At 42.1% G+C, this 142,775-nt stretch overlaps 8 protein-coding genes and 2 long non-coding RNA genes across 14 annotated transcripts in view; 4 read left to right on the top strand and 6 right to left on the bottom strand.

The window, feature by feature from the left end:
- Nucleotides 1–22,540: 22,540 nt before the first annotated feature.
- LOC115113539 (SHC SH2-domain binding protein 1) lies at nt 22,541–45,522 on the bottom strand. Its single transcript, XM_029641313.2, has 13 exons — nt 45,138–45,522; nt 39,264–39,449; nt 38,985–39,100; nt 38,480–38,688; nt 36,870–36,965; nt 35,834–36,064; nt 33,786–33,963; nt 33,244–33,364; nt 25,697–25,828; nt 25,319–25,437; nt 25,091–25,177; nt 24,518–24,665; nt 22,541–23,340 (listed from the first exon to the last, which is right to left on the bottom strand). The coding sequence occupies exons 1-13, from the start codon at nt 45,343–45,345 to the stop codon at nt 22,997–22,999; spliced, it is 2,175 nt and encodes a 724-aa protein (XP_029497173.1). The 5' UTR covers nt 45,346–45,522; the 3' UTR covers nt 22,541–22,996.
- A 3,680-nt stretch (nt 45,523–49,202) lies between these two features.
- Nucleotides 49,203–52,240, bottom strand: LOC115112799 (uncharacterized). The gene is made up of 2 exons (XR_003861024.2): nt 51,798–52,240; nt 49,203–51,562 (listed from the first exon to the last, which is right to left on the bottom strand). It is a non-coding gene; the product is annotated as an uncharacterized LOC115112799 (long non-coding RNA).
- Nucleotides 52,241–56,388: 4,148 nt separating this feature from the next.
- On the top strand, nt 56,389–58,527 carry LOC115113537 (histamine H3 receptor-like). The gene is made up of 3 exons (XM_029641311.2): nt 56,389–56,803; nt 57,014–57,180; nt 57,367–58,527. The coding sequence occupies exons 1-3, from the start codon at nt 56,467–56,469 to the stop codon at nt 58,261–58,263; spliced, it is 1,401 nt and encodes a 466-aa protein (XP_029497171.1). The 5' UTR covers nt 56,389–56,466; the 3' UTR covers nt 58,264–58,527.
- A 473-nt stretch (nt 58,528–59,000) lies between these two features.
- vps35 (VPS35 retromer complex component) lies at nt 59,001–73,048 on the bottom strand. 3 transcript variants are annotated; one of them, XM_029641310.2, is made up of 17 exons: nt 72,940–73,048; nt 71,835–71,918; nt 71,531–71,627; nt 71,258–71,381; nt 70,859–71,041; nt 70,182–70,401; nt 69,517–69,600; nt 67,785–67,894; nt 67,562–67,658; nt 67,127–67,275; nt 66,251–66,458; nt 62,973–63,128; nt 62,741–62,863; nt 61,694–61,873; nt 61,275–61,514; nt 60,691–60,834; nt 59,001–60,130 (listed from the first exon to the last, which is right to left on the bottom strand). In XM_029641310.2, exons 1-17 carry the CDS (start codon nt 72,940–72,942, stop codon nt 59,951–59,953), a joined length of 2,382 nt encoding a protein of 793 aa, XP_029497170.1. In that variant the 5' UTR covers nt 72,943–73,048; the 3' UTR covers nt 59,001–59,950. The 3 variants fall into 3 exon arrangements, with proteins under 3 accessions (XP_029497170.1, XP_029497168.1, XP_029497169.1); XM_029641308.2 differs by having other exon boundaries at nt 71,835–71,933; nt 72,940–73,046; XM_029641309.2 differs by having other exon boundaries at nt 71,835–71,921; nt 72,940–73,046.
- A 455-nt stretch (nt 73,049–73,503) lies between these two features.
- On the top strand, nt 73,504–76,445 carry orc6 (origin recognition complex, subunit 6). The gene is made up of 7 exons (XM_029641312.2): nt 73,504–73,739; nt 73,893–74,019; nt 74,154–74,317; nt 74,491–74,580; nt 74,674–74,783; nt 75,102–75,188; nt 75,339–76,445. The coding sequence occupies exons 1-7, from the start codon at nt 73,675–73,677 to the stop codon at nt 75,464–75,466; spliced, it is 771 nt and encodes a 256-aa protein (XP_029497172.1). The 5' UTR covers nt 73,504–73,674; the 3' UTR covers nt 75,467–76,445.
- Nucleotides 76,446–76,591: 146 nt separating this feature from the next.
- On the bottom strand, nt 76,592–113,080 carry LOC115113535 (myosin light chain kinase 3-like). 2 transcript variants are annotated; one of them, XM_029641306.2, is made up of 13 exons: nt 112,785–113,080; nt 87,978–88,071; nt 85,996–86,281; nt 84,720–85,258; nt 84,432–84,537; nt 83,423–83,516; nt 80,148–80,257; nt 79,792–79,933; nt 79,599–79,669; nt 79,219–79,347; nt 78,200–78,352; nt 77,224–77,359; nt 76,592–77,089 (listed from the first exon to the last, which is right to left on the bottom strand). In XM_029641306.2, exons 1-13 carry the CDS (start codon nt 112,860–112,862, stop codon nt 77,009–77,011), a joined length of 2,019 nt encoding a protein of 672 aa, XP_029497166.1. In that variant the 5' UTR covers nt 112,863–113,080; the 3' UTR covers nt 76,592–77,008. The 2 variants fall into 2 exon arrangements, with proteins under 2 accessions (XP_029497166.1, XP_029497165.1); XM_029641305.2 differs by lacking the exon at nt 112,785–113,080 and adding an exon at nt 97,998–98,784.
- A 4,282-nt stretch (nt 113,081–117,362) lies between these two features.
- LOC115113534 (UPF0547 protein C16orf87 homolog) lies at nt 117,363–123,447 on the bottom strand. 2 transcript variants are annotated; one of them, XR_003861117.2, is made up of 5 exons: nt 123,097–123,447; nt 121,989–122,085; nt 119,099–119,278; nt 118,261–118,634; nt 117,363–117,635 (listed from the first exon to the last, which is right to left on the bottom strand). XR_003861117.2 is itself a non-coding variant. In XM_029641304.2 (4 exons), exons 1-4 carry the CDS (start codon nt 123,235–123,237, stop codon nt 118,516–118,518), a joined length of 537 nt encoding a protein of 178 aa, XP_029497164.1. In that variant the 5' UTR covers nt 123,238–123,447; the 3' UTR covers nt 117,773–118,515. The 2 variants fall into 2 exon arrangements, 1 of the variants encoding a protein (XP_029497164.1); XM_029641304.2 differs by lacking the exon at nt 117,363–117,635 and having other exon boundaries at nt 117,773–118,634.
- A 5,542-nt stretch (nt 123,448–128,989) lies between these two features.
- LOC115113531 (alanine aminotransferase 2-like) lies at nt 128,990–141,250 on the top strand. The gene is made up of 11 exons (XM_029641303.2): nt 128,990–129,578; nt 132,270–132,359; nt 133,461–133,569; nt 133,992–134,125; nt 134,338–134,581; nt 135,805–135,884; nt 136,002–136,138; nt 136,639–136,813; nt 136,921–137,076; nt 137,316–137,428; nt 137,929–141,250. The coding sequence occupies exons 1-11, from the start codon at nt 129,258–129,260 to the stop codon at nt 138,038–138,040; spliced, it is 1,671 nt and encodes a 556-aa protein (XP_029497163.1). The 5' UTR covers nt 128,990–129,257; the 3' UTR covers nt 138,041–141,250.
- On the bottom strand, nt 129,044–130,558 carry LOC135565594 (uncharacterized). Its single transcript, XR_010461723.1, has 2 exons — nt 130,440–130,558; nt 129,044–130,001 (listed from the first exon to the last, which is right to left on the bottom strand). It is a non-coding gene; the product is annotated as an uncharacterized LOC135565594 (long non-coding RNA).
- Nucleotides 141,251–141,845: 595 nt separating the features above from the next.
- Nucleotides 141,846–142,775, top strand: part of cdca9 (cell division cycle associated 9) — a 2,942-nt gene continuing 2,012 nt past the window's right edge. Inside the window, exons 1-5 of the mRNA XM_029641302.1 lie at nt 141,846–142,007; nt 142,087–142,218; nt 142,316–142,356; nt 142,464–142,512; nt 142,586–142,644. Of these exons, the coding sequence (XP_029497162.1) occupies nt 141,899–142,007; nt 142,087–142,218; nt 142,316–142,356; nt 142,464–142,512; nt 142,586–142,644 (390 nt within the window). The 5' untranslated portion in view covers nt 141,846–141,898. The remainder of the gene's footprint in view (nt 142,008–142,086; nt 142,219–142,315; nt 142,357–142,463; nt 142,513–142,585; nt 142,645–142,775) is intronic.

Here is a 142,775-nt window from a genome sequence, read left to right as displayed (position 1 = left end):
CAGGAGTGTAATGCCACTATGACGGAAAGCCATCAGTGTCAGCTCACTGCTTTAAAATGTCCTTCTGTTATGGGTTGTAAAGGTGATACGTTCTTTGGATCTGGGTTGAGTAAGCAGAGAGAAATAGAGACAAATCACAAATAATAATGCTTAATTATGCTCCTTCGTCTCTTCCATCAGCAATCCAGACACACTCAGGCAAATATTGGTGAGGCCAATTCTGTTCCTCAAATTCTGTTTCTCTTTTCTCGTTCAGTGCCACTCAAAAACTCTTACACTCACTTAGGTCCACACCACGGTGATGACACCTGTCTGAAGGAGAGTGAACATGGTGGAGGGGAGATTGCTTAGGATTGTGGGGGATCAGAGCTGGTGATTCTATTCTAGAGATCACTCAAACCCAGTGGTGTAAAGTACTTAAGCACAAATACTTTTTTGGGCTATCTGTACTTCACTATTTATATTTTTGACTACTTTTACTTTTACTTCACAACATTCCTAAAGAAAATGATGTACTTTTTACTCCATACATTTTCCCTGACACCCGAAAGCACTCATTACATGTCGAATGCTTAGCAGGACAGGAAAATGGTCCAATTCATATAATTGTCAAGAGAACACATGGTCATCCCTACTGCCTCTCATCTGGCAGACTCACTAAACAAAAATGCATCGTTTGTAAATCATGTGTTGCAGTGTACCCCTGGCTATCCGTAAATAAAAAAATCAAGAAAATGTATTTACTGTATACTTTTACATTTACTTTTGATACTTAAGTATATTTAGAACCAAATACTTTTAGACTTTTACTCAAGTAGTATTTTACTGGGTGACTTTTACTTTTACTTGAGTACATTTCTATTAATGTATCTATACTTTTACTCAAGTATGACAATTGGGTACTTTTTCCACCACTATTCAAACCAAGGGGGCAAAAAGTAAGGTTTAAGGGCATGACAAAGCCAACACAGCTGCAACACCCAATTCATCACTATTCCACACACCAGAGTCAATTGTTCACCTCGATACAGAGGAGCAGTCACAAATAGAATTTAGCGATGTGGCAACCAGCAATCTTAGCTTTGAATACATTCAGTCGCTACGTCATTTTCATGACCAGAACTTCTCACAATGACCTCTTTGGTTGAGGCACAAAAGCTGACACTTCCATACATACACTTTTTCTCCATCTAAAACAACGTTCCACCAGGGGAGCGGGAAGGCCTTCCTATGACAAAGAGAGAACGGGATAGGTAGACTGTGACGACGAAGTGAAGTGCTGTGATAATAGAACCTTACAGAGGCCAGCCAGGTCAGAGAGGTTGCTGCAGGTTGCTGCCGGCTTTGTGCCCTCTTGTAGGATCTGGTTGTTGTGTCATCGAAAGGAACTCTGGAGAGAAGATTTTCATTCGGTTTTGAAGAGCTTAGTTTGCTCCACTTTAGAGGACCTTTCACCATGTCGCTTAGAACTACTGCGTTCCCTCAGATCGGCAAAAACTGAAAGTGTAAGGGCTACATTGCACGTGTTTAATGCTGTTCCGTCAACAGAGCAGAGTTGTTAGTCATTTGAATTACAGTGTGTAAGCCCTCAGGTACATCATTCCCAGTGTGATAGCAGTGCCAGCGGCGCATTTCTCTATCCACAGACTGCTGTGTTGAAAGAGATGTTTGACTCTTCTCTTTCATCTCCTACTGAATAAAAAAAGAAGAAGAAAGATCCTCGCTGTAACACTTCCAGCTTTCTCCGCCCATCACGGGGGACCATTCATGTGGCAGCCTTATTCATATGTATAATTTTCGGAGATGAAAATGTTATGGCTGGGGAACTTCATCTGTGTGACAACAACTCAAACCAGCTGTTTCTGTGCATCTGGCAGAGCGGAATGGGTCACTGCTGCCCACAGATGGCAGCTTGTTTATGCGTCTTCACGCTCTGGGTCTGCAGATTGTAGTTGGGGTAATTCAGAGTGCACTTTTCTGAGCATTCAGAGTGCTCTGCACTCTGTGCCTCTGAGATATTCTGTAAAAGGTTGTTTAACCAAAGCCTAGAACAGAAGAGCAGCCTCCCCTCTCCCCGCCAGTTTCTGTTCCACAGTGAGGAGGGAACTTCATCAGGGAGTTATTCCCTCTTTATCAGGTTTGTTGCTCAACACTGCAGCAGCAGTAGCCTAACCATCCATCGGTAATTTGCGAGGGGCCGCCTCTTGTGACAAAAGGGACGAGTGCGCTGTAATTGTTATGAATGGGCGGAATCAGAAAAGAAAACAAAGAGCGTTGGGAGAAAACAAACCCAATATGCTACATGACAAGTGGAATTAATCTGACGCTCTAAAAAGCCACTAGCGCCACTGCAACCAGGAGTCACTGAGGATCTGATTGACTGGCTAACTCTCCGTATTGCATATTCATTAGGATAGGACCGAGGGGCCCTGACGGACCCCCGTCAAATGGACAAAGTCTTGTCCAACCCCTCCATTAGGAACGGCATCATATGATTGGAGAAATCTCCACAGGGAACGTGTGTCCTCCACAGCAGAGCTGCAAAGGAGCCATCTTGTGTTGGAGACGGCTGGATGAGCAGGAGAGCACGGAGCCTCTGGTGTCCTGAGCACATTCCCTGAGGAGAATGAGTGGAAGAACAGATGGAGGCGTGTAGAGATGCAATCTTTCACTCCGAGAGTTTAATGGCTGAGAGGAAAGGGATGGGATGGGCCTGGATAGCTACATAACAACTTCTGAACTCCCCTGCCCACGGAAGGAGCTGGACAACCTGGTCCCTGTCTGCATTTTAATGTGAAAATCAGACTGACAATTGGGAGTCAGTCCATGAAAAGCAACACCTGTTCACTTCTGAATTGGATTTTTCATCTTAATGTGGCTTATTTCTTTACTTTTGAACTTTCTAAAAACGGATTTCTAACAACTAGATTGCCCCAATTGAGATGCCTCAAAGTTCACTGAAGAGTTTCTTACGTTATTATTTGCACTTCTCTAACACGTGCCAGAGCATTAATCAGTTAAATCCTTCGATTATAATTTTCTCACACACACACATCATTATATCAGGTTGCTGTGGCAACACTTGGATGAAACAGAATTCACACATTTAGTCTAAGTTAAATAAAAGAAAACAGACTCCCTGAGAACAAATCTTTTTTGGACACAAAAAATAACTATGGCCGAGACAATTAGAGTGGGCTTTTATTTCTAATATTTACTTGGCTGGTAATGATGGACAGACTGATCCATAGGTATGCTCATACAAAGTGACATCAAATGTGAATCTTATATACCGTACATAGTGCTGTGAACTCATACGTCTTAGCTCACCCCCCTGACTATGGATCTTGAATAACTGATATGTCTGAAAATAGGCTTCTGGAGAAATAAGAATTAGAAGCAGAGCAAACCAACAGCCATCCGAGTCTATTCACAGTGCCTATTTTTCTCACTTGTGTCCACAATGCCCCGAATGCATTGTGAATGGCTGGGGTCTTGTTATTTCATTACTTAATAACTGTCCACTGTAAATGGGACATATGGAAGTTTGTTCTGGGGATTCGAAACCCTTAGAATGGTTATATTCTATTGATGTAGGCAGGATGACACATCCACGTCTGATTGCTATGAATAACAAGGATGTTTGGACTATGGAAATAACCTCAGAAGGTATCTAATTTGCCCTCAGTAGCTGTTATAATGAGACCCTTTGATTTAGTATATGACTGATACAGGTCATATGCCTCTTCAATAGGAATATATATGCCGTGTGCCATGGCGTCCATGGTCAACAAACACTGCGGGTGTGTAGAGGAGATCAAATCAAATGTTATTGGTCACATACACATGATTAGCAGATGTTATTGCAAGTGTAGTGAAACGCTTGAGCTTCTAGTTCCGACAGTGCAGTAATATCTAACACGTAATATCTAACAATTCCACAACAACTACCTAATACACACAAATGTAAGTAAAAGAATGGAATAATAATATATACATATAAATATATGGATGAGCAATGACCGAGAGGCAAATACAGTACATACATATGAGATGAGTAATGCAAGATATGTAAACATTATTAAAGTGGAATTATTAAAGTGACTAGTGATCCATTTATTAAAGTGGTCAATGATTTCAAGTCTGTATGGAGGCAGCAGCCTCTCTGTGTTAGTGATGGCTGTTTAACAGTCTGATGGCCTTGTGATAGAAGCTGTTTTTCAGTCTCTCGGTCTCGGCTTTGATGCACCTGTACTGACCTCGCTTTCCGGATGATAGCGGGGTGAACAGGCAGTGGCTCGGGTGGTTGTTGTCCTTGATTATCTTTTTGCCCTTCCTGTGATATCGGCTGTTGTAGGTGTCCTAGAGGGCAAGTAGCTTGCCCCCGGTGATGTGTTGTGCATGCCGAGGAATTTAAAACTTTCCACCTTCTCCACTGCTGTCCTGTCGATGTGGATAGGGGGTTGCTCCCTCTGCTGTTTCCTGAAATCCATCTCCTTTATTTTGTGGACGTTGAGTGAGGGGTTGTTTTTCTGACACCACACTCCAAGTGCCCTCACTTCCTAAGCTGTCTCGTCGTTGTTGGTAATCAAGCCTACTACTGTTGTGTCGTCTGCAAACTTGATGATTGAGTTGGAGGCATGCATGGCCATGCAGTCATGGGTGAACAGGGAGTACAGGAGAGGGCTGAGCACACACCCTTGTGGAGTCCCAGTGTTGAGGATCAGCGAAGTGGAGATGTTGTTTCCTACCTTCACCACCTGGGGGAGGCCCGTCAGGAAGTCCAAGACCCAAATGCACAGGATGGGGTTGAGACCCAAGGCCTCAAGCTTAATGATGATCTTGGAGGGTACTATGGTGTTGAATGCTGAGCTGTAGTCAATGAACAGCATTCTTACATAGGTATTCCTCTTGTCCAGATGGGATAGGGCAGTGTGATGGCGATTGCATAGTCTGTGGACCTATTGGGGCAGTACGCAAATTCAAGTGGGTCTAGGGTGACAGGTAAGGTAGAGGTGATATGATCCTTAAAGCACTTCATGATAACAGAAGTGAGTACTACGGGGCGATAGTCATTTAGTTCAGTTACCTTTGCCTTCTTGGGTACAGGAACAATGGTGGCCATCTTGAATCACGGGGGGACAGCAGACTGGGATAGGGAGAGATTGAATATGTTCAAAAACACACCAGCCAGCTGTTCTGCGCATGCTCTGAGGACGCGGCTAGGGATGCCATCTGGGCCGGTAGCCTTACGAGGGTTAACACGTTTAAATGTCTTACTCAAGTCGTTCATGGAGAAGGAGAGCCCACAGTCCTAGGTAGCGGGCCGCGTTGGTGGTACTGAATTATCCTCAAAGCAGGTAAAGAAGGTTTAGTTTGTCTGGAAGCAAGACGTCGGTGTCCGTAACGTGGCTGGTTTTCTTTTTGTAGCCCATGATTGTCTGTAGACCCTGCCACATACGTCTCGTGTCTGAGCCATTGAATTGCGACTCCACTTTGTCTCTATACTGACATTTCGCTTGTTTGAATGCCTTGCGGAGGGAATAACTACACTGTTTTATTCGGCCAAATTCCCAGTCACCTTTCCATGGTTAAATGCGGTGGTTCGCGCTTTCAGTTTTGCGCGAATGCCACCATATATCCACGTTTTCTGGTTAGGGTATGTTTTGGGTACAACATCTCCTATGCAATTCCTTGTAAACTCACTCACTAAATCAACGTATAAATCGATATTATTCTCTGTGGCTACCTGGAACATGTCCCATTCTACGTGATAAAAACAATCTTGAAGCATGGATTCCGATTGGTCAGACCAGCATTGAATAGTCCTAATCACAGGTACATCCTGTTTGAGTTTCTGCCTATAGAAAGGGAGGAGCAAAATTAAGTCGTGGTCAGATTTGCCGGAAGGAGGGTGGGGGAGGGCCTTGTACGCATTCCAGAAGTTAGAGTATCAATGATCCAGTGTTTTGCCAGCACGAGTGCTAGAATCAATATGCTGATAGAGTTTAGGTAGCCTTGGTCTCAAATGTGCTTTCTTAAAATCCCCAGCTACAATAAATGCAGCCTCAGGATATATGGTTTCCAGTTTGCATAAAGTCCAGTGAAGTTCCTTGAGGGCCATCGTGGTATCGGCTTGAGGGGGATATGCATGGCAGTGACAATAATTGATGAGAATTCTCTTGGGAGATAATACGCTCAGCATTTGATTGTGAGGATTTCTAGATCAGGTGAACAAAAGGACTTCCTGTATGTTGTTACAATTACACCATGAGTCGTTAATCATAAAACATACACCCCTGCCCTTCTTCCCGGAGAGATGGTAGCGGGCGACACACAACGAATCCCGGTGGCTGTACAGACTCCGACAACATATCCCGAGAGAGCCATGTTTCCGTGAAACAGAGTATGTTACAATCCTGATGTCTCTCTGGAAAGCAACTGTGCCCTAATTTTGTCTACCTTGTTACCTAGAGACTGGACATTATCAAGTAATATACTCGGAAGCGGTGGGTGGTGTGCGCGCCTCCGAAGTCTGACCAGAAGGCTGCTCCGTCTTCCTCCTCTGCGGCGACGTTGTTTTGGGTCAGCCTCTGGAATCGGTTCAGATGCCCTGGGTGGTTCGGACAAAGGATCCGCTTCGGGAACGTCGCATTCCTGGTCGTAGTGATGGTAAGTTGACGTCGACCTGATATCCAATAGTTATTTCTGGCTGTATGTAATAACACTTGAGATTTTCTGAGCTAACAATGTAAGAAATAATACATAAAAACTAAATACTGCAAAGTTTCCTAAGGACTAGAAGCGAGGTGGCCCTCTGTTGGCACCACCTTAGTTGACTGCATAATAAAGTGTAAGCTGCATGCCCATGTTCACCTACAGATGTACGATCTTAATTTGGGCCAGATTGCTACAGCAACAACAACAAAAATCCAGCAGCAACATTAAATGTGAATTATTATGTGGATTATAATAAATGGACAATTTTGTAGGGGTTGATACATTTTTCGTAAGGGAAAATCAAGTCTGAAATGTCAAAGTAGAAATTAAGCCTTTTCAAACCTTAAATACACTAAAAGTTTTACATTTCCTGCAATGCAGTACAATTCTCCAGCAACAGGGTGATCAAATTAAGACCCCACTTCTGTAGACCATCGGTAAACAACACACTTTCTTCTCAATCTAGACTTACGGAGTCAATCACCACCTTCCGGAGACACCTGAAACCCCACCTCTTTCAGGAATACCTAGGATAGGATAAAGTAATCCTTCTCACCCCCCCCCCCCTTAAAAGATTTAGATGCACTATTGTAAAGTGGCTGTTCCACTGGATGTCTTAAGGTGAACGCACCAATTTGTAAGTCGCTCTGGATAAGAGCGTCTGCTAAATGACTTAAATGTAAATGTAAATGTACTTAAACACAGCCTGGTGAGTCTTTCTCTCCCCTGTAATTCCCAATTACATCCCAGTGAGTAATGAGTCTTAGCTGATTAAACATCTTTATCCCTCTCACACACTGATTATGTAAGCCAGAGAGCGATATGCAGGGATGAGAAAACAATCACTACTAACATGAACATGCACACACACACGGACATGCACAGACACGCAAACACACACCACACAGATGGGATCGTTCCCACAAGTCTTCCAAGTCTAAACCCTATGCTAGATGAAGGATGGTGTGGGGGGGGGGCTGGCAGTATAGTTTCACAAAGTCCTCAGAGGAGTCGTTCAATGCCGGCGGTATTTCATTAATGAATTAACGACATAGTCCTTTGTAAATTAAATACCGTTTTCAGTGAGATCTAATGACTTTAAACTTTGACAGCAAAAACAATTGCTTAGTTTTATTAAGAATTCCTATTTTTTTGACCTTTTTTCTTATTTTCCTGAGGGCAAATCGTTTGCAATATTGTTTGTTGGCGCCAAGAAAGGCGGCACTGTCAATTTAGATTTGGCTGTGATTAAATAGCCTACCAAGTTAAATTCAATGTGACATTGCCCCTGCTGTTAAGAAGCCTAAGATTATTTTTATTTGATAGAGAGAGGAAGAGAGAGAAGAAGATAATGTTGGAGAGGGAGAAAATTGCCCTCACAAAAATATTCCATAAACCAAGGCTCTTGATCATGAAGTCAGCGCTTTGCCCAATTATTAAAACCTCCCTAATAAAAATGAGTTGTTCATTTGACTGGTGTTACCATCTGTATGGACCAGTTAGGACATCTACTTGTCAACCTTTATAAAATATCCTAACCCCTGCTGTCTTTTTCTTATCCTTACTGTTTTACCCGCTACTGCCTCGTCTTCAATCTCACACAGTATCTTGCGTTCTCTTTTTTTTCTCCTTCCATTCTATCTTTTCTTGGTCTAGTATTCTCAGTTTATCCTTCCCCTCCTCTCCTCACTGTGTTCACCGAGGAGAGTTAGCAGCTCTGTTGGGGTTCTCTAGCTTGCATAGGGGGCCTGATGTTCCACCAGCCCTCTGCTTACACCAGTGGAGGAGATTCACATCAAACAGCAGAAAGGCAGAGCCACAGGCTGTGAGAGGATGGAAGGGGACGTGGAGGAACTGCATGATTCAACCTCCCCTCAACACCGGCACCGGCCTGTTTCCCATCTATCCCACCTCCTCTGCTTTACTACAGCCATATTCAGCAGACACGGATAGAGACGTATTCAAAGGCAACCCTGTTATTATGACATCAAAGGAGACCATTGCCCTTTGAGACATGTTTGTAGATGGAATGGCTAGTACAATTTCCCTATAGCTGTTGATATGGTGATGTTGAGGTTGAGGATGAGGTTGAAACACATGTGTTTGACTTCTTAACACAGAGAGAGGGAGACAAAATACAAAGCCATTGAAATAAATTGGTTGAATATCTTTTTCCTGGAAAGGCTAGATTGTGCAGAAGTCATGATGGGGGCAGTGTTCAGGGGATAGGGTGGTAACCAGCGGCGACAGAGGATCAGACAAAAGTCTGTATCATGGTTGACATGCATGCTTTGAGAGTAATGAATGTAAATGTTCAGAGTCAGACACAGACAAACAGTCACACAGGGAGCCGAATCCTCAATGACCCTTTTAATAAACTCTGCAGGACAAGAGGTACCACGCACGGCTTAACTAGAGGCCAGGAGAGACAGGTGGAATGGTTAAGTAGATGTCAGGCACGGGTCCACCTTGCCTTGTTCAGAAAATAGGGAATAAAGGTGATATATATATATGTGTGTGTGTGTGTGTGTGTGAGTGAGTGAGTGAGTGAGTGAGTGAGTGAGTGAGTGAGTGAGTGAGTGAGTGAGTGAGTGAGTGAGTGAGTGAGTGAGTGAGTGAGTGAGTGAGTGAGTGAGTGAGTGAGTGAGTGAGTGAGTGAGTGAGTGAGTGAGTGAGTGAGTGAGTGAGTGAGTGAGTGAGTGAGTGAGTGAGTGAGTGAGTGAGTGAGTGAGTGCTTGGAGCCCTTAAGATTTCCAGAGCCAGCACTGTTAAACTAGGAACATCAGCAGAAAGAGACGGGGCTTTCACACGATGATGCTTGTGAGGGTTATCCTATTTATTCACTATTTGTTATCCTCATGGTGCTTTCATTTGATACACAACCAATATCACAGACTGCATACGGGAGTTGAATGGCAGGTTTTCTGTGGAGTCTGACGAGACAGTTTCCCAGCTCGTTTTTTTGTATTGAGCCTGCTGTATATAAGTCCCCTCCTGCCGTCCATGGGATGCATAAACCCATCCTCCGTCAACAGCAATGAGACTCCAAGGGGAGGACACACACAGAGTCATTCAAATCCCCTCTGCAAGAAAAAGTCAGCACACTCATGCAAGCCATTAGCAAACAAAAAAAAAACATGCACTATTTGTCAAATGATCCATCTGAAGCCCGTAATTGCCTCGACCGGATTTACATACTGAAGGATAATAAGTACAAAATGGATTCTAATGTGACAATGAGGGACCTGACATGGGGCTGAATAGCGATGAGTATTAGCGTTCTCAGGGAGAGTATTTGCATTCAGCTCAAGGCGTGTTGATACATGTACAGCAATCAGTGCTATGAGGGAGACCAGCGCCCTTTTGTAGAAAAGCTGCCCTCTCGTCCCTATTATGGCAATTATACGGCCAGTTTATTCCTCACTTGTGACAACAATTGGCATTGCTTTTTGGCAGTACTGCTGGGCAGTAGAGTTGAACGGAGAGAGCCATGTCAGCTCAGAAGGTTGTGGTGGTTTTATGACCCTTAAGTAAGAAAGTGGTAGGAGACTTAACCAATACCCACTGTAGGGCTGCCTGACACTTGAGAACAGCAGATTGGCTTGTACTCATCACAGCCTGGGGAGAAAAAGGGAGATATAACAGTAGGAAGAGATTTTCATGCAGAGTAACAATATGTAACACTCAGAGACGGGGAGAAATGCCCTGTTGGAGTGCTATCTACGACCGTGTCTATTTTTTTATGTTGCTTAGAACAAAAAAACGCCCTCTCACTGTCAAATGAGTTTATTTTCAGCAAACTTAACGTGTAAATATTTGTATGAAGATACCAAGATTCAACAACTGAGACAAAAACTGAACAAGTTCCACAGACATGTGACTAACAGAAATGGAATAATGTGTCCCTGAACAAAGGGGGAGCGTCAAAATGAAAAGTAACAGTCAGTATCTGGTGTGGCCACCAGCTGCATTAAGTACTGCAATGCATCTCCTCCTCATGGACTGCAACAGATTTCCCAGTTCTTGCTGTGAGATGTTTCCCCACTCTTCTACCAAGGCACCTGCAAGTTCCCAGACATTTCTGGGGGGAATGGCCCTAGCCCTCACCCTCCGATCCGACAGGTCCCAAGCGTGCTCAATGGGATTGAGATCTGGGCTCTTCGCTGGCCATGGCAGAAAACTGACATTCCTGTCTTGCAGGAAATCACGCACAGAACGAGAAGTATGGCTGGTGGCATTGTCATGCTGGAGGGTCATGTCAGGATGAGCCTATAGGAAGGGTACCACATGCGGGAGGAGGATGTCTTCCCTGTAACGCACAGCGTTGAGATTGCCTGCAATTACAACAAGCTCAGTCCGATGATACTGTGACATATCGCCCCAGACCATGACGGACCCTCCACCCCCAAATCGATCCCGCTCCAGATTACAGGCCTCGGTGTAACGCTCATTCCTTCAACGATAAACGTGAATCCGACCAACACCCCTGGTGAGACAAAACCGTGACTCGTCAGTGAAGAACACTTTTTGCCAGTCCTGTCTGGTCCAGTTACGGTAGGTTTGTGCCCATAGGCGACGTTGTTGCCGGTGATGTCTGGTGAGGACCTGCCTTTACAACAGGCCTACAAGCTCTCAGTCCAGCCTCTCTCAGCCTATTGCAGACAGTCTGAGCACCGATGGAGGGATTGTGCTTTCCTCGTGTAACTCGGGCAGTTGTTGTTGCCATCCTGTACCTGTCCTGCAGGTGTGATGTTCGGATGTACCGGTCCGGTGGTCTTGTTACACGTGGTCTGCCACTGCGAGGATGATCAGCTGTCCGCCCTGTCTCCCTGTAGCGCTGTCATAGGAGTCTCACAGTACGGACATTGCAATGTATTGCCCTGGCCACATCTGCAGTCCTTATCCCTCCTTGCAGCATGCCTTAGGCATGTTCACACAGATGAGCAGGGACCCTGGGCATTTTTGTTTTGGTGTTTTTCAGAGTCAGTAGAAAGGCCTCTTTAGTGTCCTAGGTTTTCATAACTGTGACCTTAATTGCATACTGTCTGTAAGCTGTTAGTGTCTTAACGACCGCTCCACAGGTGCATGTTCATTAATTGTTTATGGTTCATTGAACAAGCATGGGAAATAGTGTTTAAACCCTTTACAGTGAAGATCTGTGAAGTTATTTGGATTTTTATGAATTATCTTTGAAGACAGGGTCCTGAAAAAGGGACATTTCTTTTTTTGCTGAGTTTACATCAGTATCTATACATATCTGGTTCTTTTTTTGTCCTTGTTTTTTTGTGGTATATCTGTGTCTGTTTTCTCTGTCGAAGGAACTTCAACAAACCCATTTCTTTCCTCTACACCGTGGAGCCATGGTGCATCTCTAAGTTGATGTATGAGCCGATTTTCTGCAACATTCCTCTCCTGCGTACAGCGTGAGAAACATGCGGCAGTGCAGGAGCAAGGGAATCATTACTCTTGATATCCACTGATGTGTCTTGACCTGCTTTCGTAAATGGGTAACACACACACCGTCTTTGTGTTCTCTACAAATTTGCTCACGTCTACTCTTTTCGACCAAAAAATAGAAAAGCCTCTGGTGGAAGCTATTGTATCAGTGATTCCATCTGTGTTTGGGTGTTGCGGAGATACCAGGTTTAATTCATTTTTCATACTGTTGCTAGCCATAAAGACTAGTAGCCTATACAGAACTAAGATTTGGATTGGGGATTATAACTTTGTCCACTATTTTACTCAAACAACAAATATAAAAAATTCAAGGTTTATTGTTATTCCATGTAAAATCCTCACAATGAAACTGACAAAGAACCTGAAAGATAAAAGCCCATAGAGACCATCAACATTTTTGGGTAAAAGGGGTAGCTGGGGGGGGGTGTATGATGAAGTTCACTGCTTTCGTGTAGTTGAAGAAAACTTCAACTTCAAAACAGTCTCTTGATATTAGCTTTAAGCCATCGGTGCAAGAAAAGAGATGATGCCTGCCCTATCAGTGGTATCAGAAATAGGTTGGCAAGGGGCACCGTAGCAAGAGCTGACAATTACCCGTCTTTAATCCAGCCCAATTGGCCTGGGCCTGTTGAGGATGACAGATGGTATGAGATATTGCAGTCATTAAAGCAAGCAAACTGTGGCGGATGACCCACCAAGACTCCATCGATCTGCCTCCGCAGCAGGGTCTGGGTTTGACACACTCTGAACACCGATTCTGCCCCCCTGACTCCCAACAAAGTAGATAAGGGGCAACTAAAAGAGATGAAGCAAGTGAACGTATATGGATGAAAGCTTTTGGTGTTAGCAGCAATACTCTGTAGCCTTACAACTGTCTGAGGGGAGGGACATTATGGATCACAATTAACTGCTGCATCTAACCAGCTAAATATCTAACTTAGTTACACCGTCATGGATTTCCGATCTACTTCACGTTTTAAAATAATTCATTAGCTCTCTCCGATCAGAGGTGGTCTATTCTTGAGAGTGATAATAATAGCCTGTTTCCAATAAAGGATTTCAAATAAAGCTTTCTACACAAAACTTTTCAAGGGCTCAATCCATCCATTTTGGCCTACGGATAATTGTCCGCCATCTGTGACAGATCTAACACACTTCTCTCTCCTCAAACGGAGCTGTCTCCAACCACATTGGCTCTCCTTTTTTTACTGATCAGGTAAAGAAAGGCATGTGTGATGGCAAATGAATAAGCTTATATGAATAGCTTATACACATTTTCTTCTCAGTCAAATCTACCTCTCACGCATGTCAAAGCCATTGGCCCCATTTCATGCTAGCTGTTGTGCCATGCCAAATGTGAGGTTTAGCTGAAGCCAATTGCTCCACAGATGGCGGCTGGTAGATCAGTTGAACACAAACTTTATTCGGTAAAACAAAGCTTTTGGTCCTAGTTTGTCCATTGATTGTGTTCTGAGCACATAGTGGTAATTTTATGCCAAGTGCTTGACTGGCAGGGAACGGAAACATATTTTGAGAACTTGCGCTAAACTTTGTCAGTAAGCAAAATGTGAAACATAAGAAACAAAATAGTACTACGGGTATCTGTCTGCATGTTGTAGCTGCCCTGTAGCACAACAACCACATAAGAGCACACCCTCACTCCCAACAGAGCACCTCATGATTATCATTGTCATGCTGTCAGCATACAGTCACAGATGTATCAATTCCCAAAATGTCAATGTTAGTATGTATTGATCGGAACTAGCCTGGTTATAGTCTGCTGACACTGGAGAACTATAGTGGAAATAGACGGAAAAACTGTCCTCCTACACGCCTCCTCAACTCCCTTTTATTTATTTCACAGGGACCTCAGCTAAAACCCCATATATCCATTGTGCTGATGGCCGGCTATTTTAAACGATCTTCACTCATACAGTTGCAATTAGACGCTCCAAAGGATTTAATGTTCGACCCACTAGTTGCCCTAAAGAGGCACATTCCCACATGATCAAACCTATCTGAAACTGCCCTAAAGCTGTTTGGCTCCTTGGCCGAGATGTTTACCAAATGAACATGTGTGTGAATGTAAACAAGCAATCACATATACGCGCGCACACACACACACACACACACACACACACACACGGGGCTTGTTCGACATTGCAGCTGACTTTGCAGGCGACTGCAGACTGACTGATCCAGCAAACCTTGCATCGTAAATAACTACTCATTGTTATTTGTAAATCAGTCAGTCAGCCACAATTTACCCACAATGCATCACAGATTTGAACACGGCTACACACACGCACAAGAGTGCATTCAGACTCACCACATACTTTTTGCCTGCCATCTTCAAGTCATGCAAGGACAAGAGACAAAAAAACAGGACAGCAGACACAAGTATTTGTTGGACAGTATTCTGTTCTATATCATACTTTCCCCACAGAAATATAACCATTTCTATAGTTTTCCCCTTTCTTTTCCCTTTGCTTCATCTGAACAGCCTAGTTGTTTTTTTAAACTGCCTTCCCTCAGATGACTTCCTGTTCCCTTCAATACCCCTGGCCAGCCTCCATCATGTTCAGAACAGATTTAGGTGCAACGGGTTGTGAGCAAAGATTTCAAATCCATTTGAGGTCCCGTTTCCTTCTCTCATGTCGAGCTGCTGTGGTGACCGTATTACCACCACACTGGTGGTCATGGGTTGTGACCGCAGTAAAATTCCACGTGACCGTTGAGTCACAGTCATCTCCTCTTATGCACTCTGGACATGCTTTGGTAGTACCCAACTCGCTAATGGCCTGGAAATTAGGGCTCGACTGTCCCTCTAACCACGCTGACATTGCAAATGCGATCACAAATCACATCAAACACATATCAAAACAGTTTTTAAAGATCACATCAATGTCAGTTATCAATTTCCAGTCACAACTTGCAGACTTGTTTACGTGTTGCTGTGCGTTTTGTTGGCAACCTAAACTTTGCTACCTGACAACTATTCATTTTTTACTTTTTAATTACCATTTATATTATTGTTTTTTTCCTCACTCAACTTTTTTTCATTCAACTTTTTCACTCCGGACGCTTTATCTGGACATGGTTCGTCAGGACCTCCAACAGCCGAAGCTAAGTAGTAACATTAACATCATGATGCCTTCTAATTGCAGTCGCTGTACTCATAATATACAGGAGAACGATCGCCTTACGGCGAGGATAGCTGTGCTGCAAGCCCAGCTTCAGACGCAATCGTTAGGCAAGGGTAATTTCAGTGTAGGAAAGGATGAAACAGCATCTGTGCCACCAGTAAGTACAGATAGTAAAGTTAGTATAAATCCCCTCGCACGGTCCCCACAGCCGGACAACTTTCTCATGGTTTCTGGAGGCAAATGCTGTAGGAATGCTCAATCAGTGTCGCTCATTCAGCCAACAGAAACTTTCAACCAGTTTTCCCCATTAAGCAGCGAGTCGGAGTCTGAGGCCGAGCCTTCTCTTGTCGCTACTCCTCCCGTTACGGGGTCTGAGACGCCGAAGCTTCCCACCATTAGCTCTGACAAATTGAAAACCTTAGTCATTGGCGACTCCATTACCCGCAGCATTAGACTTAAAACGAATCATCCAGCGATCATACACTGTTTACCAGGGGGCAGGGCTACCAACGTTAAGGCTAATCTGAAGATGGTGCTGGCTAAAGCTAAAACTGGCGAGTGTAGAGAGTATAGAGATATTGTTATCGACGTCGGCACCAACGATGTTAGGATGAAACAGTCAGAGGTCACCAAGCGCAACATAGCTTCAGCCTGTAAATCAGCTAGAAAGATGTGTCGGCATCGAGTAATTGTCTCTGGCCCCCTCCCAGTTAGGGGGAGTGATGAGCTCTACAGCAGAGTCTCACAACTCAATCGCTGGTTGAAAACTGTTTTCTGCCCCTCCCAAAAGATAGAATTTGTAGATAATTGGCCCTCTTTCTGGGACTCACCCACAAACAGGACCAAGCCTGACCTGCTGAGGAGTGACGGACTCCATCCTAGCTGGAGGGGTGCTCTCATCTTATCTACCAACATAGACAGGGCTCTAACTCCTCTAGCTCCACAATGAAATAGGGTGCAGGCCAGGCAGCAGGCTGTTAGCCAGCCTACCAGCTTAGTGGAGTCTGCCACTAGCAGTCAGTGTAGTCAGCTCAGCTATCCCCATTGAGACTGTGTCTGTGCCTCGACCTGGGTTGGGCAAAACTAAACATGGCGGTGTTCGCCTTAGCAATCTCACTAGGATAAAGACCTCCTCCATTCCTGTCATTATTGAAAGAGATCGTGATACCTCACATCTCAAAATAGGGCTACTTAATGTTAGATCCCTTACTTCAAAGGCAATTATAGTCAATGAACTAATCACTGATCATAATCTTGATGTGATTGGCCTGACTGAAACATGGCTTAAGCCTGATGAATTGACTGTGTTAAATGAGGCCTCACCTCCTGGTTACACTAGTGACCATATCCCCGTGCATTTATGATATCAAATTTCAATTTACAAAAAAAAAAATGTATTTTTTGTCTTTTGAGCTTCTAGTCATGAAATCTATGCAACCTAATCAATCACTTTTTATAGCTACTGTTTTACAGGCCTCCTGGGCCATATACAGCGTTCCTCATTGAGTTCCCTGAATTCCTATCGGACCTTGTAGTCATAGCAGATAATATTCAAATTTTAATATTCACATGGAAAAGTCCACAGACCCACACCAAAAGGCTTTCGGAGCCATTATCGACTCAGTGGGTTTTGTCCAACATGTCTCTGGACCTACTCACTGTCACAGTCATACTCTGGACCTAGTTTTGTCCCATGGAATACATTTTGTGGATCTTGTTTTTCCTCATAATCCTGGACTATCGGACCACCATTTTATTACGTTTGCAATTGCAACAAATAATCTGCTCAGACCCCAACCAAGGAGCATCAAAAGTTGTGCAAATATTCACAGACAACACAAAGATTCCTTGATGCCCTTCCAAACTCCCTCTGTCTACCCAAGGACGTCAGAGGACAAAAATCAGTTAATCACCTAACTGAGGAACTCAATTTAACCTTGCGCAATACCCTAGATGCAGTTGCACCCCTAAAAACTAAAAACATTTCTCATAAGAAACTATCTCACTGGTATACAGAAAATACCCGAACTCTGAAGCAAGCTTCCAGAAAATTGGAACGGAAATGGCGCCACACCAAACTGGAAGTCTTCAGACTAGTTTGGAAAGACAGTACCGTGCAGTATCGAAGAGCCCTTACTGCTGCTGGATCATCCTATTTTTCCAACTTAATTGAGGAAAATAAGAACAATCCGAAATTTCTTTTTGATACTGTCTCAAAGCTAACTAAAAAGCAGCATTCCCCAAGTGAGGATGGCTTTCACTTCAGCAGTTATAAATTCATGAATTTCTTTGAGGAAAAGATCATGATTATTAGAAAGCAAATTACGGACTCCTCTTTAAATCTGCGTATTCCTTCAAAGCTCAGTTGTCCTGAGTTTGCACAGCTCTGCCGGGACCTAGGATCAAGAGAGACACTCAAGTGTTTTTAGTACTATATCTCTTGACACAATAATGAAAATAATCATGGCCTCTAAACCTTCTAGCTGCATACTGGACCCTATTCCAACTAAACTACTGAAATAGCTGCTTCCTGTGCTTGGCCCTCCTATGTTGAACATAATAAATGGCTCTCTATCCACCGGATGTGTACCAAACTCACTAAAAGTGGCAGCAATAAAGCCTCTCTTGAAAAAGCCAAACCTTGACCCAGAAAATATAAAAAACTATCGGCCAAAATCGAATCTTCCATTCCTCTCAACATTTTTAGAAAAGGCTGTTGCGCAGCAACTCACTGCCTTCCTGAAGACAAACAATGTATATGAAATGCTTCAGTCGGGTTTTAGATCCCATCATAGCACTGAGACTGCACTTGTGAAGGTGGTAAATTACCTTTTAATGGCGTCAGACCGAGGCTTTGCATCTGTCCTCGTGCTCCTAGACCTTAGTGCTGATTTTGATACCATCCATCACCACATTCTTTTGGAGAGATTGGAAACTCAAATTGGTCTACATGGACAAGTTCTGGCCTGGTTTAGATCTTATCTGTCGGAAAGATATCAGTTTGTCTCTGTGAATGGTTTGTCCTCTGACAAATCAACTGTAAGTTCCTCAAGGTTCCGTTTTAGGACCACTATTGTTTTCACTATATATTTTACCTCTTGGGGATGTCATTCGAAAACGTAATGTTAACTTTCACTGCTATGCGGATGACACACAGCTGTACATTTCAATGAAACATGGTGAAACCCCAAAATTGCCCTCGCTAGAAGCCTGTGTTTCAGACATAAGGAAGTGGATGGCTGCAAACCTTCTACTTTTAAACTCGGACAAAACAGAGATGCTTGTTCTAGGTCCTGAGAAACAAAAATATCTTCTGTTGAATCTGACAAATAATCTTAATGGTTGTACAGTCGTCTCAAATAAAACTGTGAAGGACCTCGGCTTACTCTGGACCCTGATCTCTCTTTTGACGAACATATCAAGACTGTTTCCAAAAACAGCTTTTTTCCATCTACGTAACATTGCAAAAATCAGAAACGTTCTGTCCAAAAATTATGCAGAAAAATTAATCCATGCTTTTGTTACTTACTACTTTCCGGCTACCCGGATAAAGCACTAAATAAACTTCAGTTAGTGCTAAATACGGCTGCTAGAATCCTGACTAGAACCAAAAAACTGGATTCCTGTCAAGGCAAGGGCTGATTTCAAGGTTTTACTGCTAACCTACAAAGCATTACATGGGCTTGCTCCTACCTATCTCTCTGATTTGGTCCTGCCAGACATACCTACACGTACGCTACGGTCACAAGACGCAGGCCTCCTAATTGTCCCTAGAATTTCTAAGCAAACAGCTGGAGGCAGGGCTTTCTCCTATAGAGCTCCATTTTATGGAATGGTCTGCCTACCCATGTGAGAGACGCAAACTCGGTCTCAACCTTTAGGTCTTTACTGAAGACTCATCTCTTCAGTGGGTCATATGATTGAGTGTAGTCTGGCCCAGGAGTGTGAAGGTGAACGGAAAGGCTCTAGAGCAACGAACCGCTCTTGCTGTCTCTGCCTGACTGGTTCCACTCTTTCCACTGGGATTCTCTGCCTCTAACCCTATTACAGGGGCTGAGTCACTGGCTTACTGGTGCTCTTTCATGTCATCCCTAGGAGGGGTGCGTCACTTGAGTGGGTTGAGTCACTGATGTGATCTTCCTGTCTGGGTTGGCGCCCGCCCTTGGGTTGTGCCGTGGCGGAGATCTTTGTGGGCTCGGCCTTGTCTCAGGATGGTAAGTTGGTGGTTGAAGATATCCCTCTAGTGGTGTGGGGGCTGTGCTTTGGCAAAGTGGGTGGGGTTATATCCTTCTTGTTTGGCCCTGTCCGGGGGTGTCATCGGATGGGACCAGTGTCTCCTGACCCCTCCTGTCTCAGCCTCCAGTATTTATGCTGCAGTAGTTTATGTGTCGAGGGGCTAGGGTCAGTTTGTTATATCTGGAGTACTTCTCCAGTCTTACCCGGTGTCCTGTGTGAATTTAAGTATGCTCTCTCTAATTCTCTTTCTTTCTCTCTCTCGGAGGACCTGAGCCATAGGACCATGCCTCAGGACTACCTGGCATGATGACTCCTTGCTGTCCCCAGTCCACCTGGCCGTGCTGCTGCTCCAGTTTCAACTGTTCTGCCTGTGATTATTATGATTTGACCATGCTGGTCATTTATGAAAATGTGAACATCTTGGCCATGTTCTGTTATAATCTCCACCCGGTACAGCCAGAAGAGGACTGCCCACCCCACATAGCCTGGTTCCTCTCTAGGTTTCTTCCTAGGTTTTGGCCTTTCTAGGGAGTTTTTCCTAGCCACCGTGCTTCTACACCTGCATTGCTGTTTGGGGTTTTCAGGCTGGGTTTCTGTATAGCACTTTGAGATATCAGCTGATGTACAAGGGCTATATAAATCAATTTGATTTGATTTCAACAACAGTATGACACTGAGTGGAAAGCATGGTAGTTGTGGATGTTGTTTCAAAGTCTAACAACGAAATGGACGGCGCTTTTTAAGGTGACGATTCATTCAAAACACCCATAAGCATATTAAAGCTTATTGCATTCACATAGGCATATATATGAGCCCAAGCACGAAAAAAAACCTGCATTAAAATGTCGTTATAATACATAGCCTACCGCATATTAAGCATTGGCAGAAATATATATTTTTAAATTATTTAAGTTGTCTTTGGACATAATTGGTCTGGTTTATACTCCAAAATGCAACCAATTCTAGTAATTGGCTTTGAACGTGGACTGTATTTTTATGCATACTGAATGGACTGTTACATTATGCTATGCTCCAAACTTTCTTTGCATGAGTCCGAGGGGGAACGTAAAAGGCTATACTGTTGGTTCATTGATTGTGCAGGGGCGGCTTATAGAGTTAGACTACAATTATATTGAATTTGTTTTGATTTTAAACAGCCTGGTAATAGGGCTTTAAAAAATATTTTCATAAGTAATAGGCTGACATTACCTTTAGCTAGCTACAGAATATATCTCACACACAGTGTATGATACACGTTTCCCTTCCTTACAATATATTCAGTGGAAATGGCAAATGTGAGGGACACCAGGAGAATTGCAGGCATGACAAAGTCATGGGGAGAGGTGGAACTACCCTGACACAGCTAACTAACAGCCAACTGGAAGTCATTCTTAATTCAAATAATATGAATTCTCATAGCAAATTGAAAACATTTATCATAAGGTAAAGAAGTCTCAAACTTCTCATTTAAAGACTGGAAGAGTATTCATTAACAAACTGCTATTGTCACAAATTGTTTTTTTGATCAATAAGATCAGCTATTTTGCCATTCATTGGGCAAAAGTTCAGAATAGAGCTGCCTGTGTGAATGCAGCCATTTAGGCCTTTCAAACAATTTATAATACACTGTCAGAAAATGTTTTTTTAACATAGACGCTAAGAGGGAGTGGAGCTACTGACAGTGATTGTGTATTTGGACAAAAGTTTGAGATAAATAAAGTGAGGCTGAAAAGGCAGCCAAACGGCTATCTGCCCCTCATATGACAAAGCACTGGTCCCACAGTAGTTTGGGGACAAGACAGACCCTTCCCTCTCTCCCAGAATGGTCACTGCTCGTTCCTGTAGCCACTCACTATTTATAAAGGACACCACTTCAAACAGCACTTTCCACTGTCCTCCATCGCCCAGAGCTCTAGTTTTGGTCCTCCTTGAATTCTACTCTTTTGAAGATAAAACATTTGTCACAAAAGCCCTGCAATTTCTTTCTCCACCCATTCTGTTTTGACATCTCTAGCATGTCACTGAAACGTTGGGTAAAATCTATAATAATCCCCTGTATAGTTCTCAATACAAAACCACACGTTCCCTGGGCAGTGAGCAGTCCTACTAATAATTGGTTCCTAAAATTGACAGAATGAAAACCCACCTGGACCTTGTTCATTTCCAATATCCAGTGTACAGATCTATTCTTGACAGTTATTTTTGGCATTAATATCACTTTAAAAAAAGTTTGATTGTCACATACACTGGAGCAAATGAAGGTTAAGTGCCTTGAAGGGCACAGACAGATGGTTCCCCTTGTCGGCTCGGGTATTCGAACCAAGGAACTTTTGCCTAATGCAGAAATTACAGATAGGCTCAAGTCATTCACTAGCAACAAGTCCTGCCGGGAATAAACAGAGGGGGGGAAGTAACTAACGCCTTGACACAACACCCCCCCCGCACACACACACACACAAAACACTGAAATACAAGAAACGATCGATCCCTAGGTTGTTTCTGGGTAAAATGTTTGTAAAAATATTAAATTCAACAAAAACCATTTCACATACAATTAGTCCCTTCTCCCAGTCAAATGCTGACCTAAATATGGACTTTTGTCAGACTGTACTCAGACTTTTTTTTAAAAATTTTAAATCCATCATTGGATGCAGTCACTGGAATAATGATTACCGGCAGCATTTAATTCAGTTTTGGATTTGTGGAATAAAATTGGTCTATTGAGGTCTGCCTGGGACACCTCATAAGAAGCAGTACAACATGTATTTCACAGGGGCATGCTGGATTAGGCAATTCATCAAACTGCCTGTGGTGTAATGAGGTTTAACCAGCCCTTTAATCCCAAGGAAATTAATCAACTGGAATTAAACTATTGTGAGCATCTTATAAAAGGTGAAGCCTTAAGCTTCTTAATAAGCAGATTTCCCCCTCTCTCATCTGACCTGTCCAGTTGTAAAAAAAAAAACTAAAAGATCAAAACGTATTATAAACTCATTTTATTGACTCATGATTTAGATTGTTTAGAGTGCCTTCAGCAACATTTGACAAAGGAATGACCAGAACTACAGGTGAGGGTGAGATACTAACTCAAAGGCAACACGATTTCCCCCAACACAAAACAATTTCAAGCAGTGTCATCTTAATAATATCCATAAATATAAATTATACAATATCCACACAAAAAAAAAAAAACATTTGCGAAGGACATTTGAGGCGCAGTGTCATCGTGAAAACAATTCAGTTTATTAGACTCGGGCATCCACAATATCAGTATACTAAAATGAGAATTGTGTTAAAAAGCCATGTTTTAAAAAAGCATTTAAAAATACACATACCCACTCACTAGTCAACCAAATTTAACAAAGAGGTTGGAAGAAATGAAGTAAAAGTGTGTTTGCATGTATGGAATACAGAACAGGAGGACGGGTCAGTTAGTCTCAGTATAAGAAGGTGCCGAAGCTGCCCATACCGTTCCTCCTGAACTGGTTGTCCTGTATGGAGACAAACATCTCCTGGGAGAGCAAGTTGTCATCTGCCTTGGTCACCCCCAGCTCCTTCAGCCTGCTCTTCTGGAGTCGCTGCTTCTTGGCTGACGTGGCCACCAGCTCCCTCTTGATGGCATCGTTGCCCTCAGTGAACTCCGGAGGAACGACGTAACAAGACGAATAGGAGACTGGTTCCTTCACGGAGCAGTCGTCCACCACGATGACGGGCACATCCACCTGCAGCTTCCCCTCGTCCTTCATCTCGTCTTTCCCCTCTTCTTTATCCAGTTGCTCATCTGGAAAATAACATGAATCAGTTCATGACAGGCTTGTCAACACCTCACTGTGACATTGACCTAATACCACCACTTCCTTCTCCATCATGACATTCTGATGTGTCATGTTTATGAAAACACTACGTCTTCCTGTGAAATATTACTACATTCTGTTCAAAATCACACTGACAGTGTATTTTAACTGAGTGCCCTTAGGGATCAATCGCTGATAATTGCCATGCTCTTACCTTTTCAAATCAAAATGCGAGCAGCCTCATCGACATTTAAAGTGGGGAATGTTTAATCAACAGCATTTTTTGCTAATTTCCAGAAGATAAACAAAGCACCATAATGGACATATTTTTAATAACAACGAAATGACAATTATTACCCAGTTGTTGGCTTTGTAGTGTGTCTGAAAAACTGATGAATGCTGTATTTCACATTTTTAAAAAGGTCATCTGAAAAGAGATGGCTTTGTTCATTTTTTATTAATTTACACTCATTCCCCTGTCTGGGGTAGAGGTATTTATTCCTGCGTACTGGGGGTGGGGGGGTCAAATAATAAGGGACATTCCATTAGAGGACGCTGGAGAGGGCGAGAGATGGAGAGCTCTCCAGATGTATTTTAAGCCATGCCACCTTCAGCTGCATCTTTTATTCTGCAGCTGCCCTGGACTGAAGGTCAAGCTCATTTAAACTTCCCAGTGAAACTAACTCTGCCTTCCAGAAATAGTAAGCCGATTTATGTGGGAAACACTGCGTAAGACTTGGTTAGTACCTAGTCTCACGTGGCAATCCCTCCAAATCCTGTCTTGCTGATTCTAAAATTGGAAGTCTGGAGAACTTCAGTATTGGATTATGTGCTTGAATGGGAGCGCTGGCATTCAACTCTCAAATTACATTTGCTCGAAGTAGAAATGACATTTCCCCTCAGATGAATTTCCCAATTTTTTTCCCTTGTTTCGTACATTCTCTTCCTACCGTGTCAGACAGTTTCAGTAGCATATGCGGTGTTCGTTTTGTATCTAAAGCTTGTTGCAAATCAGAATAATTTTCAGTAAGGCAAAACTCAATTTGGAACGCCACTGATGCAAAAATGTCAATGCATCACGAGTTTCCATCTAGACTCTGCTGTACGCCACCCCTTACCATGTTCCTGAGGAAAACTTCCCAATGATTTGGAACTAGTTAGTACCTGAAGGGGTGTCTTCCTGTGCAGCCTCGCCCTGTGCAGCTGCAGCGTCACTAGGTTTGACCAGGATCACTCCGTATCCCTCGTTGTTGTGGATCACGTTGTTCACCATGGTGATCTTGGGCATGGTGTCCAGCTCATCAGCAAAGTCCTGTTGGAAGACGGGACGGAGGAGGTTGACAAATTGAGCAACAGAGTGGGAGGGAAAGACGGGCATAAACAGAGTCATCACGTCCGTCTTCCTGCTTAAGTTGTCCTGGCCAAGTTCAACACATCGGCAGAGACAACAGGAAGGAAAGCTCAGAGAGATAAAAACACTACCGTTCTAGCCTCAGGGAATGAGATAAGACCCCAGAAGTCATCTGGAGGTAATGAGGGAAATAAGTCCATATTTGTTTTTCGCTGTGTGTGCGCGCATTTTAACATTTTCTGCACTAAACTCAATTTCGGTTGAGGGAAGATAATGCCACAGGCTTAGAATTTAACAACCTAGAAAGAGATGAAGGTTAGATGTGTTAGTGCTGGGAACAGTGATACACAGATTGGTAATTTACCAGTAGAACTTCAGTCTCTTACCTTGATCAGGATCCCTTCTTTGCAGTGATGTATGCCATTTCCCACCATACTGCAGACACTGCCAGGGTAGATCTCCACACCAGCTCCCTACAGCACAACAGTTATCAGCATGTAGAGACACAGCTAGGCTACTGCACGGCCTCAGACACACACAATGATTAACATAACAGCTAGATCTGTAGCCATCAAAAAAGAAAGCCACCATGAGAAGTGTCAATGACCTCTTACCTTAGAGCCGTAGAGGTCACACATGTTCATGGTCAGGTGGCCTGACGTCCGCACAATGACACCGGTCGTCTCGCACTGAAGGACACAGTTCTCCATCTCCAGCTTACCCTGACGTACGCCTGAGGGAAATAAGACGAAAATCGACACTAGGTGGAAAATGAAGATGCCAGCTAGATCCTAGTATTCCGAATGGTTACACACACAACCCATTCTACTCCTAGCAAGTCATTGATATATGGCTGTTGCCGGATGTTAAGCAGCGCCAGCAGCTTAGGCAGAATTATTAATGCAGGCCAGTAGGTGGACTGATAGTAGAGTTGGGGGGGGGCAGGATAGATGTAGAGGCAGAATCACATTGGGAGGACGAAGACAACTCACAGAGGATGCCTTCGATAGCGTCGTGCTGGATGAACTTGACGTTGGAGATCTTCACGTCGGCTCCTGTTGACTCCACAAACGAGTCCCCTTTGTTCTTCTTCTCAATCACCACCTCATCAGGTAGACCAAACCCTGAAAATAAAGATTTAGCCTAAATCAGGGCCTAAAATGTACTTTCTGGTCCACCATAGCAGGTAGATCTAAAATTCTACCAGCCACTCAGGGACAAAATACAGATTAGCATGCTTTGTAATGTTTCTAAAACAAATGCATTACTAGTAAGAAGTAATATGGTATATTGTTGAATTTTTTGTGACCTATTTTAACCAAAATATCAGAGACAAAAATATTCACCTGCCTCTTCAAGGGCAGGGGGTTACCGTGGTAACGTGACTCCAGTCACGTGTGACTGAGTGACTAGTAGCTGCGTTGTCTTCTCTTCCCTAATAGTTGAAACTCAAACATTGAAAAACCTTGCGTGTGAACAAAACAGTGCACTGTAAATAGCAAAGAAACAGGGAACAAGTCTCACTTCAGTAGACTTGTCTCAAATAAATTAGACCAACTTGCGCACAGCCCCCAAGCCAGGCAGTGATGCAGAGCAAGGTGAGATAGGCTATAGGGATAGTTGTTTTTACTTTGTTTTTACTTTGTGCAATGACATTTACCAGCTATGAAACAAAAAGTCTAAAATACTACAGAATCTCTAACTACATATCAAACGTTACAATTTTTATTCACAAATGCAAATGAAATGCTCGCACTGTGGAGCCCTGACCAATCCACCAACGTGGCTGGTGAAATAGACATCTGACCAACATTTGGCAGGTGTTCATTTTAGGCTCTGGTCTACATACATCTCTGCATGTGTGAGGTCAACACACTAGCCATGTGCCTAACAAGACAGCTGATGACCAAAGAACTACATGAATTGTACATAGGACTGGAAATCGCCTAGTGCGAATATTGAGATTCTATACAGTACCAGTAAAAAGTTGGGACACACCTACTCATTCAAGGGTTTTTCTTTATTTTTACTATTATCTTCATTGCAGAATAGTGAAGACATCAAAACTACGAAATAACATATGGAATCTTGTAACCAAAAAAAGTGTTTAACAAATCAAAATATATTTTATATCCTTCAAAGTAGACACAATTGCATTTACAGTTTTACACACTCTTGGCATTCTCTCAACCAGCTTCCAGAGGTAGTCACTTGGAAAGCATTTCAATTAACAGGTATGCATTGTTAAAAGTTAATTAATGGAATTTCTTTACACCTTAATGCATTTGAGCCAATCAGTTGTGTTGTGACAAGGAAGGGGTGGTATACAGAAGATTAGCCTATTTTTGGTAAAAGATTCAAAGTCTATATTATGGCAAGAACAGCTCAAATAAGCAAAGCGAAACGACAGTCCATCATTGACTGACCTTCATGTCTTAAAGTAATCTGGAAAATGAACAGCTTTTAAAAAGTTTCTTCAAGTTCAGTCGCAAAAACCAAGCGCGGATGAAGAAATTGGCTCATGAGGACCGCCACAGGAAAGGAAGAGTTATCCTCCACTGCGGAGGATAAGTTCATTAGAGTTACCAGTCTCAGAATTCAGCAATTTACTGCACATCAGAGTTTAAGTAACAGACAACATCAACTATTCAGAGGAGAACGCGTGAATCAGCCCTTCATGGTCAAATTGCTGCAAAGAAACCACTACTAAAAGGACACCAATAAGAAGAGACTTGCTTGGGCCAAGAATCCCGAGCAATGGACATTAGACCGGAAGAAATCTGTCCTTTGGTCTGATGAGTCCAAATGTGAGATTTTTGGTTCCAACCACTGTGTCTTTGTGAAGCTGTCATCAAGGTAAAGGGTGGCTACTTTGAAGAATCTAAAATATAAATGATGAAAAAAAGAAATATCCCTTTTTCAGGACCCTGTCCTTCAATGATAACTCATAAAAATTCAAATAACTTCACAGATCTTCATTGTAAAGGGTTTAAACACTTTCTCATGTTTGTTCAATGAACCATAAACAATTCATGAACATGCAGCTGTGGAATGGTCGTTAAGACACTAACAGCTTACAGACGGTAGGCAATTAAGGTCACAGTAATGAAAACTTAGGACACTAAAGAGGCCTTTCTACTGACTCTGAAAAACACCAAAACAAAAATGCCCAGGGTCCCTGCTCATCTGCGTGAACGTGCCTTAGGGATGCTTCAAGGAGGCATGAGGACTGCAGATGTGGCCAGGGCGATACATTGCAATGTCCGTACTGTGAGACGCCTAAGACAGAGCTACAGGGAGACAGGACGGACAGCTGATCGTCCTCTCAGTGGCAGACCATGTGTAACAAGACCACCACAGGATCGGTACATCCGAACATCACACCTGCGGGACAGGTACAGGATGGCAACAACTGCCCGAGTTATACCAGAAATGCACAATCCCTCCATCAGTGCTCAGACTGTCCATAATAGGCTGAGAGAGGCTGGACTGAGGGCTTGTAGGCCTGTTGTAAGGCAAGTCCTAACCAGATATCACCGGCAACTACGTCGCCTATGGGCACAAACCCACCATCACTGGACCAGACAGGACTGGCAAAAAGTGCTCTTCACTGAGGAGTCACGGTTTTGTCTCAGGAATGAACGTTACACCGAGGCCTGTACTCTGGAGTGGGATTGATTTGGAGATGGATGCTCCGTCATTGTCTGGGACGGTGTGTCACAGCATCATCGGACTGAGCGTGTTGTCATTGCAGGCAATCTCAACGCTGTGCGTTACAGGGAAGACATCCTCCTCCCGCATGTGGTACCCTTCCTGACATGACCCTCCAACATGACAATGCCACCAGTCACACCGCTCATTATGTGCATGATTTCCTGCAAGACAGGAATGTCAGTGTCCTGCCATGGCCAGCGAAGAGCCCAGATCTCAATCCCATTGAGCACGTCTGGGACCTGTTGGATCGGAGGGTGAGGGCTAGGGCCATTCCCCCCCCAGAAATGTCCAGGAACTTGCAGGTGCCTTGGTGGAAGAGTGGGGTAACATCTCACAGCTAGAACTGGAAAACCTGGTGCAGTCCATGTGGAGGAAATGCACTGCAGCATTTAATGCAGCTGGTGGCCACACCAGATACTGACTTACTTTTGATTTTGACCTCCATTTGTTCAAGGACACATTATTCCATTTCTGTTAGTTACATGTCTGTGGAACTTGTTCAGTTTATGTCTCAGTTGTTGAATCTTATGTTCATACAAATATTTACACATGTTAAGTTTGCTGAAAATTAACAGTTGACAGTGAGATCACGTTTATTTTTTTGCTGAGTTTAGGTGCCAGGCGCACCGGTTTGTGTCAAGAACTGCAACGTAGCTTGGTTTTTCACACTCAACAGTTTCCCATCTGTACCAACAGTGGTCCACCACCCAAAAGACATCCAGCCAACTTGACAAATGTGGGAAGCATTGGAGTCAACATGGGCCAGCATTCCTGTGTAACGCTTGACACGTAGAGTTCATGCCCTGACGAATTGAGGCTGTTCCTAATGTTTGGTATACTCAGTGTAAACAGCATGTATTGCAATTCGATACTGTGATTTTACTGCGATGATGTTCTAAACATATTGCTCACTATTTGTCTGCGGCAGAGGGACAAGAGAGTTATGAAAAGAGGCATTTTGGTCAGTCATGGAGAATAGTGCTGAAAACATGTTGGCTCAACATTTTTTTTTTTTTTTTTTTTTTTTTTTAAATGGTGAACAAGCTATAGAATGATGAGCTATAGGTTTTTGCGCATGTACAGCAGACTAGCGCTAGCTAATGTTAACTACCTAGCAACAATCTAAAACGTGGAGTCAAAGTATTTCGATAGGAAATCGGCAAAAATAATATTGCAATACTCTACTTAACGTACTGATTTTTTTACCCCCTCACCAACTGTACGTAGATGACTTATCATATGGAATAAATTGAATTTGCTCTTTGCATACTGACAGCTGGGACAACTAGCGCAGGGCTCAATGGCCAGTGTTGTGTCTGAACACTCCTTCCAACCTTGCAGTGGTTTACATGACAAGTAGCGATTCAGCACAATCCCAAGCAAGCAGCACTGTACAACAGTGCAGAATGTGATGGACCGTGTTCTGATGGCTAGGGTTCATTATTCTCTGTTCCTTGACAGATGGCCTGGAGACACATGTTCCACAATGTGGCCAACAATTCTACAGCACTGGCTGGGTTCCACACGTTGCCATTGGAAAGGCCAAAGGCTGAATATCGATTGGTAAAGTCATAGGCCCATGGACACTTCCAGGAGAGGAAAATCATATTCCCAGCGGGCTTCAAGACTGGCAAAAATGTGCTGCTGCTTAGAGAATTAATTTGAATTTAAAAATGCTAAAACAGGTGCACTGATTGCAGATCACAAATGCATTCTGTTCTTAACAAGTGCTGACCAACAACCTCCTCACTATTGAATTCTAATGTCTCTTCAGGAACACAGACCGTTTGGAAATTCTCACAATACTTATGAAGATGGATCATATGCATTTTCCCCCCCTCTGTCTTTGATACAGCAATATCCCAAAAGCAATAAGCGCCTGTGTGCCTGGCTCCTCTAAATATCAAAGGCTCTTTGGTGGGAGGGAGAATTCTATTATGGTAATCCGGCGGTGGTCTAATTGAGTTGCTCATCTCCTGTCGTGGTACAGTGCCAGGCAGTGCTGCATCTTATTTCCCCACCCTCTTTATCTCAGCTTTCAGGGGGTTCCTAGCACCACAGGAGGGCAAGCACATACAAACAGCCCCATGTAAAAAAAAACACTCCAATCTCCCCTCCCCCATTTGCATAAAGAGACACTGCGCCTCTGCTCTGACCTCTCCTCACCCGCGCTAGCCTTCTCTATTAATTAATATCACCCCCCATTCAAACGCTTACCGCGCCATCAAGCTCCATTCGCTTTACCAGGACTCCAACTGTACATCTCGCATCCGCTCTGCGATACGTTTATTTCAATCCATCTACTGTACATTGAGGGGTGGTTTAACCTTCAAGAAAGCATGAGCACGCCACATAGTGCAGCCAGTACCGTAAAAGTATCTGCAGGTGAACACTTGATTTCATATGGCCATAACAGTACTTGGCAGCACATTAGTCACAGCATAGCAACAGATTCCTTAGTGAGAGAAAAGGATGGAAGGATTCAGACTAGAGGTCGACCGAGTATGATTTTTCAACGCCGATATCGGCGGACCAAAAAATGCCAGTACAGATTAAAATCGGCCAAAATATATTTGTAATTACGACAATACTGAATGAACAATTTTAACTTAATATAATACATCAATAAAATCAATTTAGTCTCAAATAATGAAACGTTCAATTTAGTTTAAATATCGCAAAAACAGTGTTGGAGAAGAAATTGAAAGTGCAATATTTGCTATGTAAAAAAGCTAAAGTTGACGTTCCTTGCTCAGAACATGAGAACATATGAAAGCTGGTGGTTCCTTTTAACACGAGTCTTCAATATTCCCAGGTAAGAAGTTTTAAGTTGTAGTTATTATAGGACTATTTCGCTCTATAGAATTTGTATTTCATATACCTTTGACTATTGGGATGTTCTAAATAGGTACTTTAGTGTTGCCAGCCTAATCTTGGGAGTTGATAGGCTTAAAGTCTTAAACAGCTCAATGCTGGAAGCATTGCAAAGACCTGCTGGCAGACACAGGAAAGTGCTGTTGGAATGAATGTTTACGATCCTGCTGCTGCCTACCACCTCTCAGTCAGACTGCTCTATCAAATCATAGACTTAATTATAATAACACACAGAAATACCAGCCTTAGGTCATTAATATGATCAAATCCGGAAACTATCATTGAGATAAAAATTCAAGTTTATTCTTTCAGTGAAATACGGAACCATTCCGTATTTTATCTAACGGGTGGCATTCATAAGTCCAAATATTCCTGTCACATTGCACAACCTTCAATGTTATGTCATAATTATGTAACATTCTGGCAAATTAGTTCACAACGGGCCAGGCGGCCCAAACTGTTGCATTTTCCCTGACTGCGTGCAATGAACGCAAGAGAAGTGACAATTTCCCTATTTAATATTGCCTGCTAACATGAATTTCTTTTAACTAAATATGCAGGTTTAAAAAAAATATACTTGTGTGTATTGATTTTAAGAAAGCCATTGATGTTTATGGTTAGGTACATTCGTGCAACGTTTGGCGAAGTTGGCTGTCTTTGTTAGGAAGGAATGGTCTTCACACAGTTCGCAACGAGCCATGCAGCCCAAACTGCTGCATATAACGTTACCCGGACTCTGTTGCACAGAACACAATAGAAGATACACAATTTCCCTAGTTAAAAGAAATTCATGTTAGCAGGCAATATTACCTAAATATGCAGGTTTAAAAACATACTTGTGTATTGATTTTAAGAAAAGCATTGATGTTTATGGTTAGGTACACATTGGTGCAACAGTGCTTTTTGCGCTTCTTAAAAATCACCCGTTTGGCGAAGTAGGCTGTGATTCAATGATAAATTAACAGGCACCGCATCGATTATATGCAATGCAGGACTAGCTAGATAAACTAGTAATATCAACCATGTGTTAACTAGTGATTATGTTAAGATTGATTGTTTTTTATAAGATACGTTTAATGCTAGCTAGCAACTTACCTTGGCTCCTTGCTGCACTCGCATAACAGGTAGTCAGCCTGCCACAGTCTCCTTGTGGAGTGCAATGTAATTGGCCATAATCGGTGTCCAAAAATGCTGATTCCCGATTATGAAAACTTGAAATCGGACCTGATTAAAATCGGTCAACCTCTAATTCAGACAACCTGGAAAATGTGTTGAACAACTCACATAAAAATAGGACATTTTTTGCAATGACTGAACATCAGACTTGGATGATTGGAAAACAACAGAAAATCAGAAGAGGTTTGCAACACCAAGCCTCCAGACACTACTCATGAGCTGAATCCAGAAAAAGGCATCCCTGGCTAACTAAAAGCAACTAAGGACACATACATACGTAGAAATCACATACGTATGCTTTTGATACCATTCACTCCATTCCAGCCATTATTATGAGCAATCCTCCCTTCAGCAGCCTCCACTGACACATACAGGTAAGTGCCAAAATAAAACAATCAACAAAGTGTCTTAATAGGGTGTTGGGAACAGCTTCACTGCACCTTGGAGTAGATGCTACAGGTGTAGAGTGAACTCTGTTGGAGGGATGCAACACCATCCTTCCACGAGAAATCCCATAACTTGGCGTTTTGTTGATGGTGCTGGAATCTACCATAAGTGTTCAATTAGGTTGAGATCTTGTGACAGACGGCCATGGCAAATGGTTTACATAGTCTTAAAAATCAGGAACCACACCTGTGTGGAAGCATCTGCTTTCAATATATTTTGTATCCTCATTGACTCGTGTTTCCATTATTTAGACGTTATCTGTACATACAAAACAGCAGTGGTGCATTCTGCCATTATAAAAGCTGCTTTCAGACATGTGAAACGTTACCTTCCACTGATATGGAGTCTGGGATACTGATGGAGCTGGTGACATTGTAGTGTCCTGGAAGGATGATGACCACGTCTCCCTCGTAGCAGGCACTCACAGCCAGCAGGGGCTCACTGTGAAACTAACATTTAACACAAGAGCAGTTTCAGTACACAGTCTGTCTGTACAATACAGATCTGCACTCATGACTAAACAGATGGACACAAAAAAACACTTGTTTTCCCGCTTCGGACGTCTCGGTGGAATACAAAAGATACTAGAGCCGAGGCGTTCAGGCGAACAGACACAGCTTCGACAAATCCTGGCGGAATGCCAGTTTACAGGAACTAGGGAGGTCATATAAAAAGACAGACCAAGCGGCTCGGCAAATCCAAGCGCATTAGACCCTTACAAGTGAGACATGGTTAGACATGGGTTTCATCTCTGGTCATCTCATTAAACAGGCCATTTGAAATGGAAAACTGGGCAAACTTAAATTTGATCAAAATACAATATGCTATGGATGAAACATTTAGAAATAACATTTTATTTGTTTGCCATACCTGTACTTCAAACTCTTCCCCTGAGAATTTGGGCCCAAGCTTGTCTGCCATCAGGCTCTGCAGCTGGCTAACTGTAGTGGAGACAGACACGACATGGACCATCCGGCCGCCTGAGGCACGAGGCCCCTTGGCCCTGCACGACTGCTGCCCCGAGTTCACCTTGTATCCCAGCACATACCTGCAGTGTCAGGAGAGAATACATTTAGACTAACAGAATGGTACAGCACTGGACAGAGCAGGTAAATCTTCCACTTTCCCATAGACTCTCAAAGTATAGGCCCAAGTGTGCATTAGGAGTAACTATAAACTCAATTGCTGTGCCTTTTGTATTCTAACAAGAGGTCGACCTATTAAATCAGGGTCGAGTTCAAGTTTTCATAACAATCGGCATTTTGGGACACCGATTATGGCCGATTACATTGCACTCCACGAGGAGACTGCGTTACGCGAGTGCAGCAAGGAGCCACGGGTAAGTAGCTTGCTAACATTAAACTTTTTAAAATCAATCTTAACATAATCCCTAGTTAACTACACATGGTTGATGATATTACTAGTTTATCTAGCTTGTCCTGCATTGCATATAATCGATGCAGTGCCTGTTAATTTATCATCGAATCACAGCCTACTTCACCAAACGGGTGATGATTTAACAAAAGCGCATTCGCAAAAAAAGCACTCTCGTTGCACCAATGTGTATCTAACCATAAACATCAATGCCTTTCTTAAAATCAATACACAAGTATATATTTTTAAACTTGCATATTTGGTTAATATTGAATTTCTTTTAACTAGGGAAATTGTGTCACTTCTCTTGCGTTCTGTGCGACAGAGTCAGGGTATATGCAGCAGTTTGGGCCACCTGGCTCGTTGCGAACTGTGTGAAGACCATTTCTTCCTTACAAAGACCGTAATTAATTTGCCAGAATTGTACATAATTATGACGTAACATTGAAGGTTGTGCAATGTAACAGCAATATTTAGACTTAGGGATGCCATCCGTTATATAAAATACGGAACAGTTCCGTATTTCACTGAAAGAATAAACGTTTGTTTTCTTCGTAATGACAGTTTCCGGATTTGACCATATTAATGACCTAAGGCTCGTATTTCTGTGTGTTATTATAATTAAGTCTATGATTTTATATCTGATAGAGCAGTCTGGCTGAGAGGTGGTAGGCAGCAGCAGGCTCGTAAGCATTCATTCAAACAGCACTTTCCTGCATTTGCCAGCAGCTCTTCGCTGTGCTTCAAGCATTGCGCTGTTTATGACTTCAAGCCTATCAACACCCGAGATTAGGCTGGCAATACTAGTGTCTATAAGAACATCCAATAGTCAAAGGTATATGAAATACAAATGCTATAGAGAGAAATAGTCCTATAATACCTACACCCTAAAACTTCTTACCTGGGAATATTGAAGACTCGTGTTAAAAGGAACCACCAGCTTTCATATGTTCTCATGTTCTGAGCAAGGAACTTCAACTTGAGCTATTTTACATAGCAAATATTGCACTTTTACTTTCTTCTCCAACACATTGTTTTTGCATTATTTAAACCAAATTGAACATATTTCATTATTAATTTGAGACTAAATTGATTTGATTGATGTATTATATTAAGTTAAAAGTGATCATTCAGTATTGTTGTAATTGTCATACATATATATACACAATTTTAAAATGTAAAAAATGTATTTAAAAAAATACAGATTAATCGGCATCAGCTTTTTTGGGTCCAACAAAAATCGCTATCGGCGTTGAAAAATCATAACCGGTCAACCTCTAATTCTAACCAGAGTATGGTGCATTGAACTGGACTGTAGTGTTATTACGTGAGGCGTTTTACTCTCAACTGGGGCAGTGTAGGTCAAACACGCTAGCTCAAGGACAGAGGTGAATCCAATAGCTTTAACTCAGTCGTCTTATTTTCATCCTCCGTAAAGAGACCAACTCCATCAGTCACACAACTATGCCCTCAACACACACACTCTGCAGAGACACTGATAGCTCCTCTCAGTCTTCCCAGCCCGTGTCCCCTTGGGCAGTTACCTGAGCAGCGGGTTCTCCATGATCCGGAGTTTGCGCTTCAGGGACTCCATCTGCTCGTACATCCTTAGGCCCTCCACCATGGACACGTTGTCCAGCTCCGACTCAGAGTCGCTGCTAATACCGTTCCGCAGGCTAGAGAACTCCTGGAACTTTTGAGAGCAGCGTGCCAAAAGAGAGTAATACTCTGCCACAAGTCCAGCAGGCACCCGATCTTCCAGAATATCATAAAACCTGCAGGATTGACAGCCACAGAGGGAGAAATAATTATTTTTAAAAACACAATTGCATTATGGAGGTGGTCTTGAAGGAGTGTTGGGAACAAACTGTTCAGCAACATTAGAGGGCTAAGAGGTTAAGGTGAGATAACTAGTGGAGAAGATCAGAGCACAACATTGTTTTTTTGATGGCCTTGTCCAGAATTTGAAACTGTTCTTAATCATTATTTGGAGAAAGAAAAATACAAGTGAACATTGAGATTCTGAACAAGGAGGGTCTCGATTCTATCTAAGGAGCCGGTCGTAAATGGGTAACAAAGACCGTCTTTAAAAGCAAATTGGCGACATAGTGTCCTTGGTATAAACTAGGAGCTGATTGTTAGACCAATAAGCTTTAGGATTTCTGCTGAAGCCAATAAGATGTCTTAACCCTCGTCTCCACCCGTAAATATCCACCCATTAAAAAAATAAAAAATAAAATAAATCGATGCCACAGTACGCTCAAAATCCCCAGGTACACACTGCCATCTATTGGCCAAATAACAATCTGCACCCTCTCACTGCAACAGCCTTGAGCATATCCAGCTCCAACAATTAGACATGGAGCTTGCTCAAGTGCGCCTGAACTGCAATGATTTGCAAAGCTCTACAGGTTCCTATGCCATATGGCCGTTCTGATAGTGGCATTCAAATAATGGGTTCAACCAAGCCGTGTCATTGGCAGATCTGAACCAATACAGCCTAAATGAGAAAGTGCCAATCAAGCCCACACACACTGACTAATCTTCCCATTCCCCACACTATCAACCTTCTACACATACAGCCTGAGTCGGGGCTCCACACATCTGACAAAGTAGTCAAAGTCATCATCCTCGTCCTCGTCGTCCCACTGTCTCCAGATGTGTTTGTAGAAAAACCTAAAAAAGAAGAAAACGGTTTGAGACAGTTCAGACAAGAGATTTCACAGCACAGAAGCAGAACCAATTGTTCCACTGCATCATTTCTCTTCAGGATATTTCTCAGTGTCTGTCACACCACTTGTTATTTAGTATCACATAGAAGATAAACATTCTGCGGCTGTAATATGACGGTTCTGTCTTGCCTGTCCATTTACAATCTTTTGACTGTTTGTCATATCGTATCTGAGAAAATGTATGTGCAAAAAAGTTATATACTGCAGCTTTAACCACTCCAAAAAAAGAAGTTCCTTCACAGGAAAAAGTTAAGTTATTCTAAAGTTCTATCAAGCGGACCAAAAGACAAAAGGAACACATTTTCAGACACACATTAAGAGAAGTTAAAGTCAGACACACCCAAATTGAATGTCAGTTCCACCACATGCAAACTCCTACAACAAGAGGTTTCAATAATTGTTACAGGGGGATGGAACAAATCGGCACTTTTTCTGGTGCTTTCTCCTCTGACATGGAAAGAAATACAGTTGAAGTCGGAAGTTGACATACACTTACGTTGGAGTCATTAAAACTCATTTTTCAACCACTCCAAAAATGGTCTTGTTAAACTGTAGTTTTGGCAAGTCTGTTGGGACATCTACTTTGCGCATGACAAGTAATGTTTTCCAACAATTATACAGACAGATTATTTCACTGCATTACAATACCAGTGGGTCAGAGGTTTACATACACTAAGTTGACTGTGCCTTTAAACAGCTTGGAGAATTCCAGAAAATTATGTCATAGCTTTAGATGCTTCTGATACTCAAATGATGTCAATTAGCCTAACTATGGCTGTATTTCAAGGCCTACCTTCAAACTCAGTGCCTCTTTGCTTGACATCATGGGAAAATCTAAAGAAATCAGCCAAGACCCCAGAAAAAAAAATGTGTAGACCTACACAAGTCTGGTTCATCCTTGGGAGCAAATTCCAAATGCCTGAAGGAACCACGTTCATCTGTACAAACAATAGTACGCAAGTATAAACACCATGGGACCACGCAGCCGTCATACCGCTCAGGAAGGAGACGCGTTCTGTCTCCTAGAGATGAACGTACTTCGGTGCGAAGAGTGCAAATCTATCCCAGAACAACAGCAAAGGACCTTGTGAAGATGCTGGAGGAAACAGGTACAGAAGTATCTATATCCACAGTAAAACGAGTCCTATATCGACATAACCTGAAAGGCCGCTCAGCAAGGAGGAAGCCACTGTTTCCTGGGAATGTGACGAAAGCTGAAATAAACTATTCTCTACTATTATTCTGACATTGCACATTCTTAAAATAAAGTGGTGATCCTAACTGACCTAAGACAGGGCATTTTTACTAGGTTTTAAATGTCAGGAATTGTGAAAAACTGACTTTAAATGTATTTGGCTAAGCTGCATGTAAACTTCAGACTTCAACTGTAACTGTGGCTTTAACAGCCCTTTGAATAAAAACCTCAGCAGTGTTAACCTGTTTACAATATGGTCTTACCGGAGGTGCTCAAGTGCCAGTGCAGTCTGGTCAAAGTCCCCAGACTCATCAAACACCACATGGAGCTCCTGCAGAGGCACTTTTTGCAGCGTGGCCTCTAGGAGAGTGTTCATGGCCTCCTCCGTCAGCTCGCAGCCTCTCGTCTCACACTGCAGGGGTACCACTAGCTTGACCTGGGCTTTCAGCTCCTTATAGTTCACATCCACCACCTGATGAAAAGGGCACCACAAATATGAGGTTGTAACCTTCATATAACACTTTCCCCATGTTTGAATGGTTAGGCTACCCTGTTCAGTTACTTCTGCTTCGCTCATCAGATCCAACCATCTGCATAACATTGGAAAAGATAGCTGTTTCACACTGTTTAAACAGACCTCTGGATTCAGATTCACTATAAAACTACATCCAGAGTGCAAGTGTTCCAATTCATTTCATGCAGTCTAGAAAGCACAGCTCCTTTAGACAAGTCTCTTGCTGGGAAATCTTTCAGGTCGAAGTGACTTACCTCCACTAGCACATCAAAAACGTCTGTGCACCACTGTGCCTGCCAGTCACAAGGCTCCAGGACCTTCTCCAGGTAGTCAGCTGTGAAGGCCTTCACCTCAGATGTTTTACAATCACCTGTCCAAAACAACAGCACAGACAGCATTTGAGACAACCCCTCAAGTCAGTTTAATTTTTTAGCGTTGAAGATCAATCAATATGGTTGTAGTAAACCTCTTTTAACCACTTTAGACAATAACCTTGACAACAATTGATGCAATACCGTGGGAAGGTTACATACCTAGCATGTAGTCTTGATAGGCTTTGAATCTCTCGTAATAAAGCAGTTCATTTGTCTGAAAGGTGTCAGGAAGGGAGGCATCTCCTATGCGTTCGGCACGTTGCAACCGAGTACCAGCCATATCAAGGTTGAAGTAAGCTGTGCCGCTGTCACCATCATCATCCTCCTCATCATTTTGGAAAAGTTCTGTGTTAGAAAATAAAGTATAAGTTAGATTAGGGTTGCACATTTTGGGGAATATTCAGGAGGTGGAAACTATCCATGGGAATTAACAGGAATATGCTAACTAATATTAATAGCATTTAAATGTAGAGGTTTTTCGCATTGAATATATTTACCATATCATATGGAGACAAAGTAAAAGGTTTGTTTCTATCATAAGTAGAAATAATTGCAAATGATTAAATCCTTCTAATAGAAATTTAAACAATTTAGTTACAAATTGAACTTTAATTAAATGAGTTCTCTTCACATGGGATGATTTCACTGAACAAAGGGGAAAATTGAATGACCCCAACGATCCATCGCAACTCCCAAAAACATTAACATACAGCTGTAAAATTAGTCTTGAAACTAAAGTTCCTCGCAGGCTTCCATGTCTTCTCCCTTCACCTCCTCAATGTCCACCTCTTGAACATCAGACTGAGGCCTCATCACAGTCACTTTCCAACCCTGTTGAGGATGGCTCGTTGTCAGGATCAAAAAGCCTCAAATTTGCCCGGATGAACACCAATTTTTCAACCCTTGTATTGGTCAGCCTGTTGCGTGCTTTGGTGTGTGTGTTCCCAAACAAGGACCAGTTGCGCTTTGAGGCAGCTGATGTTGGTGGGATTTGGAGGATGGAGGCAACAGGGGTAATAGCCTCAGATCCACAAAGTCCCTTCCACCAGGTGGCTGATGAGATATGTTGGCACAACTTCCATTTTGCATCTCCATCCCAAAGCCATGGCTTGGAAGTGTACCTTGCCAGACTTCCAAGAACCTTGCCCTTATCCAGGCCAAGGTGGCGAGACACGGTAGTGATGACAACATAGGCCTTGTTGATCTCTGCACCAGACAGGATACTCTTGCCAGCATACTTGGGGTCCAATATGCACGCTGCGGCGCGTATGGGCTTCAGGCAGAAGTCTTCACGCTTTATGACGCATTTCAGAACTGCAGATTCCTCTGCTTCGAGCAACAGTGAAGTGGGCAGGGCAGTACAGATTTCTCCTCTTACATCTGCAAGCAGAGTCTGAACATCAGACAGGATGGCATTGTCTCCCTCAATCCGTGCAATGGCTACTGCTATAAGTTTCAGTAGTTTCAGGCTGCTTACCACTCTCTCCCAAAATACATCCAGGAGGATCCTCTTGATGGGGCTGTCCATATTGGCAGACTGTGGTATGGCAATTTCTTGGAGAGACTCCTTCCCCTCCAGAAGACAAACATGATGACAACACCACCCCAACGGGTGTAGCTGGGAAGCTTCAATGTGGTGCTCTTATTCTTCTCACTTTGCTTGGTGAGGTAGATTGCTGCTATAATTTGACGACCCTTCACATACCTAACCATTTCCTTGGCTCTCTTGTAGAGTGTATCCATTGTTTTCAGTGCCACGATGTCCTTGAGGAGCAGATTCAACGCATGAGCAGCACAGCCAATGGGTGTGATGTGAGGGTAGGACTCCTCCACTTTAGACCAAGCAGCCTTCATGTTGGCAGAATTGTCTGTCAACAGTGCAAATACCTTCTGTGGTCCAAGGTAATTGATGACTGCCTTCAGCTCATCTGCAATGTAGAGCCGGTGTGTCTGTTGTCCCTTGCGTCTGTGCTCTTGTAGAATACTGGTTGAGGGGTGGAGATATAGAAAATTATACCTTGCACACAAACTTTCGACCACCCATCGGAGATGATTGCAATACTCTGCTTTCTCTATGATTTGCTTGACCTTTACTTAAACTCTGCATGCAGCAAATGAGTAGACAAAGCACGTCTGGTTGGAGGAGTGTATGCTGGGCGAAGGACATTCAGAAATCTCTTCCAACACACATTGCCTGTGAGCATCAGTGGTGAACCAGTTGCATACACAGCTCGAGCAAGTCATTCACCAGCATTTCTCTGAAAACGTTCCTCTATTGAGTAAAACACTTCTGATTCAAGGACCATGAGCTGTTGCTATCGATTAGGTGTCCAATTCATCATTTTCACCTTGAATAGAGGTTGCTTGTTGTGAGCGCTGAGGGAACTTTATGGACTTGGCCAGATGATTCTGCATCGTTGTTGCATTCTTCACATATGATATGGCTCAGTATCTGCAAATGTACACTGATTTTCCTTCTACATTAGCTGCAGTGAAATGTCTCCACACATCAGATAGAGCCCGTGGCATTTTCCTGTAAAGACTAGAAGTGTTAATTAAAATTTAAAAACTTTAAAAAGTTCCATGTACAGATAAATAGTTACGCAGTTTGATTAAACAACTCCTTTGTAAGATAAATGTTTTAAAATGAAACGTACGGAAACAGGCAAATTAATGAACACTCAATTAGCAGGCTCAAGCAAACTAAAACCCACAAACTCAGCAAAAAAACGTCCCCTCACTGTCAACTGTTTATTTTCAGCAAACTTAACATGTGTAAATATTTGTATGAACATAAAATTCAACAACTGAGACTTAAACTGAACAAGTTCCACAGACATGTGACTAACCGAAATGGAATAATGTGTCCCTGAACAAAGGGGGGAATCAAAATCAAAAAGTAAGAGTCAGTATCTGGTGTGGCCACCAGCTACATTAAGTGCTGCAGTGCATCTCCTCCTCATGGACTGCAGCAGATTTTCCAGTTCTTGCTGTGAGATGTTACCCCACTCTTCCACTAAGGCACCTGCAAGTTCCCAGACATTTCTGGGGATTGAGATCTGGGCTCCTTGCTGGCCATGGCAGAACACTGACATTCCAGTCTTGCAGGAAATCACACACAAAACGAGCAGTATGGCTGGTGGCATTGTCCTACTGGAGGGTCATGTCAGGATGAGCCTGCAGGAAGGGTACCACATGTGGGAGGAGGATGTCTTCCCTGAAAAGCACAGCATTGAGATTGCCTGCAATGACAACAAGCTCAGTCCGATGATGCTGTGACACACCGCCCCAGACAATGACGGACCCTTCACCTCCAAATCAATCCCACTCCAGAGTAGAGGTCGACCGCTATGATTTTTCAACGCGGATACGATTATTGGAGGACCAAAAAAAAGCCGCTACCGAGTAATCGGGCGATTTTTTAAATTTTATTTGTAATAATGACAATTACAACCATACTGAATGAACACTTATTTTAACTTAATATAATGCATCAATAAAAACCAATTTAGCCTCATAAATAATGAAACATGTTCAATTTGGTTTAAATAATGCAAAAACAAAGTGTTGGAGAAGAAAGTAAAAGTGCAATATGTGCCATGTAAAAAAGCTAATGTTTAAGTTCCTTGCTCAGAACATGAGAACATATGAGAGTTGGTGGTTCCTTTTAACATGAGACTTCAATATTCCAAGGTAAGAGGTTTTAGGTTGTAGTTAATATAGTATTTATAGGACTATTTCTCTCTATACCATTTGTATTTCATATACCTTTGACTATTGGATGTTCTTATAGGCACTTTAGTATTGCCAGTGTAACAGTATAGCTTCCGTCCCTTTCCTCGCCCCTAACTGGGCTCGAACCAGGAACACGTCGACAACAGCCACACTCGAAGCAGCGTTACCCATCGCTCCACAAAAGCCGCAGCCCTTGCAGAGCAAGGGGAACAACCACTCCAAGTCTCAGAGCGAGTGAGGTTTGAAATACTATTAGCGCGCACCCAGCTAACTAGCTAGCCATTTCACATCGGGTACACCAGCCATTAGGCTGATTGAGCTGTTTATGACTTCAAGCCTATGCTTGCAAAGAGCTGCTGGCAAAACGCAGTGCTGTTTGAATGAATGCTTACGAGCCTGCTTCTGCCTACCATCGCTCAGTCAGACTGCTCTATCAAATCATAGAGTTAATTATAACATAACACACAGAAATACGAGCCTTAGGTCATTAATATGGTCGAATCCGGAAACTATCATGTCGAAAACAAAACGTTTATTATTTCAGTGAAATAATGGGTGGCATCCCTAAGTCTAAATATTCCTGTCACATTGCACAACCCTCAATGTTGTCATAATTACGTAAAATTCTGGCAAATTAGTTCGCAATGAGCCAGGCAGCCCAAACTGTTGCATATACCCTGACTCTGCGTGCAATGAACGCAAGAGAAGTGACAATTTCACCTGGTTAATATTGCCTGCTAACCTGGATTTCTTTTAGCTAAATATGCAGGTTTAAAAATATATAGTTCTGTGTATTGATTTTAAGAAAGGCATTGGTGTTTATGGTTCGCTACAGTAATCCAACGATTGTGCTTTTTTCGCAAATGCGCCTTTGTTATATCATCCCCCAGCGTTGCATCGATTATATGCAACACAGGACAAGATAAACTAGTAATATCAACCATGTGTAGTTATAACTAGTGATTATGATTGATTTATTGTTTTTTTATAAGAAGTTTAGCTAGCAACTTACCTTGGCTTCTACTGCATTCGCGCAACAGGCAGTCTCCTTGTGGAGTGCAACGAGAGGCAGGTGGTTATAGCATTGGACTAGTTAACTGTAAGGTTGCAAGATTGAATCCCAGAGCAGACGAGGTAAGAATCTGTCGTTCTGCCCCTGAACAAGGCAGTTAACCCACCGTTCCTAGGCAGTCATTGAAAATAAGAATCTTTCTTTTGGTGTTTTTCAGTCAGTAGAAAGGCCTCTTTAAGTTTATATAACTGTGACCTTAATTGCCTACGTCTGTAAGCTGTTAGTGTCTTAACGACCATTCCACAGGTGCATGTTCATTAATTGTTTATGGTTAATTGAACAAGCGTGGGAAGCAGTGTTTAAACACTTTACAATGAAGACCTGTGAAGTTATTAGGATTTTCACAAATTATCTTTGAAAGGCAGGGTCCTGAAAAGGGGACGTTTCTTTTTTTGCTGAGTTTAGTAGCAAAACTAACTAGCAGAAATGGTTGGGTTAGAAATTATTTAAACACACTTTGCTGTAGGCTACTATTTATTAGTTAACAAAAAAATGTCATAAAATATATTCACCCCACCCAGTATTGTAATCATAATTTACCAAAAAGAATGTGGTCCTTGGCTCAGACAGTGTAGTAGTGTGGGCTTAATAGCATCACATTAGTGTGCAAGATCTTGAGAATCAGCTGTACGTGTGATGGAAGAACGCACTGCGCATGCAGAGGGTTGCAATTCCATTCAATTGGGGGCTGTTTAACCAAAATATGCCACCAGACCTAGAATTGACTTGTGTATCCCACAAAAAGGTTCACTGTTAAGCTAACCTTTTTGATGAATTTAAGCTAAATTACCCAAATTCCAGGGCTTAATTTCACATCCGTCCCTTTGCAACCCTAAATTAGATGAGTACCTAATTTACTACTTTGGATGCATAGTGTAAAGTGGTTCCCTTCTATTTTGCCCTCTCATGATCACTCACTATTATCGGGCATGGCCTAGAAGCGGGTAATGATCAAGGGGAGATTCAAAAATCATACGAATAGGTGCTGAGACTTCTCTATTCCTCTAACAGTTCTTTGAAATTAAGCAAATAGGTTAATGATACATACCTAGCATTATTTGCTGTTATGAGTCAACAGTTGGTGGCATTGCATGTTTAGCTACTTAGAGTAGTTAGCTAGATAACGTTACCCAATGTACTTAGCTAATGAACGTTAGCTTGCTAACGACGTTTTTAGCCAGTTAGCTAGCTACACGGTTGAAATTAGCAACAATAGTTAAACAAACCTTGTCTGACAACATCTTCTTGTCGCAAATTAAAATATCTGACATCCTCTTCCAATTCGACATTTGACTCCAAATCCACTTTGTCTGTCTTGTTCTGTCCACTTTCACAAGAAATTGAATCTGCTGTCGAAATCATTCCATCCGCCGCCGTTGCTCCTGCTTCAAACTGAGGCTCCATCATAGATGAACAGCCGTCTTCTTCAGCCATTATGCAACTTTCAAACTAGCCACAGCAGAGATCTGAATGTACAATACAATCCAGCCCTGAGTAGTGAAATGACAGGTGAGCTAGCTAAGTAATAGTGCCTTTGGTAAGAAATGCACTTTCACACAAACATCATTGTTGCAAATGCTCCTTTCAAAATTTCCCCGGTTTACGGAGTCTCGTCCAATGAACATTGACGTTGGCTGAACGTCTGGGGTGGTTCTATTGATGGGCGTTCCCAATAGTAAACCAGTTATTATTTTTTTTTACATATGAGGGCAAATGTCAAATAAAATAAAATGTTCTTTGACACATGCGCCGAACACAACAAGTCTAGAACTAGTGGTATAAAGTACTTAAGTAAAAAATATTTTAAATGACTACTTAAGTGGTTTTTAAGTAGTATTGGTATTTTTGACAACTTTTACTTCACTACATTCCTAATGAAAATAATGTACTTTTTACTCCTTACATTTTCCTTGACACGCAAAAGTATTCGTTACGATTTGAATGCTAGCATGACAGGAAAATTGTCCAATTCATGGACTTATCAAGAGAACGTCCCTGGTCATCCCTACTGCCTCTGATCTGGCAGACTCACTAGTGCTTAGTTTGTAAATTATTTCTGAGTGGTGGAGGGTGGTTCTGGCTGTCTAAAAAAATATATAATAATAAGGAAATAGTGTCGTCTGGTTTGCTTAATATAAAGAATATGAATTTCCACCACTGTTCTTAAGTACATTTCAAACCAGATACAGTACATTTAGACTTTTACTCAAGTAGTATTTTACTGGGTGAGTTTCACTTTTACTTGAGTAATTTTTTATTAAGATATCTTTACTTTTACTCAAGTATAACAAGGGGTTACTTTTTCCACCTCTGTGTAGACCTTACTGTGAAATGCTTACTTACAAGCCCTTAACCAACAGTGCAGAAAGAGTTAAGAAAATATTTACCAAATAAACTAAAGTAAAAAATTACACAAAGTAACATGTATCACAAATTGTCAAGAATCTTTGATAATATGTTAAATAAGAGACATGTATATACAAAGGAAATGCCTGGTCTTCCTTTGACTATTGACATGCAGAATTAAACAAATGTAAAATACTCGAGATGCAGCCCTAGTCCCTGAAGTTCATACTTTTGTCCAGTAGGTGTCAACAGAAACATTTAAGAGTTTTTCAAGTGAAATCAACTAGGTCAGATACAAAACAGATATGATATATAGATTAATTGGTCAATTCATATTTATTAACAATTACATTAGACACTACTATCAAAGATTGATTTTATTTTAAATAAAGACCTAGATGCACTATTGTAAAGTGGCTGTTCCACTGGATGTCATAAGGTGAAAGCACCAATTTGTAAGTCGCTCTGGATAAGAGCGTCTGCTAAATGACTTAAATGTAAATGTAAATGTAATGTGAACTTGCTGGTGATGTAGAAAATAAATCCTCAGTAAGGAGGCAAATAGAGGCCTTTTGAGTTGAAAGATAGAATGTTCATATCTATTTTCTTGAGAAATTTGATATGGGATTTGTAAGAAAAATGACTAAATTATGTATACATTTAACGTAGAACTATAACTAAACAGAATACTACTCTGTCACTGTATGAATCTTATTATAATCATAAGACTTTCTGTTCCTTGTTAGAAACTAATGGAGCTATCGTCAGACCGGCTGGAATACTGTGTTCCTTACAGAACATTCTGTCCCCACCCAGGGAGGGGAGAGACCTTGGGCTTGTAGTAGATTGTTTAACAGGTGGCAGACAATGTGAGAAGGCTTGTGAACTATATTGCCATTGTATCTGAGAGGAGGGACATTTATGACGAAATGTGAGGTATATAAACCAATGTACAATGGTATTATGACCAGAGCTCTCGAGAATAAACGCTATTGGCTAATTTTGGTGACTGGTCTCTGTCCATTTTATGCAAATAAGAACCTTACAAATTCTTAGAAACGGACAGTGTTTTAATTGAATTGGTTAATGAACACATAAGAACTAAATTCATCTAACAGAATTATAAACCCTTGTGACAATATTCCAGTATGTGTTAATGATCGTTTTTTGAGACCTTAATGTGTAAGGAACACATGTTCTGTGGGCGTTCACAGATGGGCTGTCATTTAGGCTGCTTCAGCCACCTGACAGCATACCCAAGTAGCCAACACTAAAAAAAATTGCTGGGTAAGAAACAACCCAATTATTTATTTATTTTTGGTAGCCCAGCGCAGGGTAAATACTGGACAGAACACAAGCTGGGTTATTTTAACCCAGACAGTTGGGTTCCCAGCCAGCAATGAGGAATCGGCCCAGAAGCGGCCTTCTTCCGGGTGGCCGGAACTGATTGAAACAGTCCGGTATCGGGTGTCGCAATCAAAATGAATGACTGCTCAGAATCAGCCAAAGTGCCGATTTTGCCTGCATTTTACCAAAATCCCCCCAGAAGTGGCCCGATGCAAATGTTAATAAATGTATACAAAATTACCCGATTCAGTCATATAAAATATTACTATTATACATTGTATACATACAAATTATACCCATCCACAAAGTGTTTGTTTTTTTTACACCCCCTTTTCGTCATATCCAATTGGTAGTTACAGTCTTGTCCCATCACTGAAATTCCTGTACAGTCTGCTGCTCTGCAGGATGTTTCAAGGATGGGGTCCAAACAAAGCAACAAGAGAGGCAATCCATGTGCGGGAGATTTTCACCTCCTACAATTAGACACCCTATTACCTACACACTCATGTCTCAATCTGATTGATGAATTGTGTTGTGCAGTAAGCAGGCTCAGGTGTATTACTGTGCCTCCTTCCACCTTCAAAGAATAGGCAAGAGGGCCAACCATGGAGAATAGTAAGACACTTAATTATTTATTTAACTACGCTATATGTTTTTGTCCTCGTGTGTCAGTTCATGTTTTTCAGCATAAAGTACTCCACAGCCGCAGATTCCTGTTTTCCCTTTAACTACCTCATTTTCTCAAGAACAGTCTCTCTCCTTCACTTCATCCCTCCTCTTCCTAAATCCTCGAGGTTATATCAGCTATGTTAGTTTTGCATTTCACCTGATTAATATGAGTAACAATGTTAGAATAAAAAATAAAAACAAGGCTTAAACATGCTCTTTCTCGCTCTCTCACCTTCGGGCCGACAAGACACTACTGTAATTGATGCACTGAGAGAATATTTGGTTAGCAAGGTGATTCATTAATCATACCTCTTTCCCTTCCTGTCTTTTACACCTCATCTTTCTTCCTTTGTCTTTATTATTCTCAACAGATGAGTATTGACGGACAGATTGAACTTGGATTTATAAACTTACAAATTATAATATGAATGCATGTATTTATAACACTTGGACAATTAACTTCTTTCAGTAAAGTGTTTCACATTCTCTACTGGTTAAAATTAAGTCTCTCATTTGACGAAATACTACACCTGTCCTGTGTTTATCAGATCAATGTAGATGAAGGGCATTAGATATTGAGATGAACCGGATTTAGAGTATTTACATGATGCATAGGAAGTGTAGCGTACTGTTTAAAACAAATATATGAATTACAAATCAGCCTTTAACTAGTTAAATCCTGTTTCTAGTCTGTTAGTTACAATGTGTAACCATTGATGTCCCAGGACCAAGATTGGTAAACACTGTTGAAGTGTATGATTGTAATGCACACATGCAGACAGAGCATCATTCAAAAACTGGAATTTGATACTCCTGGTATTGGATATGACTGAACAATTATCTCAAAGACATTCATACCTGAACTGCACCTTTATTTGACAAGGTAGAGTACATGATCAGGGAATATATTAAATGTACAGTCTACAATATATATATTTTTTCACCTTTATTTAACCAGGTTGTCACGGCCGTTGCTGGAAGAACACCAAGGTGCAGCATAGTGAACGTACATTTTCCTTTTTATTTCAAAATGTCGCCAACAAAGCAACAAACAAACAGAGCAACAAACAAACAAACAAGAAGCTTACAGGGCATTAGTGCCACAAACAGATAACTTCCTACCCTGAAAGGAGGAAATGGGCTACCTAAGTATGGTTCCCAATCAGAGACAACGATAGACAGCTCTCCCTGATTGAGAACCATACCCGGCCAAAACATAGAAATATAAAATCATAGAAAACAAAATCATAGAATGCCCACCCCAAATCACACCCCAACCAAACCAAATAGAGACCTAAAAAGGCTCTCTGTGACACAGGTAGGCCAGTTGAGAACAAGTTCTCATTTACAACTGCGACCTGGCCGAGATAAAGCAAAGCGACACAAACAACAGAGTTACACATCGGATAAACAAACGTACAGTCAATAACACAATAGAAAAATCTATATACAGTGTGTGCAAATTTAGTAAGATTAGAGAGGTAAGGCAATAAATAGGCCATAGTGGTGAAATAATTACAATTTAGCAATTAAACAGTGGAGTGATAGATGTGAAGAAGATGAATGAGCAAGTAGAGATACTGGGGTGCAAAGGAGCAAAATATATATATATATATGGGGATGAGGTCATTGGGTGGTCTATTTACAGATGGGCTGTGTACAGGTGCAATGATCGGTAAGCTGCTCTGACAGTTGGCTTTGGGGATGACAAGTGAAATATACCCGCTGGAGTGCGTGCTACGGGCGGGTGCTGCTATGGTGACCAGTGAGCTGAGATAAGGCACGGCTTTACCTAACAGACTAAAAGATGACCTGGAGCCAGTGGGTTTGGTGGTAAATATGAAGCGAGGGCCAGCCAACGAGAGCATACAGGTCGCAGTGGTGGGTAGTATATGGGGCTTTGGTGACAAAACGGATGGCATTGAGATAGACTACATCCAATTTGCTGAGTAGAGGGTTGGAGGCTATTTTGTAAATGACATCGCCAAAGTCGAGGATCGGTAGGATAGTCAGTTTTACGAGGGTGTTTGGCAGCATGAGTGAAGGATGCTTTGTTGTGAAATAGGAAGCCGATTCTAGATTTAATTTAGGATTGGAGACGCTTAATGTGAGTCTGGAAGGAGAGTCTAGTCTAACCAGACACCTAGGTATTTGTAGTTGTCCACATATTCTAAGTCAGAACCGTCCAGAGTAGTGATGATTTAGTTTTACTTGCATTTAAGAGCAGTTGAAGGCCACGGAAGGAGTGTTGTATGGCGTTGAAGCTCATCTGGAGGTTTGCTAACACAGTGTCCAAAGAAGAGCCAGAAGTATACAGAATGGTGTCGGCTGCATAGAGGTGGATCAGAGAATCACCAGCAGCAAGAGCGACATCATTGATGTATACAGAGAAAAGTGTCGGCCCGAAAATTGAACCCTGTGGCACCCCCATAGACTGCCAGAGGTCCGGACAACGGGCCTTCCGATTTGAAACACTGAACTCTATCTGAGAAGTAGTTAGTGAACCAGGCGAGGCAGTCATTTGAGAAATCAAGGTTGTTGAGTCTGCCGATAAGAATGCGGTGATTGACAGAGTCGAAAGCCTTGGCCAGGTCGATGAAGATGGCTGCACAGTATTGTCTTTTATCGATGGCGGTTATGATACCGTTTAGGACCTTGAGCCTGGCTGAGGTGCACCCATGACCCGCTCAGAAACCAGTTTGCATAGAGGAGAAGGTACGGTGGGATTCGAAATAGTTGGTGATCTGTTTGTTAACTTGGCTTTTGAAGACTTTAGAAAGGCAGGGTAGGATAGATATAGGTCTGTAACAGTTTGGGTCTAGAGTGTCTCCCCCTTTGAAGAGGATCTCATGCATAGTAATAACTACATGTATATACGACTTGCATCCTTTGCACAAAAATATTATATCCTACTCAATCCATAGGCTATATTAATGTCATTCAGACAGTTTTTAATTTGATACAACTGGCTATGGTAGCTGAGGTTCATAGCTAGGCTCTGAACTAATATGTATACCAAACGTTTGGTTCCATACACAGATCGGCTAGATAGCTAGCTACACATCCATAGGCTTACAGGTATTTTTATCCTCCACTGCACAGTAAGCAAGAACATAGGTATAAAGCAAGAACATAGTTATAAATAACTACGTTATTTAATCCATCTGCATGGCAAATATCAGCAAGACAAGCTTACAAATTTGAACATTCAATTTGCAGTAAATGCTTTAGCTAGCTAGATTCTGTTTCACAAGATGACAGCCTGGTTTGCTGGTTGTTTCGGGAGTCCCTAAAACATTAAACAACTAGAATTACAATATCATACTAATGTCACAACACCCATAAAGCTAGCCAGCTATCTGGCTAATGCTAGTTGTACAGCTAGCTTGCTAAATCGCGATATTTGTAAATTAACTTTATGATTTAAAAAATATATACATAATCGTTTGTCTCTACATTAACTGACATATTGCTCTCAATTGTACATTTTTTGCATGATTCGTTATGACGTTATAGTCACTTACATGTACTACCATCATAGCATTTTTGCCAGCCATCTTTGCTGAAGAACGTCTCTAGCCTTGGGTCGCGTAGAGTCAAATTCGTCATGGGAACCACTCGAAATGATTGGCCATCATCCAGCGGACACCACTGGTGATTTGTACAGTTGGGAAAAGTTTCTTTTTCACCGCCTCCCACGCCACCCAAAGGTGCCTCGCACTCTCCGCCTCCCTTCCATTGATTTGAATGGGAAGCGGTGTTTCACTGCGCGGCAGCCTGTGCTAGTGTATCATGACCGTGGTGGGTCTCCCGGGCGCGCCGGTTGCGACACATATGGGTATCAAACCAGCATCTGTAACACCGCAGGTTGCACTGCCATGCAGTGTCTTATTGACCGCTGCGCCACTCGGAAGGCCCCAGCCACAATGCTCATGAATGCTCATGAATTGCCTTGCACAAAGTATCAAAATACTAAAATACTACTTAAAACAGGAAAGACTCTTAAAGAATTGAATGTAAAAGTAAAACCAATTTGTTTAATCACAGTATGTATGGTTCTCAATCAGAGACAACGATAGACAGCTGTCCCTGATTGAGAACCCTACCCGGCCAAAACATAGAAATACAAATAATAGAACATAGAACACCCACCCCAAATTACACCCTGAACAAACCAGAGACATAAAAATGATCTCTAAAGGTCAGGACATGACATTAGGAGACGGTCCTGGCGTTTGCCGGACTTTCTTGGGTGCCCTGAAGCCTTCTTTACGGGAATTGAACCGCTCTCCTTGAAGTTCTTGATGATCTGATAAATGGTTGATTTAGGTGCAATCTTACTGGCAGCAATATCCTTGCCTGTGAAGCCCTTTTTGTGCAAAGCAATGATGACGGCACGTGTTTCCTTGCAGGTAACCATGGTTGACAGAGGAAGAACAATGATTCCAAGCACCACACTCCTTTTGAAGCTTCCAGTCTGTTATTCAAACTCAATCAGCATGACAGAGTGATCTCCAGCCTTGTCCTCGTCAACACTCACACATGTGTTAACTAGAGAATCACTGACATGATGTCAGCTGGTCCTTTTGTGGCAGGGCTGAAATGCAGTGGAAATGTTTTTGGGGGATTCAGTTCATTTGCATGGCAAAGAGGGACTTAGCAATTAATTGAAACTCATCTGATCACTCTTCATAACATTCTGGAGTTTATGCAAATTGCCATCATACAAACTGAGGCAGCAGACTTTGTGAAAATTCATATTTGTGTCATTCTCAAAACTTTTGGCCACGACTGTACACTGCAATTTTTAACGTTTCTTATATATTTTAACATATTACATATTCTAATATAATATTAATAATATTTTGATTATTTATTACATATTGTAATAAACTGGTAACTATCCCAACATTGGGACTTGCATTATCTCTTAAGGAACATATACACTTCTGTAAGCCTGATAAAAGCTTCAAAACTGTCTGAAATATAATTTTCTTTGAAATTATGCAATAGGAAAAGAGGGAGGGGGTAGAGAGAGAGAAGTAGAGGGACATAAGTTAATTTTACTATCTGAAATTGTATTTTCTTTGAAGTTTTACGATAGGAAGACAGGGAGGGGGGACTTAAGTTAGTGCCAACAATTTTTCATGTGCTAAGAATACAACAGAACAGAAGAACAGCAATGACATTTACTCTCACAAGTAGCCAAAAATAACAATATCTGAAAGCCACGTCCCAACTAAGCTATGCTTACCTTCTTATCTGACCCACTGGATCATATCTTAATAATAACACAGCATCAACAACCCAACCTTGCTCTTTTTTAAAGAAAACAACCCCACTAAGTTGCCCAATGCCTGTAACCCAGCAGTTGGGTCATCCAAACAATTTTTTTAGAGTGTACTCATGTACTTAATCTGTCAAAATTGCACTTTTCATTGCTGCTTGTGGTTCTGTCAACAATGTGACACTTTTATATATATTTTGCTCTTAAGTTGTTTCATGTCGGTCACCAGCAGTGGTGTAGTGCTGTGTCGTGTCTGTTCCAAAGTATTCCCACAAATAAAAAAAGAGATATATGTGATTGTGTCTCAAAGTAATCTAGGTATGAAATTATTATTTTTATGTTCCGTCCTGACCATCCATCCCGCAGCTAAGTCTAATTGCCTACCACTGGCCTAATTTATAATAAGGTAGACCTAATTTGGTGTTTTAGGATTTTATAAAAACAGAAAATTTGCCCTATTTGAGCCACTGTGTGTAAGCATAGACAATCTGCAATTTGGATGATGCATTGTATATCCATTCTAAAAATGATGCCGGTTAATTGAGAAACGATGACAAAATAAAAATGTGAAATTCACTCCGGTACCTACAAAAATAGCACTCGACCACTGGTCCCCATGTCAGGTCAGAGCCGTGCACTCCAGCCCCCTTGTTTTTTACTCTTTCTAAAAAACTAAACCTGTCTCCATTCAATAGCGCATAGATGTAAGCTGCAACGGTCCTCCTGAGTTCCAGTCTGAAGCTGGTCCATAAACTAAGGTTTCTGTACATCAATGTCCACAATGTCACTGAGTATAGAAAATACTGAAATTTACCATGCACTTTGAGTGTTTCACCATATGTGGTGAACACAATGAATCTACACGGAACAAAAATATAAACTAAACATGTAAAGCATTGGTCCCATGTTTCATGAACTGAAATACAAGATCCCAGAAATGTTCCACACACAAAAAAAAGCTTTTTTCTCTCAGATTTAGCCAAAAAATGTGTTTACATCCCTGTTAGTGAGCATGTCTCCTTCGCCAAAATAATCTATCCACCTGACAGGTGTGGCATATCAAGAAACTGATTAAACAGCATGATCATTACACAGGTGCACGTTGTGCTGCGGACAATAAAAGGCTACTCTAAATGTGCAGTTTTGACCCCGGCCCTCGTGGAAGGCGCCTCTGGAACGGAGGGCACCTCTGGAACGGAGGGCTGCACTGCAGGCTCTGGACAGGCGGGAGACTCTGGTATCTCCGGGCTCGAGGGAGACTCTGGCAGCTCCGGGCTCGAGGGAGACTCTGGCAGCTCCGGGCTCGAGGGAGACTCTGGCAGCTCCGGGCTCGAGGGAGACTCTGGCAGCTCCGGGCTCGAGGGAGACTCTGGCAGCTCCGGGCTCGAGGGAGGCACAGGACTCACCGGGCTGGGGATACACACAGGAGACCTGGCTCTGGGAGCAGGCACAGGACTCACCAGGCTGGGGAGACATCCAGGAGGCCTCTTCCGTGGCCGAGGCACCGTATACACTGGACCTTGGAGGCGCACTGGCGGTCTCGAGTGCAGAGCTGGCCCCACCTGTTCTGGCTGGATGCCAGTTTCCACCCGGCAAATGCGGGACGCTGGCACGGAGCACACCTGCCTGTGAATACTCGGCCGAGACACAGTGCACATCACCCCATAGCACGGGGCCTGACCAATCCCGTGCTCGCCACGGTAAGCACGGGGAGTGGGCTCAGGTCTCCAACCTGACTCTGCCACACTCACCGTGTGCCCTCCCAAAGAAAAATGTTTGGGGGGGGGCTGCCTCTCGGGCTTCCTTGCCAGCCGTGTTCGTGTCTCTAACTCCATTCTCCGGTATCCCTCCTCGCACTGTTCCAGAGAATCCCAGGCGGGCTCCGGCACTCTCCCTGGATCGACCAACCACCTTTCTGCCTCCTCCCAGGTTGTCTCATAGTCCAAATAGCGCTGCTCACCTGTCCAGGAGTCCCTTTCACCACGCTGCTTGGTCCTTTGGTGGTGGGTAGTTCTGTAACGGCTGTTGGTGGAAGAAGGTGAGGACCAAAGCGCAGCGTGGTACATGTTCATGTTTGTTTATTGACACTGAACACTAAATACAAACATAACAAAGAGAATAACCGAAACAGTCCTGAAAGGTGAAAAACACTAAACAGAAAGCAAATACCCACAAGACACAGGTGGGAAAAGGCTACCTAAGTATGGTTCTCAATCAGAGACAACGATCGACAGCTGTCCCTGATTAAGAACCATACCCGGCCAAAACAAAGAATTACAAACACATAGAAAAAGAAGATAGAATGCCCACCCAAATCACACCCTGACCAACCCAAAAATAGAGACATAAAAGCTCTCTACGGTCAGGGCTCATGTGAAATCCGTAGATTATTTCCTTATGAACTGTAACTCAGTAGAATATTTGAACTTGTTGCATGTTGCGTTTATATTTTTGTTTAGTATAGCCAGATGCTCTGACACAATATTAAATATTGAAATTTGATTTAAAATAATAATAATTTCCAGGAATGCCTTTCAGAAATTTTCATTTATTTTTGCTTTGGATATTCATATTTTCTAAAAGCAAAAGTTATGTTTAGAAAGAAATACAGAACACCAATATGCTTTCAAATGTTGTGTATTCTAAGGAATTCACAATTCTAATCTTTATTTCACGGTCTTTATAAAATGTCTGCTCAAACAGACGTAGGAGATAGGCATCATATGTCCTGTTTTTTTCAGTTCTCACATGCACTGCAAAACAACCAATAAAAACGCAGCTCTCGTTTTATGTAGGCTGCAGCCTATAAAAACGGTATTTTCCTCCTCGTTTTCAGTCTTCACGCGAACATGTTAGCTTTAACATGTTATTGAAGTTGTCTGGTTAAGCTAATATAATTTTAAAAAATGGGGACCATGCAACCCGAATCTTTATTGATGGGTGCTGGATCTTCCATGGCCGTCACTTCGCATTGGAAATCGAATGAGATGCTCAACTGGTCTGTGGTTACCCAGGGAAACGCCACAGCGCTTGGCGATATGGAGATGCCTGCGAACCCGCGTTCTCATTATGGACAATTCTCTCCGTCTACCTCGGTGTTCTTGGCCGTGCTCATGACGCTTCTGGTCTTCGCCACTGTGCTAGGCAACGCACTTGTAATATTAGCCTTTGTGGTGGAGAAAAGTTTGCGAACTCAAGGGAACTTTTTCTTTTTTAATTTGGCCATTGCCGACTTACTCGTTGGTGAGTGCGTAAATGTGTTGCGTGAGCAAATGCATTGTGTGCCACTGTTGTAAAGGTATACATACTGTTGTGTATGATTCATAAGCAACTGCTGCCCATACATATTTTCTCTCTGTAATGTTCTATATTGCCAAAATATTTTAAAACGCGTTTCATACGCGTGTTTAATTAATAGTCGTGCGTAACATTTGTGTTCCATCCCACCTGCAGGAGGCTTTTGCATTCCTGCGTACATCCCCTATGTCATTACCGGCGAGTGGAGACTCGGACGAGGTCTGTGCAAGATATGGCTGGTGGTGGACTATACTTTATGCACGGCATCAGTGTTCAACATCGTCCTGATCAGCTTCGACAGATTTCTATCTGTCACCAGAGCGGTGAGAGCATTTACGCACGGTTATCCTTTCCTGCAGCAGCTTTCCTTTTCAACTGCCTGCTAGTGATGGGAGTAATGACATTTAAAGCCATATCAAAAATTATAACAGAAATATTTTATTTAGTGCACCAAGAACCTGTGTACACTCCATTTCAAAAATGCCACCATTCCTTTCTTTCTGTATCAGGTGAGCTACAGGTGTCAGAAAGGTGTGACCCGGGAGGCTGTTCTGAAGATGCTGAGTGTTTGGCTAGCTGCTTTCCTACTCTATGGGCCAGCGATCATTATCTGGGAGTACATCGCTGGTAGTAGCGTGGTGCCCGACAAAGAGTGCCACGCAGAGTTTTACTTCAACTGGTATTTCTTGATGACAGCATCCACTGTTGAGTTTTTCACCCCATTTGTTACTGTCATGTACTTCAACATCAGCATCTACATCAACATCAGGAGGCGGAACCAGGTGAGGGATGAGCAGCCCGTCGAGGGGCCTGGGGACAGTGAGATGGAGGCCCTGAAAGCTGGAGTTCAGCATGTATTCTTCGTCAGACCAGTGGACGGTGAAGCTCCAAGGATCCCAAACAATGCTGCCAGGTTAGGAGGTATTCTATCTACTGCTAAAGTGTCAGCAGTAACTGGGAACAGCAACAATGAGACAAGTAAGGACCGCAGTATTCTGGACCTTCCTCCACTGCAAGTGGGCGATGTGGTCCAGCATTCCAGGAGGACGCGGTTCCAGGCTGCGGAGCCCTCGTTCAGTAAACCGCGCAGCCGGTCTGAAGTAGCTGCCAGTCGTTTCCGTCTCTCAAAGGACAAGAAGGTTGCCAAGTCCCTGGCAGTGATTGTGTGTGTGTTTGGCCTGTGCTGGGCTCCCTACACACTGTTAATGATCATTCGTGCAGCATGTCATGCCCAGTGTGTCCAGCACTACCTGTATGAAATCTCTTTCTGGCTACTGTGGGTCAACTCCTCCATCAACCCTGTCCTTTACCCACTGTGTCACACCAGCTTCAGAAAGGCTTTCAGAAAACTGCTTTGTACCACCAAGATTAAAATTCAGCCACAGTATATGGAACAAATGTATTAAGCATGACCAATTTGCACGGACAACTATGGCCTCGTTCGGACAGTTTTACACTTGATCAGTTGTCTCATGTCAACGTAGGTGGACAGGTCGTATGAGTGTTGCACAACACTGGGTACAGATGGTCAAAATGAATATAGTCTTGTATTTCTGTGTAGTATGTGCGTGTTTGCAGATCTTTCAACGTGTATTAGTTATTTTAGAACACATGTAATGTCTGTTTTACGTTGAACAATAAATACATGCAGCCACTCACCTCAACTGTTTATTTTCCTGGCATCTACTTTAGACATCTGGCACCAGTGTTCAAAACCTTGTGTAACACAGTATGTTAGCCTTTATATAGTATAGGCACCAACTCTTAGCTTAATGACAAAGAAACATGTTGCCAGCTGTGAAAATGATTCCTCTGGCCACCAACGAGAGCCTGTCTCCATTGAACAGTCACCTAGCAACGGATGACATAAAACTGGTTAACAGCAGCAGTCAGTAGATAGCTAATTGAAACTCATTTGGTAAGCACGAGTCACAACTAAATACAACATTGACCATACTGAATGGTAGAAAACAACCGAAAGTGTTTCAAAAAAATACACCCTTAATAATAACCTTGTCTTTCATAGCACCCAGTGAGTCATTCTGTAAACAAATGTGTATCTTCCCTCATTTGCACTTCAGTGCACCGACTCAACTACAGGCTAGTAATCTGCAGCATAACAGGACACTAAAAGTTGGACATGTAGGTTTAATATCAATTTGTTTATTTGTGCAAATGACATATTGATGATACTTATTCTGTTTTTGCTGATTTACAAGTAGGTCATACATACAATACATAGGGTTGAAAATCCAGAAGACAACGAGATGAATAGAACCCACCTCCAACGAAGATCTTTTAATCAATGTGGACGTCAAAGAAATGAAGGTTAGCCGCCACTGTATAAGCTCCAGTGACAAAAAGGGGCATCATACACATCAGTTTCTCCTACCACTCATGCCAGAGCAGGTCTATGTAAAAGCATGCACCAACGCACGCCGCTTAACTCTCTACAAATGGCTGTCAACCACAGAAGGCTGCAACCAGAAAAAAAAGCTCAAGCCAAATGAGTGAAGCCGTAGAGAGAGAGGAGGGCAAAGGAAAATCTACAGCCCAGGTGTTAGTCCGTGGAGAAGGGGTTGTTGGGTCACAGCGTGAGGTCAATGGAATAACTCTCCCCAGTAAGACCTCGTAATGACGCGACATTCTCTAAAAACAGGCATTATTTCATTCTTCTGCATGACCATGAAATTATGACATACAGACAGAGGGGAGGCGAGTAGGGGTCAAAGTTTAAACATGTGCTTCCACTGGCTATATAATCTCCTTCTGAGGGTGACGACGGACGACAGAAATGGTCAAATATGAAGGAATGACAACACGCAGGAAGTGCAAGGCAAACCGCAGCCTGTACACCATGTATTCTCAAAAGCAACACCATTAAATGCAACACCTTATGCTAAAAATGGTAACATGAAATAAAGAGGGATGATAGAAGGAAGAAGAGTGAGGAGAAAAGGATAGAGAAAGGGAGATGGAAGGCAGGTGTTGTTGGTTGGAATGGCATTTTTCCCTAATGGATGGAATACCCTGGTGTGAGTGTACATGTGTGTGTAAATATATATAGATCTTTTTTTATAAGTGTAGCGAGCCCTACAGCACCAGGCCCTCATAAGCAGGTCCCTCGGCCTCCGGCGACTCTCTCTGCAGACGCAGGTGCTCCAGTGTGTTGTGGAAGTGTTTGTTGATCTGCTCCGTCTCCTCGCTGGCCTCCAGGTTTGGTAGGTCCTCTCGGATCTTCTGGATCAGCTGGTTCAGAACCTGGACCGTCACCTACAGGGGATCAAGACGTTTCATGATCTTAAATAATAATTTCAAACAGGTTGAAATTAGTTAGAAAAAACAACAATGTGTTACCTACTGTAGATATGCATAAATATACTCAGTTATAAAACAAAAGTTATACAATGATTAAGCTGGAAAAATTCTGTTAGTGTCTGAAATTGTCATGACTATGGAGCCCCTGTTCTCAGTCCCTGGAGGCCTAGTAACCTCTCTAGCTGTTAAAAATAACCCCCTGATGCAGATGGGGAGTCTATCTGAGGAGAGTGGGCGGGTGAGCTGTAGCCTCCTGTCCTTCCCGCGCTGGTAAATAACCACCAACAGTGGGCGTCGCCTTGGAGTCCTAGCAAGTCCTAACACTGTTCCAATAAACTCAGAGAACAAGGGAGATTGGATGGCACCTCTCCAGGGAGCTCAATGTGACAGTCTGCACTTGAAGTGCGTTGAAAAGACATCAGGATTTCATAATGTAGGCCTGGTTCTGAACAAGCGTGTCAGGAATGAGTGGTAGTCCAGACGAGGAGGACAAGGGGGAAGAAATGTGCACATACCGCATCATTCTCTCTTTCGTAGAAACAGACGTATCGGTTCAGGATCTCAATGAAGAGCTGCACTTGCAATGACGGGTCCATGCACTGGTTGGCGATTTTCAGGGCCTTCTTTAAGCACTCCATCACCCTCTTCCCGTCACGAATCTGAGGACAGAGACACAGGCGAGGTGTAAAACTCTACCACGCATTCACACACATGCCACCTGTAATGAAGAAAGAGGAAGTTGAAAGTGCTACGTGTTCGTAGTCACTTCAGCAGCAACCAATCATAGAACAAAGAGAACCTCGTCCTGCATTTCTCACGCTTCCAATACTCTGATTATGCATGTCATTATACACAAGGAACCTTAGAATTACCACCCCGCTTTAAAAAAAATATATGTTTTTTTAACCTCTCATCAGAACAGAAGACAAAGCAAGGCAATCAGTCTTAAATAAAGGTTAAATAAAATAAATACGTCTCAAAACTTGGTTACTAGACGGTTACTGCATGTCCTGTTACTATGGCGACACCATCTTTAGTACTGCACTGTTTCTACACAATAATTATATGTATTCCTCCTCTTTGTGATCACAACCCCCACCTCCTCTCCATTCTTTTCAGTGTTGCGTCCGGACCAGAAGAGGTGTGCACAGATGCTGACGGCCCGACACTGGTCTGGCTTCTTGAGCAGTTTGGAGGCGGCGAGTGCACACTGTGTCCTCAGCGGTTCGTGGTTCTCCTCGCTGAAGCATTTCGTTCTCTCAAACGTGCCGATGATCAGCGTGATGGCTGCTAGCTGAGCCTTGGAGTCGCTGATCTCATCCTCATACAGGGAGAAGGCCTGGGTGAGGGAGGGAGGAGGGGGTTCTCAGAGAAAACAGATATAGAAAAATTCCTCACCAAAATCAGTGGATCATTGCTACCAACACAGGGCACAAGTAAACTTAAGGCAAAGAGGGGTAGTGACCTCCCTCCCTCTTTCCAATATGTCACATTCTCAACCCATTTTGTCCCCTGTACCTGTGACATGAACTCGTAGGCCACAGTCTCGTGGTTCTCGAAACCAATCTCTCCTGCGGCCAGCGCCCCCTGTAGGAAGAGTCTGAGGGGCAGCTCAGCCAGCTCAGCCTTGATCAGAGCACTGATGGTTTGGTGGGCAAATGAGAAGATCTTCTGGCACTTCTTCTCCCATTTATCATCCTGTGGGACGTGTTCAACAAAGAGGAAACAGTTCAAATCCACCTTCCTGTTTATTATAAATCATCATCTTCCTAAAAAACTATATGTATACGACGGAGCAAAAATATAAAAAAACGCAACATGCAACAACTTCAAAGATTTTACCGAGTTACAGTTCATAGAAGGAAATCAGTCAATTTAAATTAATTAATTAGGCCCTAATCTTGGATTTCACATGACTGGGCAGGGTGAGCAGCCATTGGTGGGCCTGGGAGGGCATTGGCCCACTGACTTGGGAGACAGGCCCAATCAGAATGAGTTTTTCCCCACAAAAGGGCTTTAATTACAGACATAAACTCCTCAGCAGCACGCCCCCCCCCGCCTCTCAGACGATCCCGCAGGTGAAGAAGCAGGAGGTGGAGTTCTATAGTTATGGTCGGCAGTTGTGAGGCCTGTTGGATGTACATCCAAATTCTCTAAAACAACAGCTTAAGGTAGAGAAATTAACATTAAATTCTCTGGCAATAGCTCTGTTGGACATACCTGCAGTCAGCACCCTCCCACAAAACTTGAAACATTGGTGGCATTGTGTTGTGTGACAAAACTGCACATTTTAGAGTGGCCTTTTATTGTCCCCAGCACCAGTGTAACGATCATGCTGTTATATCAGCTTCTTTATATCTCACACCCCTCAGGTGGATGGATTATTTAGGCAAAGGAGAAATGCTCAGTAACAGGGATGTAAACAAATTTGCATTTGAGAGAGAAAAAAAAGCTTTTTGTGTGTATGGAACATTTCTGGAATCTTGTATTTCAGCTCATGAAAAATGGGACCAACACTTTGCGTTTATATTTTTGTTCCGTGTAGTTAGGGTAAGGGTTACGTACTGATGAAGAGTTCTCTTTGTAGCGGAAGGCCAGCTGATAGGCAGCAAACACCAGCGGTGGAAGAGTGTAGCGAATCCTCTGGTTCCCCCCAGCACCAAAGTGCTTCCTGGCTGTATTCAGGATCTGAAGAACATGACACTGACCTCCATTAACACATAAAATACATAAAACACATCTCCTGAAAACACATGATACTGTGCCGGAATTCAACTGTACGGTGAGCTAGGCTTACCAGATACTGTTGGTCGGGGTCGTCGGAAAGCAGCAGATGGATAAAGCGACCCACAAGGCTCTGCTCCTCAGCAAAGTCCTCTGGGTCGGGGTCTTCAGCAGGCTGGTCTGGCTGGTCCTGGATCAGTGTCGACACCAGGGTCAAGATGGCATCCACCTTGAGGGAGAGAGAAAGCGGTGCTTCAGCAGTGAGATATTTACAGTGCTTTCAGAAAGTACTCTTGACTTTTTCCACGAAATACAAATGGATCAAATTGAGACTGTCACTGAGGCCAATGATGATTTTAAAGCAATTACAGAGTTTAATGGCTGTGATAGGAGAAAGCTGAGGATGGATCAACAACATTGTAGTTACCTCAGAATACTAACCTATATGACAGTGAAAAGGAGGAAGCCTGTACAGAATAACAATATTCCAAATCATACATCCTGTTGACAATAAGGCACTAAAGTAATACTGCTAAAAATGTGGCAAATAAATGCACTTTTTGTCCTGAATACACAACGTTATATTTGGGGCAAATCCAACAACACGTCACTGAGTACCACTCTTCACATTTTCAAGCATGGTGGTGGCTGCATCATGTTATGGGTATGCTTTGTCTTCAGGAAGGACTAGGAAGTTTAAAACAAACGTAATAGAGCTAAGGCAAAATCCTAGAGGAAAACCTGGTTCAGTCTGCTTTCCAACAGAAACTGGAAGACAAATTCACCTTTCAGCAGGGAAATAAGGCCAAATCTACACCGAAGTTGCTTACCAAGAAGACATTGAATGTTCCCGAGTGGCCTAGTTACAGTTTTGCCAGATTTGCCTTGGAGTTTTAAGCCAAGAGTTGAAAATGACGATCAAGCAATGACCAATAACCAACTTGACAGAGCATGAAGAATTTTAAAATAATAAATGTGCAAATATTATTCAATCCAGGTTTGCAAAGCTCTTAGAGACTGACCCAAAAACACTCACAGCTGTAATCGTTGCCAAAGGTGATTGTAACATGTATTGACTCAGGGGGTTGAATACTTATCTAATCAATTTCAAAATAATAGAATTTTCCACTTTGACATTACAGAGTATTATGTGTGAACCGTTGACAAAAAAAAGACCATTAAATAAGTAAAAAATCCCACTTTGTAACATAAAATGTGAAAAAAGTAAAAAGGGGTGTAAATACTTTATGAAGGCACTATCATCAATAAGCTTTCTTGAGCAGACTGGAAAGGGCAATAAAAGCAGCGAAAAAATAAAATAAATATTTTTAAATAAATAAATAAAAATCAACAAACGGCAAGTATATTGTAATAGAGTTGAAGTTATATCACGGTCAAAAAGGTATAGGTGAAGATAGAACTAAGAGAAAGGCTTTTTTTTTTTTAAAGGCCTCTTATGGCATTAATGGGAAATCAACGTTTTCTTGGAGTCCCACTAAGAGCTCTCTTAGAAAAGGCGTGCTCTGAATCATGGTTCACATTGACCTTTTCCAAATAGAAAAGTTAGAAAAGGTTAACGTGCCTTGAACAGCCAATATCTTGAAGAGAATTGATGAAAATACGTAGGCAGACTGCTTGGAAGTATACAAACCAAAGAGCCTTTTGTGGATGCTTACCTAAACAGATAGGGTAAGGTAAAAAAGAGCCCAACAAGAAAACACTTGTGGGAAAGAACACAGCTCAATGTGTAATGTGCAAAAATGTAAGTAAGTAGCATATATCAGTGTGTGTGTACAGTGCCAGTCAAAAGTTAAGACACCTACTCATTCAAGGGTTTTTCTTTATTTAAAAATTGTAGAATAATAGTGAAGACATCAAAACTATGAAAAAACACATATGGAATCATGTAGCAACCAGAAAAGTGTTAGTGTTGAGATTCTTCAAAATAGCCACCCTTTCTTTGCCCTGATGACAGCTTTGCACACTCTTGGCATTCTCCCAACCAGCTTCATGAGGTAGTCACCTGGAATGCATTTCAATTAACACGTGTGCCTTGTTAAAAAAGTAAATTTGTGGAATTTCTTTTCTTCTTAATGCTTTTGAGCCAATTAGTTGTTTTGTGTCAAGGTAGGGGTGGTATACAGAAGAAAGCCCTGTTTGGTAAAATACCAAGTCCATATTATGGCAAGAACAGCTCAAATAAGCAAAGAGAAATGACAGTCCATCATTACTTTAAGACATGAAGGTTAGTCAATCTGGAAAATGTCAAGAACTTTTAAAGTTTCTTCAAGTGTAGTTGCAAAACCCATTAAGCGCCATCATGAAACTGGCTCTCACGAGGACCGCCACAGGAAAGGAAGAACCAGAGTTACTTCTGCTGCAGAGGACAAGTTCATTAAAGTGAACTGCACCTCAGATGGCTGCAGCCCAAAAAAATGCTTCACAGATTTCAAGTAACAGACTCAACATCAACTGTTCAGAGGAAACTGTGTTAATCAGGCCTCATGGTTGAATTGCTGCAAAGAAACCACGACTAAAGGACACCAATAAGAAGAAGATACTTGCTTGGGACAAGAAACACAAGCAATGGACATTAGACCGGTGGAAATATGCCTTTAGGCTGATGAGGCCAACCGCTGTGTCTTTGTGAGCCACAGAGTAGGTGAACGGATGATCTCGGCATGTGTGGTTCCCACCGTGAAGCATGGAGGAGGTGGTGTGGTGGTGTGGGTGTGCTTTGCTGGTGATGCTGTCAGTGATTTATTTAGAATTCAAGGCACACTTAACCACCATGGCTACCACAGCATTCTGCAGCCAGCCCATCTGCTTTGCACTTTGGGGGACTATCATTTGTTTTTCAACAGGACAATGACCCAACACACCTCCAGGCTGTGTAAGTGCTATTTGACCAAGAAGGAGAGTGATGGAGTGCTGCATCAGGTGACCTGGCCTTAACAATCACCCGACCTCAACCAAATTGAGATGGTTTGGGATGAGTTGGACCGCAGAGTGAAGGAAAAGCAGCCAATAAGTGCTCAGCATATGTGGGAACTCCTTCAAGACTGTTGGAAAAGCATTCCAGGTGAAGCTGGTTGAGAGAACGCCAAGCATGTGCAAAGCTGTCATCAAGGCAAAGGGTGGCTACTTTGAAGAATCTCAAATATATTTAGATTTGTTTTACACTTTTTTGGTTATTACATGATTCCATATGTGTTATTTCATAGTTTTGACATCTTCACCATTATTCTACAATGTAGAAAATAGTAAAAATAAAGAAAAACCCTTGAATGAGTAGGTGTGTCTAAACCTTTGACTGGTACCTTATGTGTGCGTTGGGGTGTGTGTACTGACCTGCTCCTGGGCTATAATGGTGGTGTTGTAGTCCAGAGTGTTGCTCAGAACGTAACAGCTCATGCTTTTGCGGGACTCATAATCAAAGTACTCGAAGAGCGGAGGGAAGTGCTTGAGCTGCAGAACAGTCAGAATGTTGTTGTAGGTGTCCACTGGGATCTTCAGCAATCTAGTCAATTCTTTTGAGACCGCGCTACTGGTTGCAATGCTTTGAAAGGAGGGAGACAATAGTTGAGAATGAAAATACTGCAGTAGCAACGGCAGTTCTTTTCCAGCTATCTTTGAAAATTGGGAAATATAATAAACTTCCAACTATCACATGCTGGCAGCAAAACAAATTCATTATTATCTATTTTTTGTCTAAAGCAAAAAGGGAATTTCATTAAGACATTACCTCAAACTTCTTACAGAGATTTGAGATCATAGACGTGGACGTTTTGCTTGAAGTTAACCTTCTTTTCTATGGTAAAATTTAAGACTGCACCGATAAAGGTAGCTACACATCAGTTAGAGCGCTGTCTGCTGCTAGAATGCCCGTTCATTCATTTTTATCAGTGGAACTTTTTATCAGTGCAACTAAATTACAAAATTAGTCTAACGAGCTGAAATTACAATAAGAAGCATTTCAGATCTGCATTTATAAATGCAGCAAGATATGTCTTACGCGTTTTAGCATATTTTTTTCTTCCCCTGCATGAAAAACACAGAATTCTACGTTAACACAACCCCTGCTAATATAAATAGATTTTAATTTCCATTCATGCACATCTTTGGCCTGATGCAACGTTGAATTCCTCTACCAAACAAAGGAGAAAAATAACTACCCAGAAGATTAACTAATGTAACACTGAGACGGGGACATGGTAGTGCTCTTACTGTTCCAGGTTGAGCTTGTTGAAGATCTCCACTGTGCTCTCCAACACCTTGTCCACATAGTCCACCCGGTCAGGGTAGCACTTCATTGCCAGGTTGATGAGGGACACCTGTAATGAGACCACATCCTCCGAAGGCATGTCCTGGCGGGACTGAGGGGGGGAGATAAAATACAAAATAAGGTAATAACGTATCAAATGTAGCCTACTTCAGTTTAATTTCTTAAACTTAAGCATACATCAAGGTCAAGAGATTGAGTCGATGAGAGGAAAACTAGACCTAGATTTTGTGCCAGAATTTGTCTTTTGAGTGAGAGTTAACAATACAGCAATAGAACATGTGCAGGGGAATTTTTAACGACCAAATCAATGGGAAAATAGATTGCAGGAGAAAGACAGGAGAAGAAAAAAAAGAGTAAAGTCTTTCTCCATCACTTACCTGTATAACTGTGGCTACTTGTTGGGAGAAAATATCAAACAGTTTGATTTCAGCAGGGATTCCAGGTCCATCTTCTCGGTGAGCAAACAAAGCCAGTCTAAAACAGAGAAGACCAATTGCGTCAGTGGGTTCCCAGCACAACACCAAGGGAAAATGGAAAAGTGCAATCCCGCGTGTAGTGTACTGATTGAAATTGAATCATATGTCGCAGAGTTTACATCACCTGTCAATGAGAGCGATGATGATGTTTTTGACATTGACGTGCTGATGCAGGTCGGCACAGGAACGAAGGAATAGGTTCAGTGTCTGAAGGTGGAACTCATCAGGGAAGACCTATTAGAAGAGAAGGGCCAGAGACAGCAGAGTAGGGTGACACCTCCACCATGTGACTAGTCTGTGATGAATCAGTAATAAACATTTTTTTTTTTTTTAAGTAATCCCCTTTTCAGGACCCTGTCTTTCAAAGATAATTCGTAAAAATCCAAATGTCACAGATGTTCATTGTAAAGAGTTTAAACACCGTTTCCCATGCTTGTTCAATGAATCAAACAATTAATGAACATGCACCTGTGGAACAGTCATTAAGACACTAACAGCTTACAGACGGTAGGCAATTAGAGGTCCCATTTATGAAAACTTAGGACACTAAAGAGGCCTTTCTACTGACTCTGAAAAACACCAAAAGAAAGATGCCCAGGGTCCCTGCTCATCTGTGTGAACGTGCCTTAGGCATGCTGCAAGGAGGCATGAGGACTGCAGATGTGGCCAGGGCAATAAATTGCAATGTCCATACTGTGAGACGCCTAAGACGGCGCTACAGGGAGACAGGACGAACAGCTGATCGTCCTCGCAGTGGCAGACCACGAGTAACAACACCTGTACAGGATCGGTACATCACACCTGCGGGACAGGTACAGGATGGCAACAACAACTGCCCAAGTTACACCAAGAACACACAATCCCTCCATCAGTGCTCAGACTGTCCACAAATAGTCTGAGAGAGGCTGGACTGAGGGCTTATAGGCCTTTTGTAAGGCAGGTCCTCACCAGACATCACCAGCAACAATGTCGCCTATGGGCACAAACCCACAGTCCCTGGACCAGACAGGACTGGCAAAAAGTGCTCTTCACTGACGAGTCAAGGTTTTATCTCACCCGGGCTGATGGTAGGATTCACGTTTATCGTCGAAGGACTGAAAGTTACACCGAGGCCTGAGGTCTGGATCGAGGTGGAGGGTCCGTCATGGCCTGGGGCGATGTGTCACAGCATCATCGGACTGAGCTTGTTGTCATTGCAGGCAATCTCAACGCTGTGCATTACAGGGAAGACATCCTCCTCCCGCATGTGGTACCCTTCTTGCAGGCTCATCCTGACATGACACTCCAGCATGACAATGCCACTAGCCATACTGCTCATTCTGTGCGTGATTTCCTGCAAGACAGGAATGTCAGTGTCCTGCCATGGCCAGCAAAGGGCCCTGGATCTCAATCCCATTGAGCACGTCTGGGACCTGTTGGATCGGAGGGTGAGGGCTAGGGCCATTCCCCCCCAGAAATGTCTGGGAACTTGCAGGTGCCTTGGTAGAAGAGTGGGGTAACATCTCACAGCAAGAACAGGCAAATCTGATGCAGTCCATGAGGAGGAGATGCACTGCAGTACTTAACGCAGCTGGTGGCCACACCAGATACTGAGTGTTGATTATGACCCCCCTTTGTTCAGGGACACATTATTCCATTTATGTTAGTCACATTGTCTGTGGAACTTGTTCAGTTTATGTCTGTTGTTGAATCTTGTTATGTTCATACAAATATTTAAGTTTAATATTTAAGTTAAGTTTGCTGAAAATAAACTCAGTTAACAGTGAGGACGTTGCTTTTTTTGCTGAGTTTAGTTCTTGTGTATGCATTTCCTACTACAAACCTTGACGCAATGACAAACTGGAAACAGTAGTTACCTGAATGATGCACTCCATGAGATATTCTTGAGCCAGGGAATCTCTGCAGTTTACTACCTGCTCTAGGACACCGGACAGCACAATCTGGGGAGAGAAATAACCCAAATACAATGCAACACAATGGGCATCCTCTCTAGATATACGAGACTTACGTATTTGTGTATTTTCTGCACGTTGTAATACATATTCAATGTAATATTTTATCCAATACCGCATCCCTCTTTGCCAAACATCATTTCTAAGGTAAAGTAGATATAATAGCAGAAATAAAACATCAAAAGAGGTGCTCAGGGTTAAGAACCCCTCTCTGAGCTTGACAAGGATCATCTTCTCTCGTCTCCACTCCCTCAGCTAGACAAACAACAAAGGCTAAACCCTACAGGTGCTCTTTATTCTAGAACAGTGCATGCTGTGTTCCTAGTCTCCTCTGTATGGCATGACGCTCTCAATTGAAATACATGAATACATTTGCAAGCCAATATCTGAAAAATGGCAAACAACCATTCTGATTAATATTAACTACAGTCTTCACGGCAGTTCCAGATGACTCATACATCAGCATTTAGAGTTAATGTCAAAGGTTCCATTGTACTTCCAGTACACGCAAATGTACAGCTCTAGACATCGATATATATATATATATATATATATATGCAATCACAAACCTGTTTATACTTTTCCACGTTGACCCCCTCCAGCTGGCTGAGTCGAACCAGGTTGGTCCCGACCAGGATGCGCAGCTCCTGCCTCTCCTTCTCCCTCTTCTCCCTGTCTCGGCTGTGGCCCTGGTGCTGCATGCGCACCCACAGCTTATTCATCTCAGCAAAATTCAGCAGCACAAAGTCAATGGAGTCGTTAATGTCTCCCGTCATCGCATCCTCCCCTCTGGAAAGAGGTTAGAGATGAGATCCTCATTAGGTGGAGTATGATATATCAAAAGGAAGTATATAGGCCCTTTCATTAAATCAATAATTGAACGGTCACATTTAAAACTTCTGGGATGATTGCTAAACAACGAGCTCAAATCCTCATTCAATCAGAGGACAGAAACAACATAACGAGGATGTCTGGTTAACACACTGAGGCCTGGATTGCGAGTGGGAATCGGTCGATGAGAATGAGCGAGGGGCAGCTCAGGAGGGGAGCCGTGTGAGGAGAGACTGAGAGGATCTCAATTACATATTCCTTGCGTCCTCTTTTTCCTCACCTCCTTCTCAAAACCTTTGGATGAGAAAGCCAGAGGTCCCTCCCCTCTGACCTTTTCCTCCAAAAGGGTTTCGTGAAAGAGGCGAGGAGAGAGGACACAAGGAATATGTCATTGAGATTCTCCCTTTGTTCTTACTCTAGCTGCTCCCCATCATCAGGCAAGATGTTGCGGGTGCACTGCAGCAGGTAGTTTCTGAGGAACAGGCCTCTCAGCGGGTGCTGCACCCCACGACACATCTCCACCAGGTCCTTCAGGATGTCCTTACGCGACTGAGGGAAGGAGCGAACATACACCACCCCCACAGTGATCAGCAGGTAACTGGGGAGAGAGGGGGGGGGGGTCATTACTTGTCCCGTTTCCTATTCCTCTAGGGTCAAGCTGCATCTAGTTTGCACTGCCTAAAAAGAGGACATTGTTGTCACATGATTGATCACATGTACAAGTAGGCTAGTCCAAGAGAACATGTGCAGCTTTCCATTTACACTTCACTTTATTCACTAGCTGACACAATCATTAGGGTGCTTGAGTACTCACAGTCTGGGGATGATGTTCCCTGCATATTGAACCAGCTCATAGAGGTCAGCCACCTTCCTGCCCTTGGCAAACTCATCTGTCAGGTACACCTCCAGGTAGTGGAGCTCGTCAGAGATGGCCATGTCTGCACTCAGAATTAGGGAATCATAGCCCAACTGTAAATAACACCAAACCTGGACATGCCTAGAACAGTCAAATGATCTGGAGAATGAAACAAGTATTTTTTTAAATGTCTAGACCAGAGTTCCATAGGTTGCAGCAGGTAAAGGATACAGAGTTCATAGTAGCTCTTTGGCGATAACATGGAGGTCCTGAGTTCACCCAGCATGTTAGATGCATGTTTCAATGCATCCATCAGCTTGTTCTTGTCCTACAGATGGAAGTGTAAACAGTACAGTTACATTAATCCTTGATACACTGCTCCAAAATATGCTGTAGTGTAACTTGTGGCTAGGAAACAGTGTCTCTCTCATACACTAATGAGGGTCAGAGAACACAATACATATTTGCTATATTGTTAACAGAAAAGACAAGGAAGTCAAAGGGCCCCCCACAGAAGGAAATAGGCAGATCTTACCAGGCAACGTTTCATCTGAAATGACTGGACCTTGACAGCCTGCACAGCTTCATCAAGTAGCTTTTCCTGCTCGTCCTGGGGTGACTGCTGTGTGGTAGGCTGAAAGACAGCACACTGAAGCTCAGAGGAATGCCATGCATGTTACTCTGACATACTCCACCATTATAGCTACAGTGGTTTACAGTTACAGTGAGCCGAGACATGACATTGACTCAGATGCTCAGTAAACTGGCTATGCCCCAAGAAAAATAATGAAATGATTGATGGTACTGTACTGGCCAACATAAACATCGATTTTGCTCATTTATAGTTATCCTAATGTCAGCGTTCTGGATGGCCTGAGATTAGAAATGGTGAAAAATATTAACTTGCCTCATCAAGACTGTAATAGGTGCAGACTTCAAGCTAGCACTGAGTCATTAGACTATCAAGTGGTTAACTACTAATTCGTATATGCAGTGTTCACACTAACCATGTTTATGTCTAGCTATACTGACATCACCAGCATGAATGATCAATGACTGACAGCTGATGGCTAACCTTTGCTTAGCCATCAACTATCTATTGAAGTAGCTAGCTAACGTTAGTTGTGGTGGCCAGGTTTGTATATTTGGCCCTCTGTCACGGATAACCCATTTCTAGCTTGTTCGCTAGTTAGATATGCCAAGTTAAATCGATATACTCTCTGATCTTTACTAGCTCCGTTAGCTAGCTAGATTGCTAACTGACTACAGTCTAGACATTTCATGAAAATACTAACTATCAAACTGTACTCCTTTGACTTTGTGAAATGTGTGCTTTAAAAGTAAGAGACAGAAATAATAATAAGACAACAACGAATCGGTCGATTCTTCAAAAATGAAATGTGTTGACAGTTAGCCTACAGTAGCCTTTAGCCAGTTACTAGCTGGTAGGTAGCTATATCGTTTTTAGATAGGCCGTAGCTAGCTAGCGCCACACACAACTGGAGTCTGTTTTTGAGTCTCAGTATCAGCCATACAGCAATAAAAATAAAAAAATACCTAAAATGAATGACTCAAACAGAAGGATTGGATGGATAATAATCACACGTATAAAGAGTAGCCATCTTATCCGTTTCACTTACCATGATTATCAAGTTTGTATCAGCAAACTGGTAGCTAACCCTGAAATCGTTTCCCAGTCATGTGACTGCTATCAATTCACCCAGCTACCCAGTTTTCACTAGTTATCACAGTCACAAAGTCAACTCGTAATATATCGTAAAAATGAATAAACACAACCATTTGCTTTTTGTTCTTAATTTAAGGTCAGGGTTAGGCATAGCAGTGTGGTTAAGGTTATGGTTGAGGTTATGATTAGGTTTAAAAAACAGATTTTAAGGAGATAAATGGTAGAAATGGGCGGGGTTATACTTTGTGGCTGTAATAACTAGTGACGACCAAGCTACCATTTCCACAGATTCGCCCGCATTGGCTGAGCCAAAAACAAAGTGTGGGAATACGTCTCCCATTGGCTAAATTACAGTTTACAATAATGGTAACGCAAATATTTAGACAGCGGAGATCCAATTAATACAATGTGATGTATGTAAATATATTGTGAGTAGATCATTTGATGCTCAATTATCTTTGTAAAAAAAAAAAGTGTGTGTATTCTGTTGTTCTTTTCAGCAACAAGTATGCAAACAGACGTCGTATCGTCATAGCCAATAGAATGTCGAAAGATGGCTGGTGGGCGTGATGGCGTCGGACATTTTGGCGGCGAGGGTCTGGCAAGTTTTTGTGTCTGACTACTCGACTGGAGGTCTTTGTTTTTTATTCTCTCGTTGGCAGTCACGAACATTTGTTATTTACTGGAAATGGAAAAAGAACTGTTTACTAAACTTGCATCTAAAATGGGTATAACCTCTGCAAGAATTCTAAGGTGAGTCTGTAAAACGATCATATTAGCTAGCTAGTATACTTGAGACGGGACCATAGTTCAAAGCTAACGTTAGCTAGGTAACCTGCTTGCCAACAGCTGTTATTATTTTGTTTCTTGATGTTTCCTAAACTCTGTTTTGCATCTATATTACAGCCAAGCAGAGGAGTACATGCGGTTATCCTTGGTTAGATGCACAGGACTCAAAAATACTACTGGTACAAGCAAAGCAATAATTTGTCTTGAGCTGGCAGCAAAATCAATGAAGTTACCCCTGGACAAAGTACGTTTTTTATTTTTTAAACATTTAGCTTTGTGATGACAAGGCACCTCGCCCCTTAATCAAATAAATAAATACCCTGGTATTGCTCCGCTAACGTGCCATATGAAAACTGTCTTTGTGCTATGTTTCTTCAGGAATATATCGTCAAATTATCCGGGTTGAAAAATAAGCAGTATCAAAGCACTCTGAAGGCCATAGAATGCATGCTTGGCCTTGATTCTCACCTGGGACTCCGAGACCTTGCTGTTCAGTTTGGGTGCATGGATGCAGTCAAAGTAGCAACCAAAATACTAGAACGGTGAGGACTTGAAGAGTAGCCTACATCTGGCCAACACAACTATTCTATAACTCTTTTGGAAGCTACTATAATAAGCAAGTCTTCTTTCCTGAGCAAGACAGTCCCAAATATCTTATAAGTTTATCAATGTAAGTATGTTCATTTTTTAAGATCAACCCATGTTTGTGTTCCAGGTATGAAGCAAGCCTTCCTGCTGCTCAGCAGAAAGATGTGGACCTGTCAAAACCACTCTTCACTACAGCTGCTTTGAACGCTGCATGCAAGTGAGTGTTACGGTGTTCTGTTTCTCCATAAACCATTCGACCTGATGATTAATAAAATCGAATCACTATCCCCATATCCCCACATCTCTCCAGATGCTTGAAGATCAAAGTGGACAGGAAGCTGGTCGCATCATCTGGTGCTAAAAAGGGAATCTTTAACAGGCTGTGCACCCAGCTCCAGAAACTGGGACAGGACATCTGCAGTAAGTCTGCTGTCAAATGATAAAGGGGTTTGACTAACATATGGTGGGAAAGCCCAGGAAGGGCCTTTGGATTTAAAAACGTACTTCTGAGCCATAATGTTCTGTTAGCTAACGATACCTTTTTCTTGCGACATACGCTTCAGAAAGCTGGTGTATGAATTATTGTGGCCTTTTGTACAACATGCCTATTACAAGCAATCTCTGAATGTTGTGGCTGAAATCAGTGCTGGCAGTAGGTAGAGTGAGTTCAGGTATGGTCCTCTCTCAGGTATGATCTTTAAGTATCTTGATTTTTTTACTCTTTTTTTTCCTTATTAGAAGAAGACACTCCACTGAAGAATCCAGTTAAAATGTCACAGAAAAGACAGAACACACTCATGGAAAGTATTGAACAAAAAGAGGAAGGTAAATGTGACCAAATAACAACCATGCCAAATTCCTGATTATGTCCTTAGAAGTTAGGAACTCTTAATCTTTGCTGTTGTGCAGAATTAAAACAGTGTTGGAGGGAATATTTTCTGCAGTCTATCAAGGCCTTTTCCTCCTCTATTTCAGAGGAAGATCTGCCAATGTCTCAAAAGCAGCTGAAAGTGGACTCTGAGGAGAGTGCAACAGAGGATTACGAAGAGTGGAAGCGAAGAATCTTGGAAAATGCCCTTAAAGCCAAACAAGCCAATGCATGAAAGTTCATTTGAAATTCATTGCTGTTTATATATTAAGAAAGAGTGTCGTGGCTGAGCTGATTGAGGGGAAAGGTTCTCACAAGCTTGGGCATGTGTTCAGTGAAAATGCTGTATGCAGTGCTGAGTAGTGAGGCTGGAGCTCTCGTTTTCTTTGAATGTGAACGCTAATGAGCAGGTACAAGTCTGCTAAGGAAGCACACAGCAGCTCCATATCTGATTTATTTCAGTTTTTGGAGAAGGTTAACTGAAAGGGGTGTTTTTTATTTGATCATTGTTTGTTTCAACCATGGTTATTTTATGCTATAAGCAAGCATGATACGTTTCTATTCAAACAGTACATTGACCACTCTGCCCCTCAGTGGTCATGTGTGAGATGTACTCTTAAGAGAATTCTGCTGGTCTATGTGTTGGATTTGTACAGTTTTAAGATGAACATTCTGTGGTGTTTTAAAACGGCTAACTACAATTTCCCTCGTTTTGTAAAATCACAATTTATGGTGGATTATAGACTGTTTTAACAGTTGGCAGCTGGCATTCTCAACTGTTTTTTTAATTTAGACCACATTGAGTACCACAGTATGAGTCGAATGGTTCAAATTGTTTTTAATGTTTCCATCTGGGATTTTAGAAATACTTAATATAAGTTCTGTGTTTCGTGTAGGCTTACCCCGGCGTGACGTTTTGATAACTGCACAAATCTCTCTCGGACAAGGTAATGTGTCAATACTTAGCATTGCGAAAATTGAGGCTGATGTATTGATTAAAACTCACCCTGTCTCAGAGAATAACACAGCTATCAAAACGTCACGTGAAGGTAAACCTACACCGAACACAAAATGAATTAGAATTTGTCAAATTCACGACGTGAAAAATGAATGGTGGGAAAAACCATTGCTTCTGTGTTGGGACTATTGACAATAGTAGAAGTCAGTGTCCTTTTGTGGCTTCACTTATTTTAATAAATTAACATTTATAGTCATTGAGTTATTCTTGCTGATTTCAAGTGGAGGTGGGGACACTGTCACAAAATAATGCTGTATGGGAACACCGTACAGTCAGGTTGTGTAGCATGCAAACAAGTGGCCTATTCAAAGCCTTCATAGAAGGAAAGACAAGACAAGGCCATCTGTGTGATTGTGAAGATTCACTTACCATATTCAAATAACCAACAAAAAAAAAGAAAGCCTTGCGAATAATTTGTCAACTTGATGTACATTCAGTAAAGCAGTTCAAACATATGTCAGTAAGATTTGTCATTAAATAAACAATTACACCTAAGTAAGTAGTAGGCAACCTGCTTGAAACGCACTGTGAGCCCCAGATAATTTAGTAACCACTAACATCACCCACAGGAAGACTGCACAAAGTTGTGCACTGTACCGTATAAAAAGTGAGTAGAATACTACAGTACATTTCAATAAATGTCCATTGCAATTTGCATACCAATGCCAGACACTATTGCAGATCACGTCCTGCCATGGAGGTGCAGCACGTCAGCAATACACGCGAGGCACAACTACTCAGTCTTTGACAGCAGTCTTCTCACTGCGATACAGTGTTTATGGGATGATGCTGGCGAAACCTCTTCAGCCTGTTGGCTGCAGCAACCACTTGGAAGTGTTTCTGCAAGGAAGTAGAATCATTGAATTTAGATCACTTTCTTATAAAGATTTTATTCCGACAATTCACTAACACAGATGCAATGTGACCTATAATGAGATTGCATGGGAACATGCGTAAATGGCTTCAGTCCTCACCTTCCACTGTTTATGAGCGGCCAGGTAGCGCTGGAGCTTGACTTGGGACTTGAGCCGAACCTGGTGCAATTTGGCTTTATCCTCCAGATTGTTCAGCCAGGCATGCTTCATGCAGCCAGTTGCACTGAGTCGACTGCTACAATACAGACCCAGGATAGGGGTATCAATACACACAGGTCTACAGCCCAAATGGACATTCAATCAAGAGACTTGGTTGACTATATTTTTACACGATGTGGTACAACTCCCAAAACTTGACGACTTCCAAAAACGTATTTCCCCTTTCTGTTTCTAAACTGAGTTTTCAATGCCTCTGCCATTATGGGGTGAAAACATTCTCCGTAACCCATGCCTCATCTAATGTTGTTAGCCTATAATGAAATAGCTGCTGCTAACAGCAGAGATGTACCCATTCCCTGGAAAGAAAAGTAGTCTACAGAGAGAGGCTAATGATGAGCCCACTATGATCCTTTTCACCATGGCTGATAGTGGGTGTGGGGGTGAATAACACACAACTAAGTACCCCGATTAGGAATGACCAGATCATTAATGGTGACACAGCACAGAAAGAACAACAAGGTGCCTGTTGCCTGCCAGCTGACCACTCAGTGAACAGTCCAGTGTGGGAGCACACACAACTCACTCAGGCCCTGGCAGTGTAGTTTGCATTTAATGTGACTCAAATGTGCTACTTTCTATTGACCTTCTATATCCTGTTTACTCAACTCGTTTGGATTTCATGGCACATATTCAAATAACCCATTTAGACAAATGGCCAAATGAACCATCAACAGTCTGATTGTGATTAAGTGGCAATGAGGTGTATTCAGTTGGAATATTCCTGCCTTAGGCAAACAAAAGGCCTTTTCATTTGATTAAATGAGATGGTGCTCTGGCCATGATTGAGTGGGAAGGACAAAGAGGGAGAAACAATATAGATGAATAGGCAATCAATTGTAAGGAAGATATGAAATACCATTTAGTTGGAATCAGCAGTCTGGTAACAAAGTCCTTAGCTTCCTCTGTGACATTCTCAAATGCCTCTGAATCAAAATCCCAGTTGGCGTGAAGGATGTTGTTCATAGTCTCTGCATCGTTGTCCCCCAGGAATGGAGACAGTCCACTCAGACTAATAAAACAGGGAGATATTCTGGGTTAGTTACATTTTCATACAGTCCTTCTATACACTGACTCATTAGAAAGACAAAGCAGTCATCAAAGTCATGATGCTACAGAGAGCTCTGCCTCAGTGCCCTGTTGCATGGAATGAAAAGTATGGGCCAGGTATGTAAATATGAAGTTTGAGAATATGAATCTTAGACCCATAACACACTTCAACACAAAAGACTGTGGGCAATGGTTACGAAGGAGCAGAAGTGTGTGCCACATTCCAGAGAAATTGAAACAAAACACACTCACATGCTGATGCTTACTCAAAATAGAATATAATAATTCAATTAGCACCATGGAGCCCTGGGTAGTGCTAGGTATTCAGGCAAGCTGGTGGGCATAGAGTGTGACAGCCACACATTCTTATTTTGGGCGAACCCTCCTAAATCTCCTTGGACAGCTGTCAGTTTATTATCATTAATTGAATCTGCCGGGTCCTGCGAAAAAACAGACGGCCATTGGGATGCACACAGTTCATTCAGGGCCATGGTTGAGGCTGACAGGCAACGTTGCGAGGGGGCAGCAGTGGGTATAAATTTAGTCATAGCTGAACAGTGTGCTAGTGTGGGTGACAAGAGACAAATGTGCATTTATAGATGGATTGCAAGCATGTTTCCGGTGGCTAGGATACCATTGGTTGACCCTTTACAACAGATCAGATCCTCATGTTACACACTGTGTCCACTGTGTTACAAGGTATGACTGATGCTGCTGCCTTGCAGAGGTGTGTGGTGAATATATTTGTCAAGCGGAGGTGGTTCTCTCTCTCTGTGTGTGTGTGTGTGTGTGTGTGTGTGTGTGTGTGTGAGAGAGAGAGAGACTCACAGCATATAAGTAATGACTCCCACACTCCACATGTCCGTTGGGAATGAGACAAAGTCGTAGTTGACCACCTCAGGAGCCAGAAATTCTGGGGTGCCAAAATTGACCTTTAGTTTCTCTCTGGGTCTGTACCTGAGGGGAGACAAGCACATTTGAACTATGGGGACATAAAGATCCCACGTCTTACAACAGAGCTTCATGGGTGGAGACTCAGAGTTACAGAGATGGCCAACTTTTTACCAAGCTGTACTGGGTGACTGTTACCATGACTACCTCATTGGCTACTCAATTGAGAATGATGGGAAAAGGGGGATGTCAATAGATGAGATTTGTAGATTAAAACAGTTATGGTCACTGAATGGAGAAAATACTGAGAAACATACTTTCTGGCCAGACCAAAGTCTATTATCTTGATCTGGTTCCCTGTGGAGTTGACACAAAGAATGTTCTCTGGCTGAGAGGAAACAAGGAGAGCATGTAAGAATCCTCACACCAGGGGGATACGTAATATAATTCAAATCCATGTCAAACTAACAAGTCATGCAATATATTCTATGTATAGGTTACGCTTTTTACCTTGAGGTCTAAATGAAGAATATATTGCTGATGGAGGTACTGTACCCCCTCACAGATCTGTCTCATAAACACGATGGCATCCAGCTCTGTCAGCAGGTAGTTCTCGTCAACGATCCGGTCAAACAACTCGCCACCGTCCACACTGCAAAGACAGGGAGCTGGTCAGTGCCGGAAAAGTGATATTGTGCAAGAAGGAAAGAAGAGCTGAGGAAATTAAGTGGCACAAAAGATTAATTCCACTAAGACATTGCTTTATAGCCTGGAACAGTGTTTGCCGTACCCACATGAAATGCAGATAGGTTGTGTTATTAGAGTTGCAATTTCTAAATACTGACTTCATGCGAATAATGACTTACTACTCCATAATAAGCGTAAGGTTTGTCCGTGACTCAAAGGCATCATAAAGCTGAATCAGATTCACATGGTTAAGTTGGTTCATCACTCCTATTTCATTCTTCACTTCCTCCTTTGTTACCCAGTGGGAGGAAGGACAGAGAGAGAGAGAGAGAGAATAAGGAAATAAGAGAAGAGAGAGCAGGAAGTCACTCAACCTCAGCAAAAAGGAAAATCACAATCTATCACATTTCATGATTCTAGAGAAAAAAATTATCAAACCACTCTGGAGGGTGCTTATACCCATACCAATTATACGTATATGACACTATACCTTAAACTTATTCATTGAACAATGTATTATGCAGACCTGGGTTCAAATCAATGATGTATACAAACCCTGGATTGCTGATGCTATTTAATGGCCAGTGAGAGGCTTTGAAGCCACCGGTCAGCCATATTGGCACTACCCAGTAGGCACAGTCCTCCATATGAATGAATGGAATTCTACAGTATTTCAATTAAATGTTCAAGGTCAAAATTACATTTATTTAAGTATTTTTGCTGTTGTAGTGGGGACAGTAACATTCGTAATATAAAAATATATACTATGATTTAAAAGGTATACATTAAGGTGTCTGTAATAGAATAAATGTTGCAAAAACAAATGTAGACATTAATAAATGCATTTCTATTGCTTCCAAAATATTTTTTACAATGGTGGGGGAGTGACAAAATGGAGGCATGGTGGCTTCAACACAGCCCCCCCCCCCCCCCCCATCAGTCATCTAATAATGTGGCCCCAATAAACAACTTATATTGAAATTAATTGAAAGTATTTTCAAATGATTTCCTATAAATAGTCTACTATTTAAAAGTATTTTCAAATACTTCTTTCCAAATACATTATTTCAAATACATAACCGACCTGGGCTAAATGCATGGGAGTGTATTTGGGTCAGTGTATTTGACTATTTTCAAATACATGCAAATGTATTTTCCAAACACATTCCAATATTAAAATACTTATCTTTTACAATAACAATTTGTAAAAGACAAGTATTTTAATTTGGAAGTAATTGAAATATCCTAAAAATATATTATATTATATGATATTATTCCAGTAAGAAACAAATTAAAAGTGGATGTTTCTGATATTTAGGAGTACAAAAGAGCCATTTGTCATTCTGACCAAACAGAAATGTATTACCTCTGAACAAAATGTGTACATCACATATTGGACATGAGAAACATCGTACTTTGCTCAGTGTATGATTGATTAAGAAATGCATTATTAATCACAATTTCAATATCAGCTTTCTGTACCAGCTTTCTGTTGTACTCATTCAATGTGTCAATAAAGGCAAGGTCAGAAGAGAAGCCAAAAATGCATCGTTAAAAAAAATGCTTATAAAGAGAGTGTGGTGATTAGCAGGTGTAATAGGAGGCGAAGGATGTGAAATGAATCCTGACGGGAGCCATGATGGATTTTGGGTAAAAGAGACACAGGTGCGTGCTGTGTGCATTCTCAGCGAGTGTGTGTCTGTGAGTGTCAAAGAGAAATGGAAAGAGTAAGAATAGAACATGTAAATATGTGTAAAAATATGCAGAAATCAATCTGCCATTTCCTGGACATATCTTTTCAATAACCAAAAATATTGTTTTTTCAGCTGTTTGAAGCTGGTGTACAGATCCGAAATTAAAAGACGCAAATATGAAACTTACCAACGGGAAGCATAGAAATAGTGCACATAGAACATATCTACCGCTTCTTATGCCGGGTGTTCACTACACGACTTTCAAAATCCAAACATCGCTGAACCTCTCACATTAAACAACCGTCTTTCCTGTGGTGATTTGTCTTGCTTGCCGATCTGGCACAGACGGGGTGTCACACACTACAAGATTATTCACTTGGTCATGAGGATTCTCCACACCACCACGCTGTCTTGTGAAAACAATGACGTGATGATGTGATTAGATTGTTAATGTAGCTAGAACGAGCTGTGGCTCAAAGCAGTTTCCAGTCAAGTTTCCAGTCAGACATTCACGCTTGCCATACAGAGTTGAAATTTGTAGCCAGCATTTTGAATTCAATAACATTGCTTCTGAACTTCATAGCTGAACTTCTGAACTTTTAACATTGCTTCTGAACTTCATAACGATTTGACACTTTTGCTTTGGTCAAAGGCATGTACAAATGCATATCACCCTGCATCCCACTGCTGGCTTGCCTCTGAAGCTAAGCAGGGTTGGTCATGTTCGGTCCCTGGACAGGATACCAGATGCTACTGGAAGTGGTGTTGGAGGGCCTGTAGGAGGCACTCTTTCCTCTGGTCTACAAAAATATCCCAGGGTAGTGATTGGGGACATTGCCCTGTATATGGTGCCCTCTTTCGGATGGGACATTAAACGGGTGTCCTGACTCTCTGTGGTCACTAAAGATCCCATGGCACTTACCGTAAGAGTAGGGGAGTTAACACCGGTGTCCTGGCTAAATTCCCAATCTGGCCCTCATACCATCATGGCCACCTAATCATCCCCAGCCTCCAATTGGCTCATTCATCCCCCTTCCTCTCCCCTGTAACCATTCCCTGTGTTGTTGCTGTAAATGAGACTGTGTTCTCAGTCAATTTACCTGGTAAAATAAATAAAATACTAGTGGTAGGCATGGCTCCTGCTGGAGAGTCTACACATCCTGGGTGATGCGGAACAACGTCATCATCTCACTGGCTTCTTCTCTGGCGAGCTCTCATTGACCTATTACTGACCACGTTCTCAAAAGTTGTCGTTGCACATCTCAAACAAAACAGGAGCTTTGCAGATTTTGTGCCGATAAAATCAAACGCGTTTGAAAGTATCGGGGCGTCTGGGACTGCTCAAAGATGAGATCGTGTTAAATGAGTTGGTGACGGCTGCGCTCCCTGAGTAGGCAACGACATGGGGATTTTGTCTCTGATCTCAAAAGCTTGTCTGGGATAGCTAAATCAGGGCCAAAATCGTGTAGTGTACACAAATTTGGTCGGGTCACCCAAAAGTTAGATTTTGCAACTTTAACTTTGTTGCGTAGTAATTTTTTATTTTGAGATAGAGAGAGAGCTTGTGTGTGTGTGTGTGTGTGTGCGCGTTTGTACGTGTGAGTATCTCTTTAAGCTGCGGCTAGAGAATTGCTCACATAGAACCTCATAAATAAACTTGACAGGAACATAGAGAGAGGTCAGGGTGGGTGGTGAAAGGTTGGGAGTCAGAGAGAGGAGGGGTACAAAGACCACAGGTCTGTTGTTGTATATCCACTTACTCTCTCCCTCATTCCCTTTACTTTGATCAACTTCGCCGCGAGGATTAGGCCCGACGACAGTTCTGCACACTTATGGACCTGCCCAAAACGTCCCCTGTGGAAACAAGGACACATATGAGTGCACAGATACTTTACATACATGCTAAAGAGACAGGTGAGAACACAAATATTTGTTCATAGACATTGATGAACACACATACACCCAAGCACAGAGTCTCAACGCGGTATTCTCAGAATCCGAGCTTCAGGTTATGCAGAACCTTTAAAATGCTAGAACTCAAAGCTACAGACACCCTGACAAAGGCACCAAAGGGCACAGACCCACAAGCAGTCAACCTTGAGGGGGTATCCTTTGCGTTGACCTCTGTCAGGGCTTTGCTGACATACTCCAAGGACCTGTTTTACTCCTCTTGTTTCATTGGAAGTACATCATCATCCGCCACACATGGAGAGTTTACTAAGCCAACTTCTTGATGTAGCGAGAGAGCGCCTCCACTCGACATGGACCACGGAGATTTAAAAAAGCCCCTATGCAAATGGGAAACTCAACACCTGCCCAAAATAAACCCTGTCCATGACAAGCATAAAAGAAGCCAGTGCTTATTTGCAGACTCTGTTGGGGATTAGCCATGTCTGCGTTGCCAGTTGTTCAGCTCTGCGGCTACGTACTATCTCTCCCTGCTTTGCCCGTCGCCTGCTATCATGCTATACTGCTCAGTCTGTCAGTCTGCTAGCCCTGTTTATCTGCTAACGCTGCGCCTGGTTACCACTGCTGCAGCAAACGGCTCCTGGTGTGTTTTCTACGTCGCTATTGTCAGCCAACATCATTGGGTAGACCTGACAGTGTGTTTATAACAGTAAAATAACAGTTGGCAACCCTCACTTTCAGTAAGTATGTTGTGGTTTGGTTTGGGGGGGGGGGTAACAATAATGGGAATAATATATGCGACACCACAGTCTTATGTGTACAGTAAACACATTCTCGTTGCCCTTAAGAATTAGGACTCACCCTCCGAGAACCTCGTTAGGCTTTACAGCGTAATAAGAGCCCATCGGGACTTGCTTGGCACTCACAATGCGGTGCTCAAAGGGGGCGGGCAAGGGTGGGCAGTCATCTGGAAGAGAAGAGCACCGGAGCATGATTTATTATATGCTTGGTGGTATGGGTAATGATCTGTGGACCTATTGGAGGACTGACAGACCATGAGGAGCAAAATTCATACTGCATTTCACCCAGTAACATAGCGCTGTGCAATCCATATTGTGCTGAAATTGACATTGATATTGCCCTTCTCACCTATGACCAATAGTTGTGCATCCAGAGCTGCCCCCTGTGCAGTTGCTGTAGGGTTTTTAACAACTAAAGGGGGAGTTGGCTGAGGAATAACTGGTTCCGCAGAATCGTTCACTGTCTCAGACTCTGGTTGAGGTGGAACAGGTTTGTGCTGCTCTGTGGCCGACACAGGCTCAGGCTGGACCTGAGGGACCATCGTTACTGACTCTGGTTCCGGTTTGGTGACCACATCCAGTGGGCTTGTTAGCGCACTGCTGTATGGGGTTGGTGGTGTTATAATGATAACTGGCTCCTGAGGACTGACCGCAGCCTTTGTAAAGTCCTCTTCAGGGAAAGTGTCCTCCTTGGAAGGAAGAGGGAGACTTTCAGCGGCTTCCCCCGGGGGTTGCCCCGAGAGTTGCTCCGGCAGTTGCTCCTCAGTGGTGGAGGTAGGTGGCTGAGATGCAGTGGGTTCTGGATCTTGTGGAACCTCTGTCTCCTTGACTTTGACGTACTGACTGTCTAACTCACTCCCCACTGAAATCAAGGTCACATCAGGAGTCCTAGCAACACAGTAACATTACAAAACAGTCAATGTTTGAACAATGCACAGACCTACACTTTTTCTTCATTAATGAAACAGAATATACATGTAACTAATGAAAACAAGGTGACGGCAATATATTAGATTACATTTTAGATGGTGTTTATTAGTCACATATACAGGGATGCAGATGTAATTGCAGGGTACAGTGAAAATATTATGCTCCGGGTTCCAATACTGCAGGTCAAAATATGGATAGTAACAATAAAAGTTATAGGCTATGAGTAGAGATAGATGCTGATTCTCATGTTAAGCACCCCCCATTCTTGAAATACCACTTAGTAGGCATGTCAAAATTGGCAACAGAAGAACCCTTTGATGTTCTCTATTCCCTTCAGCATGTACCTCGTGTTGCTCACCCTACTCACCCTACTAGTGAGAGCCCACTGCCACTTGAAAACCTTTCACTAGAGACATGAAAAGGCAGCAGTGGGGTTTAGCTTGAGGATCATTTATCATATCCCCTCGTGCGTTCACATTTCTAGCTGAAAGTGTAGGTCAGCTAGTGCAAGTGCTTTGTTATCTCTTCGATGACAATTGACGTTAACTCAACAGCTCCACCTGTCACACTTTTCATAACCCTGTTGGGAGTAATGGTGCTGCTATTTGTTGACAAAAAAAGCACTTAAATAAAAAGAGAGATTGCCCTTTGGAATTCTGGTATTTTCTTTTGGTTATGAATCAGTGACAGCCTACCTCCTCAGTTCAGAAAGCACTTCGATGGTGACCTCCACCTGAGCTACGACCACATCAGAGGCGAAGGTCTGGACTCTGGTGGGCTCTCTGCTCTTTAAGGTGACCTCTTTGGGCTTGCGAGAGCCTTTACTATTGGTAGATGGGAATAAGGCCTCGTCGACTGCAGGGCCCTCTGTGAGAGCTTCTGATAACCTGCAGGGATCATGCTCAGGAGGATTTGGGACTTCCACTTCATGGTCTGTGGCCTTCGTTTCCTTTACAGGGAGTTCTACCACCGGCTTGTCACCTGTGGGGAGAACAGCAACAGACGTATGAGAAGGAGTTAGCTCAAGTAATCACTAATTTGCTTTTAAATTAACAGGTGTGCCTTGTTTGTTAAAGACCAAGTCCATATTATGGCAAGAACAGCTCAAATAAGCAAAGAGAAATGACAGTCCATCATTAGTATTAGACATGAAGGTCAGTAAATCCGGAAAATTCCAAGAACTTCAAGTGCAGTCGCAAAACCCATCAAGCGCTATGATGAAACTGGCTCTCATGAGGACCGCCACAGGAATGGAAGACCCAGAGTTACCTCTGCTGTTAAACAAATCAAAATATATGTTCAATTTTAGATTCATCAAAGTAGCCACCATTTGCCTTGACGACAGCTTTTCACACTATTGGCATTCTCTCAACCAGCTTCACGAGGAATGCTTTTCTAACCATCTTGAAGTAGTTCTCACATATATTGCACACTTGTTGGCTGTTTTTCTTCACTCTGCGGTCCAACTCATCCCAAACCATCTCAATTTGGTTGAGGTCGGGTGATTGTGGAGGCCAGGTCATCTGATGCAGCACTCCATCACTCTCCTTTATCGTCAAATAGCCCTTACACAGACTGGAGATGTGTTTTGGGTCATTGTCCTACTGAAAAACAAATGATAGTCCCACTAAGCGCTAACCAGATGGGATGGCGTATTGCTGCAGATTTATTCTAAATAAATCACGGAAAGTGTCACCAGCAAAGCACCCACACACAATCACACCTCCTCCTCCATGCTTCACGGTTGGAACCACACATGCAGATATCATCCGTTCAGCTACTCTGCGTCTCACAAAAACACGTCAGTTGGAATCAAAAATCTCAAATTTGAACTCATCAGACCAAAGGACAGATATCCACCGGTCTAATGTCTATTGCTCGTGTTTTTTGGCCCAAGCCAGTCTCTTCTTCTTATTGGTGACCTTTAGTAGTGGTTTCTTTGCAGAAATTGAACCATGAAGGCCTGATTCATGCAGTCTCCTCTGAACAGTTGATGTTGAGATGTGTCTGTTACTTGAACTCTGTGAAGCATGTTTTTGGGCCGCAATCTGAGGTGCAGTTAATTCCCGATTTCTGAGGCTGGTGACTCTAATGAACTTATCCTCTGCAGCAGAGGTAACTCTGGGTCTTCCTTTCCTGTGGCGGTCCTCATGAGAGCCAGTTTCATCATAGCGCTTGATGGTTTTTGCGACTGCACTTGAAGTTCTTGAAATTTTCCGGATTTACTGACCTTCATGTACAATAGTAATGATGGACTGTAATTTCTCTTTGCTTATTTGAGCTGTTTTTGCCATAATATGGACTTGGTCTTTAACAAACAAGGCACACCTGTTCATTTAAATGCATTCCAAATGCAAGCTGGTTGAGAGAATGCAAGAGTGTGAAAAGCTGTCATCAAGGCAAAGGGTTACTACTTTGAAGAATCTCAAATATAAAATATATTTGGATTAGTTTAACACTTTTATGGTTACTACATGATTCCATATGTGTTATGTCATAGTTTTGATGTCTTCACTATTATTCTACAATGTAGAAAATAGTAAAAAATAAAGAAAAACCCTAAACTTTTGACTGGTACTGTATAAATAATATTTGATTGATTAATTGATTGATTGAAAACAACTGATTTTTTTTTAAATCAATGCCAACCGATAACACAGAGACAAGTCCAGCTTACCTGTGGCGATTCGTAAGCCCTCCTCCTGGACCTGAGTCCCCTGGTCGCAAAGAGTGACTTTAGGCTTTATGCTGCTATCTTCTGATTTAGTTTTCTGAGGGAAGAGAACATCCTTCATATATATATTGTTCCTTACTACTTCCTCACAATCAGGTCTAACAATCATTCTACCACCAATGTGGTATAGTAGCTCAATTCCAGGAGTATGTATGATATCAAGTTTGAACAAGATAAACCACATATAGCAAACAGGATAAAAAAAAAACAAGTTAAAGGCTGAAATATCTGATCTAAATGTTTGTTCACATCCACTCATCACCACATTGCCAATAGTTCAGGCATGGACTTGAGGCATGGAGAATGATTGAGGCACGGTCTTTTTAGTATTAATGATGAACTAGTGTGACATATTTGAAATGACAACACATAACTGATAACAGATGCCTACTGGGCCGACTCAGCTGGACTCTGCTATTAGTTTACTCTAAGCCATGAGTAACTGGGAGATGCCAACAGGGGATCTGGCCTGGAAGTACACCGCAGGGTCATAGCATAGGTAGGCAACTGTGTTCGCATGGCATACCTTACTGGCTCTCATTAGAGTCCATCTGTCTGCCTAACGCGATCAGACTATTTACGAACACTGAATTAAACTACACTATCTCCACCCCCCCAAAAAAGATCTACGTTTCAATCTATTAATCAAATGTATTTTATAAAGCCCTTTTTACACCAGCAGTCACAAAGTTTTTTTGTGAGCCTCAAACCCTTAAGAGCAAGCAATGCAGAGGCATTAGCACAGTGGCTAGTAGCCCTTGACTGTCAGTTCCATTTCATGGCACAAAAGAGTCCTTGGACGAAGGCGTCTTATGTAAGGAGGATTTTTGTCCAGATCCGCGACCTTATCTTTCATATAATAATTTTCCAAAAGCAGAATCAAAGCAAATGTTATTTGTCACATACACATGGTTAGCAGATGTTAATGCGAGTGTAGTGAAATGCTTCTAGTTCCGACCATGCGAGGTTAAATTGATACTCACCTTTTTTGGGTTAGGGTTCCAACACGGCCATATTAGGTTAAAGTGCTTGTTTACCGAAAACAGACGGTAGACAGAGTGGACTACCTGTGCTAATTAGCTAGCTGCATCTTCGAACAGCTGTGTGTAAACGGAAGACAGACGCCACAAAACGTGTTGTCACTGAAAAATAATGTTGGCTGCAACTGTGTTAATACAGGTTAAAACAATGTGTATTTTGAAGTGATGTGAAAGTAGAGGATTTATATTTCTAGAACTTTACCAAAATAGAGACTTGATTCATGTTTAGATGGAGTATTTGGCTGTTTTGGATTCCAGAGCCAATTCGCCCTTTAAACAGAGCATGGAAAAGGACAAAGGAGTAAAGTTAGGCTCCTTTAGTCCAATATTGGGCTAAGTGGCTCCTCTTCTGGCTGTACCAGGTAGAGATCTAAGAGTACTTGTGTGGCCATTGAGGCCACATTGTTTTACAAGACTTATATTGGTGCTATATCTGAGTGTTTAACACCTTTTCTGTCTTCGGAGTTGGGTCATTTTAGGGGATTTGATTCTGAATTGGCCATCCCTGGCCTCAATGCATATGCATTGATTTTAAACTCACTCAATTGATCTCAAAGCCCACATGGCGAAAAGTGAAAATTCCTGTTAACTCCTCTTTGATTGATTTAATTCTTACTAACCCGCATAAATATTTGTCTAGCTGAGTATTTACACATGATATCAGTGATCATTGTCCCATAATATGTATTAGAGATACGAAACAGCAAAATACTCATTCTCATTTAATTAAGAAGACACATTTTAAAAAGTTTTCCCCTCAAGGATTTTTACAAGACATGTTCTACTCTGATTTAGCCACCGTCTCCTGTATGCCTAACCCTGAGTTGGTTCTAGAAAATGTATCCTCCAAATGTATTCCTCTGGCACAGTGGTTCGCAAACTTTTTATAGTCCAGTACCCCTTCAAACGTTCAACCTCCAGCTGCGTATCCCCTCTAGCACCAGGGTCAGTGCACTCTCAAATGTTGTTTTTTGCCATGATTGTAAGCCTGCCACACACACACTATACAAGACATTTTTTAAACTTAAGAATGAGCATGAGTTTTTGTCACAACCCGGCTCGTGGGAAGTGACAAAGAGGACCAGGGCACAAATAAATATATATTAAGCAATAATTTTGCTCTTTATTTAACTATATTACATATAAAACCTTATTTGTTCATCTAAAATTGTGAAAAACTCACCACAGGTTAATGAGAAGGGTGTGCTTGAAAGCATGCACTTAACTCCGCAATGTTGGGTTGTATTGGAGTGAGTCTCAGTCTTAAATCATTTTCCACACACAGTCTGTGCCTGTATTTATTTTTCATGCTAGTTAGAGCCTAGAATCCACTCTCAAAAAAGTACATGGTGTCTTAGTGTGATTTGCCAAGCTGAATGCTCTGAGAGCAGCCCAATCCAGAAATTTGGCAGTAGCTTCTGATTAAATTAAACTTTCACAGAACCGCTTGTTGCAATTTTGATAAGCCTCTCTTGTTCAGATATTTGTAAGTGGACTGAAGGCAGGGCATGAAAGGGATAATGAATCCAGTTGTTTGTGTCGTCCATTCCGGGAAAGTACCTGCGTAATTGCGTACCCAACTCACTCAGGTGCTTCGCTATATCACATTTGACATTGTTTGTAAGCTTGAGTTCATTTGCACACAAATAATCATACAGTGATGGAAAGACCTGTGTGTTGTCCTTGTTAATGCAGACAGAGAAGAGCTCCAACTTCTTAATCATAGCCTCAATTTTGTCCCACACATTGAATATAGTTGTGGAGAGTCCCTGTAATCCTAGATTCAGATCATTCAGGCGAGAAAGAAACATCACCCTGATAGGCCAGTGATGTGAGAAACTCATCATCATGCAAGAAGCCAGACAAGTGAAAATTATGGCTAGTAAAGAAAACTTTAAACTCGTCTCTCAATTTAAAAAACATGTCAATACTTTGTCCCTTGATAACCAGCGCATTTCTGTATGTTGTAAAAGCGTTACATGATCGCTGCCCGTATCGTTGCATATTGCAGAAAATACACGAGAGTTCAAAGGCCTTGCTTTAACAAAGTTAACCATTTTCACTGTAGTGTCCAAAATGTATTTCAAGCTGTCGGGCATTCCCTTGGCAGCAAGAGCCTCTCGGTGGATGCTGCAGTGTACCCAAGTGGCGTCGGGAGCAACTCCACAATGTCTCCCAGTCATGGCATTTGCGCCATCAGTACAGATACCAACATGAGCAGCAGCTACGTTTGTCTACATACGGACCGTTAGTGGAATTCCCGTGAGAGAGTAACGGTTAATGCGATTGGATGTTAATTATTTGACTAGGCTACCTGTATTTGACATTGTGTTGTTATTTCGCTGAACACAAGATGGTTTAATTTTATTTTTGGCAGTGAAACGATGCTACTCGGGCAAGAAAAAAAACTAAAATATAAATGGGCTGTTTGAAAATGTGAAGAAGATTTTTTAAAACATTTTTACAATTTTAAAATTTTATTTTTTTAAATGTGAATCACGTTTTTATTTGGCGTACCCCCGACGGCATTGCGCGTACCACCCCCAGTTTGGGAATACCTGTTCTGGAAGATAAACATGCCCCTTTTAAACAATTCAGATTCAAAGATAGCTCAGAAGAAAACCAAGAGTTAGATCTATCTAAGCTCATTCAGGTGAGAAATCAGGCCTGGGACAACGGAAGGAAAACTGACTCTGTAGTGGACTGGCAATCTTTAAGGCAATTGATAAACAGATACTATCTCGATTAAGAAAGTTTAGTCAAGCTACTTTCTAAGCTCTATCTCTAACTCTGCTGGTGATCATTTTTGGAAAACAGTAAATGCTATGAAGTGTACAAATTCCTCTTCATCCCTGCCTAAACAAGTTCTGTCTGACTCTGGCATCATAACTGTGAAGAATGGGATAAATTATGCTTTTAGTGCTAATTTTTATCTTGACAGGATTTTTATTTTAGAGAAATGGTGGTTTAACTGACCCTGGTCAGTCAATCTACTGCTCTTCCCTTTGCCAGCCTCTAGCTCCACTGAGGCTGATATGCTTGATCCATTTTTACTGCAGCTCTCTGCCGCCTTGATAGCTGAATAATTAACCCAGATTTTTTACTGGACTGTTATATCTGGTACTATCCCCAAGGTTTGGAAGACAGCCCATGTACTCCCCCTTCACAAAGGTGACCTTATTTCGAAACGTTCTTGCCCAGCTAAAATATCAGCTAAGATCATTCTTATCTTTGAAATGCATTCTAAATGTACATCAGTCAGGTTTTATACCCAGTCATGATGTGGTTAACTGTATGGATAAAAGGCAACATTGTGCTGTCCTCTTCATTGACCTGTCAAAGGCTTTCGATACTGTTGTTCACTCACTGCTAATTCAGAGGCTTTCTTCAATTGGCCTAGACCAGGCTGCATGTAACTGGTTAATAAATGACTTGACAGATAGAACTCAATGTGAATCTACTGGTGGTGTTAAATCAGGATAATATGAAAGGTGTCCCGCATGGTTCTGGGCCCTGTATTTTTTACTGTTTCCATTAACAATATTGACCTGTCTGTAAAAAATTGTAACCTGCACTTGTATGCCTATGATACTTTTGTGTATGCTTTTGCCCCCATGGTTGACCAGGCTCTACCTGAACTACAGGCTGCATTCCTTGTATTACAGAAAAACTTTATTGCCCTGAAATTAGCATTGCAGGTAAAACTAAGTATATATTGTTTACATTTACGTCATTTAGCAGACACACGACTTACAGTAGTGAGTACATACTTTTTTTTGTGCCTCCCCCCCATGGGAATCAAACCCACAACCCAGGCATTGCAAATGTCATTCTCTACCATCTGAACCACACAGGAGGATGGATACTCACTGGAGTCTAGAGCATAAAAAATAACGATTTAAGCATATGCACTTTTGATCGTGTCCCGGCTTATACATATCTGGGCATCTGGATAGATGAAAAGCTGTCTTTTAAAAAGCATATTTACCAGTTAAAAATGGGCTTCTATAGAAATAGACCCTGGCTCTTGCTAATTAGTAGAAAGCAGATTATTCAGTCGATGTTCAGCCGTTAGATGCAGTTTATCATTACAGGCAACAGTTTTAGTGCTCATCACTGCATTCTCTACCAGAAAGTTGGTTGGACTTCTTTGATATTGCATAGGTTGATACATTGCTATGTCTTAATTTATAAAGCCCTTTTACAAAAAGTCCCACTGTGGCTAACATCTTTACTAAACTTTAGACGTGCGAATTAACACATCCGGTCTCCGGGATGGTTAACTCTGGAAATGCCTTTGGTCTCTACTGAGTTAGGTAAATCAGCTTTTAGTTTTCTTGCACCTTATTTGTGGATCAATCTTCAAAATGTTCTTTAAATGTAACGTTTGGATGCCTCTAGGAGAATTCAGAAAGCTGATTGAGGACCTTATTACTGATGAATGTGTTTGTTTTCTATCACCATGTTATTATCAAGATCGGGTTTTGTATGCAGCCTGTTAGGATTTGGGCTAAATCAACTGATGCTGATGTAATTGTGTTTTCTGAAACCTGGCTCAGCAAGTCTGTTTTTGATAAGGATATTTGCATACGTGGTTACAATGTTTATCGCACTGATTGGGTTAAGAAAGGTGGGGGTGTGGCTATATATGTAAAAATCTAAATTCCCTGTAAGTGTGGCAAAGTCTGAAACTATTTGTAAACAGTTGTAATTTCTTGCTTCGAATATTGAGGTTTCAAAGGGTCTCTCTATAACTGTGATTGGCTGTTATAGACCCCCCTCTGCTCTCTATAACTGTGATTGGCTGTTATAGACCCCCCTCTGCTCTCTATAACTGTGATTGGCTGTTATAGACCCCCCTCTGCTCTCTATAACTGTGATTGGCTGTTATAGACCCCCCTCTGCTCTCTATAACTGTGATTGGCTGTTATAGACCCCCCTCTGCTCTCTATAACTGTGATTGGCTGTTATAGACCCCCCTCTGCTCTCTATAACTGTGATTGGCTGTTATAGACCCCCCTCTACTCTCTATAACTGTGATTGGCTGTTATAGACCCCCCTCTGCTCTCTATAACTGTGATTGGCTGTTATAGACCCCCCTCTGCTCTCGGTGATGCATTTTCTTCTTTGACGCACCTCATGTCTAAACTTCTTTACAGTGAAATGATCTCAACTGGTGTTGGTTAAAGCCGGTGTCTGATGATTTAACAATGTTTTGTAATTCTATGAATCTTACCCAGTTGAGTAACTCACCCACTCGCCCAAATCTTAAATGCCCAGAAAAATCTACCCTGATTGATTTGATATTGACAAATGTTCCACATAAATATTCTGCGGTTGGTGTTTTTTGTAATGATTTAAGTGACCATTGTGCTGTTGTTGCTGTTAGAAATACTAAGGTTCCAAAAACCATCCCACGTTTTATTCGTAAGACAAATTTGAAGTGTTTTAATGAGCAGGCTTTCTTTCATGATTTTTTTTATTTTGACTGGAGCAAGATTGAGTTTATCCCTGATGTGGAAACTGCCTGGAAATTCTTTCATGATGGTTTTTCCCAAATAGTAAACAAACATGCCCCATTCCGCAGGTTCAGGGTTAAAGGGCGGGATAATCCATGGTTTTCTTCTGAGCTGTCTTGTATTATTCACAACCGTAATCTAGCCTGGGCTAAAGCAAGGAAATCATGTTCTGATGCTGATTGGCTTATTTTTAGGCAGTTACGAAAAACAAGTGTTCTTTTCTTCTCAGGAAGGCCAAGTCTGAATATTTTATGTCTGTTACCACTGATAACCTGAATGACCCTAGAAAGTTTTAGAAGGCTATTGAGTTTATGTCTGGTAACAGTAATGTTAATGAATTACCGTCATGTGTTTTGAAGGACTCTGTTGCTATATATGACAAAACTGAAATGCTGAATTGTTTCAATGAGCACTTTGTATCATCTGCTAGGCTGTTTGATTCAGTGTCCTCTGTCTCTGTACAACCCTGTGTGGATGAACCAGTGAGAGCTGGTCAAACTTTTATCTTTCTGCCATTCTCAGTGCAGGTGGTACATAAAGCCCTGAACTCCTTAGATCAGAGAAAGCCTGCAGGTCCTGATCTTTTGGATCCCTGCTTTTTAAATCTGGCAGCTGATTTCATAGCTGAACCATTTACATCTCTGTTCAATCTAACCCTAGAATGTAATGAAATTCCAAAGATCTGGAAATCAGCATTTGTCCTACCACTTTTAAAAGGGGGAGATACAAATCTTTTAAATAATTATAGGCCAATCTCAAAGCTGTCACCCCTGGTGAAAGTGAAAATACTTGAAACCCTTGTAAGTGAACAGCTAAAAGAGTTTTTATTTACTAACTCTATTTTATCAATGTACCAATCAGGCTTCAGGAAGAAGCATTGCACAATTACAGCAACCATGAAGGTTATAAATTATATCACTGAAGCGATTGACAAAAAACAGCACGGTGTCTCACTTTTTATTGATCTCTCTAAGGCTTTTGATACAGTTGATCATGCTATACTAAGGCAGAGATTGTCAAGTGTAGGTCTTTCGGAGCATGCAGTTGCATGGTTTGCTAACTATCTGTCTGATAGAACTCAGTGCACTCAATTTGATGGGCTTATGTCTGTTAAATTGTCTGTCTTGAATGGTGTGCCCCAAGGCTCTGTACTTGGTCCTCTCTTATTCACTATTTCTATAAATGATTTAGACAAAAATGTCCAAAATGCACAACTTCATTTTTATGCTGATGATACTGTTATTTACTGTTGTGCCTCGTCTCTTACAAAAGCTTTCCAGAACATGCAAACTGCTTTTTATACTGTTCAACATACCTTGTGTCAATTGAAGCTTATCCTCAATATTGACAAAACTAAACTAATGGTGTTTTCTAATGCAAGAAATAGACCTCTGAACCTTTCACATATTACTACCTGTCAGGGCAAGGAGATTGAGGTTGTAACCTCATATAAATATCTTGGAATTTTAATTGATGACGGCCTCTCTTTTAAATTGCATATTCAACAACTTACAAAAAAATTGAAGCTGAAATTGGGATTTTATTTTAGGAATAAGGCCTGTTTTTCTTTTGAAGCCAGAAGGAGGCTAGTATCAGCTACATTTATGCCTTTACTAGACTATAGGGATATTTTATATATGAATGCTTCCGCTCAGTGTTTGAGATCAATTGACACTCTTTACCATGGCACTTTGAGATGTATTTTAAACTGCAAAACCCTTACGCACCACTGCACTTTGTATACCAGGGTTGGTTGTCCTTCTCTAGTCACTCGTAGGCTCAGTCACTGGTATACTTTTATTTACAAAGCCATTTTGGGTTTACTACCTTTTTATTTGTGCATTTTTATTGTTCAGAAATGTGGTGGGTACTCTCTTCGTTCGCTGGACTTTATCCTGCTAACTGTTCCAAATGTCCGAACTGAATTTGGTAAAAGGGCTTTTATGTACTCTGCGCCATCGTCTTGGAACACCTTACAAAATACTTTTAAACTGGAAGAACTTGTCCCGATTGGTGTTTTTAAATCACTGATGAAGGATTTTGAAGCTGATTCCCTGACCTGTCAATATTTTTAATTAGCTGTTTTATACTCTTGTGAATTCAATGGTTTTTACTAGATTACTTGTAGTTTTTCATGTTGTCTGTCTGTAATTTTTTTGTAATGACTTGGTGCTGCCTATCTTGGCCAGGGCGCTCATGAAAAAGAGTTTAATCTCAATGAGCCCTTCCTGGTTAAATAAAGGTTAAATAAATAAATAAAATAAAAATGATTTTTGCTTGCATTTTGTATTTATATTTTGTAGTGTGTATTTTCTGTAATTTCTATAATTCAGTACACATCTGTAAAAGAGACCTTGGTCTCAGTACGACTCCCTTATAAAATAAAGGTTCAATATATAAATAGAGATCCTATTGAATTACTATTCTAATTCCTAATTCTATATTCAAATGAATAGATGACCAGCATTTCCTTCCATCTGCCTTCTAATAGCTTGTTAGTAGGCTACTTTATGTTGTAGCAAACATTAGTATTTAATGTCAAGATTATCAAGATGCCAGTGATGAGATTCTTCATACATTATAATCCAGATTATTTACCCTAAATTGTCATGAGTTTGGGGGAAAAGCATACAGTCAGTGGGACAAATCCCTCTCACTTCATTTTCACTTTGGATTTTATGCTAGCAAACAGCCTTATCTTGACAGTAACACGACTGAAACAGCTCACATTGTTTCCCAACAGCTGGAGAAACATTTTAGAGACAGTCAGACAGTGACACAGGTCGCCAGGTTCAGTGACTTTGCACAAGGCTACTCTGTAGCAACACTTTGCACTGGGGATTTCAACTGACATTTTGCTGGACAAACGCCCACCTTCAACTTACACTTCCTCATTATGTTAGGTCATGCCCTATGAAAATAGCAATGACCATTTACGAAGAGTTAACATTTAACAAAGATGCTGTTATCCAAGTCAAATCACCAACATTGAAATCCTTTCCCCACAAGCCCAAAGAATGGATTTGTAATTTTCAAAGAGAAATCGTTCCCCTTATTTTACACCACATCATGTGGTGAACTAAACAGGATGAAAATGGCATATCTGTACTGCAAATGATGAACTAATTTGACCTCATGTCTCAATTTGAATGAGAAGTATTTAAAAGTGTGAGAACAAAACAATGATAGTGTACACTGTACACTATACAGAATGCACTGCGTTCTTTACAATGATTAAATTAAGTGGGTAAGGGTGAACCGGAGAGTCATGGTTCACAAAATAAATGAAAGCAGATGTTAATACCATAACTCAAAATAACTCAAACATTTTTAAACACCTAAGGACATCACATTTAATGAAATGGCAAAGATGTGCCAGCCTGCTTCAGGATGACCTCACTGACCTCCTCCTCCGCTTGGATGTACATTAGGCCCTGTTTCCTCCAGGGTACGATGCCTTTCAAGATGAACTCCACTATCTTGGAGCTTCGGAAGACTTCCCCCACGTATCCCCAGAGCTTGTCCATGGCCGAAACCGAGCTCTCTATTCCCTCAATCTTTTCCCGTTGCCATTTACCCTCCTGCTGCAGGTTCTTCAGCAGCGCCACGGTCTCCCCACACAGTACCTTGACCTCCGAGAACAAAGAAGGGTCCCCTCCACCTCCACGAGAGCCCCTGTCCCTGTCCTTTCTGAGCTGGGCCAGGTCCTTCTCCAGCGTCCCCATGCCCTGGCACACCATGTCCAGCCTTCTGAGGACCTCTGTCTGGCTGCAGGCTATCTGCTCCACCTTCACCTCCAGCTGATTCAGCTTGACCTCCATGCCTCCCAGGCTGTTCAGCAGGCTGTTTGTTGGCTTTTTCATTGCTCCAGAAGGGGCCCCAGCATTGTCCAATTTACCCCCCTCGTACATCTTGGCAATGCAGGAGGCCAATGTCTCTGGTTTACTCATAGTTCCAAGAAATTCCACACAGCGGGGAACAAGTGTCAGGTGAGACAACGGAAGCTGTGCTAATCCACCTTGCTCCAAGCTGCATTGGATCTATTTTAGTTGAAGCTCCCGAGGTGTTGTTGTTCCTCTCCCATACAGGCAGCTCTTTCGGACCCTGTTGTCTGTATGTGCCAGAGACATGCCACCACTTAAATAAACACCAACTCTTCGCTATCTTATCTTTCCACTTGTCTCCCCCCTCCCCTCTCTCTACCTCTCTGTCCTAAAGTTTTTATATAGTAGCCACTGCCAAAATTCCAATGGCCGCTTGACGTCACCAAAACATTTAAATTCAACCTCAGAAGATGCTATTGACTGGTGTGCATGCACGGAATGACCTTTTGATTATGGCCTTTTGCCAGTATTAAGAGAGAGATGTTGTGAGCTTTGAAAAGGGTGTTGTTTTAAAATGTTGACCCATTGTCATGTTGCCGACCCATTGGGATGTACAGGTTATTTGTTTGCTTGTTTGCTTGTTTGTTTGTATATGTTTTAGTGTGTTTACTGGTGCTGATAGAGTGAAGTGAACCATTGGTGGATCTAAAGGTTCTGGTCCGCCCAGCACAGCTTCTCTGATTGGGCGACTGTACCCCATCATCGCTCAAAGGAACGTGACTTGACATTGGCTGACACCTCCCTTTAAAAATAAACCTCTGTAGACAGAGGAATGATGATGAAGTGCAAGCAGGAATCTAAGTAGTTGCCCTCTCCCTCTGGTCCAGGGTAGGGGAGACTGGGGTTGGTTGTCTCGTGGGTTGGTTGTCACAGTGCTTGTTACTCCCAATCTAGAGTGTGCTGTGTAATAATTTTAAGATTCAAATGTGTGAATTCTTTGAAAGAACTCATCCGCCTTGTCAATTCATGTCAGCGTGACAAAACATCGAGGTGAGTGGAATGTATGTGTTTCTCACAGATAAAATAAAAAACATAAAGTGTGTCTTGTTATTTTAGTTTATAAATGTTTGAATTATGGGATTATACATGAAAAATTATGTTTATCAAAAAGAGGAAAAGGAGAGCTATTCCAAACCTATTTCTGAGTTGCTAAGTCAAGCCATGTGGTAACTAGCATTGGTGGGGTAGGTTGTCACTATTAACTCCATTGTAACCATACTGTTCAGGGACATTGCCACTGCCAGTATACAATATATCCCAAGCTATTTTGTGCTGTTGCTATAAAGACATCCCTTCCCAGTAAAAACGAACAACTTTGGCCGACATATCAAAATGCGTTGGGAATATGTAGTGTGGAGAGCGTGTGCAGATTGGGAAGACGTCACCGAGACATCAGAATAGAATGTTGATGCCTGGCCGACGTATAAACGACGTAGAACTCTAGAATTTAGAATGTAGAATGTGAGACGTCTTGCTAATTAGCAAACGATGTCTAAACTGCATCTTCCCAATGCATCACGTATACATCTGTTGGACAGAGGTGTCTGTGCTATCTGGGAGTGTTGTCTCTCTCACACACATCTTTTTTTTATTTCACACACCCACACATGTACACATGCGCATGCACACACACATATAAGAATTTCACAGTTGTATTCGGCGCAAGTGACAAATAAACTTTGATTTGATATACAAAATAAAACGTCATACGTTATTCTCAAGGTATAAAATGCTGAATTCTGTTAGGAATATCGTTCTATCAAAGAAAAGCTATTTATAAGACTGTGTGCTATATTGCGTTATTTCCTATTACAAAAAGAATAAGCTACAAGCAAACATTGTGACAACCCTGTGATGGGGCTGGTTGTCACAAGTGGGCAGAGTGTGTTTGATGGCGTATAACTTAATGTTGGAATAAAATATGAGAATAAAAAGAGTCCCTATTACCACCCAAGACCGTTGTCTTTCTTTTAATGTTGAAAAGAGTCTTGTAAGAGTCCCTACCGTCTCCCCTACTGTCCCATTGGATGGGAATGCTTTCTTGGAACATCCTGGCATTTTGTACTGCATGGGTCTTTCCCATCTCCCAGTTATTAGTAAAGTATTCAGGTATTGCAAATACTGTTTGTTGATTAAACTATTATTGAAAAGACAGCTCTATGACAAATGGACCTCAATGATGCAATCTGTGATTTTCAAAGATTCAACAAGCTAGACCTTAATAAAATATGTTTAGGCTAACATGCTCAGCTGTTGACAAATGAGCTCTAGAAAACAATTTGAAAGCTAAATCCTCCTGGCAAATATGTGTTTATGGCCATTTCTGAGAAGACAAACGTGTTGTCTCCTAATTCAGTTATCATACATTCTGAGGATACTGCATGTCTTCATCCCAGCGCTGTGAATAGTGATAAGATGATTTGCTGAAATGATGGGTCCCTGTCTCCTGGTCCGGAGAGCAGAGGATGGCCCATAGAACCATCCATATGCAGCTGTAACACCGCCAAGTAGTAGACTTGAGTCCCTTGACCCAGTCTAATGGGCAGAATGTAAACTGGGTTCTTTATTTATAAAGCTCTTCCCAAGGAGACTATAGGCTAGCTCTCTGCCTTGGGCCTATGCCTGGAACCATCCCACTGAAATGTAACCACATTATGCAATGGAGTGGCAATGGAAATCTCTGGTAGGATGCTGGCCCGCAAAATAAATGTGCCTCCGCTGTGGTTTTCCACTGGGGGTGTGCCGCTCAGCAGCTCTGAACCATCATAACAACTCTATTTACCACCCCATAACCCAGGGCAGGCTAGTTAGCTAGCATCCTAGCATATCAGAAAGTAATCGTTGGCAGTAGCAGCGCTCCTAAATTAATGTCTACTCCCCCAAATCTACTCCCCCACAACATTTAAAATATAGGCCGTGTCACGTCTACTCCCGCTCCCCCCCTCCGGCGTTCGACGTCGCCGTTATACTAATCACCGGTCCTGGGATCCATCGTTACATACACCTGGCATCAATCATTACACGCACCTGCATATCATCATGAGGCACACATGGACTCCATTACCTCACTTATTACCTCCCCTCTATCTGTCACTCCCTTATGTTCCTTCCCCAGTCAGTATTGATCCTGTGTTTAATGCGTAGACGCTGCTGTTAAGTTGGCTCGTTCCATGTTTGATGTTTTATTAAACGTTTCACCTGCACCTGCTTCTCGACTCTCAGCATCTCCATTACAGAATACTGACTCCAACAATGGAAGGAGCAGGAAAACAGAATATCTCCCAGACGGTCGACAAGCAGGGATACCTTCTACATCAATACCATGACCAACTGGCACAACTAGGGATGGCTATGGAAGAGGTTCTTTGCAGTGTGCAACGTCTCGAACATACCCGGGAGGCGTTGCCGTCAACTAGCGGAGGATACTCTACAACCAGTCGAGCCAGCACAACAGCCCATTCAGCAACCCACTCAGGTCAGCGATGCCTGTTTGTCCCTCACGGATAAATATGACGGCTCCCCATCTAAATGCCCGTGGCTTCCTACTTTAGTGCTCCGTCTACTTAACACACCAGATGGGAGCCCCCACCACCGAGAGGTCCAAGGTTACCACGGTTATTTATCTGTTGACTGGGCATGCGTTGGAATGGGCCACGGCCGTCTGGGAGAGAGGAGAGGAGGAGCTAGATTCATATGAGGGGTTCATGGCTCTGTTAAAATGTATCTTTGATCATCCCTCGGAGGGCAGAAAGGGGGCAGGGGACCAGACGGCTGCAGAGTACGCGCACACCTACCTTCCATCCGCCTGGATAACTTACTTCAGGAATGTAGGTACTCTCATCGCTTCTCTCCCTCCCTCCCTCCCTCCCTCCCTCCCTCCCTCCCTCCCTCCCTCCGTGAACACTCTGGATCAGAGCCTGAACCCATGAAGGTAGGGGGTGCCACGCCTCACCGCGGTGGAGCGATGCAGGACGAGACAGCTGGGGCTCTGTCTGTATTGTGGTCAAGGGAGGGCACCAGCTCCAGCGGTGTCCGGCACTTCCTAATCCAGGATCCACAAGAGCAGAGGGACGGTCACATGATCTTCCACCTCCTGGGGCAGGAGTGAGTATCCCATCTTAATCACTTTCTGCTAAACTCTTTTGGTGTCCATCACACTAGTTGACTGTCCCTCGTGTACTGTGTCTACAGTGTTAGTGGATTCTGGTGCCACGGGGAACTTTATTGACCAGGTCCTTGCCTCCTCTCTTAACATTATCTCATACCCGCTCGCGTCTCTTTTCCCGGTTCAAGCCCTCCATAATCGGCCACTAGGATCCGGAACCATCACACACAACCACTCACCCTCACTGTGGAGTCAATTCATCAGGAGAACATCCCCTTCATCACCAGTGCACCAGTTCACATGATCACCACCTTGGCCTCCCTTGGCTTCAAGGTCAAGGATGAGACTCACAGACTGGTCACCCGAATTCCAGAGGACCTGCTTCCCCATCCCCTGTGGTTCACATCGGTTGAGAGTCATGTGGTTGCCCTTCAGCCCAATATCTCGGAGGTATACCAGGACCTGCGGAAGGTATTCTACAAGACCAGCGCCACCTGTCTTCCTCCTCATCACCCCTGGGACAGTGTTATCAACATGCTGGCAGGGTCTACGCCTCTGCATCTACCCTCTGTCGGTGGCTGAGACCCAGGCCATGGACGATTACATGCAAGAGGCGCGCCAACGAGGTTTCATCCTTACGTCCACTTCTCCTGCATCGGCTAGTTTCTTCTTTGTGGCCAAGAAGGATGGAAGGTTACATCCATGTATTGATTACAGAGGACTCAATGAAATCACCACAAAGTACCGTTACCCTCTCCCGTTGATGCCGGCAGCCATCGAACAGCTCCGCGCAGCATGGTTCTTTACCAAACTGGACCTGCAGAGTGCATATAATCTCACCCGCATCTGGGAGAGGGGTGAATGGAAGACTGTGTTTAGCACGATGTCTGGCCACTACGAGTAATTGGTGAATCCATTTGGCTTAGCCAATGCTCCGTCAGTGTTCCAGGCATTCATTAACGAGATGTTCAGGGACATGCTCGGACGCGAGGTGGTCGTGTATATTGATGACATCCTGGTCTGCTCAGCTACTCTGTAGGATCACATCACTCATGTCGAGCAGTTCTGGAACACCTTCTGGCTAACCACCATTTCATCAAGGCTGGGCGGCAGGTAGCCTAGTGGTTAGAGCATTAGGCCAGTAACCAAAAGGTTGCTAGATCGAATCCCAGAGCTGACAAGGTTCAAATCTGTTGTTCTGCCCCTGAACAAGACAGTTAACCCACTGTTCCTAGGCTGTCATTGTAAATAAGAATTTCTTCTTAACTGACTTGCCTGGTTAAAACATTTTTTTTTAAGGCTGAGATGTGCTAATTTCAAGGCAGTTTCCTTCTTAGCTTAGGCTACTAAATCAGCATGCAGGGAATGAGGATGGCCGACAAGAAGGTAGATGCGGTCAGGTCATGGCCAGTCCCAACCACAAAAAAAGGGATTTTCCAACTTCTACTGCCATTTCATCAGGAACTTCAGCTCCGTCCCCGCCCCTCTCACCTCTCTTCTCAAGGTTGGTCCCCGTATGTTGGTGTGGAGCCCAGCAGCCGACGAGGCCATCTGTCTACTCAAGGGACGTTTCACCTCCGCCCCATTGCTCAGACTGTCACGTCCTGACCTTAGTTCCTTTTTTATGTCTCTATTTTGGTTTGGTCAGGGCATGAGTTGGGGTGGGCATTCTATGTTTTGTTCTATGTGTTTGGCCTGGTATGGTTCCCAATCAGAGGTAGCTGTCAATCGTTGTCTCTGATTGAGAACCATACTTAGGTAACCTGTTCCCACCTGTGGTTGTGGGTAGTTGTTTTCTGTCTCTGCACCAGACAGAACTGTTTCGTGTTGGTCTATTTTTGTTATTTTGTCTTAGTGTTCTGAGTTAAAATAAATATTAACATGGACACTTACCACGCTGCGTTTTGGTCCGATCTTGACTACTCTTCATCAGATAAAGAGGATCGTTACACAAACACCCAGGTCCCATGATATCCTTTGTGGTTGAGGTAAACGCTTCAGAGGTGGGCGTGGGGGCAGTTCTGTCTCAATGACAGGGTAATCTACAGAAATTGTATCCATGTGCATATTACTCAAAGAAACTGTCCCCTGCAGAGAGGAATTACAACGTCTGTGATGTTGGCATTAGAGGAGTGGAGACACTGGCTGGAGGGCACCAAGGAACCATTCATCATCCCAACCGACCATCGGAACCTGGAATACATACTGACAATGAGGAGGCTGAATCTGCGCCAAGCAAAGTGGGCCCTTTTCTTCACAAGGTTCGACTTCACGCAGACCTATCGCCCAGGTTAAAAAAACACCAAAACCGATGCCCTGTCCCTACGATTCGGCAGAGGGTCCTGTCCAGAATGCACCTATAATCACCTTACAGACCGACTGTTGCTGGGAAGCAGGGCCATGCGAAGACCTTTTGGGGGCATGTGCTGAAACAAAAAAAGGTCACCCTTCCACCCCAAAAAAATCCCTACAATCATGGTCATGTACTCATTGAGCAATTATTAGGCAACTTTGATGATTTAGTTACTGTATATAATATAAAAGCAATAGATGGTCACATCTTAATGGCAAATTAAATGACACAAATAAATAACCCTTAGTCTGAAAGTAATTTATTATTTCATCTATAATAACTCTGTAGTCATTTAGCACAGATCTATTATATTTATTGCTTTGCTTAACCCTTTACACTCGTGGAAACTGGGGGACAAATTGAAATCTTTCTAACAAAATAACTCTAAAAAGTCATGGTAGCAATTGAACGAGAACACGTTGGATCTTATGGGTAAATTATCAGACCAAATGTGAGGACACAACAGTTCACCTGACACAAGACTGAATCCAAACAACAACAAATGCTCAAAAGTTGCCCAATTAACGTGAGTGATTTCGAAACGGCTGTCAAATGTAGAATGATTGTCAGTCAAAACCCATACAGAGCTGCGAAGCGGAGACCCTGAGCTCTGACATCATGTATAGAATGTTACTGTACAGCCACTGCCTTCCAATTTGGGGGCTTATCAATGACCAAATCTGTCATTCCGACTACTTTAACAATGATTTGTGGGCAGTGGGTTCAGAACAACAGAAAATATTTGAAACATTTTGGGGGGAAATTATAGGGGTGGGAGAGTATGTTCTCGGCAAAAGGTAGAGTCCTATCTGTGCACATGCCTGCCGGGAGGAACCATTACACATCAGACACACGGACAGTTTCCTTCATTTGCACAGCTGGTGTGGTACCACTCGAGTTACAAAACACACGTTCACTTGTATTTAATGTCTGTAACAGTGTCCGTAACAATAGCAGTAAAATAAACATGGCTCCTGGCAGTCACTAATAAAATCACAGAGTGGAAGAACATCAGACAAAGGAAGTAAAGGAGACCCAACTAACTGGACACCGAAGCTGTCTGTAGGAATACCATTGGCTCTTTGTATTGAACAGGGTTAACCTGGTGTATTTTCCCTCTGAAATGAAAACGTGACACAAAAGCTACCTCCCTGACACAACAACGTTTCACACCTGTGAGGTCACTGGAGAGGGTATTCTGGGTTTCTTCCGTTCCTCTCCATCTAACCCTGTCTAACCATACCCCATTAAAGCCTATTGTCTACCAAAAGAGAGAACATATGAAAACAGTCTGACTGAACGCCTCTGTAGATAGTTTCCATTCTTCTGGTTAGTGTTTACGGGGGCAGTTCCATGTTACGTGACCACATACTGTGAGGTGGGGTGAAGAAGAATTGGGGGTGGAGGTTAGTGGGAGGTTTGCCGTAAACGCAATATAATCTAATTATATCTTTCCTGACAGGTGTGCACCTCTCTAAAGTGTACACAGCATGGAACATTCTGGAGTGCATGTCCTGCTAACAGTATTGTGTGCGTGGGAAATTCTCTGGATTTGTATTAATATCTGACTGGTATTCCTGATTCATCAGAACAAGTGTTTGATGCATCTAAGTGTGCGTGGCAAGGTGTTTGCCTAGTGGGACTAGTTAGTGCTGTTGGCAGACCAGAGGAATCAGTATTTTGATCTGTTTGCAGAGCTAGTGATGGAACGTTTTTGCTGTACCTAATTCTCATCTTTCTCCATGACCCCTGACATTAACATGATACAGTGTACAGTTGAAGTCGGAAGTTTACATACACTTAGGTTGGAGTCATTAAAACTCATTTTTCAACCACTCCACAAATTTCTTGTTAACAAATCTATAGTTTTGACAAGTCGGTTAGGACATCTACTATGTGCATGACACAAGTAATTGAAATAAAAAACCATAAACACCATGGGACCACGCAGCCGTCATACCGCTCAGGAAGGAGACGTGTTCTGTCTCCTAGAGATGAACCTACTTTGGTGTGAAAAGTACAAATCAATCCCAGAACAACAGCAAAAGACCTTGAGAAGATGCTGGAGGAAACAGATACCTATGTCGATAACCTGAAAGACCGCTCAGCAAGGAAGAAGCCACTGCTCCAAAACCACCATGAAAAAAAGCCAGATTATGGATTGCAACTGCACATGGGGACAAAAATCGTACTTTTTGGAGAAATGTCCTCTGGTCTGATGAAACAAAAATAGAACTGTTTGGCCATAATGCCCATGTTTGTTTGGAGGGAAAAGGGGAGGCTTGCAAGCCAAAGAACACCATTCCAACCGTGAAGCACGGGGGTGGCAGCATCATGTTGTGGGGGTGCTTTGCTGCAGGAGGAACTGGTGCACTTCACAAAATAGATGGCATCATGAGGTAGGAAAATGATGTGGATATATTGAAGCAACATCTCAAGACATCAGTCAGGAAGTTAAAGCTTGGTCGCAAATGGGTCTTCCAAATGGACAATGACCCCAAGCATACTTCCAAAGTTGTGGTAAAATGGCTTAAGGACAACAAAGTCAAGGTATTGGTGTGGCCATCACAAAGCCCTGACCTCAATCCTTTAGAACATTTGTGGGCAGAACTGAAGAAGCGTGTGCGAGCAAGGAGGCGTACAAACCTGACTCAGTTACACCAGCTCTGTCAGGAGGAATGGGCCAAAATTCACCCAACTTATTGTGGGAAGCTTGTGGAAGGCTACCCGAAACGTTTGACCCAAGTTAAACAATATAAAGGCAATGCTACCAAATACAAATTGAGTGTATGTGTAATAGGTTTGGTTATGTTTCCACTTGCCTCTAAAGAAATGTGTATTTAATGTTCAAGCATTCTTATTGGTTGGTTCAACTCTGATGACAATAAGGTGTGTTGTGATTGGCCCCACTTGCAGATAGGGGGAGATCGCGACCGTCAGGTCTTCCCAGTATGAAAATGTGATGCAGGGGGTAGGTCACGTTCTGATATTATATTTTATATTTTACAATGTGTACAAGTTTGCTGGACGTTACTCATTTATACATGTGTGGGTATATGGTACCTGTTAGGGATTGAAGGGCTTTCTGGGATGTGCTTTGGCATATGATTGCTGTAAATAAGTGTGTTAGCTAGCATACACTGATGTAATGGTCACATAAGCCCACTGCTAACACAGTTGTCTTCATGCTACAGATTTAGCCATCGACAGCCATCAATATTGTTAAGCCCTGCACAACAAACGTGCTGTTTCCCATTTAACAACAGGTATTTACACGTTACATTTTGTATTGTATTTTGTGCAGACTTCTAGGGGAAAAACAGGTTGGTCTTAACATGAACCTGTTTATCCACTTGTCCTTCAGACAAGGAGGTGACTGAACATGTTGTGTTGTGTTGTTTACAAAATATAATGCATTGTTATTCCCATACCATTATTACAGAGAATCAGACAAATGATGCTACCCTCTGCCTATTGGCTACTTGGCTTATTCAAGCCTGTCTCAAAATACAACACGGACCCTTTAAAACAAAACAAAAAAGCTCTTTTACCTGACTCACTTTTCAAAGATGTCTAGAAATATACACATTTTGTGCTCTTGTAGGAAGTAATCACTCCCCTATTGCTGACTACAAATGATCTAATTCACTAACTAGCAAAGGATATTACCAAAATGTGCACACGTGGCTACATGCTGCTCTCGCTTTGATTTCAAAACAAGTGCATCTAATCATGATCACTCATGCTGTAAACACAGTCCAGTTCAAAGTAAACGGCACAGACCCATATATGGCAAAGGTCTATTTGCATATAGGCCTACTGCAACTCTGATTGGTTATGGCGCACTGGTAAAGTGTAGAGTCCTGCATGTCAATGTAATATAATCTTACTCGATGCATTCTGTCTAAAAAAACAAGTATTGCATAGTTCTCTTTCTTTTTCTATATGTTGCATTGAAAGTGGCTGATATTGCGTTGATTCGACCACAATTGAACAGTAAAGGGAAACGTTGAAAGTATTAATAGGGAAAACTCTAGACCAGTGGTCCTCAACCTTTTCGGTGTCAAGATCACTTTCTGAGTCAAAATGCATGCCGAGATCTCCCGCTCAGATTTCTTTTAAACAATACTTAAAAAACATAAGCCTATGCAACATTAACCAATTAAAAACAGTACTGTGGCAATCAGGTTTGTGCAGTAAACCATATATTATCACCGCATATTGGCTTTGCTTGAATTGCCCTGTCAATGCATTGTTGTTCGGGACATTTTTTGAAATTATATTTCAAAATTTGAAGTAGGCTATATGAGCATACATGTTATAGATCCGTTGTCGTATTACTTGTGAGGCACCGCCCAGTGGGCATACATTTAACTAATTAGCTTTTTCTTTTTACTTTACTGGGCCGATGGTGCCTGCATCTATGGTCAGTCTCAGTGGAGAGAGAGAGCAGCAGACTGATGGTCCGCCTCTCAACATCCCCTCCGCTCTCCCTGTCCTCCACTGACACTCACCAAAAAAGGGACACCATCTTCCAGTTGATGGCAAAACTCGAGTCGCATGGCATTATTTCTGCCTCATGCACAGATGCATATTGTTACTTTTATGAACAGAGAATGTGAAATATTCCTATTAAAAAAGACCCAAGCAGCTAATAATGACAACAACGCCAGCCTATCGATACACTTTCCTACTCATTGATTACTGCTGCAATGCTTGTTGTAGCGCTGAATGGAAATAGGAAGAAATAAAGCACATTTCATGGCTTACAGAGTGTTGACAGGGCTGAGTAAGAACTTAAACATCAACTCACTTATAAAAACAGCAGATCTTTGCTGTATTCGTTGGCAGACTCTCTCTAGTCATGGTTTTACATTTTTTTGAAATCTCACAGTATCAATTTCGCTGAAGCTTCATTTGATGCCTGCTATGTTACTGCAGACACGGTAATCGGAGCCATCCGATTGGCCAGTGGAAGACCTATAGTACACTTCATTTGCTGTCTGAGCCCGCCGGGAAGCCAGAGTTTGTACATTAAGACACATAAAATCTTTCAAAATGGCAACGGTTCGCCTACCCAGGCGCAGGGCTGATGAATCGGGTGCACCTACCGTAACCCATATACACATATTTTTTATTTTACAGTTATTTTACCAGGTAAATTGACTGAGAACACATTCTCATTTACAGCAACGACCTGGGGAATAGTTACAGGGGATAAGGAGGGGGGATGAATGGGCCAATTGTAAACTGGGGATGATTATGTTGCCATGATTGGGAATTTAGCCAGGACACCAGGGTTAACATTATCGTATGATAAGAGCCATGGGATCTTTAGTGACCACAGAGAGTTAAGACACCCGTTTAACATCCCATCCGAAAGACAGCACCTTACACAGGGCAATGTCCTCAATCACTGCCCTGGGGCATTGGGATCTTTTTTTTAGACCAGAGGTTTAAAATTCAGGGATTCAGGGATTCAAATTCAGGGATTCAGAGTTTCCAATTCAGGGACTGACCAGGACCAACCCTGCTTAGCTTCAGAAGCAAGCCAGCAGTGGAATGCAGGGTGGTATGCTGCTGGCCCGAGATTAATAAAAAGAAAATAGGAACACAAGGATTTATTGACTAGGAGTGACTTGAAGATTGCGATTGAGAGGTTGGTGACCACTGCTCGAGAAAATTGTTCAATCTTGTGTGGTGCTTCTCTCCATTGGCTGATATTTCTTCTGCTTGGGTCCCAGAGGTGTTGTGTGGCAGTCTCGGGGCTACTGTGCACCCGCACAGTTTAAAGGGAATGTTGCTCATAAATCACTCAACAAGTACAGCTTCCCAGAGGATAATAGGGACTTGTGTATGTTCTTAAGCCAGCTGCCAGAGTTAAAGCTATGGATAATACACCAATGGCGGTTGGTGCCGTTTAAGATGAGGGAGGACAAATCTATTGTTTTTATGAGCATGGACAAATTTTTATTACAGCATATTGAATGACTGTCATTCATATTCCTTTCACCCAGCTCAATATAACATCGATAGGTTTAGGATAGTGCATGATAGTCGAATTTTCCCTATACCCATCGTTTGGTTTCTACAACCTAGCCTATGAATTAATGTTTACATTGTAGGTACATAGGTCGAGAGAAAAATGTGAGTAATCGAGGTGACAGACATTGACACATTCAATACCGCCTTGCACACTCTTGCCTACATCTAGCTAATCTAGGGTCTATTCATTAGTCCAACAGTTGCAAACGAGAGTTTCTAATGGACAAATTCAGGTATGTTTATCCCTGTTTCGATCTGTTTGTTTCCATTCAAGAAATGTTTTTCAACAGAATTGGAGGAATGATCCCACACAGCCTACATTGTTGTCACCATGTTAAAGTCATAGTCAACATACTGTAGTTACTAGAACTAACATGTTATTAAACCTGCTACAATCAAGCAGTGCAGTGTACAGTCAACAGCAAGCAGTTTAGCAGCTGCACCGGCGGGCACCAGTGGCAATAAATGTATAAAGCCAAAATCTTACCTTGACTTGGGAGAATTCCAGTTTTGGATAGACATAGCCAACTGTTCAACTATTGTCTTTCTCGCTCTTTGAGTCAACTACTCACCACATTGTATGCACTGAAGTGCTAGCTAGCTGTAGCTTATGCTTTAGGTACTAAATTCATTCTCTGATCTTTGATTGGGTGGACAACATGTCAGTTCATGCTGCAAGAGCTCTGGTAGGTTGGAGGACGTCCTCCGGAAGTTGTCATAATTACTTTGTAAATCTATGGAAAGTGGGTGAGAACTACAAGCCTCCTAGGTTTTTTAATGAAGTCAATGTACCCAGAGGAGGATGGAAATGAGCTGTCCTCCAGCTACACCATGGTGCTACTCTACAGAATTTCTTTGAGGCTACTGTAGACCTTCATTGCAAAACAGTGTGTTTTAATTATTTGGTGACGTGAATATATTTAGTACAGTTTTAACTAAAAAGGGTAACATTTTTAATGTTTCACTATTTTTATTTGTTGAAATTCACTAAGGAGGATGGTCCTCCCCTTCCTTCTCTGAAGAACACACAAACACACACACACACACACACACACACACACACAAACTGTTATCATTTTCCTGAAGATATTTTTGATATGGATAGACAAAAACAGACCTTCAAAACTACAACTTTTTTTCTGCAAGAAGCCATGTTTTCAGCAAGCTTGTTGAACAAATGATCTAACCCTGAGTGCTATGCTTCACATATTATTTAAGAACATAAAATAAAAAGTATTACTTCACAAGGAAGTCTTAATTCAAGCACTTGAAAGGTAATTGAGAAAAACAAGACTCAGCCGTAATAACCCACTCCTCTCCCAAATGTTATTTTCCACCTGACCACCTCCAAATAACATTTCCCCATGCTCCCATGCTGTGTTAAGGGCAATGCTGAAAACTAAAGGAGTTAGCTATGGTACAGTGAATGTGACTTGGTCTCGCTTCACTGACCGATTACTAATGTGATTTTGAGCACGAGAGGCTGTTTGTTCATTTCTGTTCAGTGATGCCGATGCATCGTTTTCTTTGAGTGTATGATGATTTGTGTTTCAATATTACGTCATCCCTGGCCCTTATGAATAAAATCATAAAACATAAATGTTCTAGAGCCTAGTCAGTAATTCATTTAGTTTTGTCTAGCGTATTTTATTAGATGCCTATCATTATTAGGCAACCTTGTGTGACCAATGGTCTGTCTTGAATCATCAGACATTTCATCCACGAACCTGATGAAATAAAATGACAAAAATAAAACTAGCTTGTATAACCTCAACCCAGAAGCAATGAGAGCCAGGTCTCTTACCGTGAACTTTTGGATGTAGTCAGACACGCTGAAACCTCCAGTGCGTAGAAGGAGAGTTCTGTAGACGGAGGTCCCCATCACTTTCTCTCTGCCTAAAAGGTTAGGACCTACAGTTCTCCATACCAGGGTCTCTATGCCTTATGGAGAATGGGGAAGCCGGGCCCTCTGGGTACTGAAACATAGTGGAAAAGAAAGATGGGTCCTGACAGAGACAACTCTATCTTATCACCCGGTGCCTCGTCCTGTCCTGTAGCCGGGTCCCTGTCCTGTCCCCTCCCGTATTGATATCAGTACTGCACCAGCATCACAGCCGAGCCCAGAGCGAAGAGCACTTCCTGCAGGGAGATAACAGCTGCCTGAGATTAGGCAAGGGTATGCACGAAATGTGAGTGTCCTGCTTTATTAATAGGGGTTCAGATTGGCCTTTTTGTTTTGGAAAGTCTCTGTGGGGGTCCTCCTCCCACCCAATGATGATGAGAGGATGATTCCTAGTCTGAGGTGAAGAGAGCCCGTTCTCAGATCTCTCACGAATGCCCTCTCTCTGCACCCCACTGAGGTTAATACCAGTTTACCCCACCCTGTTCACCCCTCCGTGTGTGTGTGTGTGCGTGTGTGAACCTGTTAGGGATCTGATCCCACACGACTCTGCTTTGGGGCAACAGAAGGTGCGTCACCAACACTCAAATGCAGTGGCATCGTGTTGCTGGTCTTAACCTCAAAACCACCCAAGTCTTAGACTCAGGGAAAAAGAGGACTCCTCTCAGCCTGGCAGCAACAGGGTTTCAGGTGGGATGGAAAAGTCTTCACCTCCTGGCAAGCATCCCACTGCAGTTTTTTCCTCCTCAGACAGAACACCTTGTTGAGAAGTGCAGGGTATTTTTGGAATATTGTCTACAGGCTCTGCTGTCCGCAGGGGAAGTGTCGGCTCCATGATGCAGGAAGAGGTATGCACGCCAGAGGGATGATGTCACAATGGTCCTAAGAAGATGATGATGATGATGGTGCACATTGTCATTATCGCTGACCTGTTAACCTGTCACTGTGTATGTACACGTGCTTGAGCCACACATATGACATATCTATTATGAACAGCATGTACTACTAGTGTGTGGCTGGTGGGGCGGTGGACTGTTACAATGCCATAATCCTCCTTCTGATGTGGATGCTGCTTCAGTTAACTGTCTGCCTTTAGACATCACAGGACAGCTGGTGGGTAAGGGAACAGCATGATTCAAACTGTTGTCATGACTGGTGTGTATAGAGTTTTACACGTTCTGTCTTAAGTTGTACACAATCTGTCTTTCTTGGATGCCTGACGTGTGTGTGTGTGTGTCTGCCTCTGCTGTCGTCCTTGTCTCTGCCTCTGACTCACTTCATGTGGAATGGTACTCAATGTCCCGTCCTCTCCGACCAAGGTTTTTTTGTTGTCAAAACAGCCCACTGAGTCCTCCGAGACGGATACACAGGCACTCTAACATGACTGTTAGATATAAATGGAAAGCGGGATGATTCTCCCGAACAAGACTTAACAGGGGCGTTTCATCTCCTGAAACAATATGCTGTTTACAGTGCTGTTCACTTACTGTAGCTGGTCCCTTGGACGCTGGGACTTCGGAATGACTGTCCAGTATTTCATTGAAAGAGATGTTTCTACCACAGGAGGTTGGTGGCACGTTAATTGGGGAGGACGGACTCGTGATACTGGCTGGAGCGCAATAAGTGGAACGGTATCAAATACATCAAACACATGCCATTCCATTTACTCCGTTCCAGCCATTATTATGAGCCATCCTCCCCTCAGCAGCCTCCACTGGTTTCCTTAGCGTTTCCATCTAAATCCAGAGTCAGAGAAAGAAACAAGCAACGGCGGAAGATTCCTCTCATGTTCTCTTCATCCATCAATCCGTTTCATTAAAAATAGCTGGACTGACTAATGTTCCTTGAAGTAGAGTGGCTTATTATTATATAAACCCCTTTTCATGTGAGGTTTGTTCATTTGAAGACATTTGATTAAATTCTTTCTGGCATATATGATGTCATAGCAGAGGAGACTGAGAGATCAGCATTTCACAAAAATGAACACTTACTGTGATTTTTGTCAACTAAGCACTTGATTATAATGTCACTGGATTGCCCTCCAGTGGTTGAAGGGGAGACTACATAGCATATTAGCATTTCAATGCCAAAGAAAAGGACTGTACCCAATTCAAATTCTATGTGTTCTGCTTTGAATTGTCATTTGAATAAATCAAATGATTTGGCTTCCAGCATGAATCCTTTTCTCAAATGACAGGCAGTAAATCTGGTCTCTGTATATCACCGTAGCAGTTAGTTACCTGAATCCTAGCACATAACCCTTGTAGTCAGTCTAGGGGCTCTTTCTTATCTTATATGACAAGGCTTCCTTTTTCCATTAGGCGGGTTAATATCATGTTCTTCCTGTCAAATGGCTTCTTGTTGAATTATGGCATTATTTTTTACTGTGTGTTGATGTTTACAAACTTGATGATAAAATGTGCACTTTACACAATCCCATGTCTTCTGTGTAGCACATCAAATCAAATCAAATTGTATTAGTCACATGCGCCGAATACAACAGGCGCAGTAGACCTTACAGTGAAATGTTTACTTACGAGCCCCTAACCAACAATGCAGTTTAAAAAAGGAACAAGTAATTAAAGAGCATCAGTAAAATAACAATAGCGAGACTATATACAGAGGGGTAGCGGTACAGAGTCAATGTGCGGGGGCACCAGTTAGTTGAGGTAATATTTACATGTAGGTAGAGTTATTAAAGTGACTATGCATAGATGATAACAGAGAGTAGCAGCTGTGTAAAGGCACTCAAATATACATTTGCATGCAGTAATTTGCGCGTGTTATGAAGGGAGTAGGGTCTATAGCAGAGAAAGGGTAAACATTTAAATGTTGGTCTAAGGACATGAGGAGGGTGGTTCACAGTTTGACATTTGTTTACCAGTAGGCAACATACTCAAACACGCCTGACAAGCATGGATTATATGCAAGCTATTGTATTGTGCAGATAATAAACCGAACAGATTCGATTTAAAAAGTAATACTGTTAGAAGGAGTATTAGCTACTGTATGTTTAATCATTTTTATAATAATACAATTGTCCTCAAAATTCCTTCAGAATATAAAGCTAATAATATACAGTATCTCATGTTACATTGGAAAGTAGCCAGGTTACATGTGCCAAGATCTGAACAAAGAACTCTCTCCCTGGTTAATGAGACCACATGCGAGTCATGTGACTTGGGGAACCCTCCACACTGAACAAACAGCAACTTTGTTTGAGTAAGAATAACTGACTTTTAGTGTGCACATGTCTCTCTCTCTCTACACCCCTCTTCTCTCTCTCCATCTCTCTGTCTATGGGCATGGGTGCTTAATATTGCTCACTTCACTATTTCCTGTTAGATATAAAGCCAGGGATCTCAGTGTTCCTGGGGGCATGTGGTAATAGGGCATGGTATTCAGGCTGGGCCAGGCATTTCATCATTAAACAGCCCTGCCCAGCCTGGCCTCAGCGTGTTCATTTCAGCCCCACTACCAGCCATATGCAGTTATGATCCATCTGCAAACAGTCTTACTGTCATCATTAAACTTTCTCACAGAACAGTGTGTCATTTCTGAAATGTGCTCATCAGGTAACGTCCTTTATCCTTCTGCCCTTAAAAAGATCCAAATAAGGTCTGACTGCCTGAGTGATTCCCATTAACAATCGATTCTTATATCAGTCATGTTCTACATTTCACAGAAAATACAAATTTTCTCAGAAAAGATCATTAAGATTGAGTTTCAGTATTTGACTAATATCTTCATGCCTTTCTTTTCAAATGTGCTTGTAGATAGTGGACGGATGTGCATTATTCAGTGTTTGAATGTATTCGACACAGAGGCCCAATGTGAAAGTAGACACCCATCTCCTGTGGTTTTGCATTGCAACAGGCAGGCTTTACTCAAGTATTTTATGTAAATGATGGCTTTGACAAGAAAGAAAATCCCAGGTTCACCCTGAATCCCTTCTTCGTTGTGTGTATGTCTCCTCTTGACTATTTGGGGGAAATTAATACATTTTACGGCAGCCAATCCACATAATCCCAATGACATAAAAATAATGCATCCTGGATAATTTACAGCCATATACTGCCAATGCCCTATTCTTATGAAACATAATCTGGGTTCTGTCAATTTCAGGGAATTTAAGGGTCAAAGTTCTTTAATCCAACTCTCAAATAACCTTTGCATTACTTCACTTAGATTCTAATGAATTACTTTCCCCCTTATAGGAACAGTACTGTCTTTTGTTTTTACTCAGATGTATTTCCCACAGGGGCATGCTGAGCACTGCCTCTTTCTAGTTCACTGAATGGCCACAGTTTCTCGACTGAGGTGTCAATAATACAGCACACAGAACCCTTTTCCGAACCAAGAAGAAAGTCTCGTCATTACAGCTCATCATTAACAGCCCTGCATCGCATATTAAAATGCCAGCAGTGTTTCCTCTCAGGTTTCACTCATTGTATGAATAACCAGGATATGATATGATGTACATTCATACATGTATACAATACAGTTGGGTGAACAAAGAAGAGGCCAGGCAGTTGAAAATGTCTCCAACAGGATTACCCTGTGAGGTTGAAATCTGTTGAGAGTTCCATGGAAACTGGGATGTGTTCCAGACGGATGAATCGTTAATGGCAGGGCCTTTCCCCTGTGGAGGGAGGCAGAGCAGAGCTGGAGAAATGGCAGCAGCAGCTGTCTCCAGGAGAAATGGGCAGGTTACAAGCAGGTGTCTCTGGGGCCCAGTCCATCCCTCACTGCCTGCTGCAGGGTAACGTATAGAGACATGAGAGGGTTGGTAATACACACCATTCACTAGTACTATAGTGTATGTGCAGTAAATCAACAATGTACATCACACTCTTAAATAAAAAAACTAACATTTGCTCATCTGACAGTGGTGGTTGTGATTAATCTATTTTAATGACAAAAGAAGTCACATTAAAGAGGATTTGCCTTTGACATTTAAATGACAGGTGTCAAATATTACATATTTAATATAATGTCACCAATAATGAAACAAAATATAAAATAATATGCACTTAAATTAAGATGGTACACAAGCATTATAAATACAAATGTACAAGGCCTTCTCCCAAAGCCCTAAGCATGATACAAAATATATTGAACATTATGTTCCAATGGCATCTAGACTTAAATAAACAGTGTTTACTAGCAGTACAAGCCAATAACATTATAGAAACCAGTTACAATGCTAGGATGGACCTCTATACTTCAACACAGTTATGCCCTTTTTTAATAGAAATTATTTGCATTTGTTACTGACAGCTTTCTTGGTTGACATGGTGATGAATCCTATACATATACCATATCATCTAATATATATAATATAAAATGTGATTAAAAGATAAATATTCAGATGTCCTACCCACTCCAATTCCATAAGCTTCTCTCTAAAGACAAAAGTTGGTTCCAACATTTCCTCTTGAGCAGAACAGTTGCCTGCTTCCCCATGTTCCCCAACATCTCCATTTTCCCAAGGCTTCGACCAATCCGACAGGGAGTTCTTTGGGTCAGAGTTCATACCCTGTTAAGACACACTGTGGTGGTCATCCATGGGTCTCTCCATAGTAACAATCTTAGGTTTAACATGTCAATCCCTCACAGCAACTATCTGGTCTGTCTATAGGATCAGTCTTTGGCCCAGGATCTTTCGGTTGATCTCGGCCAATGCCACCGAAAACACAAATGCTTTCTCATCTGAGAGGTTGGCATAGATATCAACTTCTTTCTCAAATTTTTCTGGTAAAAGAAAACACAAACAAAATGAATAATCAACATACCTGGTTAATAGAGAAAAAACATTTGAGAAACAGACATCATTTGCATGTGGCAACAATAACCTTGTGCAATATATTAACATAATTTCTGTCTTCAACAGAGGAGGAACATGCATAATGTTATTTCTCCTCATAGATCAGCCACTAAAGCACAGGCAAAGTCAGGGACATCATGATTTATTCATGAGTGAGAGAAGAGAGCAACCCGCTCTGTAAATCATTCATCCAAACACAAATCGCCCAGCTCTGTCCCAATACTGCACTAATTAATCGTCAGCCTTATCTCCTGTGACTGGAAAATACTGAAACATGACTAAAAGTGTCAGCACAAAACAAGCTTCGAAAGTATCTTGGAAACGCTTAATATCTTATAACTGCACCATGTCATTGAGTGTCACTGATAGAGGCTTTTCATTCTTGTATTACCTTTCTCCTCCTCCTGCTTCTTCAGCCCAACTGTCTTTGGCCTGCCCCGCCCTCTCCGGATCTGATCCGATTGGCTGTTAGAGCGGCATCGCCTTCTATTCTCCATGTCATTGGTTGACGGAGAGTTGATCTTCTCTCTGCGAATTCTTTCAGTTCTCCTCCTCTTTGCATCCAACTTGTCTGAATAGACCAGAAAAATAAGTTTTACAATTGTTTTAGCACTATAAAATTGCAATATAGAAATGAAATATGAATGTATAATAATGTGTGGCCTTCAAATATGTCACAGTGTCAAATGCATCATACATCCTAAGGACAAATTGTCTTATGCCAATGACTCCTGTTTAAATGTATGTTGCGAAAAGTATATGGGAAGGGCATATGGTATTAAACATCTTAGCCTCCAGTTTTTCTCTCTTCCCAACCCCCCTCCTCCAACACACCAACTGCCTTAAAATAACAACAGAATAAGAACAGAACAGAAACAAAATAACTCCTGTGATTCCATTGCATATCTAGCATCCTAGGTGTGCTGTTGCCTCAAAACCACTTTAAGTCATTGAATCAGTGGAGTGTTCTGTGGAGTGTTCTTATTACCAGAGCAGGAAGTAGGCCTATATTTCACTGTGAGTTTGTGTCTAGTGGCTTTAAAAAAAAAAACTTCCTCTTCAAGATCGTCAATTACCAATTTGCTGCTTCCTCAGTGGTGTAGGTAGTGAGTGTGCACTTGGGAGTATTTAGGTTTAAAAATAAGCACGGATTGAAAGCGGAAGATAAAATAGTGATACAAATAGACAAATATTTGGTGCCCAAAAGGGTAACGCTTTATAATTGTGTAGCCGCCCACCACTAACAATATTGTATCAACATATCATTGCATAGTTTTTTTGTAACTCTGTAATAATTGCATAGCAATGGTGTTGCTATTAAATTCAATAGAGTGTTTCAAAGTCTGGACAAGGCCTGAAAATATATTTTCTACATCAACCACGTTTCTGCTATGAGAATACACACAACTTCAGAATATCCCAGGAATTCTAGCCTTAGCAACAGCTTGCCCAAACAGGAACACACGTCCTCTTCAGACTGACAATATTCTCATAAAATTGCAACATAATCAATAGTCTGACAAAACTATTGCATTCCATACTATAACATAAACATCATATCGATAATTTACTACTTCACCTTTTCCAAGGCTAAATTCTCATAGTCAAGAACAGCTGATATTTTTAAAAAGGCCATCGAAAAATAACATGGTCTTATATAAATATGTTCCACTAAGGAATCCTGAGTGAGCAAAGAAATAAATACAACTCTCTGCACTTTTATCCAGAAAAAATGGTTCTCAGTGCAACCTTGGTCTTCATATTCAACAATAATCATGTTTTATTAGTGTCTGTTTCAAAGTTACAAAAAAAGTACTAAAATTACACAGAGGAGAGGAAAATGATGAACTATTTAAGGAGAGGTGGAAACCAAAAACCCATCATTAAAAATCACAGAGCAGAAATTCAAGACACCTTCCTCTTCAAATGGAAGAAGTCTTCACATTGCCTTCAAGATACTTATTAACTACAATACCTCAAAGTTCATTCGGTATCATGTGAAACTAATTACATTGTATCATAAATCGAGAGAATATGTGAGTAATTCTACTCCCTAAACTGTCTAATACTAAGTGTATAATAAAACCAAGGTTCTCAGAAAGGCATGTTGTGTTTAACATTCCATTCATAACTTCAGGCACTGTGGTAGCCTATACAGATGATTTCACCCCTACCCAGATTTGTATTTTTAAGTACGAACCTACATTTAGCATTCCACTCACTCCATCTTTAAAAATCAAAACAGCCGCATTGTATTGATTCACGTTTGCTTCTCATTCTACTAAGGATGAAAATAAAACGTTGCATAAATGTGTTTATTATCAGGTAATAAAGTAGTACTAAGCTATTTAAGGCTATGGGCAGTAGCACATTGATGACATGCACACTGACTAAGCTATTTACTTCTGTTCTATCTATCTATCTATCTATCTATCTATCTAGGATAAAGTAATCCTTCTCACCCCCCCCCCCTTAAAAGATTTAGATGCACTATTGTAAAGTGGCTGTTCCACTGGATGTCAATAGGTGAATGCACCAATTTGTAAGTCGCTCTGGATAAGAGCGTCTGCTAAATGACTTAAATGTAAATGTATCTATCTAATCCTCATACTTTCCATATTTGACAGGATCAAAGCAGCATGAGCTGGCATTTCATAGGTTATATAACAATTCTGTATTCTAACTTATTTTCCTAATCACCTTTTGGAAGTGGTTTAATCAAATCCTGTTAGATATCTGTATTCTGAACATGTCAAATTTCACGAAAGACAACATGATCTAACTCTACTGCTAAATGTAACTTTTCACAGAGAGTGGTACAGGCTTCCTTATGCTACTGCAGAAGCCTACAAGAGAGAACTGAGGGAACAAGCTTTTCAGTCAGGAATTAAATATCCCATCCCCCCACTTCTTGCAGTAGACTACTCACTCAAGCAAATAGCGATTTAAGCCAGCCACCACTGCACCACTCAAAAATTATACTCTGATCCAACTGAGAACTGGGGAGGAGGGGGCGGGGGCAAATCAATAATGACCAAGGTGAATACAATTCATTACAAAACGGACAATTCAATAATGACCCAGATTAATACAGTTCATTAGCTGAGTTTAGTCATGTATTAATACAACTACATTCTGATTACTTTATCCCCAATCTCATGTGAATATATTACAAGCTCATAGTAAACAAAAATACCTAGGTTAATAAACATTGTAAAACTGAGTGTGTGAAGAGAACATCAAAGAAACTATTTTTAGGCTCCTGAATTATGTGAATTTACCTATTGCTGGTGGTGATCTCTCACCCAGTTTGGCATTTAGAAGTTTTCGACTAATGAATACATAGCCACAGGGACAAGACTTGCAAGCAACTGGAATCTAAAAAAGAAACAGGTTTAAACATGGTTAATATAAAATATTCCTCAAAATTGTAGCAACTGTGTTGATGAAGTCCTTTATGAAGCATTGGCTACATTGCAGAAGCAATATAAACTTGTTTAGTATTCATTTGTTTGTTATAGTTAAACAAGGGCGTAGCCAGTGTTAACCCCCATGATAACTATACTGCCCAACAATTTTGAGATATTAGAGGACTGTCCTTTGTAATTCATGGAAAAGTCCTTGGCGCAATCTAGCTGGAACTCGCATCACATATTTTGGACACGTGCCGACAACAGCGGTGACATAAAAACATTCTAATGAATAAAGCGTTTTCAAATTGAATGTAGACTGGTAGCCAACACATTATTTGTGAAAATAAGTCAATTAATCAATGCAGTTTACAGAAATAACATCAAGGAACGATCTAAATGCTAGATCCAAATGTCGCCATTTGGTATAAAACACGATGTATTTGTGTAATATGTTTTATTTTTTTATATATTTGTTTTTACAATATATCAAATATCAGCAATGCAGCTACATGTAACGACATTTCAACGCACTATATTGTTCTAAGGCTAGAGTGAGTCTATGATTGGCAAAGTCAGATCAGGATGATAAACCAGTTTCAGTCAGGTTACATACAGTATTACAGTGTATCAAAAATAAGGAAACGTCTAGCTACATTTGGCGAGCGATAACATTCCGACTCGATAACCGGATCAACGTGTCGTTGTCAGCAATTACTAGCTGTAGTTGATGTTCATTGTAACATAGTGTTTGAGATCTAATGCATATACTAATTTAAGTGATTAGCCTGATATTTGCATTAGATTATACTATGTTGCTCCAGATCTAGCCTATGTTGCTCCAGATCTTGAATTCATAGGCAACCATATGGGATTGCAGCAGCCTACAGTGGCTTTAAATCCCATGCTTGTGAGCAAAAACAACATTATCACTAAGTCAAAATATACCAAAATGAACAATATCTATACATTTTCTCACCTGTTGGTCGCACTCAGGGCACGATTTGGTAGCCATTTTTACTTTCTTAGCTTTATTTACCGACATATTCTGTTTCCTTATCCGATGATTCCTTTGAAAAAAGCCTACTTCAACGCCGTAAAACTTATTTCTGCAATACATGAAGTGCAGCTGATCTTGCTCAGACGGACATAAATGATACAAAAGCAATGACCATGCGCACTGAAGTCAATGAGAGAGAGACTTCATTATGCTTTTCCTTTACTATGACGTGGGGCATGCGCGCAACTCAGCCTAAAAAACAGTAGACTACATACAGTAGACTATAAAATGTTCAGCAGAATGCTTGCATTTTTATCCTCTCTACTGAGCATGCGTTACTCTCTCACAGAGTCGGAAAACAGGGCTCAGTTGGAACCAATGATTTATACATACACTAGTGACTAGATGACCAAAAGGGGGCGCTGTGTTGAAGCCACCATGCCTCCATTTTGGCACTCACCCACTGTTGTACAAATATTTTGGGAGCAATAGAAATGCATTTATTAATGCCTACATTCGTTTTTGCCACATGTATACTATTACAGATACCTTAATGCATACTTTTAAATTATATTATTTGAGCTAAGCATAAAAAATGAACAAATATATATTTTTAAATTCCTTAAATAGTTAGATCATTTAGATTACTAATGTTACTGTCCCCAGTACAACAACAAAAATACTTCAATACATGTCATTTAGTCCTTGAAACATTTACATTCATTCCTATGGAGGGCTGCTCCTACTGGGGAGTACCAATATGGCCGATCTGTGGCTTCAATGCCTCTCAACGGCCATTACATAGCATTTGCGATCCAGGGTTTATTTACATCATTGGTTGGAACATTCGTGGACTATTTGTTAAACCATATTTAATTACATAAATCAAATGACTATAGCCATCTGAATTTACATTTCTGTTGATGCTAGGCCTTAGTGCATTTCATTAGGGCACATATGCACACATTGTATTCTATCAACCACATTTGTTTTCAGTGGCTTATGATTTTATTGATACAATAGACATCCAATGTTTAACATAATGTCTTACTTATTGTGGTAGGCCTACATTGCATGTATTGTGTGTCAGTCCATGCTATTGTGATCTATGTACCTGTATGATGTGCTTTAAAGATACATGGCAATATAAAAAATATGTCTGAAAAGCAAAGAGGCTTAATGGTACACATGGCTACCATCCCCCATACAAGGCACTATAGGCTGCCATCAAGCTTGCTCTGTATAACAATCAGTGAGATTACAGCGGTAATAATGGTGACTTAGACAAAACATTTCTTCGATTTGAAGTAATTTCAACTGAAGTATCACAGTGTACAGTGATGATGAGTAATGGTGTACAAGGTGTACAATTCCCACATTAATATTGCTTGGAAACAAATGCTTCCTGTGGGATAGACTGAAGCTCGACAGTTTTTTTGTGTGACCAAGCTAAGTCTCCTTTCTTGTTTGACAGTTTTTGAGTTGTTGTCAGATTAGAATTTGTGTATCATGTACTCACATCTCTGACAAACGTTCCACTAATTTCCTCACTCTCACTTCCTTCGTGCTGCAATGGGCAGGCTCTTGTCCTCCCCCCACAGCTATTTATGCCTCATCAGCCCTTGCCTAATAAATATTCATAACGAGAAAGGTGAAGAAACAGCTGTCATTTTGTGGAGGATGAGTAGGTATCTCAGATAGGGTGGAGTGAGGCCTAAGAGGGTTTTAGAAATACGCATCAACCAGTGTGTCTTGCGACGGGTATACAGAGATGACCAGTTTACAGAAGAGTATAGAGTGCAGTATAGAGTGCAGTGATGTGTTCTACAAGGAGCATTGGTGGAAAATCTGATGGCCGAATGGTAAAGAACATCTAGCCATGCGAGAGCACCCTTACCTGCCAATCTGTATGGATAGGATGGTCATCTGAATCAGGGTTAGTTTGGCAGCTGGGGTGAAAGGGAAGCGATTACGTCGCTCCCCTTTCAAAGCCTGCAGCTTTGATATGTGCTAAGAGAAGGACAGTGTACTGTCTAGCCATACTCCCAAGTACTTGTATGAGGTGACTACCTCAAGCTCTGAACCCTCAGAGGTAGTAATCACACGTGGGGAGAGGGCCATTCTTCTTACCAAACCACGTGACCTTTGTTTTGAAGGTGTTCAGAACAAGGTGAAGGGCAGAGAAAGCTTGTTAGACACTAAGAAAGCTTTGTTTCAGAGCGTTTAACACAACATCTGGGGAGCGGCCAGCTGAGTAAAAGACTGTATCATCTGCATATAAATGGATGAGAGAGCTTCCTACTGCCTGAGCTATGTTGTTGATGTAAGTTGAGAAGTGTGTGGGGCCTAGGATTGAGCCTTGGGGTACACCCTTGGTGACAGGCAGTGGCTGAGACAGCAGATGTCCTGACTTTATATACTGCACTCTTTGAGAGAGGTAGTTAGCAAACCAGGCCAAAGACCCCTCAGAAACACCAATACTACTTGGCCCACAAGAATAGAATAGTCTACCATATCAAAAGGTTGGTCAAGTCAAAAACAAATAGCAGCACAACATTGCTTAGAATCAAGGGCAATGGTGACATCATTGACGATGTTTAAGATTGCAGTGACACATCCATAACCAGAGCGGAAACCAGATTTCATACAAGAGAGAATACAATAGACATCAATAAAGCCAGTCAGTTGATTATTGACAAGTTTTTCCAACACTTTTGATAAACAGGGCAAAATGGAAATAGTCCTATAACAGTTAGGATCAGCTTGAACTTCCCCTTTAAATAGAGGATGAACCGTGGCTGGCTTCCAAGCAATGGGAACCTCTCCAGAGAGGAAAGACAGGTTAAAAAGGTCAGAGATCGGCTTGGCATTGATAGGGGCAGCAACCTTAAGGAAGGGTCTAAACCATCTGACCCATATGTTTTTTTGGGGGTCAAGTTTAAGGAGCTCATTTAGCACCTCGGACTCAGTGACCGCCTGCAGGGAGGAATAGTAATAATGGTTTAGTAAATAGTTTATTCATAATTTATTAATCATTACTCCCATATTTGTAAATGTTAGTAACCTAGTTATTTACACATTTAAAAACAACTGCCATTTATACTTTATATGTTCAATATATTTCCTTTAACATCCTGTGTTGTGTGCTTATTATTTTACCATGGCAATATGTTATTGGCTATTTTGAGACCTTAACTAACTTGCCTAGTTAAATAAAGGTAAAATAAAAAATAAAAAACATTTATAAAGTATTTAGTAAGTATAAATAGCTCACACTTTACATGAGGCCATGCAAAATGGCTATTATTCATGCTTTATTATGCTGAATTATTATAAAGTGCTACCCTAAAGGCACTGGCAGATTTACCATTAGCAAGAAGAGGCAAATGCCTCAGACCTCACATCATTAAGGGGCCTCATGAGCTTGGCATAATAATAATAAAACAAATATTTAAATAATTTCGGCCCTCCCATCTGCGGTGGAAGGTGGCAGAAGGTGGAAGGTGTTTGTCAGAACAGACGACATCCTAAAAATCGGCCTTCTCACGAAAACATCTGTAGCGTCTGAATAGTTTGGGCTACACACCTCTATGGGAACATGAGGCTCTCACAAACATGATATTGCTCTCTGCTTTGCTCTACAGCCCCCCACAAGTGTCGGGACTCGGTTTCAACCAATTGCGAATTGAAGGAAAGTTGGCGGGTGCACAGTGCATTGTTCGGATGCAGGAATTATTTTGAGTGAACGTGCGAAAGTAACCTACTTTTTGAAGTGACATGAATGTGTTCATGGCACATTAAAAAGGTAATGCATTTGTACAGTTAAATTACGTCTTTACTATGAAAACCCATAAAAAAGAATTGTGCATGCACAGGAGGAGCGGGGGTGAGGCCTCAGATTAGCCTCTGCCTGGGGGACTCCAAATCACTAAGTCCGACCCTGCCTAAAGGTTTATTTAACAGAGCAGCATACAGGCTTTAAGGTATTTGAAATGATTAAAGTTTTATAATGTTCTCTGACAATATGCCTAGTTGATGTTTCCTGGAATGGAGTTCAGTATACTTAACACGGTATACATGTTGTTAGTGTTGCTGTCTCACCAGAGTGAACCATTCATGAGTGAAAGTTCAGAGTAAAATCTTTCAATCTGATCCAGCCCTGAGTAACACCGAGGACAGCAATCTGGCACTGAGAACCAACATGTCTGACTGATCAATGAGCTTCCATGAATAGCAAGGGCAACTGTAGTCACCAAACGTGGTCGACGCCTACAGTTGTGTAGGCAACGGCACGCACATTTACATAGAAAAAAAGCCTAAACGTCCCTTGTCTGTCACGAATGTTGAATAAAATCATATTTGAACATACTCTGCCAATTGTCTGTGGCATTGATGCTTCAGCTGGTTGAAATTTAAGACAGAACATCCATAGGAAAGTATTGTTAAACTGACTTCAAAACACAGGTCTATGTGTGTGGAAATCAAGATGTGTTTGCTCATGACCGAAGGCATGTCCACAAGACGGCAGTATCCAACCGTGTGTTTACATGGTTTTGCTCATATGCCAGGTGATAGACATTTCAACTTTAGTACCGGCGCTCTAAAAAGTTTGGTAAACAATCCTTTCCTGTCACAAATTTCAAACAGCTGAAGAACCAACCACACTAACAACCAGTAGATTGAGTTCAAATGTAATTTTACTTAGAATTCTGGTTTGTAAGGAAAATGTCCACAATTTTGCAGTGCTTTGTTTGAGACTGTATACCAAATATCATACGCAAAGTAGGGATTCACGAGGAATGTAGAACTCTTTAACCTTTTCTGCAGTGTATCTAAAAATGTGACAGTATTATTACACAATATTATAATGACTGCCTAACATGTATCCTTATTTTGAGAATTGTATTTCCTTTATTTGAAGAATTTAGAAGAAATTAATTGAGATGCAAAATTACCTATATTTGAGGCACTCTTTTACTTCACATTATTTGCTTGTGCATTTTCCAGCCAAAGCCATTCTGTTTTTTACTTTGCCCTGAATCCCCATACCAGTAACTGGATTTGATTGAATATGGCCCGAGGTTATTTGGACAGTTAAGTACACAGTGCAACCATGTGTCCAATAGATGGCACTATCTGCTTTTTGTCCAATCAGCTAACCTCCCATCCCATGTGCTGAGTGTAGTTTGGTTGGATTGATTAAGTGAGTTGCCAAGTGAATGAGTGGGCTACGTTTTATTTTAGAAAGAAGTGTGTATGGTCAGAATCAAACAAAATATTAATTATTTGAATAACATTTGGCAATGTATCAAACAAACACAGGGGGTCAAAATACATGTCTAACACGTAGAAATACTTTAGCTTAATTTGATTTAGTGTTCTTGGTACAATTGGCAACAATGGAATGCTCCCAAAAGTGCAAACTCCAAATAAAAAAAAACAAAGCCAACTCAAATACTTTTTGACATATATTCACATTTTGACATGACCCAGACTTGGTATCATATTGACAGGCAGTCCTCACTTTTGATTAGAACAATTCATTTAAAGTCCGTTTTGCAGTGGTTGTCGAGTCCTAGCACTCCAGTATTGAAGGTGTGGGCAATGGCAATTCAACCTAACCGGGGAAAATTCAAACTTTCTGAACGTTGCAGAAGAAACGTAACCCGTTTGGGTGATATTACTCTAACAATTGAAATACATGTCTTAAAAAATGGATAGCAGTCAGGAGGAGGTAAGATCAGGTGGGGCCATTCTAGCCAATGAGAGGGAAGATACATGTCCGAAGAACAGCGTTGGTTTTTGTCAGGGTGTCACGTGTCCTACTTATATCAGTACACCCCTAACAACCTAACAATTACGAAACAAATGTTAGATGAAATAAGCCTCACGTAGCAATTAAGCAATTCCATTTTTTGTAGACCAAATTCGACACTCTCTTTGACCTCTATACTAAAACTCCTCGCTGAGTGAGCGGAAAAAACGAAACATCGCCACCTGCTGGAGAAGATAGATTTCGTGCCCAGTTATCCCTCTCGCATCGCCTCTTCCTCATATTGCCGTTCTTCATGTACAGCTAGCATTAATTTCCCTCGTCGTGGTTCAAACTAACCTGCTGCATCGACTTCAACATCAACATCATGCATCGACTTCAACACTTGGCAAATAGATCATTGATTGCTGGTGTTTTTGACCAGTCTCCAGCCCTTGTGCGGACAAAGGCTCGGGAGACCGCATGTTTAGTGCAGTCCATACGACTCAAAACACAAGGACCGGTTGAACAGTATGGACTGAAGCGATTCAGTACAGCTGAGGCAACCGTGATTTTGAGAGAGAACGGCAAGATGCGAGAAAAGACTCTGACCATGGACACCCTCAATCCGCAGGTGAAAGCGGTGGAGTACGCTGTGAGAGGACCCATTGTCACGAAGGCTGGGGACATCGAGAGAGGCTTGCAGCAGGTGAAAACACATTGCCCACCACTTTAGCTACATAGCGAGGGGGTGATCAATGGGTGAGCTTGCTAGCTCATGCTAACCAGCATTTACCGGCAACTAGCTATTTACGTATCCGTAACGTTGGCACATCCTCCTCAGCATATTAGCTAGCTAGCTAGTCATGGATATGTGCTCTCATGCTTTATACTATCAACTAAAATAGCGTATGACAGTTGGGGAAACGGGCAAGTAACGTTAGCTTGGTAGCTAGTTTATCTCGAAGGATAGGTGTAGCGTCTTGGCTCAGTGCTGATACAATGTTGCATCATCATCCTCCAGTCGCGATGCATTCCATCCCGTTGAAACGTCAGGTGTGCGATAAGGAACCAGTCCTGCCTCGTGATTTCCTCAGCCATGGTGGTCCCTCGTGGACGTGGCAGTGATGAGCTTTGACAGAGGGGACCAACAGACAGTGAATTTCTAAATCTACCGTCTGTGATTTCTTCTTTGTTTGATTCTGGCAACGGAACCTCAAGTCTGAATGTTGACTACAATTACATTTGAAGTCGCTCTTCCTGTTGTCTGCGTGGTTGGTCCATCTGCAGGTAGGACTTTCGGACGATCCACAGGAAATAATTATTAACAACTTTTCATAGCACTGGTAGTGCGTTCACATGCCTTGCCGAACATGTAGAGTGCGCATGTTTACATGGTTTTACGGCTGCTCCAGGTGATATAATTCTGAACGCAACTCAAGTGCTTTGAACAGTTGGTCTAATAATACGTTCCTGTGGATGTATTGGCTGAAACTCCTACTCGCAAAAGAACCAACCACACAGACAACCAGTAGGGTAAACATATTTAATTATATTTTTAAAAAATTACCTGGGAGGACCAGTTCCAGGATCAAACACTCAACAACAACACAAAAAGCTCTGAAGAAGGCCTTGAGGCCGATACCTAAAGATCAATAAAGTACAGTGATACTAGAAAGAGCAGCGGGCGTGGCTTCTATTTTCTCTCATGCTATTCAATTGTTACCATGCACCTGATATAGCTCAACTCTGCAAGTACTTAAATTAAAAATATAAAAAAATCGCAATCAAACACTGAAGAATCCCAGAAGGCAAAATCTGATTCCCAGGCAATGATGAGCTTAGCTAGTGAAAGCTCAACCAAAGATACTAACCCTTCAATCAGTGGCTCAACTGCTACTCATGTACACATTGTGCTGTTTAGCGATGCCTTTAAATTAATATCAGGGCAGAACTTGTGATCCAGACTGTTGTGTGGGGAAGTCGAGGCAAGTTTACTATCATGATGGAGATGAGCAACAGCACAGATATCCTTTTATTTACATGTAATTCTATGAACGACAAGATCAGTGTACCGGAATTCATTCATTCAGACTAATGCTGTGACTGACCTATAGCCCACACTCCACTTGAACAAAAGTTACCTTCAAATATCTATTCACACTACTCTTCTTTCACTTTAGTCTTACACTCACTTGTTTCTCTGTCACGTTGGATAAGTTGATTGATGTGTGCCTCGGGCACTGGCAGTTCAACTAATAATAGCCCTGAAACAGGTGCCTGCCTTGGGGTCGGTCGGAGCACGTGATCCTCGTACCACCCTCACAGATACAAGACCACACTAGGGTTGGTTGCTTTGTCATGTCCCCAGCATACTCTTGTCCAAAATATGATTTAGATGTTGGGCCACCACAAGGACATTAACATGAAATGGTAGGCCTACAGCACTTGGGTTAGGCTAATACATCATGTAATGGATGGTGTCAATCAATCACAAATTTGTTTACATCCCTGTTAGTGAGCATTTAATCCGTTGTCACCCATTGTCAAGATAATCCATCCACCTGACAATAAGCTGATTTAAACAGCACGACCATTACACAGGTGCACCCTGAGCTGGGTACAATAAGGCCATTCTAAAAATGTGCAGTTTTATCACACAACACAAAGCCACAGATGTCTCGAGTTTTGAGGGAGCCTGCATTTGGCATGCTGACTGCAGGAATGTCCACCAGAGCTGTTGCCAGATAATTTAATGTTTATTTTTCTACCATAAGCCGCCTCAGCCTAGTGGTTAGAGCGTTGGGCCAGTAACCGAAAGGTTGCTAGATCAAATCCCCGAGCTGACAAGGTAAAAATCTGTCGTTCTGCCCCTGAGCAAGGCAGTTAACCTACTGTTCCCCGGTCGCCGAAGACCTGGATGTCGATTAAGGCAGCCCCCCACACCTCTCTGATTCAGAGATTCATTTCAGTTGAAGGCATTCAGTTGTACAACTGACTAGGTATCCCCCTTTCCAACGTAATTTTAGAGCATTTGTCAGTACGTCAAACCAGCCTCAACCGCATACCACGTGTAACCATGCCAGCCCAGGACCTCCACATCGGGCTTCTTAACCTTTAGGATCGTCTAAGATCAGCCACGGGGCTGATTGGCTGGGCCTGGCTCCCCAGTGTGTCGGCTTGGCTGCGCACCTGCCCAGTCATGTGAAATCCATAGATTAGGACATAATGAAATTATTTAAATTTTCTGATTTCCTTGAATGAACTGTAACTCAGCAAAATCTTTGAAATTGTTGCATTTTATATTTTTGTACAGTATAGTTCTTCATATGTGTAGGGATATTTACAAAATTCAAATTTTCTCTCAAAATGTATCTAAATGTACCTTTCTTCCCTCCAGGGTCAGAAACATCCCTTCACTGAGGTCATCAAAGCCAACATTGGAGATTCACATGCCATGGGGCAGAAGCCAATCACGTTTCTCCGTCAGGTGAGTGGCAGGGATGTGTCAGGAAAAGTGTGGTCTTGCGAAGTCATATTTATATCACCTGTCCTACCACCATAACCACAACAAGGTGAAATAGACTTCAAATAGTATTCTGGCAGGACGGCTATCTGTTTATTCCCAGTTACTAAATCAGTCATCCTTGGCTGGGAATCAGTTTGGTCGATGAGGCTGCACATCGACACATCGTTTGTTTAGGCTACTATTTGCACTCTGAAACATTAGAGGAACGTCCTCGGCTCATGGAGAGGTTGGAAACGGGATCACCTTTATTAATACTTAATAATACAGTAATCTCTTAACAGCAGCATAAAATGTGTTATCTCTATCTGGTATTTTAGAAGAAATGCCTCTAAAAACTACTTACTGTTGTATTTCACCCAGCAAATGTGTATTGGATTGGCTAACTGGGCATGGGCAGAGTGTGGGGTGTTCTGGTCTCTCCTAGTGAAAGTGCACATTCCAGAGATGGGTCAAAATGATGTCCAGTCTTGTGCTCTACATTGTTATAACAATCACCTAGGGCAGGGTGATATTGAATTCATTTAAATGTATGTTTTTGTGTTATCTTCCAAATGCCTATATCTCAATCTATTTATTTCCATTTTTTTTAAATGAGCGTTAATGTCTGCTTATTCTCATGTTGTCTTTTTGGTCTCGTCTCATTTGCTCCTTCTGTGCTGTGTGCAATGACTTGTAAGCTGTGCACCTTCCAATATACACACACACCAAGCCCCTCCCCCTGCCACTCACAACAACAAAGATGAGCGATCATTCCTTCCTTTCTGACAAGCGGATTCAACTCGCTATTTGCATTTGAGGTTTGGTCCAACAGAATTAGTCAAATACATTTTTATTTGTCACATGCGCTGAATATAACCTTACCGTGAAATTCTTACTTAGGAGCCCCTTACCAACATTAAGAGTAAAAAATTAAAAGAAATGTGTTTTTTTCTCCTGCTGGCTCACCTGGGTGGGATGCTTATATAATGCTATTTACATAATATGTCAATTAAATTGTGAAGGTGTCTGTGTGTCTTGATGGGGTTGAAGTTAACATGGAACACCTCCTGTCTGTATGTTCAGGTGGTGGCTCTCTGCTCATTCCCAGAGCTGTTGAACAGCCCTAGTTTCCCAGAGGATGCCAAACAACGTGCCCGTCGCATTCTACAGGGCTGCGGGGGACAGAGCTTGGGTGTGTACAGTATGCCTGTCTGACTGCGCTGCACTCACATTCCTGTGTTGAAATATAGCCTAATAATATAGCTTTAAATGCTGACCCAAGTGGGAGCTTTGGCCTTCTGTGCACTGTTGATGGGTTCAGAATTGTCACACTGACAAATAACAGGATGCTAGGTTAAGTTCTAATGATGCTCTGGCCTGAGAAATGCAGAACCTAGCAGTGTTTTGGTTACAACAATATGCTTTTGAAACATTATTTCTGTGGCATACCTTTTGCTGCAAGATATGGCTAATAGTTTATTTGAAACTGCATTGTACGGTGGAGCTAGAAAGTGTATGCAAGTTGAAGTTATCTAAGCTCTCATTTATTTCCTGAAACAGAACATGAAAATACAATCCAGAGTTGATACCATATTGTGTGTGTTTCAACTCCAGGGTCGTACAGTGCCAGCCAGGGAGTGGACTGTATTCGGCAGGACGTTGCTGTCTACATAGAGCAACGGGATAAGGGCGTGCCTGCCGACTGGGACAATATTTACCTAACCACCGGAGCCAGTGATGGCATCGTGGTACGTCTTTAGTTCTCAATAATCCTCTTACAAACAAGAGTGTTGGTTGGTATTTGTTTAATCTGAGCAGTCACTGAAAGTTCATTGGATTTATTAGGTATTTTCATGTTTTTGACAGTGAGTTATTTCTCTTATAACCAATATCGTTTTAATTCTGGATGCTTTCCTACTAGTTGTTGATGTTGTGAAACGATATTCTCATCTGACCGTAGAGCATCTTGAAAATGCTGGTGTCGGGCCAGGGCCGGTCCAGGAGTGGTGTGATGATCCCCATCCCTCAGTACCCCCTGTACTCTGCAGCCATCTCTGAGTTGGAGGCCGTTCAGATCAACTACTACCTGGACGAGGACAACTGCTGGGCCCTGGATATCAACGAGCTCCACAGAGCCTACCAGGCTGCCAAGGAGCACTGTCATCCCAGAGTCATCTGCATCATTAATCCAGGCAACCCTACCGGTGGGTCTCACCAGCCAGAACAATGAGATTAGGCTCCTTATGTAATGTGGCTGTCCAGTGTTCAACACATCTAATACCAGTATCACACACACATCTAATACCAGTATCACACACATCCAAGACCAGTATCCACCACATCCAAGACCAGTATCCACCACATCCAAGACCAGTATCCACCACATCCAAGACCAGTACCCACCACATCCAAGACCAGTACCCACCACATCCAAGACCAGTACCCACCACATCCAAGACCAGTACCCACCACATCACATCCAAGACCAGTACCCACCACATCCAAGACCAGTACCCACCACATCCAAGACCAGTACCCACCACATCCAAGACCAGTACCCACCACATCCAAGACCAGTACCCACCACCTCCAAGACCAGTATCCACCACATCCAAGACAACATATCCAAGCATGAGCATCTCACATCTATATGTTGCAAATGTTTCCCATGTCCCATAAGGCCAGTAAACATGATGATTATCTTTTAAGAGGTAGCTATGTTGATACTGTACAACCATTGAAACAAGCAACTAGGCCAAGGGTCATGATGTCATGTTGTGTAAGATATTATATGTGGAACCCCCTCTACTCTGCTGTGTCATGTAGGGTAGCTGATGGGTGTTTATAGCCTGCATAGGAAACCGGATCGGTCTTCACCAGCTGACATTAGGGTAAAGGAATCTGACTCCCTCTTACATAGCTGTAACATAACTCGGCAAAGCTGTAACTTAATAGTCTGCCTGACACCTAAGTCTTCCTGACTTCAGAGTCTGGAAAGGCTCCACTGTTGTAGGCAAGATGTGTTGATAATGAAGGAGGCTGTGTTTTTTTTTTCTGATTGGTTCTCCCCTTTCTCACTCAAACAGTCACATTAACAGCCACACAATCAAAGCCCAAGCCAACTTCTGTGTGAATACTGCACTAACAACGGGCTCCTGTCCACACCAGTGTGTCACAGTTCTCCCTCGCTGTGTACCACCTGAATCGTGTCCGCCAGGCTAGTAACCGTCCGTGAGGCGATACTGTGGTCCTCTGGTTTCCAGCGGCCTCCATAGTACAGTACATTCTGTCTTTTGTAATCATGGTATCCCCTGTACAGATGGAAGGCACATGTAGAGTTGCTCATGTTCTCAATTCCAGCACTTGTGGTGACCGCTCTCCCTCCCTCTCCCCCTTCTCTCCTTTCTTTCTCTCTGGCAATATTCAGGTCAAGTGCAGAGTAGGAAGTGCATCGAGGACGTCCTCCACTTTGCATACGAGGAGAATCTGTTTGTTATGTCCGATGAGGTAATTATTTGCTACCATAGTGTATTGAACTGAACGGACACTGACTATTTCTCGACTTTTCCAGTCCTATGAGAAGTATCAATTCTCTGTTGATGTAATCCTCTTGTGTGTGTCCAGGTGTATCAGGACAACGTGTACTCCCCAGACCTTCAGTTCCACTCCTTTAAGAAGGTGCTCTACGAGATGGGCCCAGAGTACTTCAACACTGTCGAGCTGGCCTCATTTCACTCCACCTCCAAAGGATACTCAGGAGAGTGAGTATTCACATCCACGTGCCCCTCGCACGGGGTCACTATTTCCCCCAAAGTACCCTTAAAACACCACACGTTGTCTGTGCTCACTCTGAATTCTCTGTCTGACCCCCATAAGTAGTCACTGACGTACATTACACTTTCCTATGTATCCGTAACCGGCTGTCCAGCTCTTATAGCCCCTCAGTCTCATGTGTTTGATCTGCAAGAACACTATAAAATGTTAGCCGCGTTGCCTTTGCGCGACAGATCCGCCCTCTGCTTTAGCCAACTCCTCTGATTTGCGTTGTCGTGCTTGTGTAAACGTCAGACGGGTTGGCTAAAATCACAACGCTGACTACCAGGCCCACAGAGAGACGACGCCCTTTGTATGCAGACTGACTGGCTCATCAGATTGTCCTTGCCATGGTTTTGATCTAGGATAAAGTCCCGTTTGGTTCTATTGCGTGTGACTGTGTCCCCAAAACTAACGCTCCCCTCTCCTCGGTCCTCCTCCCCTGCAGGTGTGGGTTCAGAGGGGGATATATGGAGGTTCTCAACCTCGACCTGGCGGTCAAGGCCCAGCTGGTGAAGCTGCTCTCTGTGAGGCTGTGTCCCCCTGTCTCTGGACAGGCTGCCATGGATGTCATCGTCAACCCTCCTCGGCCACACGAACCCTCCTACCTCCAGTTCCACAAGGTCTGTCACTCAATGTTCGGGGGGCTCTAGGCTCTAGGTTTAATTTGTTAGTGTTCAGTTTCGATTGTCATCCAAGACCCATGTCTGACCTCTGTGTTGTCTTTCAGGAGAAGAGCGCTGTGCTTGGAGCTCTGGCTGAGAAGGCCCAGGTGACCGAGCAGACCCTCAACACGGTGCCTGGGATCAAATGTAACCCTGTGCAGGGAGCCATGTACGCCTTCCCACGCATCTTCATCCCCCCACGAGCTGTGGAGGAGGCCAAGGTCTGTTCACTTAACACCCATTGAGAAACCTGCTGAAATGTGATTCCACTCTACTCCCATTTGTCCATTAGTGAATTTGTCACTTCTCAGCTCACTCATAAAACTTGCGTGGTGTAGGTACTGTGTAGGTACTTGCGTGGTGTAGGTAGCTGACCACAAATTGGCATCGGTATATAATTGTATGCCTCCACACCCGAAACTAGAAAAACAGGTTTGTAGACTGTCTCTCTCTTCTGCAGTCCCTGGGAATGTCTCCTGACATGATGTACTGTCTGAGACTGCTTGAGGAGACTGGCATCTGCCTTGTTCCAGGCAGTGGCTTCGGCCAGAGGGAAGGGACCTATCACTTCAGGTAACTGTTCAACTAGCAGAAACATTGCTGACCATCATACATTTATAGAGACATAAGAATTTAGAGAAGCCTTTCATGAAGATTGTCTGTGACGACAGTGTTTTGTTTGTCCTGATATACCAGTTGTATTCAAATCAAATTGTGACAGTAGCTAGTGAGTTACATTGAAGCATTGTAACCTAACCATTACAGTGCCACATCTACCAGGCTCAAATTGGTCGGCAGTGACATCTCGCTTGTATAAGTAAACTAAAAAGATTTAACTGAGCTGGAAATTGCAAATATTACACTAGCCAGAGAGGAGCTAACTGAATAGCTGGCCTCCATTCATTCCAGATGCTGTGTTTACTTTGCATTGATCTCTTCCTTCCTGTCTGTCTTTTGCCCGCTAAGGAATCTCTCATGGACAGATTTACGTGTAGCAACATTCGTGAGATTTTTTACTTCTTGCGTAACCGAGATTACCTGCTAAATTGTTTTTACATATGATTTCCCCCTAGAATGACCATTCTGCCCACGACAGAGAAGCTGAAGGTGCTCCTGGAGAAGCTCCGGGATTTCCACATCAAGTTTCTGAAGGAGTACGCGTCACTGGAGGAACCAAAGAGATGAGAGTCCAGAGGATGACACTCGGGACTCACTAGAACAGTTCAGATAGTCCCCGTTTGAGAACATTTAACACGCGTAAACAAAAACAGCGTTTACAGAGGTATCGACTAACGCTAATGTAAAGAAAGTAAACCCTTTTTTTAACTCTACTAGTGTAACCTATGAGTTCTTGACGTTTTATCTGATTTTAGGAACAGTACTTGTGTTTTTAGAGACATTGTGCCTTTGTCAGACGAGGTAAAAGTGTGGGGAGAAACGATGCCGTCTGTACAGAGATGTTAAAGGGGCAATCTGCAGTTGCCACCAACATTTTAGGACTTATAAATGAAATTGTAAATCGATGTACCCATTTGATTCTTGAAGAATACAACTTGGGCATGCCTCATAAGCTGTCGTACCCGATCAGAACCCAAAATATAAGCTTCGTAAATGTAAACAAACACTATATAGCCTTAACATGGTTAAAACTAATGTTGATATCATGGATGATCAGTCCTTGCATCCATAGCTCTGGCTATGAATTTGGTTACAATTGTCCAATCCCATCCCTCAGATTTTTATTGAAACTGGCAGTGAGGACGTTTTATTGTAACTACAACTGATTGCCCCTTTAACACTAAAGCAATGTACTTTGTGATGTACTCAAAGGTGCTCTATTATAGAGGACGCACTGGGAAATGGGACACAATGTTCTGATGACATTTTCTCTAGCACTCCATTTACTTGTTTTTGTGCCCGAGAAGTTTACACCGTTTTGTATTTTCTATCCGTCTTGAGTCTTTTCTGTCTCCTTAAGAGGCATTTTGTGTGAGAGCTCGACGCAATGGGGCACTGTAAGTGCAAATATGATCTTCGAACCAGCTGTACCTTTTTCAGTGTGCCAAATGGAACAGGGGTAGTTTATGTAGGTCATGGACTCCGGGACAATGAGTGCTGCTACATCAGCTCTTGTCCAAAACCCATTTCTAACATAACATCCTATCAGTACAAGTCATACAGCTTTGAGCCTGCATAGCTTCCTGTTGGGCACATGTTTACCCACACAGTACGTGGCATGCGTGACACTGATCTGAGGTGTCTGTTGCACTTGGATAGTGGTGGCTTTATGGCTGTCATTCACATTTGTATCACAACTGAGAAAGTGAGTACGGTTACATCTCAGATGGTGGGTTGAATGCACTTTGTTTTTTTGTTTGTAAAATGTTTGTGGGAAACCTTCTGCCCGTATCTATCTTTCTGCAAACTGCAGGAAATGTCATTGTGAAGTGAAACACTACAATTTCATTTTTTTGTAGGTGGGAGATGGGCGCAGTGACCCACATAAGGCTGTCTAAAAGCTTCAGTTAAACCAATGAATTCAGGCAACTTTTATTCTGACACCAAAACATCTCATTTCTATTTTTGTATGCAATTTAATGCTGAATGACCTTGGCAGCCATTCAATGTATGAAACTCGACTGACCTCAAAACATGAATTGTTTTTAACCATTTGACAGCAATGAGGTACCTTCAATGGCGACAAGCTATAATTTACATTGAGTGGTTTTTGAGAATGTTTTTTTTTTTATGCACATTTTCTGCTAAATGTTTGTTTTCATTTGTTTGCCTGGTTTGTATTCATCATTCTTCATGAGCTGAAAGTTAACTGCAACTGGAAAAGGTTTTGGGTTCAACATCAATGTGCTTATAAATATCATTTGAAGTAGGAAGTTTACATACCGTAGCCAAATATATTTAAACTTAGTTTCACAATTCCTGACATTTAATTAAAGTAAAAATTCCCCATCTTAGGTCAGTTAGGATCACCACTTTATTTTAAGAATGTGAAATGTCAGAGTAATAGTAGAGGGAATTATTTCTTTCATCGCATTCCCAGTGGGTCAGAGGTTTACATACACTCAATTAGTATGCATTGCCTTTAAATTGTTAATTTTAGCCCATTCCTCCTGACAGAGCTGGTGTAACGGAGTCAGGTTTGTAGGCCTCCTTGCTCGCACACACTTTTTCAGTTCTGCCCACACATTTTATATAGGATTGAGGTCAGGGCTTTGTGTTGGCCACTCCAATACCTTGACTTTGTTGTCCTTAAAGCCATTTTGCCACAACTTTGGAAGTATGCTTGGGGTCATTGTCCATTTGGAAGACCCATTTGCAACCATGCTTTAACTTCCTGATTGATGTCTTGAGATGTTGCTTCAATATATACACATCATTTTCTTCCACAAAATAGATGGCATCATGAGGAAGTGCACCAGTTCCTCCTGCAGCAAAGCACCCCCACAACAATGATGCTGCCAACCCCCATGCCTCTCGGTTGGGATGGTGTTCTTCGGCTTGCAAGCCTCCCCCTTTTTCCTCTAAACATAACGATGGTCATTATGGCCAAACAGTTCTATTTTAAGTTTCATCGGACCAGAGGACATTTCCCCAAAAAGTACGATCTTTGTCCCCATGTGCAGTTGCAAACCGTAGTCTGGCTTTTTAATGGCAGTTTTGGAGCAGTGGTTTCTACCTTGCTGAGCAGCCTTTAAGGTTATGTCGATATAGGACTCATTTTACTGTGGCTATAGATACTTCTATACCGGTTTCCTCCAGCATCTTCACATGGTCCTTTGCTGTTGTTCGGATTGATTTGCACTTTTCACACCAAAGTACGTTCATCTCAAGGAGACACAACACGTCTCCTTCCGGAGTGGTATGACAGCTGCGTGGTCCCATGGTGTTTATACTTGTGTACTATTGTTTGTACAGATGAACGTGGTACCTTCAGGCATTTGGAAATTACTCCCAAGGATGAACCAGACTTGTGGAGGTCTACAATTTTTGTTTCTGAGGTCTTGGCTGATTTCTTTAGATTTTCCCATGATGTCAAGCAAAGAGGCAATGAGTTTGAAGGTAGGCCTTGAAATACATCTACAGGTACACCTCCAATTCACTCAAATGAGGTCAATTAGCCTATCAGAAGCTTCAAAGCCATGACATAGTTTTCTGGAATTTTCCAAGCTGTTTAAAGACACAATCAACTTGGTGAACAACAAGTTTTAATGACTCCAACCTAAGTGTATGTAAACTTCCGACTTCAACTGTCGTTTCTAACTGAAATAAGGCTGTTAACCCCTGTTTTTTCTTGTTTTGGATATGCATCATTTTTTTCATAATTCCAAATTTGCATTTTTTATTTCTGTTTTGTACAATAAATACTTTTGAGATCCATTTTGAGAGATGATTAAAAATAATTTGACTGAAACTAAGGATGCATTTACACAGGCAGCCCAATACTGATATTTTTTATCTGTAAAAACAGATGTGATTAGTCAAAAGACCAATTAGTGGGAAAAAAGATCAGAATTGGGCTGCCTGTGTAAACGCATAAATGGTCTCTGAAGATGTATCCAGAGATTCAGTTTCATGCGATATGAATTTAATTTAATGATTGTACTTGGGGAAACTACTGAATCTAATGTTTTGCCATTTACCCAAACATCAGAAACTACAATGACACAGTTCAACAATAAACAGTCTACCATCTAATACAGGAGGACAATTCACTCTCCACCAGTCATTGAATACCTGCATGTCACACTTCCACCGAAGAGAACACCAGCTTTCCAGTACTGAGTGCTGAACTGTTGATAGATCTTAAACTTGGCTATATTTTAAATGTATATTAGATTGCCCCACAGGACAAGGGTGCACAGTTTTTTCCTAGCCCAGCACTAATGGTTAGTGAGTTGAGTTATTAGTGGCCTCAGGTGGATTCTAGGGTTAATTGACTGGTCAGGAGCACCTGGTGTCCTTAAGGTTATAAATCAGTGTTCAGCAGATGTGGCAGCAGGGGGAACAAGGCACACTGATGAAACCATGGCACCAAGAAGGATAAGGAAAGTCAGCAATCAGTCAGATGGGCAAATTAGCAAGGAGATACGCCAAAAGCAAGGGGTGCTTTTTATTCAACAGTTTGAGAAAGAAGGTACTAATTTCATAGTAGGCCCATCCTTACCGTCTGTTTTCCTCAAATTAACTGAATTCACTATGTTGCCCCTTTACAGCACAGGACCGTATAAATGAGATGGAGGCTAAATTGGAGCAGACTCTTGCAACAGTCGATCGGGTTTTTAAAGTGGAATTGATGAAAATGCCACCTGCGCTTCAAAAAACAGTGATAATAGATTTAATTAATGGTGTGATTTTCCAATTGTATTTTAAATATTTCTTGGAATGAATGCATGCATGCGCGGTGACGTTTTATTTCAATTGTTTCCCCCTGTCCTTTCCTAGCGGATGACATTTCTGCAGGTGAAGTCACCATCGCCATAAAGGTAGGACTAAACATGGATTATCAGACCGGCTGTAAATGGGTTAATGCTGCTTCCTTGTGGTGTACTCTGGAAATGGGAGCAGCTAATTTTTTAAATTTTATTTCCAGACCGAATCACCCGAGATTCACCAGCCTCTCACTAGGAAGCTTAGTAAAGGTAATGGTTTATTTCCTCTAGTTAAAAAGGATATGAACTTGTCGTTAATTATACATTTTTCTTATTTCTGTAGTGAAAGTGAGTGAAGGTGCATCAGCTCATAAAAGGAAGGCTACAACAGAACCATCAAAGGTAGCTAGCAATTCAAAGGGCTTTATTGGCATGGGAAACATGTTTTACATTTCCAAAACACGAAATGGATAAACAATTAAAGATGCAGTAAACATTACTCAAGTTTCAAAGGAATACATTTCAAATGTCAT

This window comes from Oncorhynchus nerka, linkage group LG28 (genome assembly GCF_034236695.1).
Source record: "Oncorhynchus nerka isolate Pitt River linkage group LG28, Oner_Uvic_2.0, whole genome shotgun sequence".
Classification (NCBI taxonomy): domain Eukaryota; kingdom Metazoa; phylum Chordata; class Actinopteri; order Salmoniformes; family Salmonidae; genus Oncorhynchus; species Oncorhynchus nerka.
The sequence above is the reverse complement of the archived record's forward strand: the minus strand, read 5'-3'. Positions and strand labels throughout refer to the sequence as shown.

What these genes read in the sequence shown, in the direction of transcription:
- LOC115113535 (XM_029641305.2), bottom strand. Translation starts at nt 98,543, where the DNA reads ATGAGTAAACCAGAGACATTGGCCTCCTGCATTGCCAAGATGTACGAG. An exon ending in ACATCCAAGCGGAGGAGGAG is followed by an intron (nt 88,072 to 97,997) that starts GTCAGTGAGGTC and finishes CTCTTCCCTCAG; the next exon opens with AAAACTAAATCAGAAGATAG. An exon ending in GGGCTTACGAATCGCCACAG is followed by an intron (nt 86,282 to 87,977) that starts GTAAGCTGGACT and finishes TTCTCCCCACAG; the next exon opens with GTGACAAGCCGGTGGTAGAA.
- vps35 (XM_029641308.2), bottom strand. An exon ending in TTCAGATGAAACGTTGCCTG is followed by an intron (nt 71,628 to 71,834) that starts GTAAGATCTGCC and finishes TTCCATCTGTAG; the next exon opens with GACAAGAACAAGCTGATGGA. An exon ending in ACGAAAGAGAGAATGATGCG is followed by an intron (nt 60,131 to 60,690) that starts GTATGTGCACAT and finishes GATCCCCTGTAG; the next exon opens with GTGACGGTCCAGGTTCTGAA.
- LOC115113537 (XM_029641311.2), top strand. Translation starts at nt 56,467, where the DNA reads ATGGGGACCATGCAACCCGAATCTTTATTGATGGGTGCTGGATCTTCC. An exon ending in CATTGCCGACTTACTCGTTG is followed by an intron (nt 56,804 to 57,013) that starts GTGAGTGCGTAA and finishes TCCCACCTGCAG; the next exon opens with GAGGCTTTTGCATTCCTGCG. An exon ending in TTCTATCTGTCACCAGAGCG is followed by an intron (nt 57,181 to 57,366) that starts GTGAGAGCATTT and finishes TTTCTGTATCAG; the next exon opens with GTGAGCTACAGGTGTCAGAA.
- LOC115113534 (XM_029641304.2), bottom strand. Translation starts at nt 123,237, where the DNA reads ATGTATTGCAGAAATAAGTTTTACGGCGTTGAAGTAGGCTTTTTTCAA. An exon ending in GCCCTGAGTGCGACCAACAG is followed by an intron (nt 122,086 to 123,096) that starts GTGAGAAAATGT and finishes TTTCTTTTTTAG; the next exon opens with ATTCCAGTTGCTTGCAAGTC. An exon ending in GAGATCACCACCAGCAATAG is followed by an intron (nt 119,279 to 121,988) that starts GTAAATTCACAT and finishes TGGTCTATTCAG; the next exon opens with ACAAGTTGGATGCAAAGAGG.
- LOC115113531 (XM_029641303.2), top strand. Translation starts at nt 129,258, where the DNA reads ATGCATCGACTTCAACACTTGGCAAATAGATCATTGATTGCTGGTGTT. An exon ending in TAATCCAGGCAACCCTACCG is followed by an intron (nt 134,582 to 135,804) that starts GTGGGTCTCACC and finishes GGCAATATTCAG; the next exon opens with GTCAAGTGCAGAGTAGGAAG. An exon ending in GAGCTGTGGAGGAGGCCAAG is followed by an intron (nt 137,077 to 137,315) that starts GTCTGTTCACTT and finishes TCTCTTCTGCAG; the next exon opens with TCCCTGGGAATGTCTCCTGA.
- LOC115113539 (XM_029641313.2), bottom strand. Translation starts at nt 45,345, where the DNA reads ATGGCTGAAGAAGACGGCTGTTCATCTATGATGGAGCCTCAGTTTGAA. An exon ending in CTATCAAGACTACATGCTAG is followed by an intron (nt 39,101 to 39,263) that starts GTATGTAACCTT and finishes TGTTTTGGACAG; the next exon opens with GTGATTGTAAAACATCTGAG. An exon ending in GTGGAGCCCCGACTCAGGCT is followed by an intron (nt 36,065 to 36,869) that starts GTATGTGTAGAA and finishes TCAATCCTGCAG; the next exon opens with GTTTTATGATATTCTGGAAG.
- orc6 (XM_029641312.2), top strand. Translation starts at nt 73,675, where the DNA reads ATGGAAAAAGAACTGTTTACTAAACTTGCATCTAAAATGGGTATAACC. An exon ending in TGAAGTTACCCCTGGACAAA is followed by an intron (nt 74,020 to 74,153) that starts GTACGTTTTTTA and finishes ATGTTTCTTCAG; the next exon opens with GAATATATCGTCAAATTATC. An exon ending in TATTGAACAAAAAGAGGAAG is followed by an intron (nt 75,189 to 75,338) that starts GTAAATGTGACC and finishes CCTCTATTTCAG; the next exon opens with AGGAAGATCTGCCAATGTCT.